Genomic DNA, 144179 nt, shown 5'->3' on the forward strand with positions numbered 1-144179 from the left:
CTAACTTAGAATCTATTAGTGTGAAGGAACGTAGTGTTTTTTCCCAAGTTATATACTTTGTATTACTTACTAAGTTTTATTTCGTACCAGGTTTATTGTATTTATCAGCTATTACAATCCACTTAGTAATAAATATTCTTATAGTGAAGTATTTTTTATGTTATTGGTGTCTGTTTAATTCTGAGGTCATAGTGAAAAAGTCTACGTATCTAAAAGTTTAAGGCTGTAGTCGGGAGCCTAGTTGACATTTTTTTTTACATTTTACTGAAACTTCCGACTGATTGAAATTGTATTTATATGTCAAAGTATGCTTAAATGGCATAATATTATTTGTTTTGAAACAAAAAAATATGTAGAATTTTATAATGTACATTTTTTTTTTAAATAAGGGTCTCTTTCATGAAATATACACTCCATAATTATAAAACCATCGGCCAATTTTTTTGCAATAGACACTAATCAATACTAAGGTTGATAGAAAAAAAAACAAAAAAAACAGATGTGTATGAAAGCGTGTATGTTATGTCACTGAAGTCAGATGTTTTTCCTTGATTTATAGCAAATTTCTTCGCAATTACATTGTTTTAAAAATAAGCTTGTTATTAATTGTTTTATCTGTTTTATGGTTATGTAATTTTTTTTATAATGAACCAGACATAATGCCTCTTATCCAACTCCTCTATATCACGGATCACGGCTAATTTGAAACAATATGTTAGTCAGGCAAAACAGAACAATAACGTGTAAGAATTTAACCTTTGATTTGCTTTTATTGTGAACAGATTAAAGACTCGAACGAATTGTTTTCATGCGAAGTAAACGTTTGAACAATGAATGATATGTTATATTTTTGAATTGGTTTATTATAACGAGAATGTATTGTGGGTTTCCTTTTCATAGATTTAACAATTCAGGGTCTTCAAAGTCTACTTGACGTATAATACGTTTAATCATATATCTACTTGTATAATGACTTAATTATTTGTCCGGTAAGACTAGTGTGGTAACCATTTTGTTGTTAGTAATTATATTGACAAATATTTTTTATATAACCAACAATTAGTGACACCATGGTATGTGTTGAGCAATTATAAATATTTAAATTACTTCATTTGTTTGTTTTGCTAGCCATATTAACCTTGTTTTTATATTTTCCGTTCTTTGTGTGAGTTGTAATAGGATGTGGGATAACTTTATCTTGTAACTTAAATTCAAATACGAGTTATTTATGATTATATTGAACTTAATTTTTTTATAGATAGTACTGGTGATTATCCTTTCATTGGAAGACAGACAATCATTATATAATAAGATAGTGTGAATTAAATTGCTGATAAGAAAATAACTCAATAAGATTCATATAATTAACTTATTTTAAGAGATTCTAATATATATTTTATTCATTTATATTATTTAAATTTTAAAGTACATATTTAATAATATATACATTGTATAAAATGACAAGGAGTACCTAAACCTTAACGAATTCTGAATATAGGCAAGTCGAAAGTAAGCGAGACCGATTTAGTTTACAATCTATCAATTTCCTAATCTTTTGTTTTCAATTTTGATTGTCAATTAATTGCATGAGAAAGTTATTAAAACCTTCTTGTTGCGTAACGTATCATTTGAATAGGAGTAATTATGCTCGTGTCTAGACGTAATGCTATTGTCTGGAATTTTCAGTTCGAGATGGATGAGTTATTATGTTGAATATTTCCTACAAAACGGCAGGAAGTTCGCTATTTGTTACATATCAGCTAATTCTTAGTTTTCTTCTAGATACATTACGTACATGTGTTACGATGAGGTGATTGTAATCCCATATCCTGCATCGAAATATTCAAAGTATGATATTTACTTATGTAAAATGTAACGATGTAATATTCACCTTAAATATATCATATCTGTTGTTTCTTTTATCTGCATTTGATTTTTATAAGTAGTATTGTGATTTACAGGCTTTAAAGCCTTTTGAGGTTGGTATGTGAAAATATGTCTATGATCTTTTTTAAATTTCTACCCGATAGTGTATGACTGTCATTCCACCCGTGGGAAGGTGGAAATAAAGCTATAGGTGGCTAATGCACTATCTGACTAACAGCATTTTCATACTTTCTTGATGACGCCCAAATTAAATTCAAAGCAAACACAGACGCAGGCAAACTATTCTTATCTTTTTTCTGTGCGCATGAGGAAGAAGGAAGCGTGTCGCTCCGTCCGGATGTGCGGAAGGTCTACAACGAAAGGATGAAGGGCCACCGTGGGTTTGGTCACGTGGTCACGTCAAGACTAAGCAGAGTTTTTAGGATCTGTTTATTAGTAACGCGGATCCATAGTATTAAGGAACCGCAGTCAAATAAGGCATGTGGTGTCTGACCGCTGTTGTCAAGACGTGAATTTTGAGCGAAAGAAGTACAAGCAGTGTTGCTTTCCTCTTTGCCATATGTAGCATCAGGTTGTAAGGATTTACAGAAATTTGTCTTGATCGCTTTGGTTAGAGACCAAAAAGCTCTACTACCGAAGGGTTGAGCAGAGAGTTTCACGTCATAATGGTAAATACGATGGAAACAAGCTTTCTTTAAAGCTCTTTTGTAGGATTTTGTAGCTTGGTTAAGAGCCCTGTAAATTTTGTAATTTTGTAAATAATATCCGGAGCATCTACCAATGAAAGATACGCCTAATGCTTTTTTTTTTGTTTTTCGGCCTCATCACATTCGACTGTAAGACATGGGCGAGCTTTGCGACTAATGGGTATGTCGGTGAAGTGAATAAAATATTAAATAGTCTGACGTATCAAATCTGTCAAAGCATCCGAGCATCGTGATGATTTCATGTAGAGAAGTAAACCTGGCTTCAAGGATAAGATGCAAAGAAATGTTGCACATGGTTGCAACGCCTGCTGACTGCTGACTGCTGCTGACTTGTAACGCCATATTCGCTTTTCGCTGTGAAGTTTGTGATCGGGTGGAGGATATGTCGACAAATTTCACAAGACAATGGACAGAGGTTTCCATTGGGGTACAATTTCGATGATGTATTTGTATAGATCTGTTGTCCATGACCAAGAACCCGATGTAATAAAGTAACGTTTTTACTTTGCTCAAATTCCAAGGCGTTTGTTCGGACCCATTCTCGGACAACATGCCGCAACCGACAAGTCGGTCGGTCGGTCGGTCGGTCTGATGGATGGTAACTATGCCGGCGGCTGATATAGCTACTCTATTATCAATTAATTTTTTTTTTATGTACTCATATTTGTATTTTTGTAATATTTAATATATGGATGAATTAATACTATTTCCGGGGATTTGGATCAGATTTTATAAATAGTACGTTTTATCATGCACATGTTTTATTGATTTCTACTTTTTAGAAGAAAACTAGAAAATAGAAATCAATGGAAAGATTTTTCAATAAGTGGTTAGACTATAATTAGGACTGTGCCACATCGCTTTAAAGTTTAAATGTATGTATATCTGTAGTTACAAATCGCAAGAAAGACGTTTTGAGTATAGTTACAAATATAAATGTTAGAATTCGATAAATTTTGAAAAACTATAAGGGAATCGTTTTTACTCTACAGGCATATATGTATGTAGTATTTATAACTTATTATACAGTGATATTTTTTCTTGCCGACCAAAAAAAAATATTTTAAAATCTTGACACAAAAAAGTTAAGAATAAATAAAAAAAAAAATACATTTGTTACCGAAAGTCAGATCCTAAGCATGTACTAAATACATTGGTGTAGTTTATATTGTCTTGTTTTTTGCTCTTGTTTTTTGTTTTTTGCTCTGCGTATTATGAAATTTCAATCCGCAATTAACACAGTTAAGTTGGCTTGTAATTTTGTCATTGTCTTATTGATATAATTCGGCATTTAAAATAGTAGTCAAAAGAGTAGTTGCGCAGGTCCTTTCATAACGGTTGCAAAATAGTTGCCAGTAATGCAGAGCACGAGACAGCACGTGCATTTAAATGGGGTCAAGTAAATTTTGCCTAAAATGTATAAAAATGAAGGTTCTTTTCGAGTTATTTATAAGGAATCTAGAGCATTTTTTAAATGTTAATGTAAATAAAGTGTCAAAAATGACGGTAGTTTTAAATAGTGTTGGTTATATTAAAAAAAAAGATCAGTTAATATGGACGTAATATGGAAACGGATGTGTTTTATATGAATTTATAGTTTTAACATAATTAGTTCTGCAAATGAAATCACTATCTATCTATAATGGCTATCTCTGATGTATGAATTAGATAAAAATTAAGACAGTTGAATATTTAATAATATATATTAAATAAATTTCAAGTATATTATTAGTTTTGCATTAAGATATATCTCCGATACATTATAATATTTTACATAACAAAGCTGGATTGAATTAGCTCTAGATGCAAGGTTTTATTCAAATAATCAAATCTCTTCCCATAATACAGTGTTATTAGTATCATTAAGTTTGTTAGAAAATGGTGTGTTAATTTAATAAGTGGCATAACCTTAGCGGTAAGGTCGACGAATTGAACCTATTCGGCTAGCCTCGTTCCACAAGTACGTCAAATACAGTTGTGATTGTAGTGACAGCATGTCCGTGAAGTCACGATCGCTCGATAAATCTTTATTTATGGATTAATCGATTAATATTAATCGAGAATTTATGATTTTATTTATTTTTTATATAAGATAAGGAAGTGTTGTAAATATCATTACATAAATTTCTTTCTTACATATCTTTTCCGGTTTCATTTTGCCGCAAAGATTTTAAGGTTTTACACTTAGTGTCCTTGATCTTGATAAATGCTCCTTATGGAATTTGAAGACCTTTAAGAAAAAATAGTCCAACTCAACAAAGTAATGATCAAGCTTAGTTTAAAAAAATCTCTTTAAAGGATTTATCAAGCATATTTCTACAAAATATTATCCCATTAGAAAATAATATTTTCCTTTTAAATCCTTCATTTTGATAACCCGCACAATAAACTATAAACAAAACTTAATGAAAAAGTAACATTAACAATACTTTTTTATATATTTATTCAAATAGTTTATGAGAAGTTTTTTTTTCATTTGTAGAAATCAGTAGTCAAGTGTAGGTTAGGAGAAAATTTATAACTAAACACATAATCCCCCTTTTCCAATTCACCACAGTTGGGCCATAAATATGATGAAGCAGAAATTCTATCAATGGAAATAAAAATACCTTCGTGTATTAATCACGAAGTCTAAAATACAAAGTAATAATTACATTAACTCTATTAATAAAGATAATGATGTTTTTCGATTATATTTTTTAACATTAGCCTTGCATGTATTGATATCGATTTAACGAGCGATAGAGCGGTACAAATCGATATTGTTCAAAGAGTGATCGTGCCAGATGTGACATTGACAGCTTTGTCTTACTTGCCCCGGATTCATGCGAATTTAGGTTCACGTTCCAAGTACATACAAAATTTGCTCATTAAAAGCTTTTTATAGTCATGCTTCAAGGCCGAGTGTAAGATTAAGTGATTGAAAAGACAATCTAATTTTAATCTCGGTACCAGAGTACCTATTTTAATTGTAAAGGTCATCAGGTATACCTACATTTATATTCTTCTAAAAATGAGATTATGTATAACAAGACACGAAATATTTTAACTTATCTCCTCCCACATGTGGGTTATGTAGATGTATAGAAAATTAAAACATAAAAACTCTCTTTTCCTCTAGAGTAGGTATCTACCAAAGAAAAGGATTATAAAGAGAAATTTCATGAAACAACTAAATTTATCCCTTCTTTACTATCACATTTATAATTTTCAAACATAATAAACAAACATTGAATTATATTTTTCTTCTTGAATTTCAATCTTTAAATCTGCTTGAAATTTTATACGCACAAATACACGTCTTGAATCCGAATACATCATTTTAATATATGCCAATTAGCCTCTGTCACATGAAGTAATCAGGTGTTATGTAATTAGCGTATAATATAAGACAAATCCTTTCTCTAGATATATCACTTTTATTTATACTTGTTCTTCATACTCCAATTACTTTGGTTGCGAAATACGACTACAGTAGGTGTGCGTACGCATAGGCAACACTGGCCTCTATAGTTAGAAACTGTCAAGAAATTCACTTTTAATAGGACGTAGGGAATCGACGAGGTGCAACCGCTTATATACGTAACAAAAGAATTCATTATACGTCGTTAAAAGGCATTGAACTTGGTGATATATGTGTCGAAATACTAAAAGGTTGCGAAGTATATTTTTTATTAGAAAAATTAGCTATTGAATGGCAAAGTGTTGGAAAATTTCGCAATTATCCTTCTTTTCAATGAGAGTTACGAAACGTTCTGTTACTGATGTTGAATAATTTATTTATCATGTATTACCTATTGTCAAGTGACACTTGTAATGCATTTTTCAGAGAGCCTATAATTGACATGACCTCCCAGTTCGGGTCATGTTAACAATGTCAGTGTTTATGTCATAAAATGGGATTATGTTAACTAAGTTTAGGTCATAACAAAATGTTACAAAGGTAACTCTATAAAGAGTTTAGGCCTTAAGATTTCTTATATAAATAAATAAGTAATTAATGAACATATCTTTTCTTCAATACTTTAGATTTTTAATCATGTTAAATTATTGGTGGAGTTGAGGATGTGAATTCCTACAAAGAGTACGATTTTTTTAGAACAGCATTTTAATGACTTTTGAAAAATGTATACAAATTGTTGTTTTTCAAATTACTATATAATAATTATGTTATCTGTGACCTTAGGTAATTGTTTTGACAATATCAATGTCAGACTTACAAAAAGTGTAAACGAGTGTATGTTGTTCAGTTTAACCGATACATCATTTGTTTTGTATGCAAAGTTACCATATATTTAAAATCCTAAAACATTAAAATTAAATTATCAGCCATATTGCAATCAAAATTCTATGTGGGGATGCTATTGTTTGTTTTTTAGAAGTTACCGATTTAAGAGATAAACTTTATTAGGTTTATAAAAGCGAAGGACAAATTTTCTTCTGCCATCGTTAAATGATTTAAGTTGATAAGTATGTATATAGTGTAGTAATCCTAATTTTTAAAATTATTCTGTATATATTGGTATATCCAGATCAATAAAAATGTTTGTAATGTAAATTTGAATGTTTTATTGCAACATTTTTATAATAACGATTGAAACGAATCCAGTATATTGGATCGACTTTGACATTATAAAATCTTATTGTTCGCCAGTGTTACGTAAAATAAACATTTTTTATTGATCCGTTTATAATGATAGTAATTAATAAGAAATTAGTTTATAACCAAGGTGTAGTTGCAAAACACATAACTAGTCAAATATTCAAGTGGTTTGCTAAATTGTAAGTCGGTTTAACTGGTTACATACAATACATTCCGTTTTTTTTAATATGAAAACGTTAAACGCTCTAACGCATGTTGCATCCGCTGCGTGTAGTCTGAGAGATGCCAGACATTTTTTAAAAATTTATTTAAAAAACAATCTTGAACAAAAAATAAGAGTTATTAACGAGTATTTAAAGATTAATGAATAAATATAATAATTTCATTAAAATATTATTTATAAAAGCGTGTAACAGGATTAGAAAAAATGTCATTGAAATACTCATGTCACAGAGTATTTTTTTATTACCATTTACGAATTCATTGTTTAAATATTTTCAAAAAATAGTATGAAAATTTATCGACACGAGCAGGATTCGAACCTGCAACTTTTGGATCTTTTTTCTATTTAGGTATTATTTGTGTGTGTTAAATATTAATATGTAAATAGTTAGTGTATGTCTTTATTACGTAGGTGATATTTTGTAATTAAACAAATGTTTAAATAAGTAAGCTATATAGCTTTTAGTCTTAATTTTAAAAGTTCGAAACGCATTGCATTATTTTATAAGAATATCAGACGAGAATGTGATCTTATGACAAAGTCGTAATAAGCATATTTACATATAGATATTTTAAAAGTGTAGTGAAATTGAATCTGTGTATAACATTTTTGTTCCCTTAGCTCTTGGTACAAAAAGGGTTGGTTAGTTTAAGTATTACACTATATAATTATAATTAACTTTTAATCGTTTTTGTGATAAATGTTTGTATAATTTATTTAAATTAGTTTCTTAGATTTTTATAATTAGATTTTTTTTTTTAAATTTTCTAGGCAATTTAAGTAAGTTATTTATACTTTTAATTGGTTACGTAGACAATAGTGAAACTTTCTATATTGTTTGTATTTCATAAAATGATTAATAAAATTTATTACTATATTGAGCAGTTTTTAAAAATACTGACGAACTGTTAAAGAGCTTTAAAATACCGCCAACTTCTATTAAAATATATTGCTGTAATAAAAATAAGTTAATCATGAAGTCATACAAAAACTTTTTGGTCACTAAATGTTACCACATCGCGTGTGTATCATTATATTATATTTTTTATAACAGCAACATTAAAGACACTTGAAATATGAATATAACTATGTTATATTACTTCCTTATTAAAGAATGTCCTTTTCAGGTTACGTTTCAAACGTCTCATATTTTTGCTAGTGAGTGGAAGACCTTGGCCGAAAATCAACGTCCGTCGTAATATTTGCTTTATATTAAGCATGATCGTATTATACTGCTAAGATAACATATTTAATTCAAAAGTAAATAATGAGATTTACATGAAATCTCGGTATGACGACATCCATTCACATATGTAATATATTCTTAAAATGTTTATAGCTCAGCATTTAATACAAGACTATAAAGTATATAAATTGACCATTTAATCTTTTAATTAATGTTTAATCATATCAGTATGGCTGTAACAGCATCCGTTACTAGGAGATGACTCATCATGGAATCTCTGAACAGTATTCTTACACCAAGTTTGCATCGTCTTTTCTGACAGGTTGATTGGAAATAAACTAACCACGTAGTCAAGACAGTGATTGGTTTAATGTACGAATTCCGCAACATCAGGGTTGACATTGTGAACGTCAATGCTATACGACTAATATTTACACCCCTATAAAAATCTCTAAATTGTATCAAATAAAATAAAGTCATACTTATTATTCTAAATTCAAATCAAAGAATTGAATATAATACCATTCAGTAAGTAGGAAAGCCCGTATCTTAAATAAAACCTTTTGTATAACATTTACTCTATATAACAAATATGACATTTTTGTCCTGATCCAAATTTATCAATTGACAAACCCTCGTAGTTAGTCAACAATATGAACCAATTTCCAAATGCCAAGGCGTGCAAGGCATTCCATTGCGTGTACTGAAATAATACTTATCTATCGACCAGCGTATGATGACCTTAGGTGTGGTTTTTGGATACAGTGGTGTGAAAATGTATTTCCTTATTTTATATTGTTACACGGTTATTCTTCCGGTATAATCTATTAGACTCTATGAAATATATTCGTCACAGTAAAAATAATTACACGCGTAGGTTGCTATATTGTGGTAATTAGTCAAACTTTACTGTGATACGTTTCACATTTGGTTTTTTTAACGTAATTTTTTCATGTTTGTTTTTTAATAAACTAAGAACTTCAAAATATTTCTAGAATGTTTTGGATGTATATTTCAAACTGTTTTATATGGAGATAGAAAAAAGATTATACGTCAATAATAATTTTAAATAAAGTAAGGGAAAATGGTTAGGTGTTGTGGTAGTCATATAAATACATATATGACAATAAATTTCTTATGTGGTAATACTTCTATGAGTTATACTTATATTGGAAAATATTGTATTAACATACAAATAGCCGTCGGTCAGTATCTAGATTAGTTCCCACAGTTGTTCTTAAAGGTTATAAAGCCTTGAGGCGCTGTTATTGAATGAGTTAGCGATAAATAATTGTTATGGAAGTGATAGTTATGCAGCATACTGACCACGTGCGACTCGGCACGTGTATCCTGTGGGTAGTTTTATATTAATTGCATTAGAAAACGTATGTAACGTATGTTCATTAATTCCATTTAAGGTTTTTAATAATTCAATGACGTGTTCTACGCTTTCGTTTCCATGATTAATAAGTGTCATCTTTTATAGAAATTACGAATTGTATAAACTTTTGCGATGTTAGAAATGAAAGAAACATGACTTGTAATAATTCAAATGGAGCGGTAAGTAAATAAGATAATATTTTATTTAATATAATATATATTAATAGCTGTTTGTGGATTGATTAGTTAATATATTAAGTGCAATATTATTAGAAATCCAAAGCAACATTATTACTTACATATTTATAATGAATAAACATATAATAATAATTTTAAATATATATTTGTATAATGGCATGAATTCCTACACATTTCTTTTGAATATTAATTCACTCTTGATTTAATAGATTTTTCAATTGATTACTCCTCCCAGCAACTTGAAAACAATATTCCGGAGATTGTTGGTCGAAATTTAATAGCGATTTTTTTTGTTCAATATTTTTCATTTAATTTTCAATTCTATTATGGTATTGTTTTTGAGATGAATGTATTACACATAATGGAAGGATTATAAGCATTATTCTATCAAGGTGAAAATAATACACTATGTAATATGACGTACGTAACGTAATGTTTATTATTAGGTATAAATATATGCAAATATTTTTTGTCGGCTAAAATGTTATGCGAAGCGGCGGAAGGTGTTAAGGATTTTAACATATAAATATTTCCGTTATTCCCAGGTGTTAATATCCTTGGATGGAAACTTCTATGCTTGAATAAAATTTATTGATTAACCGGTTAGCACTATAATAATCGCTAATTACCTATAAATAATATAAATTAGAAGTGAATATTTAATTTTTTTTATGTTTTAATGCAATAATATATATTTTTCACATGTCGTGTTTTGATACATAGAATGTTGTGACTGTAACGTAAATAATAAAAGCATAAAATAGAGAAATAAAACTTATACCTTTTCAGATTTACTACGCGAATCGTGATCACGGGCAGTCGAGGTGTGATCACGGTTGCTGAAAAATAACCGAAACGTCGGGATTATGTAGTTTAATAAAATAAAAATTCGTGTAGTAAATCCGAAAAGGTATCAGTTTTATTTATATAATGGACCATTTAGGGAGGAATAGCTATTGGACAAAACTGTCTCCAAACGATTTGACCATAACTTATATTCAAATAAATTAACTAAAATTCTCTTGATTCAACAGTATACGTTATATTTTTCTGTTATACCAAAAATTGCGCAGTGACGCTTTAAGGAATAAGTCAAAATTATGATAAAGATCTTTGATTGTTATTACGTCGAACATTGGTTGCAGAATTTTTGGATTACATTGTTCCTTTACGACACTGCCATGAATTCTATAAAGTTGAGTTTCATAATGTTTTATTGTTAGGACTTTCGATTTATTTGATTTCACTTGTAATCATATTCGTTTCACGGTTTTATAATAACTTTATTATAATATTTGTGTAACATTTGCGGTCAACGTAATAATGATTTAAGGGAACATTTTTGATATCAACAAACATAAATCTCACTAATAGTACGTTCATTATTATTTAAAATGTATTTTGGTATTTTTATATAAATAGTGCTCATGTTTCTGTCCATAAATCCATAAATTTTTGTAGCGGTATAATCAACTTAAAATACGCAAACGAAACCGCGAGATATGTCTAGGTTGCATAAAAATCTTTGTGATCATGGATGATTAACAAAACCAATTAGAATATCGTGCAAGATATATAATGAAAGATGAAAAGGCAAATTAAAATCCAGCTAGACCCTTTGTAATAGAACTATCGTTTTATTTGTAGTATTCAACACAGTACAATATTAATTATATGTTGTACAAAGCACTGATGCCCGCTCGCTATTCTCTGCGCTATTTCATAATGGTACATTAACATAATTGATGAATATAATAACAAAAACCTGTTGAGTGTTGATTGATTGCGATTATAGGTTATGTCTTTCAATATTTCGCGCGCCAGGGTCATGGTTCGGAGAAGGTATTTTTTGAGTGCGATGAACCGCTTTGAATGCAGAGAATATTTAAGTTATGCCCATTTCTAATCGTGTTTTGTATCTGTGGCATTTGGCGAATAGATTTTTATTTATGCATTTTTTTTTTCAAGAGAATTATTTCTTGTTTATTGCTATAAAGTTTCTGATTAATTTAATGTAAGGTGGAAGAAGACGGTTACTAATATTAGTCTAATATTATGACAAAGTTTTTTTAAAGAGTTGCACAGGTTCACATCTCCAAAAAATATTATTTCCTTAAAATTATAATAGGCTTTTAGGGTTTACACTTTTGGACGTATTCATAGTGTGGTGTTAGCACATGTCAATAAAAGTATGTATTTTTTTTCTGTTATGTATTGAATGTATAATTTTAAATATTTTTTGTAAGAAATCTTTTTAATTCCTTTGTTATTAACTTGATAGGTTTTGAACATTTTTCTCATACAAAACAACTTTAAGGCTTTAAATTTGTAATATATTTGTCACTCAAAGACAAATTTCACGGTCTTAAATTTGTTAAGACTGTTATCTTAAGTTAAAAGTTTTCCCTTTATTTTTTTGCTCGCTATAGTCCGCTAATATGAGCCAATGTATGTACATATATCCGTCATTAACAAAAAATCATTAAGCTGATTGAATACGTTTAATAAAATGCATGTGAGAGATTTTATTACATGTCTTTTTCTATCTGTCTTAAAAATCAAATAAATTTGTAAGCTAAAGAATACGATTCTTTATTAATTCGGTATTCGAATAAAATGCAATAAAAAAAAATGTATATTACTATTTTATATTTTATTAAAAACCTTTTTTGTTCCTATTAAAAAAAAAAATATATTTGTCTGTGTAAGCCCTACGGTTTGTTGTGTTACCGTATGTTTTAGAGGTCAATGATGTGTCAAAAGTCACTAACCGAGAGTCAGAACCAGTTATAACATGCAATTTTATGTATTGCTCTGTTACATTTGACTATTTTAAATATTTTGTATGGACTTTTAAATCAAGTTATAAAGAATACAAAACCAAGGATGGTACCAAGGATTCTTTGTGATATTCTCGATTTAAAATGAAATTACAGCTTGAAGTGTCCACTACTACTTGTTTCTATTTGGCCCTCGATATGCATATCAATTAAAAATATTATAAAACACTTTTATAGGTTTTTATAATCATTATTTATTACAATATTTAAATGAAATTTAATACCAAAGAATTTTAGGAAGACTTTTTAGTATTCTTTCTTTTAATTATAGCAATCTCAAAAATAAAATAATTACCTTGTAAGTGTCTTGTCAGTAAAAAATATAATTCGGTTCCATTACATGACATTGGCGAAATCTATAAGGAAACGCCACTATCTAAGAGAAAGAGAGAGAGAGATATAGAATTGGTTCCATTAGGATATACATTAATGTATTAGTAATCAACATGTTTTTAAAATTGCTGTTTAAATTCCGATTTTTAAATGTTATATGACACGCAATTATAAAAATTAAATATTAAAAAATCCATTTAGAACAGGTTGTGATTAATTGTTTTTTTTTTTTTCCCTGAATAGTTACTAGTTGGCGCGTATTTTTTTTAAACTATGGCTGCATTCGCACTAGAATCGTGGATTATGTTGTTAATGTCAACTTTTTAATTTGTTGGGTGGATTATACATCACAAGTTACTAATTCGTTTAATGTATTTTTTACTAATAACTAATAGGTATAATATATCTTAACTTTTTATTATACATGGTGTTCTACAAAACGGAATTTATATTTTATGATGATTTTGTTATTTATATGACTAATAAATAACATATTTAGAATAATAGCCTATGTTACTTTTTACCCATCAGTCAGTGAAGGCACATTTAAAATCGGTCCATTCAGACCAAAAAAAAAAATATTATGTAATATGTAGGTACCAATTAAATCACAAATCCAAATGAAGATTTTGTGAAAAGTGATTATTTAAACATCGCAACAAGACAGTACAATTTTATTAATTTTATTTAATTATCCTATTACATTTAAAAATATTTTTCCAAAAAAAAAAAATCCTTTTTAATGAATTTTGCCGATAAAAATGGAAGTAAAAATACTCAGCCAATTTAGCTCATCACGCCTGTTACTAATATATGATATTTTTCCTTTATATCTATATTAATTTGAAATCATTATTGTACAGAACTTGAAGACGTTTTAGCCCACAAAATGTTTTCACTGAAGCTTAAAATATGAAACCTATTAAAAAAAATAATTATGTGTGTTATTATTATTGAACCACTTACTTCAACTTGATACTAATTAAATTTGAATGTTATTTTGTTTTGTAAAGAAACACTAAGGATAAAACTATATTCAAAATAAGTACTTATTTACATTAATGACGTCATTTTGGTAATTTTTATAACTTTTAAGCGATGTAAATATCAAACTGAGAATATTAAAATTGATTTTTACCATCCATAAAAATAGCGCTAAATGCTTTCCTAAAGCAATTATTTTTATGGCCCCGCTATTATTGCCCTTATTTTATCGATAATTAAGATTTAAACGACTTCCTGAAAAAAAAATACTAATTTCTGGTGTATATAAGGAATAAAGATTTGCATTAATAATTCTGTATACACATGAATTCAAACGAGGTTGTGACAATTGTGTTGTCACTACATATTACACTGTGTACTAGTAACTATATTTTTATAAAAAAATATCACGTGACACTTTTAACTAAATATATACATTTTTTTATATTTATTGAAGCAATGAGAAACTTATAAACTTTTCGGCGTCAATTATAGTAGGTATTATACATTAAAAAGTTGATAATCTGTTTCTTCACTAATTCTTCCCTTATTAGTTTTGAGACACCAAAAAAGGAAAAATATATTTAATCTGGAAGAAAAGTGTATTCAAACCTATCTAAATAAGTATTGTCTTAAATTTTTTAACTTAGAGAACATTTTTACGTAAAAATCATTTATGAAAACGCATTTGGAACCAAAAATTTTATAAAAAAATATTACATATACATACAAAAGTTTTTACACTAAACTTTCGATTAGAAATACGTGTGTTATAAAAATTATATACTACAATGATAGATAAGCTTTTGTTCTAACGTGCAATACACGAGCACTGGTACTATGCCCATTCTAAAATCATTTCATACCCATGCACCATGATAAATGACTTAGTAACTGTCGTTCACAATTCGATCAAGGTTAAAAATATTTAACAACGTTGTTTCAAATCTGACTTTCGTTCTAATTGTTTTCGTAATAAGAAAACTATTTGCAACAAATGTACTTGAAAACAATTTGGAGTAATGCGTTACGGAAATGAATCGAATCGAGAAATCGATTACATTTATTTATCTAATCAATATAATAATTCGGCTATTTCACATATTATATTAATATAAATTTTAGATTTAACTTAATCTTTATATTTGCAGAGACTGCTTTTAAGTTTCTACACAAATTGCTTGTTCTCTATAACTTAATGTGATAAACAAAACATGATAAATAAAGTTGTTTCATGAAATTCGATGTCTGAAAAATTCTCAACTTCAAGTCGTGAACACAAACGACATAACTATGCGTTGTAAAGCGAAATTAGCTCCGGTTACCCAACGTTTCGCATGCTATGATAAGCTATTCACGCGGTTCATATTAAATGTCATATACTAACATAAATTAACATTTCGTTTGTTGGGTTGTGAAGTATATAATAAAGACACTAATAACATCTAAGCTATTTAATTCGTAATTATGTACCGCTTGTACTATTTTCTATAATTACTTAGCTTTATGTTATGGGAAAATTTTATTTGTAAATTAAAATGTTATATCTGATCGACGATTTGGTGGATATATATTCTATTAGCTATATATATTTCTTCTTAAATATTATTTGAATAATACTGATGTATTTTAAATCGTAAATTGTTTTAACTTGTACAGAAAACGTATCTGAATTCAATAATATACTTACGTATCACTTTATATTTAAATAGTTTTTAACTTACGTTTAATCCTATATTTTAAGTCATTATACGAATACTTCTTAAAGTGACGAATTGCTGTTCTTACCTCAAATTACCCATTGATTACTCTTACAGTACGGCTCTTGATATTTATTGTTTAAGAAACATTTTCGCGTAATATAAACATTTTATTTCCTTTTTACTGAAAGTATTTTATAAATTTTAATGAATGTAAATAAAAATATAGATTCAAAAACAATGAATAGATGAGATAGTTTTTTTTTTTAATAAAAACGTAACGTAGCAGACACAGATAGACAGACACGCACACACACAAACAAAAATCGATGTCAAAACTTATAAAAACCCTCTTTTTGCATGTCAGTTAAAAAAGTTTGAAATCAAACTACTAAGCAATCGAAAAAATACTCTCTGAATACCAGAAATAAGAAATAACATGAGATAAATTTAAGCAAAACTTTGCAAGAAGGATATAAAATTGCAAATGGTGTACAATCAAGATCTAAGTATTGTCGGTTTACCTTAAAAGAACCGAACAAATTATAGAACGGTGTAATGGCAGTGTTTCTATTTTCCAAGGCTCCCTTACAAGGTGTTGCGGTTTGGGAACTATTCTACGGAGTCGGCTGGTCTCATTTGTTTTGTTAGGGTAATTTGCTCAGCAATTGCTAGCGTAATTGTTTGTTAGTTATCTCAGACAGTGATCCATTTGGGCATCTATTTCACTTAATTGAATATACTTTTAAAGATCTTTGCGTAATTGAATTGTCGGCTGTTGCTTAATATTCTAGTGAAGATTATTTTACACGTAGTTACTAAATATACGATTGTTTATACTTCTGTTTTGTGTATGAAAATATAATTAAAGTATTTTTCTGAATTACTTTATTTGTTTTCATTTAGATTTGTCTGTTTTTCCATAACCATGAATACATTTATTACTTACTAGAAATATTTCGTTATATAAAACTTTAAACGATTTTATATAGGATATAAAAATATTGTATTATGGTATAGTGCGATGGAAATAGCCAGATATCGTTTATTGAAAATTAAGCTCTATGTTAGATAGATATGATATAAAATATATTATGCATGTAAGAAATATATATCAGAGTGTTTATAATAAGGCGATAGTTGAAACTTGAAAGGGTTCTTTGGTTGACTCAAAGGCCGTTCGCAAGGTCGCATCGCGTCCGTTAAGTAAGCTGCAGTCTCAGTCTTTAATATTACATTAATACAACAAAAAGTAATTTTTCATTTCCCTGTATGAATTAATTTGATTCTTGTAAAAAAAAACTTTTAAATGTATATGTATAATTAAAAGTATGTTTTCTCTTAAATTAATGGAACGTTAATTTAAAAATGAAATCGTAATTATATAAAAGTAAGAAGCAAAAGCTATTTAAATATATTTGGGACATGTAAATTACTCTCAATGACTCGTCTATAGATTAGATTTAGAGATTCCCCGAGTGTGATCCGGTGTTGTTGCCTCTTCGATATAATCTCGTGTCACGAGCGTGCGATTCGTGTTTTGTCGTAAATTCTGTTAAGTGCACGTGTTTCCGCGTTCCATGCCATGGGGCGCCGAGGATCGCTATCCCTTGTTTCAACTTTCCAGCATGCACTTTAGACATCACGTGATCGTCACATTGCATAAATAGTTAAAAAATACTCGCTCAGCCGATATATATTTAAACGAACAAGTAAGGAGATAAGTTGGCTATTGTAAATTACTGTTTGAAAGACATCGCTTGATCGTATCGTTAAGTGTAAGAGAGTTTCAAGTCTGTTCCCGAGTTCTAATAAAACAGAACTAGACTGTGCTGATGCTATCTGTTTTTACCTTTCCAGTGACAATAGGGTCATTATTTAATAAGAATTATATAAAAAATGTTACGACAGATTTCTGAAACGTTAAACCTAAAAGGCAAATGTCGCCGGTTGGTGTAATCATAATTCAGTATATTTTATTTGCAGTGCTTTTAATAATATTTTACCACTAAAGTTTTTGTATGTTGTTATGTCTTCATCCTAAAGGATGAAATTTGAAACGAAGAGAAAAGTTTTTAATCCCATTAAAATAGGATGTTAAACTGGCAACTTACAAATAGAATTATTTTTTTGTTCTTTATGTGAAAGGATATTTCAATATAAGTAAAGCCGTGTCAGACAAAGTAGTTCAGGTTGCTTAATTTCGGTCATTCGCAAAGTATAAAGGCAATGTGATACAATTTAATTCATGCTTTACATGCACCTAAGGACTTTACTTCTCAAGGTGACCACCGTGACTGACCTTTTGATATCTTTCCCACAGTCAGTTCTCTTTAATTCTTATTGTTAGAAATATAATGACAATTCACAATTTAGAGCTGTCAGATTCTGACCAAGTTATTATGTTTGGCTCTAATAAATTATTAACTATTAAATGTTTTGAATGAAACTACGTTGTTTTATTGTTAATAAAAAATTTATATCATAATCTACATTTGTTAAATTCTATTGTTTTAATAAATCGACAGTTCCACTATAATGAATGTTTTTTAAAACAGATGTCTTCTTATGACGTCATTAAAATTAAAATGGCGAATCATAATATTTGAATTTTTTTTTTTGAAACTTGAAAGGTTAACTAATAGAGATCATTCGACTGAAATTTGTAGACTCGACTTGAAAATCACACAATGGTTTATATATACATATATTTTAAAATTTTTAATTCTAGTTTTAAGCTTAAAAAGTCTAAATTTATAATGAGAGATCTAAAGAGCTAATATAAATAATAAATCAAGCTAGTCCGTAAAATAATAGACAGAAAAAATTCAGTATTAACAAGTTTATTTACTAATTTAAATAATTCTTGTAGTCGTAGTTTTTAAAATAGGAATTTAATTTAATTTAAAGGAATGTGCACTACAGACCATCGCGTGTATTTTATTGCTTGGTTTCTATTGAATTTATTGCATTCGTAGAACTTGATTGGGATCCTGTAAAAAAAAAAAAAAATGGTTAGGATTCCTGCATTTCTCACCGTGTGGATGAATCTTATGTTTTGAGCATTTTCTTAGACAGCTTATACTAATTCGACTCGTTAATAAATATCTTAACAAATAGAACAATAATATATTAGTATAAAATAATGATAAGTGTTGGCCCTTTAAAGATTTTTGTGTTTATTGTTTTTGTAGGATATTCGCTTGCTTATTGGTTAAGTGCCATTTGAAATAAGTACATCGTAAAATGTAATTTTAACACGACTTGTAACCTTGGAATTCCTTTCAGGCTCGTCTTGCATTTAGAAATTACAGTTGAAACAAAGAGCCTTTCAAACGCTCAATATGTGTAACGTAAGAAAAGTGATTTATAAACGGTTACAAAAAAAAAATATTGCATGATATTTTCGTTTTAATAGATTATTTATTGATAATTGTTCCTGATAACATATTTTTTAATAATCATCTTCCAATGACTTTCAATTTTCAAGCATACGGTTTAACTTTAAAGTTTATTTTCAATTGGCAGTCCTTTCCCATGTTGCTGCTGCGGTAATGAGTGTATGAAAATAAAAAATGGGACCAATTTACATTGATCTATTATAATACAATATTATGCTTCACGTCTAAAGATAATGGAGGGTCTGTGATAATGGTACACGGTCTAGGCGAGATGAGGCCGAGTGATAACAAATTGCTTAATTACTATTTCAACAATAGCTCTCGCTATTACAGACGTGGTTTGACCCTGTGTTGTATTGCGATTGCGTTTAACATGCGTGTTGTAGGTAAAACAATAACATAAATAATTGTATGCTTATTTACAATATAAATGAGTTTGAAATCCTTCATTATATAATATAAGTAACTGTTTTGGCGCGTGTTCGTAATGAATTTGGTAAACCGTTATAATTGTTATAAATTACATAATAGATGTAAAGGCTGCATGATGTAATATAATTACAAGATGTTGAAACTATGAAAGAATTTAAAGTGGTCTATAAAATTATTGGCGAGAATAATTACATATATTTTTAAGCATAATGGCTCTTGTAACAGGTTGTGTATCCTATATCAATTTTAGAGCCAATGTTATTATCTTCACAATAGACAGATATTCCTTTATACGTCCAATAAATCGGTCGTTTTTAAATTTATTGGATAGCCGATTTTTGGTCTGCATGTTGTTGTCTCTTCATATCTTTATACTATCGAGTTTATGTACGAAATCTACTACCTTAATATTAATTAAAACATTGGAATTTCAAGTTTGGCTTTAAGGCATAGTCATTGATTATTTTAAAGAACGCAGAATCAATGATGAAATAAAATGGCCCTAATTAAATGGCCCTATTTATTTAAAAAAAATGTTAATTAAGTAATGAAGTTGTTTCCATCTAGTATAAGTGATAAATGTCGCAATAAGGTAATGTTAAAAACAATAATAAAATTCAAAAGTCGGTGTAATTAAGTGCTTTATGATGTTACGTCAAAAAAAAAACATTCTGTAATAATTGTTTAAGTTATAATTACTTACAATTATTAGCAAAGTTGTGTGTTTCATCATTTGTGAAATATTTAAAAAAGAATTCTATCCTAGATAAGAAACATTAAGGTAGTCAGAGAATTATTACATGTTTAAGTTATTTCAGCAATACTTTTAAGAAATATTCATTGTTGCAATTTCTTCGCTAGCAAGATTTATTTTTAAAAATAAAATCATTCTTATATGGACCCGGTACCCGCACGTCGAATCCATGGAATGCTGAGAAGTTTCGTATTACATCTTCATATTAAAATATAAAAATTTGGAGAGAAATTTCAAAAAAAGAATTTGGCTCCATCAGACGCGTGGACTGTGTTGTAGTCATTAAAAATATGTCAGATGTTTTTGAGTTACATTAGATTTTTTTTTTAAATTTTTAAAACCTTCGTCTCAATAAGTATCACATTCATATTAATATCTATAAAATTAATAATAATTATTTTACTTTTTTATCCCTATATTTATGTGTACACATATCTTTAACTTACTTTAATCTAGAGAACATTCTAATGCACTTTATCTTTTCACGATGCTAGTATTACCTTTCTAAATGTTTTATATCTATTAAGGAAACAAAACACGACCAAACTATTATTTATACAACATCCATCTGAGTATTGGATTTTTTTTAATGATAGGTACTAGTCTTTGATTTAAATTCAAAATTTTCTTGAAAACAACTTAAGGATTACTCGACCACGGTCATAGGTGGTACATAACAAAGAAATACACTTGAGCTCTGTTATTTTACCAAAAAAACAAATCCTATAAATGACACTCATTTCTTTAATAGTCCATACAAGTTGTTATGCAAATATTGAATAACGTGTACTATCAAGTGGGTCGATTATTGAATATAAGGTGTCGATAATGCGGGCAGTCGGTTACCATCGAAATGAAAGTGTTACGAGAACCAATTCGGACATTATATAATATTGCATCGATGCATTGATACTGTATATACATAGAATTTATATGTGTATCCCATACTAAGGAATCAACCGCTCGAGATAAAGATTGTATTAAGAATTTAACGATATGTTATTTATACTTGATTTACTTTAAAAGCTTTAATATTAGACTATGTTTAATTTATTGTATCCCTTAATCATGTTTGTAATATTCGCATGATAATAGCTCGATTATTCAGCGTTGGTCTATTTAGTTTATAAAAATTTTGTGTTAATACATACACTCACACACACATACACATACATTTAATTTCGTGTTTTATAGATTATCGTCCGATTTTAATGTCCAGATTAATAGTTTTGAGTTTAAAATTAGTTTCAAGTAAACATTTCAACATGAGGAAATAATAAAATATTTGATAGTACTTCTATAATTTATACACAAGGAGGAAATGATAAAAACTAAAAGATATATTTACCTAATTATTTCATATGTACTGGATTTGGATACAGAACTAGATGAAGCACTTTAGGTACTTTGGACGAAGGTGTATTAAGAAAAAGATTTTTTGATTTGTTATAAAAAAAAATCAATAAACTAAATAGATTTACAATTAGGTACACTTACTTGTATCGGCATGAAATGATGTTAAAAATAAAAACATATACTAAAAGTTTTATTTATTTATATAAAATAGTACCCAGATTGGAACGTCACAATGGCAATTTTAAATAGGCTTATATATAAATATTCTGCATTTACTTTTTTAAAACTGTTACATAACAGATAAATAAAATGTACCACAGATAATAAAACTCCTTTAATTTTAATATTAAATCAGCATTGAGGTTTATTACTTTAAATCTCTGGTGTTATATCATTTCAATGTACGCAAAATTTTATGAGTTGAAATGTTTTCGATTTATTAAAATTGTCTCTTATACAGTACAAGGTCGATCTGTTGGCCACAATATTTTAAGTTAACACCATTTTTAATATTTTTGCTGTAATTTTATATGAAACTCGAATGTCGCATTAAATATGAAAAGCAAAATTATTACTTTGGTTGCGTGCTATGAAGTCGGGTTATAATTTTTTTTTTCTAAATTTATATACTGTTATCCGTTACGTTAAGGATAATACTTGAATACTTATATCAACGATAAGATTTATCTTAAAAATTATAACAAGTCTTAAATACATTAAGAGAAAAGAATAGTATTGCGATGAACGGTTCATTTAATAATAGAAGAGGTGTAAATTTTTTATAGCATTTCATTGTTTTTTGTAAATTAATTTAAAATTAATAAAAAGTAACATTCACAATAAATATAAAAGTAATGACCTTTGAATGCGATATTTTTAAATTACATGCAGTAGTCAAAATATACTTTTACTTTTCTGTTGAGCTATAGAATTTAATTACGAATATTCATTTAAGATATTTTATAATAATAATTATTATTTTATTTATTAAAAAATGTCATGTAATTTTTTATATTTTTGTGATTCAGAATTTTTTAACAGTACATGGTCGGGATATATAATAAAATGCATGTAGAGAAATCTATTCTACATTACAGAATGAAACAGTATTTCAAACTTATCGTGATCCGAAAACAATACTTATACAGCTTTATTGAATTAGTAACAGTATTTAAAACGAGAACAATTTATAAAAAAAACGGCTTCACCATTCCCCATACATCCTATATCCCTGACATTTCCTTACCCCCACTAATTCGTTCAGTTCAACAGTGATGTTGGTCTTGCCGTCAGTCAGTAGCGCGCTGATCAGTGCTGCGGTCGGTATGAGGAGGTGAAGTGACTGTGAGTGAACGTGCTGTGTTAACATGAAGTCCTACATACTGATCGCGATCTTTTTGACAGGTGAGTTTTTTTTTGGTACAGGCTGGAATTGATGTTTTTTTTTAATTAAATGTCAATGAAGGTTTATTATATATTTTTTTTAATGTATAATTTGGTAAAAGAAATGCATACGGATGTTAAGTTTCGTCCAATTATTACACAGGGAAGTAAGTATTGATTTTTTTAAATCGATAATTCGATTTAATTTCAGATAGGAAATGATTGACGTGACAGTATTTTAAATAAAAATTACTACAAACAATTTTAAACGAAAATAAAATATTACATAATATATTTGAGATTAAATTAAAAGAGAAAATATATGTAATTGTATTTTTATATTTATAAAAAAATCCGTGCAGATTACAATCTAAATAACCGAACATAAACAAAATATTTTGTTATCAGACAGGCTGCTTTCCTTTGATCCGTTGCATCATTTGATAGTTTTAATTTAAATATACAAATAAATCTTTGAATTATTAATAAGAATAATATTACATAATTGATGTTAATATTGAATTAAATAAAATAATGCAAATGTATTATAAGTATTTATTATAAGCTCGATCTGTGTGAATGCGATCAGTCACTTTCGTTTTTATAAAATTGACAATGGAATAGTATGGGAAAAGAAATGAGATTGTCATTATTTTTATATCATAATAATATTTGATATATTTAATATTTTTTTATTAATAAATTTTTTATATTAAATTAAAAATATATTAATTATATTATAGAATCGTTAAAAATATTTTTAGTTTTAAATAAAATTGTTTTAAAAATATTTGCAACAAAATATAAGAATATGTAACCAATTATCGGATTGTTTTGAAATAGCTGAATTTCGAGCCCGTTCCGCTACCGCAATTATAAATTTTCATAGAGTACTAATATTTCACTGAATGATTTATTATCTATGAATATTCGATGTAAATTTTTTTTGAGTCTGTTTTATTCTATATACATATATAAAATTATATGGTATATATTAATTAAAGATTGTATATAACACAAACATAGGTATTTCAATGTTACGAGAATGTAACGAAGCGCGGATATGGAACAAAACTTTTTCTTTTATTTCTTAATCTTACAGTGATAAAATTAACTTTAACAAGTTTTTAATTTATATAAATATATATACACAAAAAAAAAAAATATTTTCATTATTTAATAAAATTGCTCACAATACTCTCTAAAGATTCATAAAAGTGTATGATTTGTGAAATTATTACAAAATAATGTTAGCAGATCAAAAATTATTATGAAGAATGTTTAACATTAGGTTTAAATTATGAAAATATTCCTTAGTAACCTTTGCGTTCCCACACATCGTGACTAACGTATTTTGTGAGGTCGTTTCGGTTCAACATTTTTATGATATCATTTATTTATTTAGTCTTTGGCTTTATTTTGTTGAAAGCATTTTTGAATTATTTGATAAAAGTTAATTTTGATAATACAATTGGTCGCAATTAAATTTTTGGTGTCTGCGTTCTTTCTATTATTATGGAAACAATAAGGGCTAGGAATTCAAAACTTTTCTTTGGTTTAAAGTCTTAAATGTAAATGGTAAATTTGAAGAAATCCTTTTATATAATTAAGAAAGTTTTAATCGACTTAGGATTAAAATTATTAAATATTCCTCAATAAAATTCGTTTTAATTCAACAAAATTAATTATTAAACAAAGCTAAACACTTTAAGAACTTCACGGAGTTGGAGAAGTTATTTATTAGGTTGAGACGATATATTTATCGGTCGGAGCTAATAAAATACTAATTAATTTTTTTATATATTTCGGGATTTTATTTTATAAATAAATAAATAAATTGAACTGCATTTTTTTTAATAAATTAATAATAATAATGATAACTATAGACGATTTAGTATATTCAAGAATTAAATTACGATTTAATAAAGCACATAGTTTCTTATGGAGCTTGAAATAATGTTTATACATATTTACAGTAAGAATTAGAACGACTTACTATAAATGAATATAAAAGGTATCTCCACACTATTCAAATGTAACCGAATTTCACGTTAGCATATCCCTTTCATAGTTTTGCATAAGACTCGACTATTCGTATGAAGTAACCGAGTCTTTTGTGGTTTTTTGTTGAAAAATATCCGTATCAATTGGTTTCTCTGAAGGCGATACAGTTGTATTTGGAACATGTTTTGATGTATTTGCCCTGTCTATTGTCCGTTGTATTGAAAACTTTTATTGAATAGTTTTGAAAGTTCATGCACTCATGGTATTGCGATTGTAGTTTTCGGAACGTATTTTGTACAGTGAACCTTATCGTTTTGTAACTGTTATTGTGCATGCTTTTATACTTCGTGTATTAATTTTATTAGGCAATCATCAGAATTTAGTTCTCGAGAAATATAAATTAATATTCTTAAGGCCAACGTTATTTCATTGTTAAATTTACAACATGACTACTCGGCCTTTATAAAATGCGTTTTATTTCGACTCGACCGTTGCTGGTAAACCTATCAGCTTTGACAGCGTCACCATTGTGGTTTAGAAAATGCACACATATAATCAATTGCACGGAGGAACTCAATTTTTAGATTTTAAAACATAATTTAACTGTTAATTTACCTTCAATTCTAAATTTATTTTTGTCATGGTCTTTTTTTGCTGTACTCATTACAGTTTAGCGTTACATTAGTATACATGTGTTTCTTTCTAAATCTTTTCATCCCGAAACTTTATTCACCATTAAATCTCCAGTTTCTTAATCTTAACCCGTGATAACAGAAATGGATCTCAATTACGTAGTGAATTAATTGCTTGCATATACGTTAGTTGCATTTGGCCAATTGTCAATAAGATGTCGTACAACTTTAATACTTGGAAGGTATTATAAAAAATTATAATATAGAAACTTTAGAAAACTCAAATATTTCATAATAAATCCTGTAAAAATTATTGATTGATTGCTACCTTTCATTATTCTTCACATGTTGGTTCTGTTAAAGAGGCGAAAAGCTCTGAAGTTACTCACAGCAGAGGTCAAACAGCTATAGCAACTGTAGCTCTATATTGAAGTAAATCCATTGTGATTCAAAATCTATATTTTCCATGAATATTGTCGGTTCTTGACCGTGTTTAGAGTAAACATTGTTAGTTTAAATGATGGTTAAGAAGTACAATAGCTGATAATCGCGGCCAAGGCTCTGTGGTTTCACAAACACATTAGCTATTCCTCTCGCATCCGACTTAGGTTCTGTGTAGGAAAAATATCTAGGTTTTCGTTACGAAACTAATTAAGGAATGCGCTAAATTTAATAATGTGTTCTGAAAAAAAATATTTTTATGCATTATATGATACGGATGTTTAGTTAAGTTTTAATAAAGTAGCGAATTAAATGGAGTAATGAAATTAAATATCTTCGGCTACAATTTTTTTTAAATAATAATTATATAAAAAAATGACATCATACTTATAGAAATATCGAACTAAAATTTTAATTTGTGATTAGGACATAGGCAATAAATATATCAAAATGTACGGTTTTTTATTAAATGGGTGTCTTCTTGTTAGGTAACACTTATATCGAATGATTTATAAAACGGTTTGAGCTGTTTTGTGGAGTTGAGTAGATATTGCGAATCTCAAATGTGCTGGGGTCAGCGTTGCCATGTTGTATAGAATGAACCTTATATAACGGGTCAATGTTTACACAATTGTCAGCATCTGCATATTAGTTAATTTATATGAAGGTCAAATCCAACAGGTGGGCGAATTATTTCTGAATCGATAGAGAATTTATGAACTGTGGCGTCTTTTTTATAGTTGTGAAAGCATTACAAAAACGTACGCAAAGAATAGGATTTTGAAGTAACGTATGATTGTATTGACAAATCACGGCCGCTTTGATTGCATTGTAATTTGATTTAAGAAAAACATGTACAGATATCGTGCGTCGAAGTAAATTTCACTATTTTGTAATACTTAGTAAAACTATTGTCAATTGTCATTGATCTAAATTCAAAATAATACCAATAATACATTGATAGTTTTGTATAAATATATGCAATAATAGAATTGAATTAAGTTTTTAATATATCATTAATCTGATATCTAACTGTGTTGAAATAGATTTTGTTTACAAACAGAGGTATCACCGCCCTGATTGTTCGTACTTTGTTACAAAATTACTTATATAACTAACGGAATAACGTATTGTTTTATACACGGACACTTTCACGGTCATGAATGGAAAACTCGACTTTCTTTGAATTTTTTCACTCATTATTCAGTGATGTAATATAATTAATTAACTCGACAAATAATAACAATGCCTACTAACGTGCGAATGGAAATGACTCGTTTTCGTTTTATTGTGTTGCGTTTTGAATTTGAGACGCGGTTTTATTTCTCAGGTGACATTTCAATTAAAAGATATGTATCTGGTTAAGTAGAAACTTTCAAAAATACAGCACAGGGAAGTAACTCTGATGATAAAGATAATAAGTTAAAAAGGAAAGCATATAAAAAAACATGTTTATGAAAAATAAATTTCCCTCATAAAGAAATCATTATTTTTATAGCTCGGTAACGTAAAATATAGCTAACACTTCCAGTTTGTGCAAGTGAAAACGCGCAAGCGCATCTACACACACACGGGCAGATGTAAACGCCGTGTAATTAGTGTGAATGTGTGCGCGTCTCTTATTCGTGCATAGCGAGACAGGTTGATTCGTGCTCCGCTGTTCCATTGTTTTCGGCAACGAATGTATTATATTATTAATAATTAATAATTCTAAGTTGCGTTACATATTCTAGAATAAAAATAATAATGTTATTTTTTGTAATTAATAAGTACCTTCAACTTATTTTTTATATATGATTTGAAAAAAAAAAAACAATGATATCAGGTTGAATTATGTAAATTAAACCTTACTTAAAACTATTTAAGCATTTTTCATATGCATTATTTAAGTTTTTTCATATGCATATTTGAAATAATTTCCGTAGTTTATTAAGTATAACGATTAGCATGATTACCAAATACCATGTAATACCGTCTAACGAAAATTAACTTTCTTTTAGAATTCAAATCAGTTGACGGAATGTTAGGAGAGCGGAAGCATAAGTCACCAATTCCGTTCGTTAACACGAATTGTATTGAATGTTAGATAAAAATATATGACTATAGTGAATGGTTTATGAGATTTTTTAACAGATCATAGTTAAAATTAATTCAAAATGTAGGATTGATCTACACTTCAATGTCACATAATTTTACGTTCTAATTTGTTTTATATGTTTGTCCTCGGAAGGTGATATATTATCATATTTATTATATAGAACCTTCTTAATCAGGTATATTACGTAGATGTTTTCTCAGAAAGAACGGATTTATATATTGCAATGAAACGTATAAAAACGACACTTACATAAAACATTTACTATAACATGAATCTTCGGTAACATTATTAATAGTAAGTGTTATAGGAATTTAAAATATAAGAGCTTCAACCTCTTAAACGTAAACAGAAACTAAAGGTCAATTAAAACTGGTCAAAGTTATAGAATCAGATGACAGCGTGTTACATAATTCCGCGAAAGCACATTTCTCCGATGTATACGAAATGTTGGCGAAACGCGATTTCTCGGTGACTTTGCATATATATGATAAAGTTACGTTTTCTGACCAATTCTAAAATTCGGACATGTTACGAATACTCTGATTAAAAGAAATTTAGTTCTACATCGGCAGAAGTTTTAGGAAAAACTTCGGTCAAAAGCTTAAAAGACTGTATAAAGTATAGTAACCTATGACTCCTTGAAAATTTCTATGTTGATTCTCTTAAAAAGAGAAGGTTTGCTGCTACGTGAGATCGCGAAACAAAAGGCTAGCTGTGATACCTAATTGATAGCTCACTTTCAACCCACTTTATGCAGCAACATACGTGAATATTTTCGGCATATCAGTTGTTGTGCAATAAAATACACGTAACCGAGATTAAGTTATCACGACTTAGTTTTTCTTAAAATAATCTTAAAAAATAACTCAATAATAATAATAATAATAATAAACTAATATCTAACTTTAATATTTTGATATCGAAAATATATTGTTATTTATTACTTTATATGAACGCTTACTAACTCTTAGTCTGTGTTTTAAACCAGACCTTTAATATTTATGTAACGTCATTCGATTTCAGTTTATTTAGATTTATAGTAAGATCTTAATATAATAATTGGATTAAACTATGTTAAATTTTCTTCCTAATATAAATCAAATTTAAACTGTTAGTGGATTCATATCACGCGTGATAAAAATTTGGTTTATATTCGGACGTGCGGTGCTCCAGCGGCGGTTATTTTATTATAACGTTATATGAACAAAAAACATAAAAATATTACTACTGTATAATGATTCATTGTTAATAAAAATTTTCTCATTTCAGGTAAACAATACATCAGGAAGGTGGTCTCGGTGAACAGACGGATGTTAGAACATATTTCTCACATATTGTGGTTTTATTATATATTTTGAAACTTTTAAGTTTGCTAAGAATTTCCCAGCAAAGGTTAATAGTTAAAGCTAAGATTACTTCTTGGACGTTATTAAAGTTGTGCAATTCGCGTCATCTCCGCGATGGGAAATGTGCCAATCTGTACTAATGTGATAAACTCAGCAGTTTTGTTTGTTTGTACTCGCTAATGTTTGCAGTCTCGAGTTAGATTTCAAAATAATTTTCTGTATGTTTCTCGACAGCCACTTACAGGGAAGGCTTGAAACTACTAGTATATTAAATCTTATTCACTCCCAAAAAAAAATAAATAAATAATCCATCGTTATAGATTAATTTTTAATCCGGCGTTAGAGGAGAATTATTATTGGACTAGAATTGCTTGAGATATATCGTGTATACGCTAATGTACAGCCACGTTAAGGCTTACATGCTATAAAATGACACGTATCTATTTAGTTCACAATTCAAACATTTACTTGCAGTATATTGTATGTGTTATCATACTTTTAATAAATATATATTACGCAATACATAAACATTTACATAGTTTTGATCGTTAGTCATATACCTTTAAGGAATTGAACGCCTTTATATCTCTTAATTAAAACATAAGGAGGTATTTTACTTATTTTAGATTTTCAAACAAAACTTTAAGCAGATAACAATTTTCTTTTGTCACTATCTTTTAAGGCTATAAGAAACTTATATATTATATTTTATGACATAATAAAATAAAGTCATAATCAATTATACTCACGTTATAAAAACTTAAGTATTTTTTTTATAAATAAATAATATATATTATTCCCAGTTCGTTAAATTTGCGTATTCTATTCACCCCGCCTTTAAGCGAATTTCAAATGGATGGCATTCCTTCACACCTAACACTTTTGTTAGTATGGTAATTAACTGGACGATGTTATATTAGAGCATGTGAATGTCAAACTTTAATTTCCAAGAATTCGGTTCATATCTTGTTTGATTATAATAGTGTTGATCGGGGGCCAAGGTTTCGTGCATTGGATGTGACATCACAGTTTACACAACAACCGGTTAACCAGTCTTTAAGTGTAGTCTTGGCAAGGGAATTTTATTGATACACATATATACATATATATACGTACATTCAAACTCAAATGTATATATAAATATTAAAATGTCCGCATTCATGTCGTTACTGTGGTCCAAAAAAAGTATTGTATCACGCTTACAAGATAGTACATAGAACTTTTATTAAATATTATAAATAGATTAATTTAATTTTGTCGATGGCTGTACATATAATTTAAATTCAAGAAATGTACGAAAACCAACCGGTTTATTTTATGGTTGTCAATGATCTTGCAAAATCACACACGTGACAATTAATTATCTATGCCATAGCGGTGCCAACGAATTCAAATTATATCGGTAAGTTTGACCAAATCATACATATCTATACAAAATATAGAAGTTTATATAAAAAAATAATAAAAAAAAAACATAAAAAATATATGCATTACAGTCACTTTGAGTTATCGTAATTGGCACTTCAAGTGATATAATCTTGTAAGTCACAATGCGGTCAAAGAAACATCACTGGATATATCGAGGTAGTTTAAAATGGTCTCTATTCACTCGTGATAAGAACTTTTGATCGGTAAAAACCTTGTACGTAAAAACTATTAGTAGCTACTTAGCAGTTGCTAAACACACAGAAGCCTACTGAGATCATATCTTATAATAAATGCTATAATATCTTGTAAATTGCTATAACTTTGAAGTGTTTTATTTGTATTTATAATGTAAACATCCAAATATTGAATAAAATCCTCTTAAAATGGGACTGTAATAAGCCAGCAATTCAAATTAAAACGAATGACTTATTTGTTTCATTATTGGCAAAAAAAAATCTAAAAATATATTTTTTTTCAATTATTAGAAGAGGTAGATTAAAGAAAAGGATTATGCTTCAGTATTGTTAAAATTTTAATTTTCTTTAAAACAATTTAAAATATTCTACAGGTAAATATTTCACTTGAATGAATAACATTTTCTATTTTCTAGGAATATAAATAGCCTATAAATAGTAATATTAAAGGTATTCTATTTAGTTAAGTTTCTGTTTGGCCTAATTAGATTTCTATTAATTTCTATGTTCGGTATTAATCTAAGATGGTAATGTCAAACTTAAGGTATCTAAGTCACAGAATCCACTCGTCTGCCGCAAAGTATGTTGATATTTACCATTAAAGTCTCGTTAATTCCTTGAATTATTTTAAAGGATGCTCAAATTGAAATTTAAAAGTATTTTATTCTGATTTAATTTTAATTGATGAAGCGTGTGCAATAAAATTGATTTAAAATTTTATACTGCTTTTTTTACAGATCGTAATTTTTTTTTTAATTAATATAATAACAATTTGGTTTGCTGAAATGTCCTTTAAAAACTCTAGCATCTATTTAATACTGAAATTGACCCAGACTTCGTTTCACGTTTGATTGTTTGAAGTTTACTTTAGCACTTTGATCTGCTCATATCTATATCTGAGACGTAATAGGGATTGGTACTTCTATTACTAAAATAACCTAAATATAAAATTTCATTAAAGATGCTTGGTTACTGTCTATGATATTTGGTATCAAATATGTACAAATTAATAAAAAAAAACTTTACACATAGAATTGTAATATTATTATTTATTTTATATAATATTCGATACACAAATTTGAGAATATTAATTTAAGATAAATGCGCAAATGATGCTTCATTATCGACAGGATTGGTACGAGCGTCTCATATTATGTTAAACGTATGCAAACTTTGAAAGTGAAAGGAGTTATTTATAGTGTATAGAATGAAATAATCATATGATTACAGTTATTTCGCTCAAAGTTAATATTTAATACTCATAATATTTAATATGCATAGAACAAATAATTTACAATAAAGGGCAACATCCTTAGTATACGTTAATGTATTTAAATTTATTCAAAGATGCATGTTTCGTAATCGTCGCCTTAAAGATGGTTAGGTATTTATATTGAGACACATGTCACTCTGTTCCAACTTCGAACAGACACTGCAATGTTATTAAAAAAAATTTGTTCAATGGTATTTTCCTGAACCTCGTTTCATAATTGCATATATACCTATATATATTTTTATATCATTTTATTATAAAATACTTTATATGTAACTATTTTAGAATTAATACTTTCATAAATAAGAATTGCATAACATTAAAAGCTAAGCTATATGTTCTATTTATTTCAGATATTATGTGTCTTTGAATTATTTAAAATCAAATCGAGAATTTCTTAGAAGTCAACCGATAAGAAAAATGTCTTTGATTACTGTATAATTGTAACTTCCTTAGTGGAAAGCGTAAAAGACTGTGAGATTACGCGTGCTATTGTCGCTTGTTATTCGTATTTTTTTTTCCAACATTTGTATGTTTAATTCACTAGTTATTATTTCTGGACATTTTCTTTACCTGTGAATCTTTCATTTATATAATAACGTACCAATTCCAAAACTACCATTGAGTGATAAAAAGTAAAATATTATCTATATCTCAGCTATCTCCCAGCCAAGTGTCAAGATTTTTGTAGCTCATGCAGGGTATAAAACTAACGCATTTTAATGGCAGGTTGTTCGTTGTACAAAGCGCTGTTTGTAAGTTGTTATTACGTTGTAGCCGTAAAGCATCTTCTAAAAGTGAGTGAGTAAGTCCATAAGATGTACGTTTTACAACAATTACTTAATCATCAGTGATGATTATAATGTATTCCAGTGATATGTTTATTTTATTTGACAGCATTTAAAAAAGGATAATAGATTTATTCAACCTCTATTTACGGAAGTGATCGAAGCGCGTGCGATTCGCGTATATTTCTCAGCACGCTATTATAAGTGAATGTACTGAATTAACGACACATTCTCATTCTAACAATGGTCATTGTAGACGATTTTGATATTTAATAGGATGATTATAAATCTCATTATTACATAAAACTTTTAATCGACATAACACTACAAGGCATACGATGTTTCTATCATGACTACGATTTTAATTCTTATTGCTTTGTAATAGATATTAGGATAATATGATTTTAAAGAAAGATAAGATATATAACGTCGTAAGTTTTAAAGTAACAGTTTTATTAAAATTGTGAAAAATACTATACATCTATGCAATAAGGTTTAGTTTGCGATGGCAGCGGTATAGATGATATCGTCAATAGAAAATAGTTTCTATAATTAATTGGTGATTGTATATCATCTGAACGGAAAGGCGACATTCATTGCAATTATTTATTTGGAAGTATAAATAGGATAACATTAAAAGCATGCTAATATTAATTTGCATAAAAAAAAATATAGCCAAATTGATTATATTTTGGCTATATTTTTTTTTTATTTGGAGTCTCAACAAAGGATTTCTCAAGAAGGTCTCATTACTTTTTTTTTTATTTAATAAATTTTTTAAAACTAAAATAAAAACAACGCTTAAATTAAAATCGTAAGTATGGTATTTCCTTATTATATTTACGATCTTTCAATAAAGCCCGTGAAGTTAGTATATTAAAAATGACTTAGTCACGATTCCGTTAAGGTTAATATGCATAATTTTGAAAAATACGACTTTTTAGAAAACATTCGAAATATAAACAAAATAATTGGGATTCTATAAAAATCTATGACGCAATTTGTTTTTGTGTTGACATATAAATAAAATTTAAATGAAATTTACAAACAATTTAATACCAATGCGCTACATAAATGATCAAGAACTGCTGTTGGGATCCCAAATTTCAATTTAAAATCCGTCAGAGACACTAAAACGAGGCTTAGGGCATGCTTCAGATTTATCAGAAGTAATTTACCATTTCGATCAGAAAAAATATTTTACGATACTCACGCCCATAAAATAAATCATGAACGCTAATAATATAAATGCCTATACAATGTTGAGGTAATTTTAGCAAAGCTTTAAGGGATCAGGTTGTCGAACTTAGGCTCTGGCTCTACCTGAGTTCAGACAATATTTTTTTATCATCATGACATCACTACACAAGTAACTTATGAAATTTCTAAATGAGTTACGACGAGAAAATTTATTATAATTTTGTAATATAAAACAACGTAACTTAAAATTGAAACTGCTTTCAAATGTGATTCAGTAACAAAAATGCAAGCACCAGGAAGATATTAATATAATTATATAATGATTAAACGAAAACTATATTTTATACATATAAAATTGTTTAAGAACATTTTTTTTATATAAAATATTTGCGTATTCAATAGGTAGGAACAAAATTTTCATTTTGATTTTGTATAGCCAGCCTGATTCCAGTGATTAATATTCAAACCCGAATTAATTACGGTGTCATGATTAGATTTTTTATAAAAAACACGCCAAATTAATAATAATTTAAATTAAAAATCAATATTTAATTAACGAATTCTTTGATCCTACCCGATTTGGCTATAAATTATCAGCTGAGGTCACATTTCATAAAGGATTTGTAAATGATCAAAAGCCTTAAGCAAAAAAACTAGACATGCCGAATGTTTTCGCAATTCATCCGAATGATTCAAAGTGAACAACCTCAATTAAAGTCCAGATTTACGAACCTTTTAATAAACCGCTATGTTTATTTTTGAGGCTTTATCATCGAAATCGTATCAGAAAGTGTTTTGGGCATCGCCATTACTTTCCGTTTCATTAGTGTTTGAATAATATTAACACGTTTATAGATCTTTACAAATTTTTACGATAAGATTGAATATTATCTTTCATTGGTACAGTTAGTTATATTAATACAATAACATTAGTTCGAATGCTTGATTTTTAAATTTCAACTTTCTGTTTAAATGAAACTAGTACTATTCGGATTTACTACGCGGACTTTATTATTTAAAAACTACATAATCCCAACGTTTCAGTTACTTTGCAGCAACCGTGATCACGGGCAGACGAGGTTTAACTTTCTGTTTCTATTTTAATGTCTTGTCGACGATTTCTTTACCGTTACATACATACGTTAATAGTTTTTTATTAATAAATAATATCACATTATATTATAAACGTCGCTTATTTATTAGGAAAGGGCAACGCTCGTGTATAGTGTGGCGATGTAAGCTTGGGCGTTTATATTAGTTAATAAAATTAAGGTTTACGATTTAATAGATATAAATTATTTATATACTAGCCTTGATCAGTAATTACAATTATTTTTATCTGTTACCTTTCAAAATATTAACATACGTATATTATAAAATAATTATCAGAACGAACTCATAAAGTCAATTTAGTGAGCAGTAAAATATTATCGCTTATTAAATGGATCGTAAGTTTACAAAAATAAAAGATATCTTAACACTACTAACTTTCACTTGTTATTAGGGTGTACTATATTCTTATAGGATATATTAAATACAATTTAGATTTAAATGAGCAGATTTTTATTATAAATAAAATTTATTGTAACCTGATACACAAAAAGAAAATAGTAAGAAGCCTGGATCATGAAAAACGGAGTTTATGTCTCAGCGAATGAAGGCATTTAAGAATCATTTTTATAAAACTGATTCACTCTCATTAGATTTCCATTACTCTAACGTCAGGATACGAATAAGGTTGAAACAATTTCCTTTAGTTCCAATTAAGATTTTCCTAGTGACCTTCACGGCTGTGCAAAAGAATTCAAATATAATATGCTATTAAATCAATTATATAAATTAAAACTCATAATAATTTGTTGGAGTTCCGAATTGATTTTACTCATTATTTTTTTATAACACGTTATTGGTCTGACAGGACAAGGAAATTGTAATTTAATGGTTCGTGGAGTATGGTTCGTAAGAAAAATATCATTTCATTGCGTTTATTTCATCCGTTATGTAATCAAATTGACAATTCATTGTAAAGATTTTTCATTCTTCTTACCATCTGTTTAGTCGGCCATTTTTATAAATGTTGTGATGTCAGCGAAAACAGATTATATAAATTTAATGAGGAGAAAAGGTTTTACTTTTATTAACAGTTAGGGTCCGAGTTTTAAAACGAATGAGAATTTATAATGAGATGTTTGGAATTTTCCATTCTATGTTAGTAAATTTACGTCATTTACGATAATGATTCCAGATTGTTTTTGTTATATGTTAAATTAAAATTAAGTTCAATTCGTATGTAAGTAGAGTTGTATATTCTAAGGCGATTTATATAATAAAAAAAAAATTACCGCAGCCGCATCATTGGAATGTGAAGTGTAGCTGTATGATAACCATTGAAAGCGAAAGTGAAGGTGCAGAAAAAGAAAAAAAAGCCTTGGTTTCAATTATACAAACATTATTTATATATTGTATCCTACCAGCAATTTTTATATGCATATATATTTTTAGACACTGTTGAAGTGTTAATAGATATAAGATAAGGAAGCATAATGTTGGGAGTTAAATCGTATCAAAAAAACATATTTTATTAATTACCGTGACTTTTATAGATTATAACACTATAGTATAACGCGTGCATAATCGGCATAGTGCTTAAACTTATTGAATAATACATTGAAATCTAATTTAGATATATATTGTAGATTTTTTTCACAAATATGTCTTTAAATTGTTTAGAAAATTAACTTCGATTCACAAAATATTTATTGATTTAGGTCGATTATATTTTTATGTCATCTTTCACACAAAACAGTTACTGTGTTGTAGATAACAGAGAGGCATTACAGAAAATTGCTCTCGATTTACGTAACCCGGAAATGAATGAATGGTGCTTACTATTAGTATATTGGTTTCTAATAGTATAATATTTTGAATGTTTTTTATTTAATGTCCTAAAGTCAGTGCTGTTGGATTGCTTTTAAATAATTACTTGTTACTCAATAGGAATAAAACATAGCACTTCAGATATAAATTGGAGTAATTAAAGCGCGCGAATTAACACCTGTTTAAATGTAGCGTAATAATCGATTACGAAATCGATGTCAAACATCGATGTTGCGCAATGTCTGGGTCACTTACATCTCAATCGGTAATCTGTAGCGAATCGAGTTAATCGTTGTATCGGCCATTGTATTTTTGTTACTTGAAAAAATTTCAACTATAATCGCGAGGTCTGATTAGGTAATTAGTAATTAATGTTTTTTTTTATTCTTTGGCATCATTCGCACAATTCAATATTCTGAAGAACAGTTACGCAACTGTCAACCATCCAATTGGATTTTTTATTCCCTTATTGTAATATATTTTTTTCCTTCGTCAATTTTTTTTTATATTTTTTTTTTCTTATATGCAATAAATTAATATTTTGTTTTATTTATAATGAAACATTTTATTGAGTTATTTATATCAGATGAATATTTATATTGTATTTATAATTCTACATGGCAAATATGAATTTATTATTTTTTTTAATTTATTCAAAGTTAAACGTTATGACAATATATTTTATTAATGCTCTTGACCCATTAAACTCACATAAAAGCGAAACTTGTTTCTGCCAGTGTGATAAAGAAACAATTTACTTTTACTGCAATTATTACAATACTAACCTTTGCCTACGACTTTGGTCGATTTAAATACTAAAGTAGCCTGTAGCACATGTATTGATTCAAGTGTTATCTTATCAGTATGCTTAATAGGTGTGCATCAATATACAACACACGGAACTGTTACAGTTTTTCGTTTATAAATCGTACGCACCTATAGTATTAACGTAAGCTATTAAGTGAGAACTGGGAAAGGCTTTTCGTAAAGTGTAATAAGAAGGACTAGTGATGAGTATACAGAACACGGAATATAAGAAGAAAATTCTTATTTTATATATAATCTATTATATAATTATCTTTACTATATATGGTGTGCAGTAATTACAGCTAAACTTTAGTAAAATTTACTTCAAGTTTGTTTACGATAATGGTACAAAAAATTTCTTAATTATGAAAAACATACATATATCGAATAAATAAATGACGTGAGTTCTAGACGTGAAACTAAATATAAATAAATTATATATGAAATAAAATCTTAAGGGATTTTGTGTATTTTTGGATAAAGACGTAATTCTATGATACGTCTAATATAGGAAAAAAAAATAATAATGAAACAGATTTTGAGTTTTAGATTTTATATAGAAATACCTGATTCATGAAACGCAACTATTATTGTATAAAATAATCTAAAACTAAGCTTTTGTTTGATGCAAGATATAAGATCGTTTCCTTGTATTGTATAAATAAAAGCGAAATAGCTTCATGAGCTGCAGTTATCCGTGACATTATTGTAACAGATTTATTATAACACAGTAATTAGATTGTTCTAGAACAGTTGAAGGGAAACTTGTTTTTATGTGCCCTGTGTTTATATTTGAAAATATTAATATTAATAAATTCACATATAATGCGTTAGTTTTGACTGGCCATCATGAATATAATCGATTATTATGTTTTATTTTTTGATTTGATGACTTGATGGTGATTTTTATCACGTTTGCCCGTGGTCACGGCTACTGAAAGGGAACGGAAACGTAGAGATCGTGTAGTTATGAAATTAGAATAAAAGTAGTATCCGAAAACTTAGTTTCATTGAATTGTGTACAAGCGAAAATCTTAGATATCATTTTCATTAAAGAAATACAATAATTCTAAAAAATATTAAAACTCATATATTATTCTTCATAATTACCGGGCAGTGGAAAAGATTTGATAAGGTTAAGAGGAGAAAACTATCATGACCGCACGATTCTATTGTCCAATGTCGATAGATATTCTTATAAAAAATATTAAACAAGAAATAGTGATTTTATCAAATCAACGTGGAGGCATAGCGTAGGTTGAGCCACAAAAAGAGGGTACATATAATATTACTTAATTATAGACCACACTTTTTGTGATATAATATTTTTTAATGTTATAAATTATATATATAAATACCTGTGTAAATTAAGACGCTATTAAGCGTGCGAACGAGATATCGCAATGACTGGTATCACACTTGCTCTGTTTCAAACATGTATTTGTCACATACTTTAGAATAAATCAATGGGGACATTAATGATCTGCTTTACGATAAAATTATTGAATAAGTTGAATTTTTTTTAATTAAAGACGCTAAGCTGTCGTAAGTCTAATGAAAATTTAAAAATAATTTTATTTATTAAATTTTTTATTTAATTATTTTTTATGTATTTGTATCAGCATACTCGTATTGTTTATTTTTATAAAAATATTAAGGTACGCCTACTTTTTTTTATTTTGTTTCAATGTAATTATTTTGGTTACATTTAATTTGATAACAAAATAAAGGCTTAAAAAAAAAATGTTTTAGTACAGTGTAACTGGTAATAAAAAAAAATACATTTATTATAAAATTTAACGAAAAATAGCCATTTTTTGAATAGTAAGTAGCAAGCAAAAATCTTGTATTCCTCCATCAAAATAATAAACCCAACAAAAGATCAGCTTAAGATAAGAACTTACACACATTTGTACCAGTTCGTATATCAGAAATGATTTTGTATTGCGTAATATAATATCCTTAAGGCATATTACTACATTTTCGGTCCTATGCCTTAGGCAATGATATCGGATAAGCCTGGTTATGTAATTTGAAACTGGAGCGATTGCAGAATAACACTTGTCGCCAACTTAGTTGCCAGTAATACCACACTTGTGGCCTACATACAATTTCATTAATTAAACTTAATATTATCACAGTCTGATTGCTACATGTTTTGATGCGAATTGATGTTTAACAGATTTGACAGTTCTATAATAGCGCTCGTGATTGGCTTGAAATTGTTTGCTTCTGTTTTAATGGATGTGGAATGAGTTGAAAATTATATAGATATTTCGTATAAATCATATGTAGAATGAAAAAATATATTTTATAATTAATTTATTATTTCTTTTAACATATATTTACTAATTTTCAATTCAACATTTTGAGTGTTCCATACGATGATTTTTTTTTTAATTTTTAAAATGTTTTGAACATTAAATGTTTTAGTGTGCGGTGAACAAGATTATTTTAAAGGGTTTCCTTGTAAGATATTTTTATTATACCATACAGTAATATACAACTCCAAAAAGATTAATCTCAGTAAGTTATATGCAGCTGTCAACAAATAATAAATATTTTTATGGTAGATAAGCTACTTTTGTTCTGGTTTTGATCGTTCATCGACTCAGTAGTTTGAAAACAAAATGACATTGACTCCATAGAGACGAGTTAAAGGTTAAATAACAAGCATTTTTGTGTGTTTGTTCATAACTATATATGTTTAGATAATGATTCATTCTGCATGGAATTTACTGATAATGATTAGACGGACGAAAGCGTTATAAACGTTATTACTTCCATGAATGTTTAAGCAAGTGACTTAAGAGATATGATTTCTTTTTTACCATCATTAGCCTTATTTCTATGAAATATATTGTTATTACGTTACATTCATGAAGTGTAAAAACTTTAGATGTTATTATTTCTTTAAGATAGATCATAAAAAAATTATTTCCTTGCATTATGTTACGTGATATTTTTAATTCGGTAAATTATGTTATTAATATATATGCATAATGAAAATGCATTTCACGCTTTATTGTGTCATCGCACACATGACGTGAATGTCGTAAAATTTAAATCTTGTTTTTTTTCTTATGAATTGAATATAACACAAATATTATAGTGTGATCATTGGAATGCAACATCCATCTAGTTTGTATCAAATGAACATAAACAGACAAAAACTATCCACGTTTTTTACCCGTTTATTAATTTCGGTGATACTAATCAAACGTTTTACAACATAATTCTGATTTTTTAATAATTATCAATTGTTCAATAACAGTTTTAATTGAAAATATATATGAAATAATAAAAAAAAAAACAATTGTCTCGTAAATAGAACACACGCCAACGTCCGCCGTCTTTTGATCTCAGGTACTCGTCGAGGCGATCCGCTTTCCGCGTATGTCGGAATGTATTTTCACTTAAGTAACTCTACACCACTTTTCCGCGGTTTAGTAATTAATATGTTTTTCCGCTGTTTAATATTTATTCTAATTACTTTACAATAATTGCATCTTAATACTGTGTTATATTTTAATTGCATTTTAATATAATTTTTTATATTTCGTTAAAATATAATAGTCATGAATGGAATGGAATTCTTATGTCTAATAAATTTAAATATTTACATAATAGCAAGACGAATGTTGAAATCGAATAAGTTATATGGCTCAAGTAATAATAATCAATTTAGCCTCCGTAGTTACGAAATATAATCTAACTACTAATTTATATGACTCGTGCTCTCTTACTTGCAAAACGACGTTTTTATCAATTAATATGTAATAAAGCGCCTGTCATTATAAATTAAATCCTTTTGCATTTAAATAAGCTCGTATTTCCCCTGTCGTTGTCGGGACAAATTAAAGATGCTGTCACTATTGAGAGCTTAATTTATTTATTCTGCAAAATGAGGTGTCACGTTACGACTTGTAATAAATTATAGTTGACTATAATAATAGTGGCGGCATCAATTACGAATGACAACTGCTATGAAATGTCTACGAACATATATACTTAATTTTTTATTATGTTCAATTAATAATTCATATGATTTTACTGATGCCATCTAATCGTAATGTTTATTAAAGGAAATCCAACGCTTAGATTGTCTATAAAAGGTTCTATTGAGTGAAAAATAAATACTTAATACGACATATGGTAAAGGATTTAGATGCACGAGTACTTCTGAGAAGTATTCACGGATTTTTGATAACATTGTTGGTAGCCTGTTCAGTCCATGCCTTCCCTATTACGGTAGGAAACCTATAAAATATAAAGATAAGTCACAAATGGTCACTAACAAGCCACATAAACTTCCTACGTTAGGAATGTTAGACTCATTTAAATGTGTTGAACTTCATAATGTTATATTGTTGCGTCTTGTCGTTTTAAAATCCTTAGAATGGAAGCTTCTAGGATAAATAACTTATTGTGTGTAAAAGCAACCAGAATTCAATTCGCTGATTTTAATACTTACAAGTACATTATATATGTAGTTCGGTTTTATGTTTATTTATATTTAAATTTAAAACGATCTCACTTCTTATATTCAAATTCCGATGACTCGATAGTTATTTTTCTTATATTTTATGTAATAAACAATGTTGTTTGTCTCTTAACTATTACAACATCAACAAATACTCGCTTCGTGATACCATTATATAGATTTTATTCAACAGACTAAAAGCTTTATGCTGAAATCTTTTTCAAAAACGAATTGCATCTGTTCATTTGTTTATGAATCGTTACTTATTTATAAATTACATTTAATTCTGAACAGTATGTGTAGCAATTAAATGTATTTACTCTTTGAATAAATGCCTTAATTATCTAGTAAAGTTTTTTTTCCAGATTACCAATAAATGCATTATTGTATTGAACCCTTGCTAAATATTCATGGCAATCAAAATTACAACGTCATTTGGCAAAAACAGAATTCATTGTGGATATTGAATAATTTTCTTTTTTTCCCTAACAAAACTATGTTTTTGGATTTTCGGATTACGATAACAACATAATAATAGACATCTCGGGCTAAATGTAGAATATTAAAAAAAACAAAGTAAAGCTCATAGATTTTTTAAGCTATGGCTTCATTCACTTTGATTTTGTGGAATATTTTGTCAATGTCAACTTTATTTATTTATTGTATGGAATTATTATATAATTTTGAATACAGTCTGGAGAAAACTCTAGGTTATTAAACCATTATAATTTAGATAGTTACATTATGCCAGTTTCAATAAAAAAAAAAAAATATTTACATATACTATCTGTTTCTTTATATTTTATCCGTGTAGTTTGTTGTGAAGCTACGTCACGTTGGACATGGCCGTATGTCGTAAGGGTGCGCGTGTCGAATATGAAAATGCGACCTAGTTTTCCAAATGTCAACACGAACATTTAAGTCGATGTTAATGACGCTATTTTTGTTGCAGGTAAACGATATCTTCGTAAATCACGACGAACCTCGTAGTCAATTTTGAAACCAATCGGTATGTAAATTTAATCTAACGACTACAATAGGTTTGATCGACCAGAAAAGGATGTTATTATTCAGGCATTATGCGGATAATTGCTTTTATTTTCTTAACTGAATCCTAATGAGATTTGATAATTGTTTGTTTCTTTAAATTTTAATCCGCAAGATAATGTTAGTATGGTTATGATAAGAAATAATATTTGGAGACGATTTACAAGGAATAACTTTGGAAGTTGAATATTTGTTAATCATCTTTGATATGGATAAATGTAAGTTTTTTTTTATATTCTAATTTAAATTTAAAATGATTTTCTGTTTAAAAAACATAATACAATAGCAGTCGGTCATTTGATCATAATATCTTAAGTGCTTTATTAGCAAATTCTAAGAGTAATTATGGTCTACCTTTCTACAGATCGAAGCTTAAAATCCTCGTAGAACTTCTTGAGTAAAAACCTTATTTAAGTCGAATTAGTTGCTTTGCATTTTATATGAAGGTTTGTTTCTTTTAAGTTAATTATGCCGTGTCTATTTTAGTAATGTAGAATTTCTCGGTCCTTAGTTACTCATATCTTATTAAATTTACGTAATTTTTGTTTTTTCCTTTTTTTAGCTTTTAATTTGCCTTCTCTTTCCACATTTTTATTGGACTACTAAGATGTTTGGTACCTTAAACATTTCACATGATTTTTGAAGTTATATAGACTGATTAGATATGTAATAGAAATTAAAGAAATTGAATTATAATCATTGAATCCCTGTTAAGTTAATGCAATGAACATACGCTTTTTAATTATTAAGTTTTAATAGTAAAAGAAAAAATAAATTAGTCTGACGAAGTGCAATGAACTGAATGAAAATATTTTAGTTAAAAAAATAATATAGCAATAAAAGAAAATTTAGTCTAGATTCCTCATTTCTTTAAATTTAAGCTGGATTTGAATTTGTCTTCAACTGGAGGCATGTTAATGATGTAATGAACAATAGTTTACTTAGATACTTATTCAAATTGACTGAAATTAAAAATGTAAAAAAGTAATAATAATTATTTAAAAAAATAAGCCTTCCATAAAAAAAAAAAGTTATCATTTTCCTAAAGCCCCATTATACAAGACTTTTTATTTTTTTCAATTAAAAGAATAAATTATTTATCACAACGAGACACATCAATATCATTTTCCTGTATCTTTCGTCCGGATAGTACCTGTTATTAAGAACCCGGATTAAACTCACATAAAAAAGGATCTATATAAAATTCAATACATTTTTGTCCCACACGGAAGTTTTGTACCCACATTAAAAGACCTTCAATGAAGGTCGCAGACCAGTTTCGTAAAAACCTTTCACCTGAATTGGTTATTAGATATGTTTGGAAAAATAATATCGTTAAGCATAATTTTATTATAAACCTGTTATCAATATTATTTTAAACGAATTTGTTAAAATGGAGTCAGTCATTTTATTCGTTCCTGTATATAATACCTAGAAAAGGCATAAAAGGTAGCAAACCTATTAGTATTTATCAACTTCTGTCTCATTATAAAAATATGTGGGTATGAATTACATACATTATCTTTTAAACTTTTATATTTGTAGTAAAGATTTAAATAAAATTACGATCATAAAAATATGAGACCGTTTTTTGTGAGAACACAAATTATAATAATTGAGTCCCATTATTCGTTCATGTGTCCCGTATAAAAAAGCAGTCTTGCGGTCAGTTTGTCGATTACAAGCGATCTTATTATAAGTGGACCAGTTTTTAACTTCCGCGTGTCATTCCTATAAGGAATGGATGAAGGCCAGCCATTCACCTGGTATGCAACTAGACATCGGAAAATACCATGTCAATATTATTTTATACCTGGCCAAATTGTCTTTCATTTGCATTTTACTTCATTTAATATAGTTCGGAATAATTTATTAATATATTATATCAGTACCAATTTTTGCTTACTTATACTTATCATGGACATTATTGTGGTCTTTGGTATGCACGTCAATTTTAAATGACTGATTTCAGTTTCATTCTATTGCAAAAAATCATTTAAAACGTAATCGGAGAACACAATGAAAATATATTAACCGAAAAAAAAAATACAACGTAATACACAGGCGTATTATTACAACGTGTCAATCTCTTCCGAACAACCAAGGTAGAAATATTGACGTGAAATACGGCGGTGGTTGTGATATACAAACTAATAACTACATACATATACTTGCTTACTTATATAAATTTATATCGCAGACTGGGATATGACATACAACCATTGTCTTTGCAACTCAATTTAAAAAAAAATCTTTTATGAATCAAGCTATCAATATTCAAATAAATGATAAATAATTATAATATTAAGATGGCGATTATAATCAACTTCCCTTTGCATATGCATACATACATTGTTATTTAAAATCAATACTTATATTACTAACATGCATATAGTATTCCCAAGGTTATGTCATATTAAGTGATCTTTGTCGATGATGACATTTAAGGCCGATTAACTATTTATTAAAGGTGTTTATATTATGATATTTATAAATATAACTTTAATGTATAATTACAAAAATAATACTTGACTATTGAACTTCATTAGTAAATCATATAGTACTTTATTAGTACAACATGTTTTTATATTATGGTAGGAGCTTGGACAGTGGAGGTGAGCGTTTAACGCGCGTTAGATAGGGGCTTCTTAAACCTACACCAAGTCCCAAGTCGCAAGTCCCAGGCTCTGATAAAGCACCTCTCTCTGCAACGCTATGGACCCGGCACAAGCACGGTGAATCCATGGAATGCTGAGAGGTTTCGTCTCTTCTGGTGCTCGAATATTTAAAACATTATAACTATACATATTGATTAGAGAAAATCTTTAACGTATCCTATGTATGTCTGGATCGACGCAATACGTCCTGTTGTTGCTTTCAACTTACTTTATATTCCTAATTTAAATCGAAATTTACTTCCTGCTGTCAATGAACTTGAGATTCTGTGTAGCATCTCGTTTTTCTATATAGAAATCAGATAGTCGGTAATTTAATGAGAGGTCACAGGTCACTTTAGCAGGACTGGTTCGAAATGAATGCTGATTTCTTCAACGAAACTTATTTGAATAATTGTGTAGAAAATGAAAGTGAAATTTTAATTATAGATATTTTACTGTTTGCGTGGATGTAATAATTATGAATATAAATTTTTATGATAGGTAACGGCGCTTCAATAAATAAAGACATTTGGGCTTTTTAGTCTCAAATATTTTTTATCTTATGTACACACATGCTTTGCAGATTTTAAATGTGCTTGCGGGCATTTCATTCTTGAAATTGACCTTAAGAACATTTCCATATATCCTTGTCATTATTTTTGTTTAAATTAATTAATTTTTCTTATTTATTAGAACAAACAAACGTAAATTGCTTTTATAATATAAGCAAGTAATAATTGTTATGATATCTGAGTACTAAACAGGAAATGGAACAATCGTTATTCAGGCTCATAGGCTAACGCTCTCTAGGGATGGGTGACTATAATCCGGAAATATCAACATATTGCCGTTTGGCATCTGAATGGTCGGCATATGTTTTAGAAAATCAAAATTCAATTTATACACAATGCAACTTTATTCGCTTAAATGTGATAACATAAAATACATTTAGCCAAATCCTGAAACCATAATATTGCACTAAGCTAACACATAGAAACAACAAATAGCATTCAACTTAAATGTCATAAAAATATATTTAATCAGCACTCACTTACTTGTCTTTCATTCGAGTATTATTCGTTTAAGTCAGTTATTATTAGTTTTCATGTACAACATTTGGTTAGTATATCAGAATTAAGCCATTAAGTTTTTTTGCCCAGAGAGAATCGTGTGAGAAGGTCTTACCTGCGTTAATAAGTGGACGAATGTCCAGTAAATAAGTGTGCTTCTATGATATTCCCAGGTATCTTGGACAATAAGTTACTGTGACTGGCGAGTTACTTATTTGTATAAGGGTCTTTCGAAAAACAATTTTTAAAACACAAAACTACAGCGACTTATCAAACGGAACACTTTTTATTGAAATATATCCTTACTCGATGATTAAAATCTACAGTAACATGGATTATCTTCTTATTCGTCTGCTAAGGCATATGAAAGAATAGTCACGTATATACAAATAGTAATAATATTACTACGCTTCTAAATGCCTAAAATGGTTAATCTGGTTACCATCATTAAGGAGGTTGTCAGTTTGTGGGTGTATAGTGTGGGAGCCTATGATGGTCAAACTGGATGTCTAAAATCTAAGACCACGAACTTAAATAAAACCTTGTTAATAATTTATACTATTTGAACGGTCTGATTAAAGTAACAAAAGCAAACAAAACTATGTATATCCAAAAAAATTATTTAATCAACCAAAGTGAGTGACTAGACAATACTTATTGCTTATCGGAGAGATGAATAGATAAAGAACTTGTTTGATTAGAATAACTCATCTTCATAATCGTTTTCGATAGAAGGTAAATTTATTTTTGTATTTAACATCTTGTTTGATTTTAAAAATATGATATATTTCATACAATTTTTTTTTTAACAATTATTATGAATTAAGTTAAGTTTAAAAACACGAGCCATACTATTGTACATAAAAAAATTCCTGCAGTCAATTTAAATTGTAATAAAACCTTTATTCGGATTTAATATGCGTTTATAATTATTTTCAACAACATACTCAACGTGATCACGGGCAGACGAGATGTTCGAGATTAAAATAATTTAAATTATTTTAAATAATTATACCTAAATAAAACAGGTAAGCTTCCAAAGGCCATACGTCATATCAATCGACTGTCGTTTATTTGTTAGCGTTTCCACTTTGACGTATTGTCATTACCCTTGTCGATTTAAAGTTGCTTAATAGCACTTTTAAATTGGTCTCGGTCTAGATATTTGAAAGTTGCGTTAAGGCCGGTCACAATAATACGCGTCATGTAATTGCGATTTTAAATTAACAAAAATATTTTTTTGCTAGTACAAGAGAAACGGCGCTTTAGAAAATGAAATCAGGCGAATCTAAAACGGAATAATTACGTTGCTTAAGATTTTCTGGCGGCGCGTTAAATTAAAAAATCATTTTTTTTTATTTATCACGAGAGATTGGTAGCACCTGCTGTTATACAACGTCGCGCTAACGAGCTATTGTCTCAGACGGAAATTATTGTTTAGTTCCGCTTCCATCTTAGCGTCTTTAAAACTTGGCAGTGAATTTCTGACTATTGTGTGGAAATATACAACATCTGACTCGAGCCATTCAATCACTGTTTGCCTTCCAAGGTTTGGACAGGGCCGCAGCTTCCTCCAATATGCTTCACTCTGACAGCACAATAGCCCGAAAGCCATTGTTAGAAACGACCAACAATCGCCCCTATCTCAATGACATCAGTTTCTGACGACCAATCCGACGAGCAAAACTGTCGCTTGGACTAACTTTAATTGATGTGTGAAGTGATCTTGTATAGATTTATTGTATGAAAAATGTTTAGTATTATTTGATATTCATTACTTAACATGAATTAACTTTATTTTTAATTACTTATAATATATTAACAGTAAAAACTAACCACAGACTGCATAGAAATTGAGAGTAGACTAAGTGGGCTTACTAAGTCTAAACGTCGTTTTATAAAAAAAATTGTTGATATTAAAAAAATCTCTTGGTATTTATAACGAACTGTAAATCGGTCTACCTTAAGTTTGTTTATTCTGAATTGAATAATTCATTTCGTGTTCAAAGCACTCTTATTTCTTTTTGTGCATGTAACCGTTAAGACTCGTATATTTTGAGTATTTGCAATGCATCTTTGTCGCTTCCCGTTAGGTATCGAAGTAATACGAATATTATATTATGATGCACATACCACCCAGTGTTAAAGATACTGCTTTTTTATAACTACATATATTCGAAACATCCTGTAAAAAAAAAATCTTTTTCGGATTAACAAATCGATATTACTTTTTAACTAAACGTTTCCATGAGGTTGTAGAAACCGTGATTACAGTCAAATATTATGAAGTCAAACCTGTAACAAAATAATCATTAAAATTAATCGAAACGTCTTTCAAAATGTTGATTAATAAAATCGCTAAAACCTAATTACATAGTTTTATTAGATATCGTTACTAATATACATATATCCACAGAACAAAACCTTATTTGTGATTAAATGTTTGCCAGTAATCATTATACGAGATGATATAGATAAAAAATATATTCTTTTAATTTGTTGTCATTGAATTTTTTAAAATTCGAATTCCAATTGAATCGAATAAATCATTTTCCTCTGGTGACTAGATCTTTTATAATTATATTATTTGAAAATAAGAAATATAAATTGATAATGCGTATATCTACTATGTTTATATCTGTAAGGTAATTCTGATATATTATTTTCAACAGCGCTAATGTACAAAAAGCAGCAAATTATCATTACATCAAGATATCTATTAACTCTGTTGCTGTAATCTTTACTTTCACTCAAATCGGTGCAGCGGCGGTGCAGTCAAAAGACTCATTTTTTACGAATGAGTAGATGGTTGATAACATTACTTAGTAACTTGACCAACGTTTTTTTTTTAAATGAGACACTGGTTGAAGAAGTTATGTTGGCAATCAAACAGCTGAAGCGCTTTAAATTCGTAATTCCAGCTAAAAGAGTGTATTCATTTTTATGTACATTTTTATATCCGAATAAATGATTACAAATTTCCGACAACTTATATAAGCCTGGTCAAGTTCAAGACGCCCTGCGTTCGTGTAGTCTAATTTATAACTTGTACGAACGTGATGTAACAATAAAAACATTATCGAGTTAATGAACGTAAATTCCCTTACGCGGTGTGACTGCTTGAGAGTTGCGTGATAGACTTTAAGCGACCTTTAGTGATTGATTAACATGTAACTGGGTAAGATGTGTTGGAATTATTGAAGAAAGATAGGAATATCTTTAATTTTAGGCTAACCAGACATCATTTTTATTGTTGTTAACCTTCGATTACATAACACGAACACATGTAACATTTCTCTTCGAACCGGCCTTGTGTTTGCCGCAAAAGGCAAACGAGCGTTTGGTTGCTGCAAGCTGGTTGACAGTTTATAAGATATTCAATCAAACACACAATTTTTATCAAAAATAATGTAAACAAATTAAATTGGATATTTAAACGACTTGTTAAAGCGCTAAATGGTTAAGAGATAAATGCATTTTAAAATATACAATGGCAATTATAAATTTAAACAGTTTACATACAGGAAGTAGTTTGGAATTGAGTAAAATAAACCTTCGTACGATTAACAATCTAAGATACTGAGATAGGAGTAACGTCTGATGCAAGCGACCGAAAAACATTTATCAAAGTGCAACGCTCTCAAATATAAAATTGATCGTTTGTAATAAATGTGAATTCGGAATGCATTCATAAATAACTATGTCCATATATAAATATGTTATTTCAAATTTGTGTCAGCCTCATGTGAACCGACATATTTTTTCTTAGTTCATAAATTTCATGAAATTTTCTCCACATATTATTTAAAATCATATTATAATTCGTTCATTAAATAAATAACTTTGAAATTGGCAAAACATTCCATAAAACTAGCGTGAATCAAGTCATATCATAGAAAAATATTTAAACAATATTTTGCAGTGTTCATTAATTATTATTTAAGGAATAATTAATGAATACTTGCTTTCATCTAAAGAAAAACACCATGAAACATTTACATAACATGCAAAAAGAGATTAATTAATAATAATACCATGTCTGTAATCGAATGCCATCACGATGTAATATTAAGTAACTTGTCTCGGAGTCAATCCGTCAGTAAAATCACACGGGTCACTGCCCTAGAGGCTGGAGCGGTCCCAAAACGAACCGCTCCATCGACTATAAATTGTTATTACTAGTAATTCTTTAATACCTAATTTATGAAACGTCACATTAACTATTTACTTCATAGTATATTTATGATCAATTTGACGGTTGCGTAAAATTATTTATGATTTCATTAAATAAATAATTATGTAAACATAAAACAAAAATACAAGACTATGTAGTTAATTTAACATTTCAAATTTTAAAACATGAAAAAAAATCTAGACAGTCCGGATTTGTTATGACATAGCATACTGTTTTTAAACGTTGTTTGGGTAACTTCCGTACAAGTGTACCGTAGGGTGCGATAGTTCTAATGTATTCCGATTACTACATTATCCAGTTCAATCGTGTGTAAAGTTTGGTAAGATTACATTAAGTTTGTGAAACTTTTTGAATAAAAACGTTCGTTCAGGAATGTATAACATATCGTTCTATATTATTACTTTAAAATTAACAAAGATAAATACGACATTAAATAAACAAAGCAATGTTGTAATCAAAAATCCAAGTTATTTATTAAAAGTAAGTAGTGAAATTGTTGTTATAATTTATTATTGTTGTTGTAGTAAAGTGAACGTAAAGTGTCGCAACTAAGAGCGGATTTTATAGATTGTAAAAAGTTATATCTCGCAAAGAAATAATATCTTATTGTTAAAGTAGGTAGGTATTTGCATTAACGTGGGTAGTATCGTTAACTTCTCACGTATATCACTGTCTCAAGGTTAGATTTTGAGGTTAGAAGTTTAAAATGAATTTGCCAATCCATGAATCAGTAAAAATGGTGTTACAATACATAATTTAATAAATTAAGAATTATTTTGGTTCAGATATGATACATGAATTGAGTCTTTTACTTGGTTATATGTTAATTAGGTAAATGCGTTCGCATTGTTTAAAATTATTTCTTCATAGATTTTATAAATTATAAATATGGATCAAGGTTTCACAAATTTAGAAGGTCTTATAATGAGTGTTATAAAAATTTACAAAAAAAAAAGAAACGCGAATGATTGGTGCTTTTTGCCATATGTGTAATTTTTGCCAAAGAAACGAGGAATGTATTGGGCAAGACATGGCTTCATGCTCGTATAGGCTGCTATGAAAACGTTGCTCTTATAAGGATTTTTGCCGAGTGATATCCATAAAAAACACGTTGCTAGTTGGTCGTCAAACACTTGTCAGTACTTCAACCTACTTTTGATAAAATGTAACTTGCAAGAAAAATGTATGTAATGGTTGGATTCATTTAATAATTATTGATCACTTATATATTTTCTATTTATATTAGAAAACAGATTATTTTTATTAGCTAGTAATGAGAATTCATGTATTTTGTAAGTATTTTCACAGTCGTGAATATTTGCATATAATTAAGACCGTGACGCAAATTGGTAGACATTCGGCCGACGATACGAATTACATGGTAACTGTGTGTCTAGGAAACAGTTTAAAGTGGTACGCTTATTTACGTAAGATCTGTTTATTAAACGTTATAAGGGTATAATCTGTAAGGTTTCATTGTTGTGTAAGTATTGCGTCACCTAACATATATTTAGTTATTATTTATGGTTAATTTTTTTTTTATAAATTAAGACTTTATAATTTAAATAAATGGGTTTTGAGAGACTTATAAGGAATTTATGTAAAATTTTAAGAGAATTTTAATCGTAATAAAAATGTATAATTTACCAAACATAATATTAATCATAAATTAAATTATAAATAAATTTATGTATGTATTGATTATAAATATTGATATCAAATCGGAAAATATCTCATTATGTGTTCATAAAGTTACTATAACTTTCTTACATCACATATTAATCGGTCACAGTAACTGTCTTAGTGCTCTACAATTAAATTGCCGACACAGTTATTTAGACTGTAAGAGAAATATGGTAGGGTTTCCATAAATACTCTATATGGAGCTTCTAAATTATTTATTAAAATTAATTATTAATATTTTTATGTAAAAATTTAAGGTAAAATTGTCTTTCGAATCGTTTTGTCAAATTCCGTCCCAAGAAGTAATTCCGGTAAGGTTGCCAGGTTTAATATTTCTTTACCACGCCTGCCATGACGTTCTAGGTTGAGGTCCAACCCTTTACATTAACTTTTGAGACTCTCAAGGGAATTGATATTTCAAGAATAGATCCAATACACACATATTGATTAGCTATCAAAACCCTAAGCGCTAACAACCAAACGCAATCCGAAATATATATATATATATATATATATATATATATATATACTAATGGCAATAACATTGAGTGTAACAAACTCTCTATCCTATTCATATATAGAATAGTCAAATGGGTTTAGTTTTCAATGATAAAATCCTTGTAAAACACGAAGGGCAGTGTTACTAGCGTTACGTAATTAGAGCACGCAACTTCAGCGTTTTGTTATTGCACTCACGCGTAGAGAAAGCAGACCGACGGAAGGACGACAGAATTGGAGTACGTGATTAGATGGATTTGTAAATCTATTCAATTATGTAATAAATGTATTCACTTTTAACTTACTATTCTTAACAACGTACGATACAATTATATCAATGCTCTTATTTTTGTGTCACAGATTATACAGCTAATACTTAATTAGGTGTGATTTCTTAATATAGTTATAAAATAACTTAATGCATCTTAAAATGATTGAAGAGGCTTGTATGCAACTTCTTATTAGGTTGTTTTTATTTTTTCTGTTGTTTGAGACGTCCACGTCTAAATCAGAATTTATTTTATGAAATAATTTATTTATTAACTTTAACGAATAAGTTCATCGAGTAGGATTTATAACAAAGATATTTTTCATGGTTTTATTTTTGGAGTATTTCCGTTTTTTACACCCAATCTTATAAAGCGACCAATTATTGTGGTAATAATCTATTAGCTATTAATAATTCATTAATCTCCACATTTGTCTAATATATAACAATATCTGGTAATTCTTTTCAATATTTCCGAATTCCTGTGCTGGTTCCATTGTCCGTGCAATGGTCTCGCCCTACTTAATATCGGTTTCAGTTCACGTCTTCATCGCCTCTATTGTAGTGAAAGTATGGGATTGTGTGGAATACAAAACGGTATTACGTCCTTTCGACATCTAGGATTACGTGTTACGTCATATGTAACATTGATTTGAAAATTTACGTCATTTGTATCATTGTTTCGAATTTGACGTCATATTCGAATAAGTTTTTTCCTTTAACGTAATGTTTACAAGTGACCATAATAACTTTATTGGATGAATAAATAATAGTTAAAGCCTTGGAAATCAAATACACTTCCGGTATATATTCAAAATTGTTAACTAGAATGACGTTGACGTGAGCTTATTGATATGAAAGGTCGGTGTCATTTAATAAAACGAGTTATATTAAATTTCCACATCTAAAGGTAATGTGAAACGAGAACCATCCGATGGCATTGACCGTCAGCGAAAGTTGACTAGTTTGTAATATAGGAAAAAATTATGAAACAACATTTTCTTTTATGATCGTTCGATAGTGACTGTCATCCTGGTTTAATACTTAAATATTGAGAACCAAATTTTGTCATACGAAAGGTGAACTAATTATTACAAAGGCTGAATGCACACTATATTATAAAATTGAATTTAATTACGAAATAATTTTAAATTATTGAAAGAGTAACGAGGCGTTACTGAGATTGGATTATATATTTTTAAAGCGGACATCTCAAAAAATAACAAAAGATTTGTTTGTTTTAACTATAAGGTTCAAGAACACGAAGGTGTTAAAAGTCTATTCATATACATGTAGGAGTTTTAATCCAGTTTGAAACACTTTCCTTGTCGACATAATCCTGAAGTGACTTTTTAAAATCATTTATCAAGTCATAATCTGGAATGACAGATATAATATGAATGAAGGTGATAAAAGAGATCGGTGATTTGTGACCTTAGATATTAGATCTAAAATATCGATTACAGCAAATTTATCTTTATTATATTGTGAAATAATTGCAAACGGTGTTGTCGGCGATCAGATTTTAGTGATCATATTGAATTTTAGTATCGTAGGATTATGAATAGCAATCTAAGTGTAATGTTTTAGCTTCAATTCTTTTCTTTACATATGCTATCTTGTGGAATTAATCGGCGTCATGTCTCTTGCCTTCTTCGGACGGGATAAAATCTTTGAAGTTGTTACGACTCAACATGTGTTTCTCAATTGCAATCTAAATCTATAGCGATATTTTCACGCTGATTTATACATGTATGTATCATCGATCTTAGCGTTAGTTGCTCGATATCTCGTATTACAAATGAATAAGACTGATTTTGGTATAACAAAAGTAGGCGTATCAACTTGTGTGTGACAAAAGATAAGATATTTACGAGCATGTGTTAATGTTCAGATGTTTGATAAATGAAACAATACCTTAGATTGAAAGTACTTGTATCTTAAATTATAAAGGAATATGACGTTTTAATGAGGTTACTTACACGATGAGACCGTTACAAATTCGTCTTAACATAAATTCTATAGTTTGTTTTTTATAACAACGTAATGAGCCCACAATAATCTGCGCTTATGCAACGGAACAATACGTAACTAGTTTAATATAATATAGTTACCGAAGTGTCATAAATCAGTTCAATTATATACGTGTTCTTTTGAAATAACATTTAACAATTTACCGGTTTTATTGACTTCAGCATTTTAATACTAAAGCTTTGTTATGTTTAATCGTCCTTGTTATATTCAATATTCAAAGGTTTAAGAATGTAAAAAAAATCACGTAATACTTAAATATTATCTTGTACTTCAAAGCATGCAAGTAAGCAACACGAGCGAGACAATTTCTTGCGCCAGAGTCGTGCTGCAAGTATAAGTAAGGGTCTTATCAGGTGATCACATAACAGTTAAGCTGCTATAACCTATAAAGGCTTGATAATATCAACCTTATTTCTTATCTAACCTACTTTCGATACAGGAAAATATTATATAATTAAAAATTACGTACCTTTGGTAAAATATACTAATTATAATTGATATCCCTAGATACAAATTATCCTTTCAAATTAAATAAGAGCTCATGAATTTATTATGTTACTTCCACATTTTTGTTTTTAACTCTTTGCTCATAGTTATAGTTTAAAACGGGAAATGCAGAATGTAACAATTCCTTGAAGCAATTCGGAATAGTTAGTTAAGAATTTCGTATTAATTACTGAAAAATTTTACATTGTATGGACTTAATTACCTATACTATTGTATTATATAACACACATCAGCGAAATTACCTTGCAGTTGGGCGGAACGGTTTATCAAGGCGCGTGATTACAATTTTATTTAATCATGTAATAAATAGACATAATTTCTTATATGTTACATCAGTACAATGAAAGCGTATATCATCACTGTTACGCCACGTTACGGATGCAGTGGAAGTAGAAATAGGTTCATTTGACTTTAGTTTTACTGTGAGAAATATTTTCTACGATTTCTTCATGATGAGCAATTGTATATGTTTTGATGCCTCAATATTTATTATGAACTATGTACCCCCTCGTGCAAGTTGTATATAATTGCACATTTTATATTAACATATAATTTTAGTGTGAAATAAACAGTAAATAATAACTTCTGAGTTAAGCTGCGCACGCGCAGACTCAGATCGTGAGACGGTCATTTGTGAATATAGCAATAAATCTTAACGTACGTTAAGAAATTTTGTTATACATGAAAATTGTTCCACGTTATTAATAGATAATACTGATGAATTGATTCAATCAGTGAACCGCGAACTAACATAACAGCGATAAATAACATAAATATATATTTATTACTTCTCTCGACTACTGGGAAGTTTATTGTAATTTTAAAAATTATAATCATTAATGCCAAAATGTTGCATTTAAAATATTCTTTTTATTTTCTTAAATAACTATATTTTACTCAATTGATAATTATTATTCTAAGAAACGTTCGCTAAACTTTTTATTGATGTAATTTTTTTTGTTTCAGGTAATTCAATATAAAGTGTAGATTTGAAGAAAATCTTGCAATGGAACAATATATGCAACGTATAAAGGAGTATTTATTTATTTATAGCTTATTTATTATATATACAGAGATCAAGCAGTCGCAGATCGTAATAATACTAAACCAAATGACTACTTATCAAAAACTTTAATTAAGTACTGTGTGTCGTAATCCGATTTGTAGCACCCATTTACTGTGGCAGTTCGGTCTCAAGGTCCTAAATGATTTATCGAAGTGTCTTATTATGTATATATAATGATTCGACAGTGCTTATAAAGTAATTTACTATTGTCATTAGCGTTATTGTATTTCAACACTTCTATGTATTATGCTGCTGTTATGCAATTATTATGTATTGAAAATAATTTTTAAGTCTTAATAAATATTGGTTCTATTAGGTTTTTTTACAAGATTTATACAATTATAGTACACGTAACTTTCGAAGTCCGGTTAAAATTTTCGAATGCATGTTTTCGATATGGCTGTACAGTGTAAGCCATTTTGCGGGTGACAAGTTATGAAATGTAATTAGATAAGTGTCAATACACACTATAGTATATTACAGTATATAATACGTATCTCTCTTATTCTCTTTCTATCTCTCTGTCCTTTTGTTACTGGCGTTTCTTTTTGGATATCGCCAAATTCAAGTGTGAATATTATACTGAGCTATGTAGAGGTATTTGTATAGAATATGTCTTTGTATTATTATTTGACGAAATTATTGTTGTATTATCCAGTTTTTAATATGTAGGTATTAACAAAAAAGTTTGTTTGCTATTCTTTTTAAGAAAATAAAGGATCTAAAGCATCTTTTTATTTCAAAAATTGAAGCAATATTAATATTAATTTTGTTTTTATAAATTAAACATACTTTATGTTAACGTTCTTACATTTTCTTTTAAAGCTAAGAAATAAGTAGTTTTGCAACAGGTCAAAGTATTGTTATAAATTACAAACTTTTGCGAGATTGATTGACGTGACCTTTAGAATTATTTAGCCAAGAGGTCAAAGGTACTACTTCCTATAAAAGTATGAACGTGTCGGTATTTTTTTTTATTCTGTATGTGTTATTAAAATCACGATTATTTCTTTATATAAAATAATTCATGATAGAACATAAACCGTGAGCTTGTGTGAGTTGATAATTATAACAAACACTTAAAAAAAATGGATAGTTAATATAACAGAATAATCGATCAAGAAGCAAAAGAGTTTTCAATACAATATAAATGATGTAATGTAATATACAAGAAACAAGCTAATAGCCTAAACGGATTAAAGGTCAGATTACAGACTGTGCACAAGATGAAGAACACTGCCATGACGGGCTGGGTCAGGTCAGGTGACGTCACACTGACCTAACATCAATACGAAATGTATTGTAACGTAAAATATTTAATTAAACAGGAATTACCTCGCTTTCGGTAGTTTTATATTATATTTACATATATATATATTTATGTATATATATATATATGTGTCTATATTTCGATTTTCTCATGATTGTTACTTCTAATTCTGCTCATGACGAGGTATTGCTCATTTCATATTTTTTATAAAAATTTAAATGCAGGTGTTAACCTTAAAAAGGATTTAATGTTAAAAACACAATTATACGAATCTTACAAATTTTTTTAAACACTTTAATTGAAAAGTCACTATTTATTAACGATTGTAATTTATTTATTTTCATGGACAATTTATGTTTTTTATTTCTTAATAATGGTTACAAACAAACAAACATCTAAAGCGTATTTATCAAATAAATTATTCTAGTTTATTCACACATGTGTTTAATGTCATAGTAATAGTCAGAATTAACTACATGTTTCAGACTTTATTGCTACTCAAACTAATCTCCGCTAACGATAAACTAAGTTCCTCATGACATATATGACATAATCTTATGTTAAAACTAATCAAGAGCCCCGTACAAATGCTGTAATGACTGTGAAAAAACTTATTGCCTTATTGAAGGTTGGATGTCTGTATCTAAATAGATAGGATTTGTGACGAGGTAACAATGTCTACTCGATGACATAATACAACAGTCAGAAAATATGACACAAAAAACATAGACTTCAACCAGTTTTTAACAAAGATGAACTAACGTATGGCTGTTTACGTTACTATCTTATTTATATTTACAAACAAAAAATAACAATACGGACGTTCTAGTAGAGTCAAGTATTCAATGACATATTAGATTTAAAGAAATAGGTAATTTATATTATGTTGTAAATTAACCTTTCCTTAAATTTATTTATTAAAAAAATAAACATGTTTAAATTTAAGTATGCTAACGTAATACTATTTTCATTGTATCTATCGGCCCTGTTTTTATATAAGTCGAAAGTGTTACATTTCTCTCGTATATCCAAACAGGTCACGTTTTAAGTTCGTGACAGTTAACCACTGTATTCTAATTAGAGTGATTGAATACGGATTATCTCGCTATCTGTGCTTTAAATTCTTTCCCTCTCATTCTAAGCATTCGAATTTAATGGATTGATGGCTCACGATACAGTTAAATAACTTATAACTGGTTAGGTGCAATTGTACGGTGAATATCTGGCAATTTACTAATTCAAACTGGATTTCGCAAATCCATTTTCATTTAACAATGCTGTTTTATCAGTAATTAGTAAATTTCGTAAACTAGCCTACTTTACAGTGGATAGCGGATAAGATACTTTGGTTTGTTATTGTGTGGCACCACTTAAGCTATAAACCCTTTCTATATCCGGATTAGAAACTTTTTCTCGGCTTTGTGAAGATATATTTCATGTTTACTATACTTGTAAATCATTTGCAAAGTTTTTTTACTAGTTTAAGAGTTATAAGTTACCTTTTCAAAATTTTTCACGTATATAAATAAATATATGCCTAAATTGTTTAATAAGATTATTTACCTACAAATCAATGAAATACTTGGAAACTGGTGGTATTTAGTATTACAACACAAGCGCATGTTAAGGCACGTTGGATACGGACATGAGCTTTGCAAAGCTTACTGAATAATTTCGAGAATTTTCACATTGCATTCAATTTACCTTTTAAATGACCTACTGTCTATAAATTGCAATTGTTAAAATATATAGCAACTTGCAACACTTGGTCACAATTCAAGGGTTTCAGGTCCAGCGTTGCGCCCACTTGTCTCATGATATTGCGAAACTGTATAACTGACAGCAATTTGTGGCTGTACTTAGAGTTGCCAGTTTGCACATGTAACAATGACCATAGCAATACAGTAATGCTTTGGAGTTATTTTGCCTCAGTGGCCATTCAAATTCAAATTTTTCCCACAGTTAGACTGTTGCTTTAGCATAAAGATGAAAGATAGGGTACTTAATAGTATCACGACTTGTGTTTATTTGCTCTATTATCATGGCTTTCTGCCACGCCCAGAAATGTGGACAATTAATGATTGCACAACTATTAACAAAGCTAGTGCGTTTGAAGATACAAGGAAAATATAAATGAATTATTAATATGATGTTGAACTTGAGGGAAGGTCAAATTTCAAATATTTCTTTTTTGTAATAAACTATAATGAGAAAAATATCGATGATTTCATGGTCAAAACACATCATGGAAAGTTGCGAAAGAATGACTAACCGATTAAGCCGGATTAAATTCAACAAGACGGGTCGCGTGTACATCTCTTAAGCAATATGTGAAAAAATACCGAAGGTCATCAAAGTTTTGCAAATTATTGCGTGATTTTCCTGTTTTATTAAATAATTAATATCGTCAACGAGTCGATTCTTTTGGGTGCAAATTAGAAGATTAAACAAAAGGTCTATTTAATTTTTTAAAAACAAGTAAAGAATGTTTTAACTGCGGAAATTAAGGGTTATATTTAACATTCAATTTGAAACGTATGATTGACACATTATATGGTGAAAGGATTTTTATTTTATAACTCAAGGATTTTGATAAAATCGCCTTCTCATACTTTATAAATTATGTTACGCTATTGTTTCAACTTCGAAGTTTCGTTATATACAAGATCGTGAGGTTCACTCCCTTATGTCAGTACGAAGTGGAAGTATTTAGTGTTATTGTTCAATGTAATCATTTTAAAAATGTGTCTCTACCAATGGATGCGGTGCTGTGTATGTAAAACGCAAAGGATTTAATAATTTCAATAGATGTTTCCACATTAGGCTATGTCCAATTCCTGATCATTACCGTGTGTACATTATCCAACCTAATTTTTATAATTTTCAAAAAACAATAATAATAGCCAATATAATTTGCGAATTTATCAACAAAGCTTTTGTTACGTAGTCTGAAATAAGTGGAGCAACTTATAGTATAAAGAGCTTGAACTCAAAGGAACTCAGTAAATATAATAATTTCTTGCTGAAGGTTTAACAATTCTCAACTTCCTCCCACTTCAAAGTACCTACTATTATGAGATAACTAAATGCCAAGGCTTACAGGTTTCAAGTGATCTATATCAAACTTTAACTTTACTGTGCAATTTCGTCTGAAATTATATTTAACCTTAGGGCTCATATAAACTAATAAGTAATCTACATATACTTGTACGTAGAAAACATTTATTAAGATTTTTAAACAATTTTTAAAACTTTTTTTGGATTCATTAATATTATTTTTAATGTGAACAATTTTATCTATCGTTGTTTCCAGTGAATGCCACGTTTTGTACCAATGCTCCTAAAATATGACACTATAGACTATTTTGAAGTATACACATTTATACACGTTCAATATAAAAATAATCGTTTAAACTTTAAAGCCAATCAAGAGAAATTAAAATTAAAAACAAAACGTGTTACAAAAGAAGCGGATAAGTTTTAATTGGTTTGCAATCCATTACAGTTACCGCCCACACTATTGTTATTGTTAGTTTGTGATTATATCAAGGATGCATGTAATGTGGGAGCTAACTACGAACAGGCAGCTATTATTGCAGATGGAGCAACTATTTGAATATTGAGAGACCCTTTGGAATGCATCTAAACTAGATAACTTTTAAATTACACATATGTTCGACCTTTAGGAAAAATTTCAGTTTTTAATCAAAAATACAAATATATATGTATATATAAACGTACATGAATTTCGGATTTTGCAAAACAATTAATAAAAATCGAGAATTCCATAAATAAAATAAAAATTTAAGAACAACAAACCTGTAAACAACCGATACGTATAAATATGTATGTACATATAAGTAGCAGTAGTGTTGGCATAAACAGCGCTTTGTAAGACTTAGTAATGACCAATTAACGTAAAAATTTTATGCTTCTTCTGCATTCATTCCTGATAAAATTTATGGTTGTGGGTGTAAATGACTAGAATCTCGTCGGTAATGCAAATTATTTAGTAAATACATACTTATATTCTTCACCTACGCATATGCTTTAAATAGAAACATGCTTTTACACTTACATTGAGATGCAAGACGACAATGAGGTTTTTTTTTTGAGAATGGCATAAGCAAATCAGCTCCGAGTGGTAATCAGACTACTTCTGTGGAATAAAATACATGAATATTATTTGGGAAATTATCATATATTATTAGCAATACATACAAAGCTTTGTTGCTTGGAAACGTAAGAAAAGCCTTTAATCCCATGAAGGAGTTTCGAAACTGTTTGCAACGATTTCAAATCACTGGTCATTTGCCGTAACAAGCTATCATTATGGTTTTTCAAATTGTATGATACATATGGCATTGGTGGCCACGCATTGTTTTAAGAACTTACATCATAAATGTTGTATATGCATTTATATATTATTGTAGTTAACCATATAAGAAAATAAGTATTCAATTTATATCATAGAGAATATTTTAGTTTTTATAACAACTAAAAAAAAACACATAAATGTTTTAAAAAAACCGTTATGACATAAAGATTTTTGTTTTTTATATGCATGACATATTGGAAGGTTGAATATCGGTATTAGAGGCCCTTAAATAAATTACCGTATTATGTTTCATTTTTTTTATAAAAAGCGTATATATATTGACACGGTGAATTGTTTTATGTTATTTTGTTTCATGGGAAAATTTGTCTTTGTTCAACTAATACTATTAACTATTGTTAAGGGGTATGTCTTTGTTATTGTGATATTTCGTAATTTTTAATTGCGACATTTGCTAAAATTTAATCGCTGGATGTTTTGTTTATAATGATTATTTTCTAAAGCAATTAATTAAAAAACTACATATAAATGACATGTTTCAAAATATTTGTATATATTTCATAGTATATATAAATATTTAAGATACATATATACGGTCAATCTGCGTACAAATATCCGAGAGAAGTTTCGAAAGAGATTTATATATTCATATCATATATGAGAAGATGAATCGTCTATTAATTTGTAACATAACGTGTAAAGGATTAAGTTAGCAAAATATGAAATCACATAGAAAAGCTCTTTCATTAGATATTAATCTGTTTTAAATGTGAGAAAAACACATTAAACTAAATTTACGCGTGAGTCGACTGCTGTTCCAAATCCCACATAGCGCGTGGTCGTAACAAACGATAAGTTGTCCAAAATGACATATTATTCATTGTGAGATTAAAGAAATTACACAAGTAATTAACATGGGTTGTAATTATTAGCTTAGTCGTTATACATAGTCTAGAACGGATATAAAAAATTGATTGGAAGCTATTTGAATAAAAGCACAAAGAAAAATAATTCCTACGTACGCAGTCATTAAAAACACAATGGATTCAAAAAGACATCCTTTTTTAACGGCGTTAAAAGAGATTAAAACTATCGTTGAAACGGGGTCGGTTTTATTTTAGAGTACTTGATTAAATACAAGGTCTTTCATGCAATTGTTCCGAATAGTTAAATATTATTAAGCGCGTACATTAAGTGCACGATCATGATTTCGAGTTTACTTGTTTATGCAATAAATTTGTTGAAGCCTTTTAGATTTTTATTGCCTTACACTTTTAATATAATTTTCTACTTTACTCATTCTTTGATTATAGCAGAATGTCTTGGAGCGGAGCGCTCGCGGCAGCGCTCTCCTATCAGGAGCGTTCCCGTGGCGGCCAGCGTGAAGAGAGAAGTTGACTTCGACTGCCCCGAAGAATTTGGGTATTATTCGCATCCCACCGACTGCACGTTGTACTATGTTTGCGTTTTCGGCGGTGCTTTACTAGAATCTTGCACTGGTGGCCTCATGTACAGGTAGGTTCGGAAAAATAAGGAGTTAGTTTTATATTCTTTTTTATAAACAGTTTGTTTTTTAATTTTTATTGTTAAATTTCAGTCACGAGCTCCAAACATGTGATTGGCCGCGTAACGTAGGCTGCGACGCCACCGGTGCCGTCATAGCTGACGATTACGAACGGCTAAACGAAAGACAGCCTCCACCTCCTACATCTCGAAGAAATCCACCTCCACCTCCTCCGTCCAGAGCACAGCCCAATCCAGTTATTACTTCAAGAGGGCAACCAAAATTCAACCGACAAGAATATGAAAAAGTATTAAATCGGTTCTATTGATATTTAAATTAGAAGTCAAACATTAAATAGTTTTAATTATGTTGTTCCACTACGGCAGTTCTAATGTTATTGTCTTTAAAAATTTACAGCAACAACAGTTATATGCAGAAGTAGATGACTTACCTCCTGTGGAAGAAATTGAGAATGATAGGCAGCAAAGGGTATACAGAGGACAACCATCAACTATTGGACAAGTTCAAAAAGATAGGGACGGTTACCATGGATCGCAGGGTGTTAGTGCTGGGAGAACACTTAACTCTAATATTATTCCTTCCTCAATTGCGCAAAATAGTAAAATTGGATCGTTTTCTTTTGGGACGCAACTAGAAGACAGAAGAACAGCCACTGCCACCCAAACTCCTCAGTCTTATAGGTAAGGCTCACGAAATATTATGACATAAAAAGTTAAAAATTTGACACAATTATATCAATAAAAAATCAAAATTTATCAAATAATTAAAGATCTATATGATAATTTCAGAGAAGATATATATGACGTTTTGACTGACTCTTCTGACTTAACTAAAGACTTTACGACTGGTGAAAGGACTATTAAAGATATAAGTGATAACACTTTATCGAGGAAAAGAAGAGATGTTGAATCCCATTTAAATGCATCTTCTGTACCTGATAAAATTTCTAGTAGGAACGATAATGACCAAGAAATGGAATATATAGAGTTTGACCCAGAATCTGATGAAGATGAATACCAAGATGATGAATTGGATGATAGTGAAAGAGGGAAGAGACAAATTAGGTTTTATATAAAAGAGGGACATAAGGTTCCTCTTAAGTTTACCAGTTCTAAACCTGTGAAATTTGTAAACTTGCGGCATAATAATCAAAATCCCAACATTCATAATCCACGCTACCATACAAATCATAATAGTGGATTTAATGATAATACTTATACTTCATTTGTTGTGACTAATAATAACAACCATTATCCAGTAAGTGGCCACGTCAATTATCAAACTGTTGATCATTATCAAAATCAAAGGCCATTTAAAGCAAGTTTACCTGATTTATCAAAACCTAAATATTTACCCAATAATGCAGGAACTCAAATTATTACAAAAAGTCCTCCTATTTCTTCTTTAAATAACAATCAAAATCCATTTGCTTCTTTAGCTGGTGGGTTTTATAACAATGCGTTGAAAAATGATCATAATACAATATCGCAAGGACAAATATCCTCAGTGAAACCAAATTTATCTTCACCACATGATTTAACGCATTTCCCCAGTACAATTGTTACTGGAAGACCTTTATCATCTTCTACTCAGAGTTTAAATTATAATGTAAAAAATGATGAAGAAAATAAAAAACTAAATAATGGTTACAAGAACAATAATAACAAATTTACAAAAGACGAAGACTATAATGAAGATGAAGACTATTCTGATGAAGAAGCAGAATCTTCAGAAGAAGATGAGGAAGATCACAAACCAAATTTCTCACCACCTATTACTGTCCCTTATAGTTTTAATCATCCCAGAAATAAATATGCTAACATTGATAATCCATTTGCCCGACCGAATTTTAATTTTGATGAATTTTTGGCTAAATTAAGAGATGATCAATATTCGGTTATCGGACTATCAACTCAAAAACCAAAAGCTTTACAAAATAATGATGTACAAACAGATTCACCTATAAATACAATTCCATCTATTAATAGTCACAAAATATCATCTTTTAAAGGTATAAGTACTCCAAAGCCATTTACAATGTCTGACGTACCGCAAAATTCAACATATGCTATAAATGAAAACATAAAAAATTTCGCTCCCCAACATGGCTCTGATTACATTTTGAGGTCACAAATAACTACACACAATAATAACCCATACTTTCAACACAATCCAAAAAATGTTAATAGACTTCCACAAAAGGATGCTGGTATACCTTTAGAGACTTTAAAACCGAAATTAAAGCTACCTAACTTCCAGGATAATAGACCACTTTCTATAAATTACAATTTCAATACTCCAGCAGAAGGTAGTAATCAACCGTCAAATACAATAAGGCCAATTGTCACTCCGACATCTTATTATAGCACTCCAAACAACAACAATAAATTACCACTACAATCTCATCATATAAATAATGCAAAACCGTTTTTGGTATCAACATCGCCACCTTTCAATAGATATGTGTTAAGCATTTCGCAGTCTACTTCGAGACCTGCTACATTTGTAAATCAGCAAGTTTCTCCTGTACAAAATTACTGGAAAAAACCATCTATTGCTTTCACACCTACAACACCATCTTCGATTAGTCCAAATACAGTCACAGAAATTGCGAAATGGACAAAATTGTATTCACAAGCAATACAATCATCTACAATAATACCATTGAGTGGTAAAAATATAGTTGCTGATGTAAGTACTAAAGCTCCGCCAAAGCGTAAACCTATACCGAAACCTTCGCCGGAAATGAATGATTACTATTATGATGACGAAGATGAACAGTATTATTATGAACCAATCGTTAAGCCTAAATATATGCCAAGCTCCGAAGTTATGCCTCAAAGACCGCCTATGGCACAAAACTATGAAGAATACGACGATTCCAATGAACAACTTGAAATTCATACAGATTCAAAGATTCAAGAACATCAAAAAATACCTAGTAGTCAAAATAATTTTAAAGTAGAAAGTGCAACAAAAAACCACAATGATGTATCCGTTGTCACCAAGTCACCATATAAACAATCAAACAAAATTATTAACGGCAAAATTCCCGTACCAGTAATGGTTGATTATGACGATTCAACAAATTCCATGTCTCATAATAGTCGCAATCGAACGTATTACTTAAGGAAGCCAAATAAGCCTGAGAATAATCCAAATACATTAAAACCTCCTAAGTATTTGAATCAGACAACCTTGCGGCCTTATACTGTCAGACATAGATTGGCAATGCCAACGACTGAAAAAAATCAGGTTAATCAAGATGTAGAAAATAAACAAATGAGAGGAAGAATACGACATCACAATATAGTTGCGGAAATGAAATTGACTACTCCTCATGACAGCTTTAAACAAGAGACTCGAATTACTAAGACTGGTCATGACGATAAAACGAACAGGTAAACAGTATTTCTCATTCCTTGACAGTTTTAGTAATACCTTAAATCTTGTCATTCCCAATTAATGTAGAGACTTTTATTCTTTCTATCTTAACATGTTTCTACCAAAAAAACAGCCACCCAAAATACTCAATAGTGACAATAATCCTTAAAAGTTTTAAATTTTTGTGAAATGATGAGGAAACAATATTAAAATTCATATTTAAGAAAAGATAAATGAAGAAAATGAAAAAAATTATAGTGCAAAAAGACATTACATGAGACTTTCGTTCACTTTCTTTTTTTTTGTCATATATTGTGTATTTGAATTTTAGTTCATCAATGACGAAGATTTTGAAGATTTTGAACTGTACAAATATTATTTAGAACACTTACGACAACAGAGACTTCATATTTTGTACTTCGACTTTAACCATGACTTTTCAGCCATAAATACATAATTTAATTTCAAATTGACGCTATGTTTTGTTACTGTGAAATGGTATAAGATACTTCTTTGTCTCTTATAATAATCTAATGTGAACTTATTTCATGAAATTACAGCCTGGAACCCACAGAGAGCGTTACACCTTCCTCGTATTCTCCAAGTCCGCGACCAAAAATGCTTTATAACGGTTCTCAGACTTACAGTCCCGATCAGTATGATCCTTACTACGCTGTATATGATGAAGACGGTGAACTGTACAAGGATACAGGTGAGGAAAACGTCATACACTGTCATCGCAGTAGTGGACAAATATTTAAAATGATAATTCTCTATTTAAAACCGTTTATTTAAATGTATCTACTGTACTGTCATAGTTAATCATTTAAGTGTATTCTGTATTAAAGAATTATATATAATAAAAAACTACATTTGTTTTGACTTTAATATTCATTAAAACAATTAATCAACCAGTAATTTTTTTTCAATAACTCGATAACATTCTTACAGTTTAATGATGTGACTAAACTTTTTGCCATGACGCTTTATAAACTTTTGAAATCCCAGAAATGTGTAACAGAAATGTTTGTAAAATGGAACATTCATAATTGTCTAATTCATTAACGTGGGATTGACATCGGTGTTGGCAGACTATGTGCAGCAATATAACTCAGCTTCACTCCGACCAGCAGTTCAGCAAACGTACAGAGGCACTCCGCCCTCACGTCGGCCAGTAGAGACCTATTCAGCAAGACCTGTCGCAGATGATTACGACGATGCTCTTATTCAAGGACCTGTATGTAATTTAAGTAAATTACCTATAATGGTTGATATATTTCATGTTTTATAATCATTAATATTTCAGATTATAAATCAAAACCAATACCAGACATCTGTTCGTCAACCGGCAAGGTAATATTTTAAAAACATTTGATTTATATTAACATCTACCATATAAACAGTATAAGCATACTATATTAAACCAGGGGTGAAGGTAACGAATTGGGTTATGATCCTATACCAAGCAGCGTGAGGACGACTATTTATGAAGCCACTTTCCCAAGCACGAATCCAACAACAACTAGCACCAGCACTACTACCACTACCACTACCACTACCACAACCACAAGACGACCAACAACCGCACCTTACACGGAAGCAATGACCCCGTCTCGTTATTCCCCAAGGTACTACAAAAGAGTAAATCACTCATCCTCAGTGACTAAATTTTAAATCATTTTCATCACTCATTATTCATCTCGTAACTAACGTCTTAATAAAAATTGAAGCCTAATTTCAATGCAACCTTTAGACTGATCGTCTTGTCATTACTAATTAGGTTTGGATTGCTAATAAGCTTTTTCGGTTTAAAGGTTGTTTCGTAGATAGTAGAAGGAAATATCTTATATTACATGTATTCTACATCATTGGCTACATAATTTGGCTTTCTTATTCCGTTTCAATATTTTATTTACAAGTATATAATATGATTTATATATTTACTTTTGTAGTATCTTATAAATTCAATTATCTATACCACAGTTAGTAGAAAAGAAATCTAAAATTAACGAAACGAAACGAACGTAGGATTACAAATTTGATGGGGATCTATCTATATGGGGATATTTGATGGGGATCTATGAGCTAGGTAGAGCTTGTAAATATTTTATAAAGTGAGTTTAGTTTTATTTCTCTGCTTTGTATTTGACAGATCATCCACTGATGAGAATCGTAGTCGCCTCCCTGCTTCCTCTACCGTCCCAAATGCCATTGATGGATTTGTTACATCTATTCCTTCTACATTATCAACCTCCATAAACTTATCCTCTCACGCTAAACCTTTTGAAAAGACGGATAATGCACATAGGTTACTTGAACCGTCGACTGAAATAACGACTCGTAGACCAACTACTCGTGTGACTGAAAACAATAAAAATTTCGTTAGTTTAGTTCATGAAAGTCCAGACGTAGGTAATAAAAAGATGATTTCTTTAACTACAGGTTTTTCTATACGTAGGAATGTTAATAATACGAAAAATCCTTACACTTTAACGATAATTTCAAAGCCATTTGAAAATAACTCATCGGTTGCCACCAAAAATACTCGGGTTAAAAACAATAAAAAACATTCCATACAGAGACTTTATTATGATATCAATGAGAAAGACGTTACCCAAACCGAAATAAATAAAGGACTCCGAAATGGTGAACAAACCAGCGAGGAAGTTGATATCGTAAATATAGCATCTCATCAGAAAGAAAATGACTTCGAAGGCCCAGCTGATAACTATATGTCCTCATCTGTACGAACCCCTACATATAGGCCCAGAATTCGATTTAGTAATAGTGCCACACCAACAACGACAACAAAAGAAGAAGTTTTTAAGCGACCGGTATCGGAATCAACAACAAGTTCAATAAGCCCTAAAACTTTCACCGATAGTAGGTTAGACCGAGCAAATGAGAATAGTGAAAATAAACATTATGTTGACAGTAATAAATCTCAAGGCTTCAAACAAGTGGATTATATCATTCAAGATGAAGACTTAAAATACAAATATCCAATAGTTTCACCGTATAAAACATTAGATAATTTAAGAAATACTGGTAGAGACTATCTGTCTAGAGATGATAAAATAGATATTCCTTCATCAACTATGTCAACTGGTACTTCAAGTTTAAGATCAGTAACAACAACATCATCAGACAGAGTTACAAGAAAAAAACCTTCCTACTATCTTTACAATATCAAGGATGATGAAAATGAGCAAACTACGGAAATATATAAAAGTGGTGTGAAACAAAAAAATCGAATCTTATTTAAAGATGCGCATAGTAGCACACCAAAAATTGTAGAATTTATTTCACCTTCTACAACATTGGAGACAAATGAAGAGGTGGTAAATATAGGATTTAAAAATAAAAAACAAAATGCTAGCGTTCAAAAGCCATCTCGGAATAGTTTTAAACACGTCAGCATTTTGACAGAACCTAGTGTTCTTAGAAACATTTCCCCTTCTGTTGATAATCCCACTACAGTTATCAATCATGTTCCAGAATTGAAATATGATTCAGTTCAAACTGCAAATCCTACAATTTCTCTTTCATCAGAAATTCCAATGATGGATGCAGCGACAGAAGATGCTTTCAGAGATATAATACCAAATATTGACTATGAATTAACAACGAAATCTCATTCATTAAAATCCAAATTTAGTAGCTTAATGAATAAAGGATCCAGAGACGAAGAACCGAGATCTCATAAGTTTAAGAAAATAATTGAAACTGAGATAAAACCAGTTGACAGTAATATTGATCATTATTCTGAAAGAAGTAATTCTAACCTAGAAACTAACATAGATAGCAAAGATTTAACGACAGAAACTCAAATAAGACTTACAAATGACTTTGTTAATGACATTGCCTCTACGACAAGCACAACTAAATCAACTACAACTTTTAAAATTGACGTTGAGAACAAGCAGACCTCTAAGAGCTTATCCTATCCAACTCGAGCCTCTCGTATCAACCCTGCCATAAAGTTAGCCGCGGCAAGTGTTGGAGGTGGGCGCAGGAGTTACCAATCGCCATCCAATTGTTCATCAGACAACAGTCTGCAAGTGAATCCAAAATGCAACGAAATCAAATATCCGAGGTACTCGCCGGCCAGTAGATATCGTAGCCTAATATTTTTTTTCATCTTCCTTTTTTGACGGTGAAGGCTTACTTCTTATTTTCTGCATTGCGTTTTAACTGGCATGTGCATCAACGTCTTCCTAAACTTTGATAATGGCACCCAAGGCTAAACTCTGTCGCTTAGCATATCTTCAACATCATCATAAGCTCATTGGGGGACTTCCAGTCGGTTGAGTTTTTTTTAGAATTGTTAACTCCTGACGCGACCATATCCGTTTCCTGCACAACTGTCTCTGACTATTTTTTATTTATCGAATGAAAATTAGTAGACTAAGTTAGAATAAAAGTTCCTCAATGTTACATTTATTTAAAGCACATTTCAATCTTATACATTCTCATCACGAACATCCTCAAAAAAAAAAGTTTGCATGTCATGTAAGTGTTGCTTTTATTAACTTATACTAATTGTTATTCAGTTTAAAAAAAATAATCTGAATAATAATAAATCAATAAAAGTTAAGCGTTATGCTTCCATCTAAAAACACGCGCACTAATCTGTCTACCTAATAGAACTTTTTACTACTTTCATAAATTTCACAGACCCACAAGCACAAGAGGTCGAGGTTCGGCACATTTTTCAACTTCTGGTGGATCTGAGGCTCCACAGCAGACTCCTAACAGAGGAACTCCTCCAACGTTAGAAAAGATTTTTTTCTATTTTAATACCCACTTCCAATAATTTCTTTCATTAATTATTGTTAATTTATTTATTCCAAATATGAGATTAATTGTATTTTTTATAGTAAATTCTGACTGTTATTATTTTTAATAGTCGCAGTCGTCCTACGTTAAAACCCTCAACAGCCATAGTTACAAAGACTGTGGATATCAATATTTACGCTCATCCACCATCGCGCCCCGCCCCTGTTTACCCACAACCGACACCTGACAAGACAGCTGCCAAATGTAGAAAAGATGTATGTCTTCTACCAGATTGTTTCTGCGGCGGAAAAGACATTCCTGGTATGTGCTCTATTACTTTAGGTTTATTTTAACTTAAAGGTTGCAGAAATTATCCAAAACATTTTTGTAATTTATATAAATCTTAGGAAATTTGCCAGTCCACGAAGTACCCCAGATTGTACTTTTAACATTCGACGATGCTGTAAATGATTTAAATAAAATTTACTATGAAGAATTCTTCGAACGGGGACGATTAAATCCAAATGGTTGTCCAATAACAAGTACTTTTTATGTGTCTCATGAGTGGACCGATTACAGCCAAGTGCAAAATTTATATGCAGATGGCCACGAATTTGCCTCACATACCATATCGTAAGTTAATTAACAGTGAAAGAACAGCTAGCTGGTTTTATGTTCTTCGGATATCTTTGGATGGAATTCTATATGGGCAGATTGTATTATATACTTAGAAATATTATAACCCGTGCTTTATATTAAATAGCGGTTTCATGGCCATCTATATAATTATAAAAATGGTTTCTTTTTTATATAATATGTAGGTTATTCATATAGGTATATCTGTATGTATGTATTATTTTTTTAATTTGAATTTTCTTTCTTCCTTCCTACCTTTTATTGCCTTTTCTCTTCTTTCTCCTTTTCCTGGCACATAACACACCCAAAATCACACGCACAATCAAAACCCAAATCCTACATCATATAGGCGAATTGCCGGTGGATAAGGTGCCTCAAATTGTTTTGCTGACTTTCGATGATTCCGTAAATGATTTGAACAAGGGCTTGTACTCGGATCTATTTGAAAAAGGACGGGTTAACCCAAATGGTTGCCCTATAACAGCTACCTTTTATGTATCTCACGAATGGACGGATTACAGTCAAGTTCAAAACTTATACTCGGCTGGACATGAAATGGCATCTCACACAGTATCGTAAGTTTATGAAAAAGTCACTCAGCAGAAATTGTAACGTTACACATATCATTATTTTGTTACATCTATAACAAATTAAACATTCTACAGACCAGCTATTTTTCTATAAAGCATATTTTATTAGTTAAGTTGCCTTTCTAACACTCGCTTCTTTTTGTAGCATCTATAGTTTTGGGCTAATTTATTATATAATAATTAAAAATGCCTTAAATTTTATTTTAATTAGTAGACATTTCCATTTTAACATTTTCTTAAATTTTAGTCATAGTTTTGGAGAGCAATTCTCTCAGAAAAAATGGAACAGAGAAGTCGGAGGTCAAAGAGAGATTTTGGCAGCGTACGGTGGTGTTAAACTCGATGATGTTAGAGGAATGCGTGCACCTTTCTTATCTGTAGGAGGAAATAAAATGTTCAAAATGTTGTACGACTCCAACTTTACATACGATTCATCATTGCCAGTATATGAAAACAGACCACCGAGTTGGCCTTATACCTTGGACTATAAACTTTTCCACGATTGCATGATACCACCTTGCCCCACCAAATCTTATCCAGGTATAATTTTTAACAATTCATATAGCTCTCAAATTAATATTTAATATCAATATGTTAATTTTACCTTTTTGTTTCCAGGAGTTTGGGAAGTTCCTATGGTCATGTGGCAAGATTTGAATGGTGGCCGTTGTTCTATGGGCGATGCTTGTGCCAATCCGCCGGATGCAGAAGGTGTTTACAAAATGATTTTGAAAAATTTCGACAGACATTATACCAGTAACAGGTGAGACATTAGTTAAGTAATACTGAAAATGGTTTATAACTGTGAATATTGATTTTTAAATCTCTAACATCCACAGGGCTCCTTTTGGTCTCTTCTATCATGCAGCTTGGTTCACTCAACCTCACCACAAAGAAGGTTTCATCATGTTCCTAGACTTCATTAATAAAATGAATGATGTTTGGATTATCACAAACTGGCAAGCGTTGCAGTGGGTGCGAGACCCCACCCCAATATCCAGATTAAACAATTTCCAACCGTTCCAGTGCAATTATGCGGTAATATAAACTAATATTTTTTTATATATAATGAAATTAAAAATTATGTATAAAAATACTATTTTTTGACAGGATCGGCCGAAAAAATGCAACAATCCTAAGGTTTGCAACTTGTGGCATAAATCCGGAGTAAGGTATATGAGGACATGTCAACCCTGTCCTCCAATTTATCCTTGGACTGGAAAAACTGGCATCTCATCATCGCGCATTGACAACGAAATTGAAGAATAGATATACATAGTTATAATTAATTAACAAATTATAGATAATGAATACTTTTGTTCTTATGTTCTCATTCTTGATTCGACAGTTGAAAAAAGATGCTTGAAATTTTATTAGCTCATTATTTTCGATGGTCTGAAGGAAAGACCTAACTACTTACTTTAATGTAAAAGATGTTGTAAGATTGAAGTTTTTTAAAATTAATTCTATTTTTATTGGAAACTGTGATAGTATTTGTTTTCAATTGAACAAGATGAATGCATCTAAATAAACGCATTATCTTTAATGCTTAATTACGTGCAACATTGATGTATCAGCACTAAGCTTTTTTATTATATTAAGTATAATACTCTGATATTACAAGTTAACTGATTTTTTAGTATAAAGTGGGAATTTCAATTTTGCAGTATATTAGCTACTTTAAACAAAAACAGATTTCATTTTTATATTTTTAAATAAGAGCCATATTAAAAATTAGACAATATTCCTCGAATCTTGCCAGAGATGTGGTTGACACTGCCTTTTTTACAATTGTAAATATAGATATTTAAGCTTGTTTAAATTAAGTTTTAGAATAAGTCAGAGATGTAAGCGCATTTTGAAATTAAAAAGCATTTTTTTGTTTTGTAATTATTGAATTTTGAGTTCGAAGACGTAGCGTCTCGTAAACGTCTGTCTACATCGCGTCTGTGATGAAGCACATGTTTATAGGACCGCTGATGTTGTGAATTAACAATGAATTAGAATGAATTAAAATAAAATCAGGTGATATTTATTAAATGATGAAGACGTTAAAATTTATAATTTTCTATACAATAAAAAGCGCTTGCAATCTTACTTACTTCAACTTGTATCTCATAAGTCCTATTATTGTAAATATAGATTAAATATTTAAAATTTTTAGTTATACTATTATAAGAAAAATGTATTTAGATTGGTTTTTTACTAGATAATCTGCTATTGAATGTATCGCAGACTTGATCAAGCACTCGGTTGGATGAACAATGTTTCATTATAATCGTATGTAGTACAATTAAATGAAGCAAAGGTTGCATTAACGAGTGCAAATAAATTAATAAAATTATTCAATTTTACGTATAGAGTTTATTTATCATCCCTTTTATAAATATCACATTATTTTTGTTAACATATTAAGTCGGCGTGATAAAAAATAAGTCACAAATCCTCATCAATGTCACATGTTGATAGCACACCTGTGCTACTAAATAAAGTATTATTTATGTGAGATCACATAATTACCCAAGAGAAAATTTCAATTTACAACTTTAACAAAATCTCAAAATGAAATATATATACAAATGTTAGAGACGTTTTTTGTTAACAATTTTTTTTTAATAATTATTTTAGACACCTTTCAATCCTAAGTAAATAACCGAGTTATATAGTGGTCTCTACATTATGAAATTAAATTAGTGTAACTAATCAAATAGTTAGGTCGAATACAAAAACTTTATAAAATATTAAATTTCAATCAAAACACCTGTCTTATGACATTTAGCTTACGAAGGTCGATGTAAGTCATATATAAAAAGCAGAAACGAAGGATAAAAGTTTATACCTCAGGAAGTCGCTTTAGAACTTTGTATTCAAATAATTTTTGCAATGAAATTCCATTTATTTCTTTATTTCATGTTAATGTTCAGTACCTATAAAATAGCAAACTGTGTACAAGTGTCACAAAATGGTCTAAAAATGCTAACAAAAAATATTGAAAAAGACCTTTTAATGTCTAATCATAAGTTGAGAACTGTGTATTCTCACAGAGATACAAAAATTGAATTAAAAAAATCTCAAATAGTAAAACAAGTTGATAATCCGAAAAAGAGTCACAATATGTTTAAAAGAGTTGTTGATCCTATTTTTCACGGAAATCCCAAGACGAGGGAAGAAATGTGGCACGAAAACTTTTTAAAAGATAAATTTATGGTTGATCAATCCTCTTCTCTTATAAAGCTAGTTTATAATATAACTTTAAGTTATCTTGATGATTGTACTCCTATAATACTGTACGACAATCAAATAAAAACAGTGGATAGTTACCTATTTCAAAATCTTTTTAAGAATTTTCCAGTAACATTTATACATGGTTACATTGACGAAGGTAATAATTTAAACGAACCAAAACTTTTAAATCCTAAAAAGAATTGCCTCCATTTCATTTTGTTTCTAAACGAGGTAAAGAAAAGTGTGAAGGTTTTGGGTAAGCAATCACAAAGTAAAGTTGTGGTAATTGCAAGGTCCTCACAGTGGGCCATACAAGAGTTTTTGGCATTACCGATATCAAGATCTTATGTAAATTTGTTAATTATTGGTCAGAGCTTCAAGGATGAAAATAATGCTGTGAGAAATTTGAAACGAATTTAATTGTTTTTAATTTAATACATATAATTTTACAAGTATACAATATTTTAGGAAGCTCCTTATATAATGTACACTCATATTTTATACGTAGATGGTTTGGGTGCTAGCAGACCGGAAGTATTATGTTCTTGGGGCCATGGAAAATTCTCTAGAAATGTTGATCTTTTTCCGGAAAAGATGACGTCTGGTTATGCCGGTCACAGATTTGTAGTCGCTGCGGCAAATCAGCCACCATTTGTTTTTAAAAGGTGAAAATTATATATTGATGTTTAATTTCATGCCATCTGCGATAAATAAATAACCTATTACAGGATTATTTCCGACGCTGATGGAGGAAATCCACGAATTCATTGGGACGGTCTGGAAATTAGAATTTTGAATCTTCTAGCGAAAAGAAATAATTTTACTATAGAAATTATTGAGCCACGAGATTTGCAATTGGGGTAAATTAAATATGTTTATATTTCTATGTATCATGAATTACGATTCCAAAACAATTATCTGTTCTAGATCTGGAGAAGCTGTATCTCAGGAAATAATTCTGGGTAGAGCTGATATAGGGGTAGCTGGATTGTTCATAACCAGTGACAGGATCCGTGATATGGATATGAGTTTTTCTCATTCGCATGATTGTGCAGCCTTTATTACTCTGACATCAACAGCCTTACCAAGGTACAAATACATTTTATAATATCTCTACTCAGGTACAGACCTAAACATCTGCATATTGAAATGTAAGAATGTTTTTTGTGTTTGTGTATTCTATTTATCTTTTAAAGATATGTTTTTTGTGTATTCTATTTATCTTTTAAAGATATCGCGCCATTCTCGGACCGTTTCACTGGCATGTATGGGTTGCCTTGACATTTACATATTTAATCGCCATTTTCCCGTTAGCCTTTTCTGATAAGCATACCCTATTACATTTAATAAACAATAAGGGGGAAGTAGAGAACATGTTTTGGTATGTTTTTGGGACCTTCACGAACTGCTTCACATTTGTCGGAAAAAATTCTTGGAGTAAAACAACAAAGATAACCACGAGATTGCTTATAGGTACGTTTATTGTCAATTGACGCATTGTATTTAGAAATGCATTTTAGCAAGCAAAGAGTTTTAAGTATTGGAAACCTAAGTGTAAAACTATAAATAAAGTGGTCACAAAATGTATTTAAATTTATCAATCGTATTTCTTATTTTGTAAGTTTTTACTATTTTTCTTAAGCGTGAACTTATTTTTAAGGATGGTATTGGGTATTTACGATTATAATAACAAGTTGTTACACGGGATCAATTATAGCATTCGTCACCCTACCCGTATTTCCTGATACCGTTGACACCATAGGACAACTATTAGGAGGCTTCTATCGAATAGGAACATTGGGTATGTAATTATAAAAATATAAATGTTTATTTATTAATGTAATGGTATGGTATGGGACGTTACTCGGCAGGAGTATACTAGCAAGTATCATAAGAAGATGTTAAGGACGGCATGTCTTGATCGTATTAAATTATAGTCTTACTCAACTCTTTGCTCAACTTTTTGGTAGTAGAGGTATCTGGTCCTTAACAAAAACGGTTGAGACAAGCTTCTGTAAGTCTCACAGGCTTACCTGGCTAAACTTGACAAGAACTTAACACATAAAGCAAAGGAGATATCAACAGAGGCCACTTCTTTTTTCATTCAAAATTCAAGTCTTGACAACACTAGCGGACAGCGCCTGTCTTATCTGACTACTATTTCTTTATGATAGAGGTCCGCATTAACAAAAGCTTGGCTTGGATAGTATTCCAGCAATAGCGCTAAAAGCATGTGCACTCGATTTGACTCCTATTTTGACACTTTTACACGGCCTCTTTGTAATGAAACGTTTAGTGCCCAGATCTTGGTATGTCTCCCACGAATCGACTTATGCCGAAGAAAGAAATACGTTCAGACCCTACTAATCATTGTTTTACTTAAATTGCCTCCATAATATTATGGATTATAATCATTAAATTGAAATATGATTATTAATTTGAAAATATATTTACTTCACACCAATTGGTAGGTATACCTAGATGACTATGATCTTCTCTGTGACCATGATATAGAGTGTTATTTGCACAGTTGGGTTATTCTCCGAATTGGGTGATAAGAATCTTGTAAAATTTTAAGTTAAACTACTAAAATGCAAGTGTGAGTCTAACTTTTTAGAATGTGTCCTTGGAATACTAATTTCATATACGTACGTATGAGGTATTGATGTACTCCCGAACTTTAACTTTGGGCAGTTCATTGAGTCCAAAGTTAATGCAGTTGCAATTATACCCGGTTTTGTTGCAAAAGTGAGTAAGTACTTCAGCAGGGTTAGCGTCTTTGTTTCTCTACAGTACAGGTCCGGTTGGGCGTGGAATACTACTGAAACGTTTGGGCAGACGCTGCCGAATATCATCCCACTCCTTTGAAGTCCTTGAAATGACGAGCAAAAGATTTATTTGAGACCACAGCTTGGTTAAACCTTGAAGGTTTAGTCCCCGTTTTATGAAAAAAAAAAGTATTTTTGGTCTCACTTACTCTTTAATAAAAAAAATCATATGCTATCGCTCTCAAAAGTATAGAAACAAATATATTTAATAGTTTAACTAAAAATAAATATGAAACAAAGAATCATTTATTTAGTTTTTTAACACCTTTTGAAAAAACTACAGAATAATGTCAAAATGGTACTTATTCGTAATAAAAGAAAAATATATTTTTTTAATATTTGAAAAATGTTAGCTTAAAAGTATTTGGACCTTTTTGAAAAAAAAAAACTAATTTAACACATAATTATTATTTACAACAATAAATATATTAGTATTTAGTAGTATATCCCTTGGCCTCTGTGATAGCCTTGCATCGCTCTAGTATTGAGTTGATTAATTTTTGTAATTGACTTATTGGAATTTAATCCCACAATTTTTTTTGAGTTTGAAACAAAGCGTTTTTATTTCAACAATTTTGGGTTTTTACTCTATATTTTAATTCTTTCTAGACATTTTCTACAAGTTTTTAGTCGAGACTTGGACTTGGCCACTCAAAAAAATTAAATTTTTCACTTTTTTTTCATTTTTTTTTTATTTTTTTTTCATTAAGCCACTAATATGATTTGATCTGTGTCTAGAATCATTGTCTTGGTGAATATACCACTTAGCTGACATGTGATGTTTAGCATATGGTAACACCTGAGACTTTAATATATTTGCATACAGGAAACGATCCATTTTTCCTTCTATTCGAACTAATGGTCCAACTCTAGATGGTGAAAAACACCCCCAAACCATCATATTACCACCTCCATGTTGGACTGTCGGCATTTGATACCCATAAATTGTATTTTTTGTTTACTGGACGCCGAATATACTTGATATCATCAGATGACATTAAATTAAATTTACTTTCGTCACTCCATAAATTTTTAGACAACTCTAACTTTGACCTCGATATATGCTGTTTCGCGAACTCAAGACGAGACTTCCTGTTTGGTTTTTCAATATTATAGGTTTTTTAGCCGGTCTTCGGCCATGTAACCCTTAGGACCTTTAAAAGTCGTTTTACAGCAGAAACATGAATATCTACATTATATTTTTCTTTTAATTCATTTTCTATCATTACAGCGGACATCCCTATATCATTTGCTGATACCTTTTTTATAATATGATCGATGTTAGAACAAGTTTTTTTTGGACGGCCTGTTTGAGGCTTATTTTCGACGGGTTTTCGTTTATTATAGACTTTATTATATAAACTTACTAACTGTCGAGACACTTTAAACAAACCAGCAACTTCTGTTTGTTTCACTCCTTGTATTAATACATTTATAACGGCTTTTTTGAAGTCACAATATACGAAAAATGAAAACTTAGGAACATGTAATCTGCGTGAGTTTGTCAATTCAAATGCATGTCAAAATACTTTTGAGTGATACTTTATAATAATATCATATAAATTGCACAAGGAAATTTTAATTTACTTTGTAGATCGCGGTGGTTGGGAGCGGTGGTTCATGAACTCGTCTGATCCTTTAACTAATAAATTACTGAAGAAAGTCGAATTAGTTCCAGACGTAAGATCTGGTATACGAAATACAACAAAGGCTTTCTTCTGGTCGTATGCTTTTCTTGGTTCCAAAGCTGAACTTGAGTATATTGTTCAAGCAAATTACTCAAAAGCGGAGTAAGATTTATGAATCGTCTTTTTTATTGATAGAGGAACATTTATATCGATATATTTATTGATTTTATCAGGTCAAAACGAGCTGTTCTCCATATTTCCAATGAATGCTTTGTACCGTTCGGTGTAAGTATAGCTTTTCCCAAAGGCGCCGTGTATGGAACAAAATTGAGTAGTGATTTAAGATCAATGCTACAAACCGGGATAATAGATAAATTAGCGGATGAGGTTAGATGGGAAATGCAACGTTCCGATAAAGGAAAATTACTATCGGTAATCGTTATAAAAAAATATAATTTTAAACATGATAATCAGCACAGACATTACATTAAGGAAAATGTTTCAGGTGAAAAAAAATACCATAAATATTATAAATGCAGAAGAAAAAGGTTTAACCTTAGAAGATACTCAGGGTATGTTTCTTTTGCTTGGAGCTGGATTTCTATGTGGAGCTGTAGCACTTCTTTCGGAGCTGATGGGTGGTTTTTCACGGAGATGTAGGATCTTACGAAGGAGGTTAAGATCCAATCAAAGATCGAAAAAGAATCTTATTAATACCCCGAAATTATTATCAAGGGAATTAAAGCTTGTCAACGAGGGTAGGAACAGACGTCGGTTCGATACTCGATCTTCAAGTATAGAATCTAATGATACACTTAACGGGGAGATAATAAATGTGTCAAAAGAAAATATAACAGTGCACAGGAATTACGACGACAGGATTTTCGGGTCCAGAAGATCAAGTTCTATGGATATAGATAGAGAAGTTCAAGAGTTATTTGGAGAAAGCGAGCATGGAAAAGTAATTTTGAGAGATGCAAATGTAGAGATCAGGGATGAAAAAGAAAATACAGCGTCTAAAGTAATAATCAGCAACCCATTTACAAACAAATAAAAGAAGGTCAAAATTAAGAGTAAATAAAAACTACACAGTTAATTAAATGTATTTTATGTTACTTGTAGTCTTATAAAGAGGAATAATGAAATAATTAACAAAAATTGACATCCAACTCTTTATTATCCTTCGAACAGTCATCAAAATAATTTATAACAATTTTCTAACACTGTCCATTAATATTAATATTTCAATCAGCCATTGAGATGTTATATCATTACTCATTTACACAGAGCAAAGACGCCCAACGAAAAAAAAGGCGCCGGTAGACCTAAATTAATGCAATATTTGGCCCGGCCTCGTCTTAAAAATAATTATACAATATGACTTATATTCCCTCGAGGCACCTCAGAAAAAAGTGGATATCCTCATTATTATCAGTAAAAATATAGTTAAAATACAACAGATTTTGCATTACTTTTTTGTAAATTCAAACAAAAAACATACCTAATACCTACCTAAGCGATTTGTTACATTATGTATTGCACAACTGATGTTACAGAGAAATAAGTGTGAAATCGACTTGAGTATTCAATAAGGATATGTATTTATATACCTATAAACTATCTGGGTTGTTCACGACACACTGTGAAGCAATAGCAAAAAGGGGAGGTGGTGTGTTTGTAGGTGTTGTTATTAAATTATAGTATTAAATATCTACTTCGAAATCTATTCCTATTTCGGATGCCCTATGCTTATGACTACGATATTAAATGCAATAATGTAATTTATTCTCTTTGCTATTGCGGCACAGTTTATTTAGGTAAAACATATACAAAGTAGATACGTCTACAAAACAAACCAAGCGAAAAACTTTTTACAATAACACACAACATAGTTGTGCGTGAAATGAATATTATATTTAAATAATTATTATTAATTATAAAGTGAAATCATTCCCGATAGCAAAGCTCACAACCTCGGAAATATGCTCCCAATACCAGCTTACTGATGACATACTTTATACAATAAGGATGATAGATTACATAGTTGCAATCATCGACACATCATAAATGAACAATTCACATAAACAGTAAGAAGAATATGTCCTATGACTATTACACGAAATATAATATCTAAAACCATATTCAATGGACTTTCAGGAATATTTGAACTGTGCAAATGTGATAGGTATACAGGTAACAAAGTGTGTTTATCGTTCATAAATAATTTATATGGAATAAGGTGGCTGTTATTGATTTCCCAAATTATATTCAATAATTGAAACCTAACACGTAAGTTTTATGATTCAGGGAAATTCAGAAAGTTACATACTAAACAGTCTGTGAAATCATTAACGCCTCCTTCACTAATCAATTAATTACGTCAAAGGTTTGGAAAAATATTAATATAGCATCGCCCGAATGTGACAGTTGAGCAATTTTCAACAAACAAAGCACGAGTTCACAGAAAGGAACAATTAGGAACGAACGACCGAAAACGATCACAAATGGAAAACACGCATTTTATAATTTTCAAATATACAAGAGTTGTAACAGTGCTGTTTTAACAATAACTACACATATATATATGTAGACGGTGAACTAACATTCATCATGTTTCAGTATTAAAATATTAATTCGTATAACATCTAGTAGTGTATAATATTTTACAATGCGAAAATACATTTTTTTTTTATTCGTTCAGACTTTTGAACTTTTATCTGGTTACTTTCCCTGTACACAATTTAACAAATATACATCCAATATTTTGTTACTGTGATTTGAAGGATTACATAATGTTTGTTACACTAACCGTTAACATTATACAGTAACAATCAAGACAATATTTCTTTCCGTGTAACAATGAATACAGTAAGTACAACGACGTTCTAGCTCTTAGTTCCTGCAAATAAATTCCAAGCATACGATGTCGTAAACATTTTTAACAATTAATTAAATATATTATATTGTAAATACTTATAAATATTTGGATGTGAAAAATCGATGCCTATAAGATACAAATTTGGTATATTATGGTACAATAGGCACTGTGAGTAAGGCAACTACAGTGGAAAGATATGAGGGGAGGATCGCATAGAACCTGAATGCTGATGACAACTTTAACTATTGAGCGTTTACAACTCATTGAATAAACACTCAATACTAAAAACACATTATTCACAGTCGTCAGGAGACGAGTGAAGGATTCAGCACGAATCTTTTGAGAAAATATTATTTTTTGACACCAATAACCTTGAATAAGGTAGATAATATACTCTCAGTATAACATCCTCTAAAAATAGGGCGGCTTGTGATTTATAGTGGTTTAGCAAAATATTAATATATGATTTAGTGAAAAATATATATATACTTGTGATTAAAGCTAATTTATATAACGTACTTTGCGGAAGTGACTATGTAAATAGGCTTTATGCAAAACTTCAGATCACATTAACAAAATAATATATTTTCCTAACAACAAGCTTTATTTTTTTTTTTTACTAGTAACCAATTAGCCACTAAAATAACACTAACATGGGTACTTTAAAAGTACAGTTCTACAATTTATGATATTCAAAATTGACTTTGTTTTTGGTCTGAATATGAGAAACGCCCGCACGTTGTTGTTTTCAAATATATAATTTTATTATTTATTTATCAATTATTAAGTTATACCACTGTGACTTTAAGGAAATCTATATCCGTATATAAATTGTGTTTATTTAATTACAAGACTGCTCAGAGTGCGAGTGTTATCATAAGAATTTTAAAGCTTCGTGTGGTACCTTTATATAGTCGTGTCTAGCTAACATTACCTACTTACAATACATAACATTCGTTCCTAACGGGACGTGTATACATATTATGTAAATATTATGATTCTCATGTATAAATATGTTAATAGATAAAGTACATTTCCAATACATAACTTATTATCTTCTGTGATGACGCTACGCTTACTTAATTTACATAGATTCAAAGTTCGGATGTCACACTAATGATATTTTTAAAATGGCACAAAAAAACTTTAAAACACTAACACAAAGTCAACGGTTCCTTCATAGTCTTAACGCACTCGCACACAACTTTTCTTCACGCACTTTGCGAGTCCCTCCGGCTTAGCAGTTCACGCACCGAACTTTTAACAGTAAACTTGTGTGCTCTATTACTAATTGACTATAAGCTAAACAGAGAATGGCACGGATTGCACAAATAATGTAGCTATTTACAAGGGTCATAAGAACTCTATCATTAAACATTTAAACCTTTAAATTGATCAGGGTTGCATAAAGTCCTCGATATTGTACTTAAATTTAACATATATCCTTAATCTTTAGTGTTTGCACGTGCAATATTACATTTATAATTACGTATTGTAGAAGGATTGTGAACATGAACATTTAATCAACATCAATATTTAATATTTACGAAGGTGCCACATCATGTAGCTTACAGTCCTAATTAACCGATTGCCGAGAACTGTAAACAGTGTTTCTCATGTACCGTGCCTTTTTCGAGAGCACCTTTATACTTCTCAAAATATTTTTTAAAGTTTTTGAGTAATCCAATCCGGTGAGGAAAAGAGCATGTGTAGACCAGGACGGTATTGTACCGAAAGCTCGATGGAGGTTGCAGCCACACGGGGCCTGAGGTGCGGGGCCCTTAGATCGTCGGGCCCGGCGGGCCTTGCAGGCCAATTTAGCAGTGCGGGTGGAGGGGCCTTGGGTATGAACCGAAGGCCTCGTAGCCTAGCTATGTGGCCCAGCCTTCGATCCGCGGCCGTTTTGAGTGAGGCTGTTCGTAGTCTAGCGGGACGGTGTTGGCATGCCTCATGTCTTGCCCGGCTGGCGAACCCATGTTACTTGAAGTCACCGATCCTGCAAGAAATATATTTTCAGTGCTCCATCTACGTTACCTGTTACATCATTCCGTAGAAGTATCAAGACTTCCGATATAATATTCTAAACAATCACCAAAAAGTGTTTTTCACTTTGAGTTGTCAATTGATAGAGATTATGGAGGAGCAATCGAAATTCCTATGTATTTTGAGGTCTTTTAAGTCGCACGTACTTTACATGTGGCAAAAATTGTAATAAATAGTGACAAAATTGTAATACGGACTTCAAAGAAATTTAATTCCTTAACTTACAACCTTCATCATTGCCCAGTAATTTGATCAAAACAGTAATTATGTTTTTCAAGTGAAATGAAGGCCACTATTATTAAGTTACGATTATTAAATATATATTAAATGTATTTAAAATACATATACATATACATATGTATATTCATGAAATTCTACAATTAAGTCTAATGGGACAATTTGTCATACCTTCATTGTGTTTTATTTCACTGATATCGTCTCATATAGTAACCAGCTTGAACAAAAGCGAAAATTACTGGTCGATATACCGATATAATTTCTTGCTTAGTAAAAATAAAATCATTTGAAACAACAATGGAAACAGATTAAAAATTGTACTACAAAGGCCATCGGCCCATTTAGTCTATAAAAGCTGTCTTTATAATTAATATCATAAATAATTCTAGTGATAGTGACAAAACAATCGCCATACCATACATACCATCGATGCCGGCGAGGTGGGCTGGCGGTGCTGGTGGACGATGCAGATGTTCACGCGGTGGGGAAACTGGCTCTGCTTTGATCTTCACGTTGCTAGGAGATGCGGCCGGAGGCGGTGTACCGCCTAGCACCGGCAGACTGCTGAATACCACGTGGATATTAGTTATAATAATAATATAAAATCCATAATAATATGAATATTAGTATTCATAATACTATCAGATAATTGAAGTATACGCACTATCTAGAAATTTTTATAGTAAATTATGGTAGTGATTGTTATAAATGCCTTGTGTTAGGTATACGAGTATGTGTTTTAAAATATAATACATACAGACTAAACTTGCATTTAAGGGATTAGAAAGACATACAATACATAAATATATGAAACATTTTTATTATATATACAAAGATACGAATATACATAGTTTGAATTAACATTGACACGTCGAAATTAAATATTGCGGATTCGAAAGTGCTTTTATAACGTAACTGACACATGATAGTGTTTTGAACAAGATTTTAATAAAGCGATTTAAATAAACTCAAATGAAATAATTAGCAATGCAAAATAATTACGAAAAAATATTTTAAAACATTTATTTTCGTTAATTAATATTACCAATTATATTATTTTAAAGTAATAAATAACCGCGGAAAAGAGAAAGTTGTTCTGAATACCGCTAAAATATTCTATAATGATAACATATTTCATGTTGCCAGAAAGCTCCGATAGCCGTGATCGTCTAGTGGTTAGGACCCTACGTTGTGGCCGTAGTAACCCAGGTTCGAATCCTGGTCACGGCAGCGAAAGCTTTCTCGGCGGAGTACATTTTACCGTTTACTTTTCTATAATTTAATATACTCTTAATATTTATTTAGATTTGCAATGAGTTTTTAAATCAAAAAATCTTGAAGTATATTTTTATTTGAATTTTATGGTGATTTAAGTCAAATATGTTTATTTTTATAATTTTATAAAAAGAAATGCTAAATAGTTTATTGAGATAAATTGAGGTTGTTTGATGACTGTCCGTTTTTGTTAATTTTAGAAAAAGAAGATATTTCAGCTCTTTCTTATTCTTGTTTTTGTTTGTTTGTTCAATGATTTATATATAATAAACAGAATGATCACAGACATGTACCTGTTGTGTTGTAGTGTCTGCAGTTGGTGCGCTCCCCATGACAGTCCTATGCCGATGTCTGAGCTCATGCTGAAATCCTGTGGTCCGCCGAAGTTTCCGAGTCCTGAATAGCTTAGTGGTGTCTAGAAGTTACAGAAAGATCTTTTTGAATTGGTCTACAAAAACAAAAGTTTTCTGCTTTATTTTCAGTATTCAAGTAACTGAAATATTGTTGCTGCTTCTTAGGAATAAGTTTTCTTGCTAAATGAGATTTTATCTTAGATTTTAATATCCTTTAACTTTTTGGGACGATTGTAATAATTTATTACGTGAAGATATGATAAATAAATTATAGTGATCCGGAATTTATTTGTGTTCCGCAAAATGCTGCTTTGTCAGTGTCTAGATATTGCGGGGGGCTGGATATAAACCGGATTCCCAGCCCCCGGTCTATCAGGCGAGGTCGGAGCGTCGCTGGGTTCTTTTAGTGGGTATACCGGGAACCTATTTCCCGGGTAGTGCCACATACCCCTCTCCGTCTCCCAACGGAAAGGGGATGCGTAAGGCATTTTTTCCCAGTGCGCCAAAAAAAATAAAAAGATATTACATTGAATGTGTTCGGACGTGTTTCTCACACATACAACATTAAAGTAAAAATTCTTCAATAGCTTATTTATTGTTTTTTATTAATATTTATTGCATTACAGCAGAACCAACCTCTCCGGTATAAGATATATCATCTTGCGGTGGTGGCATGGAACTGGGTATGACGACGCGTAAGTTGTTGTGACGGGGCGAATGATGCGGCGGCGGAGCATGGTGGGGCTTGTGCGGGTGTCGGTGGGGGGAGGGAGCTGGTCCGGGGGAGGGGGAGGGAGTGCATCCTCCACCCAACGGTGAGCCAGATCCCGGGTAACCATTTGACATCTCTAGCATTGCGCCGCTCGGGTAAACTGAAATTTAATACATATCGTACAATATATATTTTTTTTATAATATAAATATACCACTTTTATGTTTTTTCCATAGTAACTGGGTGTCAAAGAAGTTTAAGTAATATGTTATTGGAAAGTGTGTACCTGAATCAGTTTCTGAAGACGATGGCCGTGGACTGATAGAGGTATGCATTTGAGGACTAGCTTGCAAAAGGGACTGATCATAGCTTCCGACGGGTACGCTGACAGGAAGGTTGTAGTTCGTTCCAGGAACACCAACTCCGACTCGGCTTCCATTGAGTTGGTTGCGTTGCATCATCATTTGAAATTCCTCATCAATCTTTGAATACTTTGCTTCAGTCCTTGGGGTCAAGTTATATTCTGGTTCGGCTTCAGGGCTGTCTGGTGACATCACTCCGTTCTTATGCTCTTTCTTCGTTAGTGCCTGTAAGTGTCAGCGGAACCAGCTCAGGTGGCTTGACGAGCCCAAATTATAAGTCCTCTACGGTATAAATTGCATGCAATTTGAAATCAAGTTAAAGATTAGAATCACCCTCTTTACACACTGTTAGTTCATCAAAAATACATTGTAAAATATGTTCAACATATCAAAAAATTTTGCCAGTATGTAGAGGAGGGTAAAAGTGCTATTGCAAAACTACTAAGCGATACTACTAAGTTATACGTGAAATTTTTTAGCGTACATTTGTGTGTTGTGTCGAATGCAATGGTAAATACAACACTGACTATACCCTCATATCGCATCTTTATGTAAAGGTAGGCGCGCTTAATTTAAATAAACACAAAAAAAATATTTATAAAACTCATGCGGTACAAGGAAAAGTAACATAAATATTTGGGGTGGCTGGTCATAAACTGTTAGTATAAAACTCAGTGTCTGGTGTTTTGTACTTCATCATTTTTTTTTCTAACAGGAAATTAACAGGCATGCTGACGGGTAGGCTTGTGTTTGTCTATTCTAACGACTGTAATTAAAGTGATAACTTGTACAACATCAATTGGATCTTCCAGGAGCTTAGCTAAACCTGGAACTATTAGTGTTCGTTTCGATTACGTTTTAGTAACAAATGTTTGTATTAGATTTATTTGTGAGTAAAAGCACGCTGTTAATGGGATAAGTCAATTTTGCATGGACATTGCATTGCGATCACGAGCACACAGATGACGCCGTACTTAATGTACCTCGATGATGTTGCGATTCGTCAGTGACTCGTGCGGCTCATTATATTCCGTGTATTTCAATAAAACCTGCAAGTTGATATTTGGATTCATTTATAAATTAATATTTGTTTAATTATATGTATTTCGGTTGTGTTTTGAATAATACAGTCCATCATTGTGGGTTACTTATTCTTTGTTTATAGTATTAATAGCATGTATTTAATATCTTATAAAAGAAAGTTGATATATTTATAATCAGTCACCTTGTCCATGTCGGTGCTGGCATATTGGTAGAGTTTGTTGTTGGAGCTGAAGATGATGAGAGCAATTTCACAATCACAGAGGACGCTCAATTCGTAAGCCTTCTTCATTACTCCGAATTTGCGTTTGTTGAAAGTCACCTGTACAGAGGATAGTCTTTTAAAATCCTTCATATCAATTACCTAACTCATTATATTATAAAAATGTCTTCTGTAAACCGAAACAATAACCGGGAAATAAGTTTATTTTGCAGAAAACGATTAATAATGAGTTACATTGATAAACAAAGAAATCATTGTATCATGTGGAACGCAGAAAGTTATCGCGTTTAACTTATCGGGTCATGGGCATCGACAGAATTAATGGACTCCGTAATTGTAAGTGACCATTCCAATTTTTGCTCATTAATATTAAAAAGCTAAAATACAGACACGATTAACGGTTTCGCTTCCAATTTTTTTATTTATTATATCATGCTCCAAATAGAAATACAATTTTTCTTTTATTTCAAATAAAATCATTTCGTGGAGATTTTCAAGTTTGTTTATGCTTTTTGGGGACATATTTATAAACATTGGATGAAACAAATGAAGGAAATGAATTGTGTTACTTTAAGTCAAATAATATTAAAACAATTGTTAAATTTTTTGGTATAGCATTTATTATTTAGGTTTGCATATAATCAATTTCCTCCGTATGTTCTGAATTATGTTTCCTGTTATTTTGTTTATCTTAAAAAAATAAATTATTATTTGCAAAACGTTTCAACAATTATTAATTAGTGATTTATACGAATGTCATGAACATTTTAATTACGATGCTTTGTAAACTTGAAATTTTCAACTATTATCTCAATATCGCCCGACATGCACCTATTTACCAACCATTTTATAATAGCACACGATTAACATAATTTTCTAGAAGATTATCAAGGAACAGATGAAGCATAGCTTAGGAGTACTGGATAAGAGTACTGTGTAGTCGTATAATTAATAAATTAGCAGAGGGAGCGGTCATTGTCCTCTGCGATAATGTTTGCAAGCGTTCTGCGCTGATACGATCCATCTGTCCTCACGGACTACTGAGGTCATTTCACCCTTTCAACCTTGTATATAATAAACTCAAATACAACACAGTAACACCTAGTTGTCTAATTAATTATTCTTTGTTATTGCAAGTGTGACTTCAATATTACTAAACTATTTACTGCAGTTCACGAATAGATGCTTCAATTTCAAACAATAATGTCACGATAGCTCAAATTTGGCTTAGGTCGATATTAAGACATTATATTTTATTATAGATATACAATTTACTATCGCATATGTCTGTTACTGATACCAACCTGTCGATTCCGTTCATCCGTGATACGTGATATTTGTATTTTCTTCCGGCCCATGGTGGCAGCAATCTTGGAGGGGGTTATAGGAGCGGGGGGAGACAAATGTGCCGGTGGCTGGCTACTACGGACGTCAACAGCTGCTATCTGTTGGAAAAAGAAAATTGAACCTTATTACTGTTGCCATTCGAATGTTTTTAAAACGCGAACATCTTTTTGGATGTGTTCCATGAGCCATAATTTTAGAAAAAAATATATGTTATGAGCCTAATTGAATCACTGCATTAAAAAAAATATTTTATGTATTTAAAATGAATCATAGTATATAATAGTGAAATAAATGTCTAGAGATTGAAGTCTTTTAGTGGAGACATGGTTTCATTTCTATTATACGTTGGGTGTTAGCTGGCAAATTTGCATAATGACCCAATCAGCCCCTATGACCTCAATTTTTCAACAACCGCAAAGTAGGCTCTGATGAGAGTCATGTCAAATAGTACATTATAATAGTCTCTAAAGTACATACATGTCATTTAGACATATTTTAAGAGATTTTTTTTTGTCAAAATAATCTTGTCTGGCGCACAAAATTTTATTTAAATGGGTCTTAGTATAAAATCACGTATGAATTTTCGTCACATTTTAAAAATACTTTATAATGGTTTTATTTTGAATTTCCGAATTTATTTTTGCGTAGTTAAAGTTAGTAAAATATCTAATTATCGCGTAGTCGTTATGGAAGAAAAGGTAGTACAGTAAGATGTAAATAAAGAAGATGCTTTGTAATAACAATTAAACAGTAAATCATATGTTCAGAAATAATTATGTATTCATGATTCCTATACATTTTCCTTATTTCTAGAGCCTGTTGCGTTGCGAGTGCTTCCCTGTCTCAATGTGTGTAAATTCTTGAATATGTCATTGTTCTGTGCGATGTGCTTTGATGGTGTGCGTGGCCATGGCAAAGGTTCGCAGTCTTCTCTCTGTTGCATGTGTGCGTGTAATGCACACAGGTGTTTTGTATGTGCTGATATGTATGAAGGCGGCGAGGGTCGGGTCAGCGTGTTTGTAGGTGACTAGTTAAATAGGTTTTGAGTTTTATTAAAACCCATAAAATCCTAAATATGAATTTAAAGGATTTTTTTACTGTTTAATGAGCGGTAAGTACACATTAACATGGGTATTTGTTAATACTTGTGTATAGTATTACATGATTACGGAATTGCTTTTGAACTCGAGATGGGTAAAAATGAATCAATATACGACAATAATAAACATAATATTTAAATTTACTACATGTATTTTAATAACATATATAAAATAGATTGGATTTGTTCAGTTGACAGCAAATTAAACACCCATACGATTTTCCTCATGCCCCATTAAATTACATACAAAGGGCAATTAATGCGTAAAGCAGAAAATTAAAGAGAAACTACAATATCTACGTCAAATTAATGATAATATTTATAATTTTATAAGAAATCTAATAACGATGGCTGTGAAAATTTTCTGGAATACTGGAATATTTGATACTGCTGTGTAATTAATATTGAACACGTAGGTTTTATATAGAAAATGTTTTAAGAGGTAATTATAAAATTTTCGCTTAACAATGTACGAACTTGAACAAGTATGAATATTCAGTTTAACATTTAAATCATTTATATCAATGTTAACTTTATATATTTGTTTAAGAAGATAATGAAAATAATCAAGTGAAATAAACATGATAAATATTATAATGTTATAATCACTAAGCGTTAATATAATATATTGTTTAGGAAAGGTTTTGCTTAATACACGAAAAAACTAAGAAACATACGAATATACAGTCACAATTGTCGTGATATAAAAACTACTGATTAACTGTTTTTGTAGTTAATTAACAAGAAAAAGGAAACATTAAAAGTCAAGGTATTGCATTCAGATATTATTTCTCAATATAATTATAATGTTGCATTAAATAACTGGCAACATGAATCTTCAGAAATAGAACCACATGCTATAAAAGTAAAAATATTTCCATTTAAACGGAATTTTAATTTTCAATGTATTGATTATTTTTCAGATATAAAGCCCTGCGGAGGCTAGCGTGGGTGTCCTTACGCCCACGGGACAAGTGTGACGTACGTTATATATATATATATATATATATACATTAAAAAGTAATCTATACGCAGCAATCGAAAGGAAATATTTTAGGAAAATATCCTTCAATATTAAAGCTAGCTATGCGAGTGGTATACATACATTAAAATTAACTATATATCATATCTGATCACAGGTACATATACATATATATACTGACATGGTGATTTTGTTTTGTTTTTCAAATTTATACATACTTCTATATGTTTAAATAAACAGATCGCTTGTTAAGAAAAATAACACGGAATTTATGACACAACCATAGAGTGCATCTACCCTCGCATAATCTAATAGTGTAACGCAATTACACGATAAGTAGGACCCAAGGTCTGAGATATCGATAAGTTATCCAACACTAGTTGTGTGTGAAGAAAATTGCATTTTACGCTTCGCTACATAGAACGTCAAGTTGTTGGCCACTTTTCAAAAAGGCAAAGAGAGACTTGTAGTTTTTAATTTATCGATTTTTTCATATTTGCTTCTCTTTATGGAAGATATTCTGCTCTTGTTATAAGTTATCATCACTCTTTGTATTTTATTCTTGTAAAACTCTTCAAAGAACAATTATTTTATAACGCTACTTACGCAATAACACGCCTGCTGATAAAATATACACAATATGATAATTTTATAAATACCATATCCGTATCTTATTTGATAAAGATTGTTTCCAGCTACAGTTTGCAAACACTATGTACAGCGTGATTTCTTTGCTCTCATGAACACCTGTTTCATCTCCCCGCCCTCACCGCCCTAGCCGCATGACCTTGTCGGGGCGAGGGGGGATTCGCCCACGCTGGAAAATTATTCTCGGTTCTGAGCTATATTCCCAGGTAATAGAGTTTATATTACTCATTTATCCTCCTGAATCCCTGTGCACAAAACAAATCGAAACTCGATTACTCGTGCACGGGTGAGATGATATCGCATTTGCCAGCAACTGTCATTAGCGTAATATATTGGTCATGTGCGTTTCAGTTTCAGATTTGTTATCTTTGTGTTTAGATCTGATTATAGCTGCGAACTATATGCACTGGTAGTAATTAACAAATATAATATTTTCCTATCGATAGGTATATGCGAGCTTTATAAAGAGTTTGTTTAAAATTGCAATAAAAATAATCCATTCCTTTTTTGAATTGTAAATCGAGATCTCTACTTCAGTATATTACGTTAAATTTAATATTATCTCGGATACTCATTTTCCGAGTACTGACATATAATGTGTGGGTTGTGCATTGTGCAATGGCCTACAGAGCACAGTAAGTCCGTCTCTCTCCCACTCGATGCACATATAAAGTTGAGCAAAAAAACCTAAGATGCGTCATGCAAAATTAGTTTCTAAGCAGTTAACACACAGACTATTTTTGTGTCATTAAATTTTCAGTATGACTGTTAAAAATTTTTTTTATTATTTATTTAAGGATTATTAATAATAACTTAGAGCATTGACATTAATTATATAGTGTTAAGTTTTGTATGACTAGTCGACAACGTGCTTCGAATAAAAAATGGTTAAGATCAACAAAATAAAATAAACATTTATTAATGTTGTTTTAAATTAAACTTATTTTGCAAGTGATAAATAAATTAAATGTTAAAAAAACTACTCAAAATACACGAATCGTGTTTGGTACATTATAGTTATATTAGTGGATATGTGATAATTTTTGGGAAAATAATATTAAATATTTATATTCTAGTCTTCTTCATAGAAATAAAGTGAGTTATTCTATTTTGTTACGTAATTTTGCAAAAAAATGTTAGGAAGCCCGGGTCCATACTCTGTGGTGATTAAATTTTACTCTTTCTACTTCATAACTTAGGCATTATGTTGTAGAATGTTGCGGTTCCCTCACATGATTTAATGTGTTTGTTAAATAACTTTCATTTTAGACTTATATTATGTTTGTTTAGAATATTTTATATATACATATATTGATTGTCATATAAGTAGCGCGTATACAGTTGCCGGGCAACGCGTCACTGAGCCAAGATGGCGCGGGTGACGTCAGCGAGAAGGGGAGGGGGGCAAGGTCCCGCGGCCAAGCGTGTCACTTCCCAATGAAAAAGAGGCCTGAGACCGAAAAGACCTGTCCTTGAAGCGATCTTGCGGAAGGTAAAAGTACAAATCTGATACAAAAACAAAATGTGACAGGCAATTTGATTTGGTACGGATCGCAGAATAAGGCTTATGATCGCGTGACAGGTATGCTGTTGTTTGGGTTTTGAGAACCGTTTGACCTATGTCAAGTTCAGCGAAAGCGAAATGCTCTTGATACGAGAACAACTAAGGATCGGTCTCATTATCGCTACATTTCTTATCATATATGTAATATTATAGTTTTATATACTTACATGACTCTTTGATTTCAAAGAGAGAAAATTATAAGCACTGCCTCAGTGGTAAACATGGTTAACCAGACGATATCTCCGATATGGCTAATGAATGGCAGTATAAAATAATAATGTATGCTCACAACGCATTAACATAAATTGTAGATTTAAAATTCTATATAAATAAATATAATATAAAAAGCATTTTAATGCCCTCGTTTGTCGAGTAAGTTTTGCGCATCCATCGTTCTGCTGGCCACGTTAATATGTTAGTAATTAAAGTTTATAATCATTTGTTTTAAGCACAAATGTACCGAGCGAACGAACGTCGCTCGTTAGCCGTGACAGCGATGAGTCGATGACAATTGTGCCTGACGTCACCCACTCACACACACACTCTGATAAGGAAACCACAGATATATGAGCTTGTGTGGGTGTGTGAAAGACTATATTCGTAGTTTGTTATTCAGATCGCAATGTTTTTAATTGACTACGTCGCATATTTGTTATAATATCGAATCTTAATGCAGTCTTTTGTATGGGAACATATATAAAATTACCGGATACTGTAATCGGTAATTTTCCACGCTTTAATATTGTTGAATAAAATTTTGATTTCTAGAAGCCGACAGACCGGAATTTTGACGGCTTAGGCAGTTTTGTTTATCTGTTATTTTTAAACAAATTAACCTTTTAAATTAGATCAATATAAAACCGAAATATGTAGTTATGACTTTTTTCTACCAGACATCGATCGGTACACGGACGCTGAAATATATTAACTTTATTTGATAAATGACCAGAAAAATATTGCACAGCATAAAACATCTCCCAGGATATTTATTACAAAAGTATTTTTGTTTATGCCTTCAAAAGCTCAAACTCTTATATTAATAAAGTTATCAGCTAGCAAAACATTTTTATTTAAATAGAATACATACATTTTTTTTACTAAAATTAAAAAAAAATCTATGTTCAATTTCCCGTGAATCAAGTAAGCTACACAAGAAATATCAAGACCGTATGTACAAAGTTGAATAGCATTAATTATTAATATAATTTATGGTGTGGAAAGTCTGTGGATGATGTATATAAAAAGTTAGGCAACTGTCCAAATTAGAGAGCCTATGAAATATATCAACAATACGCTGCTTATTTTAAAATAAATAAAAGAAGTTTATTGCCTGCGGTAGAGTCAATAAGTTCAGACTTAAGAATCTATGGCAGTATAGATAAACCCTCTTCATAATGTATTAAACAAAAAAAAAAAACTCGAATAATACAATCATGACAGGTATTTAGTGTTCCTTAAAATGCTAATTTCGTACGTTTTTCAATGGAATACGGAATATTAAATCAGACGACGATACTTTTCTTACATATTAATCGAAGTAGGTACAGTTCACAGAACTTAACATACATTTCATATCGATATATCGTAAGAGTTTTCGCTTGTTCAATAAATACTATAATGTATTTTGTGTAAATAAAAATAATGTATCATGAAAACTTATAACTAATTAACTTAATTATGTTACTTTTATCTCATTTCGTTACTCGAATGAGGTGAAACCATTCAAATAGGATTTCTTTGTGTACAAAATATAATTATTGACAATTATTATTCCCCATACTTTATACCACATAAGGTCCTATCCTTTATGTACTTCTGTCAAAGCAGGATGTGTTTGTCAAATACATTTATAAATATGCGGTTATTAAAACCAATGCTGGGCCGTTTTATACTTTATTGCATTGTATTAAGATGCTGTGATGTAAAATACAGTAATTTATTCAGGCACTGATAACTCAGGTCAGACCTTTGTTGAGATTACAATGTCACCGAATTGTCAAAGTGATTCTGTTATGATGCTAATATAGAGACGGCGAAGGAGATGTTATCAGTTCGTGTAAGTTTGTGCTCGCCTTGACTACAATGATTTATTTTAATGCATTGTTAGTTTTATTGTTTACGTCGTAAATTAGGATAGAAATTACAGTGCTACAATATATCATAGTTTAGTTATAATAACAGAAATACTAACTCTTTCGATATAATTTCCCAATTCCTAACAATAATTGTGTGCTTCTGTATAGCGGGCCGCTGAATTTTTTTAATATTTACTTAATTTATTAAATTAAGTTGTTCAATATTGATTGTTATAACGAATACTAATACTGTTTAGGTAATTAAAATAAAAGGTTTTTACCATAATGAGATTACAAATTTAAAAATAAAATTACCTCCTTAGTTGAAATGTTTTTTCAAGTTCTAAAAGGTATAGAATAGATTGAATTGCTATTTCAAAAATTTACGTTTGCCAATAAGAATATAAAGCTCGATGAAAAATTTTGAATGAATATGTGATTCAAGAAACAGATTTTATGAAGATGAAATAAAAATAAACAGAGTAAGCATTTTATTTTGTTACCTTTTAAAATAGACATTAGCGTAAAATAAACCGCTTGATAATCAAAGATCAGAAAGATTTATTTCACAAAATGCATAACAAAATTTAAAAACTATAATACAACATCCAATCCCATATAACATTTGTTGACTGGGCACACCACCCGTCTGACCCGAAACGCGAAACTGTGTCAAGCAGTTTATTCAATCTGACGCCGAGAGTCTCCGAGGTTTTCAAAGAAAAGAGGAACGTAAAATTATGAACACAGAGTACATTTTTCGTTCTCGTTACTCATGGGGAACATTTCTACGTCTTGGTCCATTCCTGTCCTTGAATGTCAGCTAACGATGTTCGCCCAGAAACACAGTGGATGAACTTGTCTCAGAGTCTCATAAGATGAACGCGCTTATATAAAAGAAAATATGAAGTGTATGTGGATTGTATGGTTGTATGCTGTATGTGAATGTATTGCATAAAGTAAAATAAAAATTATATGCTACCACAATAAATAATTTGTCAGCTAAAAGCATCATCTATATCTGCACCGAGCTTCACAGTTGATAGATGGATACTTTAACCCTAATAAGTGGCAATTTCGTGGATTAATCTTAACGCTTGAACGACGAAACTCGTCGCAAATCCTGAGTACGTGGCTTCTGATGCAGGGCGAGGATTACTATGCTCTCCGAACCGTAGTATAGATAACACAAGTAACGCTCAAAAGCGCCGTCATAGTGTATGTAACATTTAATTTAGGATTTTATATTAAATAATAAAGTAAATTAATTTTATTGCATATGACATCATGGAATTATTTTTCTTTGTTTCCTAACTTATGTCTAAAAGTAAAATGAAATGGCAGAAATGTTTTTCATAAATAATTTGATTGGTTCCAAATTACTATTTTTGGACCTTGTGCACTTACCAAAAAATATTAATAAAGGTTTTTATAAAAATGTAAACAGATTTTTTGACTTTTTGCTTTTATATTTTAACATTTAAAAATGATGAAAATAGACCAATATTTTTCGAGGGTTTTATATGACGTAATTTACTTTCCCTCATACGCACATAACCTTATAATTATTGCGTTCCATTTACCTTTTAATAGTAATATATTTACGAATAATTAATTTTAAAAGTTGCATAACAAGATGCCTTCTAATAAAATAAAAGCGAACGCACTGCAGGCCGACATACTGGCAACATTGAACGCGAAAAAAAGCAAATGGCCGACATCAAGGTCGTAAGAAGCTGTCCTAGTCTTGGAGGGCATTTACACTCTTTATAATCGCTTCAGGGGTTTTGCAAAACAGGCCGGTTTTTCAAATTTATGTTTCATTTGTGAATGGCCATTGCAGTAGAGTTGTCGGATTTAGTTTCAAATATAGACGAGTATTTGTAATATTATATCGAGGACACTAAAAAAATATTTGCATAACATAATTTATATACCCATTTTGATAAAAAAGCAAAACTTGACTTGCAAGTTTGAAACTAGTTAGGCCTAGGTTTTCTAGAGAATTATGTCGTTGGTGTTAGTATTTTAATAACCATGATAAAAAGGAAAGTTATATAAAGAAATACCTGTGCCAGGAGAGTTGGATAAGTAATATAACTGTTGTGAGGGTTTTTTTATGATGATATAAATATTATTCAGCCAGGTTTTAGACCAGGTAAATATTTGCAAAAATAAGAATAACGATAAAATCGAGTAGGCACTATCAAGTATCGATAATACGAGTTGCCTTGCAAAACCAGAATCTTATTGTGGACCCGTTTAAGAAAAAAGCTAAAAACCTTCGTACAGTAGGTACGCGAAGATCGCATGGGAACTTCGGAGCGCATCTTCACTACAACATTTTTTGTTCCACAATTTTGGACTCTGCATCGATGCATTACAGAATATTTTAGATGTTTGTATTAATACAAAAAGTTGGCAACACCGTAAATGGTCAGTTGCACCTGTCTCTAGATACGCCTAGATCGTCTAGGCAGTATGATGGAGTAACAGACTTGTTTTAAAATATATATTATTTTCACATAACTTGCTATACTCTTAAAGTTTATAACTTGAAGATACAATTGTTCGTATATCTTAACGAATAAATGCGTAACAGAAAAATTATTTGAATCAGGAATATAAACAAAATTATTGCTATATCTTTAATTACAAAAAGGAATCGATGATAATATTACATATAATATAAGCGATGTTCGTGTTTTTATTAAAATATTTAATGTTTTAATCATTTTAATTTATTTAATTAATTTTCAGAATAATACTTAGATGCGTATGGTTGTTGATATGTTTACATTTAGTTTGAATAATGAATACTAATTTTATTTATCATTTATTAATATTCACATAAAAATAGACATTATCTGGACTGGTCACATCATTATTTTATCTCGACACTATATCATACAGAGATATAGAAATTGTTAGTTTTATCCTAATTTTATTGTGAGAGCAACACAATGTGGAAAATTATATTATAATAGTAAAATTAACCACATCTATCCATACCTATAGAATATCGCAATGAGTAAACAGATTCCAGATCATCTATAAAGATAGCTTGTAACTCTCCAGACAAGTAAAAATATTACACTTAATAGCTGCTTTTACTGTGTCACTTAATTGCCTTAGACCGGTCCGGTATCAACGACTTTAAAATTACTAACCATGGCGAGGCATCTGCATGCTTATACTAGGATTGGAGCCTGGAGGAATTTTTAAAAAAACTCTTAACATACACTCCCTACAAGCATTTACTGCTAAAATTCTGTCAAATTTGAAAGCGAGAAGTTGACAGCTGTCAAATTAGAAACTCGTTTACCTCAATGTTAAAATTTAGCTGTCAAAATAGATGAAATATTGCCACTAATTCAATGGTATTTATTAAAAATAACAATGTTGTAGACTCTGTCTTAAAAGTAAGTATTTTTAAGGTAATTCAATATGTAACCACTATTTATATACACGAAGTTTAACAGAAACGACCACTTTTACAAAATCCACGGTCATATCTAGGTTACAGTGAAGTATTTCCTAGGTGTAGTGAGATCATAATAATCGATCAGCTACAACCTTCGAACTAACAACTCTAACATTTTAATGAGATCTGTGCACACACACAAACACACGCAAACACACGCTTGCAGAAAACACACACACACACACAAGAACATCGTCTCTAACTTTAATGTTCATTTGTTATGTAAATGATAAAAACATTAATGAGTTAATTATTTTAAACAACCTGTAATTTGATTTTTTGAATTTTAATTAATTTTTGTTTTCGCTCTAACATAGATAAAAATATACGTTACAGGTTAAATTTCATGTAAAGTTTGATATTTGTTAATTCGTCTAACCTTGAGTGAATTAAGATAGTACAGCCATTGAAAAAAATTGCCAAACATAAGGGCATTGTTCCCTGAGTGGGATCAATTTGACGTCATTATTTGAGTCATACACATATTTCTATTTAAATATTTAACATAGTAGGTCCCAGATTATAAATTACTTTCAGTAGCCTAACCGGTATAAAATAATTATACCAGCATACCTGAAACAAAGGAAAATCAATTTATTTCTTACGGAAATCAGATGACTACGATGCTAGAATAAAAAGTACTTTTTAAAGGAAATAACAGACGCGGAAGAGAGTGCACAGAATATAATTACCGTGTTGAGTTATGAAGTATCTATGGCAAAATTTATAAAAATTCGGAGGTTAAAATGACATGTTTACATTATTAATCCCCTTACAATTATAAAGTATCAACAAAATAAACTTTGAGGTATATAAAAATATGGAAAATCTAAAGGTCTTTTTTATTTTTATAACAAGTTAACTAGCAAATTTAATACATATGTTTACAAATATTAAACGACTATGCCGAATATTAATTGATTAATAATTACAATTTTTACAAGAAAATGTTTAACAAATTTGTTATTGTCATCGCTTCAAATCGTTAGAACGATAAGCTCAAAAAAAGTATCCGTCAACAAAAACAAACAATCCAATATGGCGTCAAAACGTCATAATACTATCGGTCTCGGTCGCCTTATCACTGGCGCGTAGACGATCCATTTTTAGAAATATTAATTCAGTAATAACCGTTGTACAGTAAACTATTTTTAGTACGGCCTAGGCTAAAAATACTCGCCAGCGACCATTGACGCTTACTTGATAATACTAATGTAATGTAAGTCGTTGACTTGCAGTTTGTTAGGCGCGTTGTCGATTGACATTCATAGAGTATCACATTGGGGTTATCAATTGGCTGTTTACAAACATGTCTTGCTTTGTTTTCTTATAACATTTATTAAATATTATAATTTATAATGTTTTGACGACAGTTTTTCTAGAATTGGCTGACTTTTTATATAGTAATGTATGTATTAGGTTACACCTGTATGAAGTGAGCAGTAAGTTGTCCATTATATTAACAAAACAATGCCGCTTGTCTTTAGATTTCAAAGTAGAATCAAGTGTTTCAATTATTCTAATATTTCGTATTCATTAGTAAATTATTATTACATAATCATTCGACGACATTACGAGACGTGCTCGGCCGAGCCACAAGGCCGGCTGGTCGACATTGACCGTGGTATTACGACATTCAATAATATATAAAAAAAAAATACAACTTTTAAAGTTTCCGCGATTTGAACATTTGTTTAGAATACATTTAAAACTATTAACTACAATGGATTAGATAAAAATAATAATGGACACATAAATCACCATAATTCGATTGAACGGTATAATTACTACAATAATTATACTACTGCGATAGTATACATTTGTAGCCGCGTGAGACATGATCTCGTATGATTTTATGATCTCTTCGACTGTACAAGTGTCGTTATAAATGAATCATTTATATACATTAATGTGAAAACATAGATAGCGAACTAGAAGCGTTGGGTAAACCAAACAAGCGAATACAGAATATTGTTCATCTCAGCTGACAGCTTTTTTTCTCATTATTCCATGAAAAGTTATATGTTTAGTACCTACATTTTTTTTTATTAAACTATGGCTTCATTCGCACTGGAGAGTATTACTGTAAAACATATTGACAATACATGAGATAGAACTTAAAAGTAGATAAATAATGTCAATATCAATTTTATAAATTTGTGTGCGTAATTGGATTTTGGATAAATATTTTGATAACATGCCTTTTTAATACATATGAGTACGTTTATTGTAAGAAAAAACATGTACATTGAATTATACAATCCTTTGAATTTGATTAAAAAATTTAAATATATTAAATATTTTAATTTAAAAAAGGCCATTAAATTAAATCAGAAAGCAGGTATATGTATATATTTTTTAATTTGTTACATATGAAAATATATGGATATATTTAATCGTTACATGTAAATTTATTAAATGTGAAAAATTGTACCAAAAAATGGTTTTTATGAAGAAAAAAATAGTTATGAATACGAACAATATATTATACAATTCATTGAAGTAACGATATGAACCGGACAAAGGACGAAAATAAACTTATTATTTCTCACAAGAATAAAAACTCTTTAAAACAAATCCTCCTTACAGATTAAAATAATTTGTCAAGATAAGTCACATCGGATATTATCATCGAGCTGCGTTATATTTTTCAGTCTTGTTAAGTAGGCGTATGTCGCAACACGTATCAGAATTACTTTCACTGCATGTCACTTTTTAACCTACATTTAGATTTATTTAATTAGTATCTTATTAAGTTAAACAAACATCGTTGTTTATAAGAAATTCATCGAATGCACTTGTAAATTGATATGTGTATGCAGTCTTACAATGTGTGTGCCAAATGCTCTAATGGAATTAGAAAGGCCATTAGTTTGTGCTACGTAGGAGAGTAGGGGGTGGTGTCAGAGGCAACCTTGCCACCTAGCTTGCGTGCATGGTCAGGTGCAGATGTTACATAATGTGCTTTATAGAGAACTCATTGTGGATTCTCATATAGGATACAGTAATATTAAATTTTTCGTATACAAAGCATAATCTATTAAAATACGTATATATTTATTTTCATTCACACTTTTTCTGCTCCAAAATACTCTATGGCCACAAACTTACTACAATTCCGGTGTTAAATTACTTCCTGTTTTAGTAAAAGTCCTTGAAGTTATCGGAAAAATTTTAAGTATGTTCACAATTAATATATTAATCCAGTGACAATAAATTGCATACCATTTTATATGCAAATTATAATATGAGCAATGTAGGTACAAATTTACATATATGAAAATAGCAAGAAGGAATGCTTGTAAATAATAATTAATAAATAGTGCTCGTATGTGTTTTTTTTTTCATGATTACTGTCACTTTAACGGTTGTGTCGTTGGTGATAAATGTTTCATTCTCATTAATATCGTTTCACTTTCCCTTTCACCTCATTCCTCTTATTATGATTCATTTAATTTAGTTCAGAATCAACCAATTCAAACGTAAGACATTATCATATATTTTTTATATTACATAACACCTTTGACTTTATCGACCTATTATAAATAAATGTGTTAAAATTAGACGTCCCAGTTCTAAAATTGTGATCAATTGTAGTTATGAGATGCTGAGTTCCAATTAACCAAAATGATTAAGATTATTAAAGTTAATCTGCGGAGCGCTGGCGCCGTCGCGTTAACTCAACTTTTTATACTGAGCATAAAGAAATTCTCTGCGTTGGAATTCCATGTATCTCATTACTTTTGAGGAATCTTTTATTATTTTGTTACCAGATTCCTATATTAATTCTTATTTACCTAATGTTTATATGCTCGTATTAAAATAACTCTTTATTATATATTTATTCATAATTATTCACTTCTAACTAACTTATCAAAGTTGTAATCGGGGTAAGGACTTTTTTTTTAATTCGTTAAAACGCATAATATTCTAGAAATAATATAAGACGCGTGTATTTAACTTATCTCGTAATATTTATTTCCAAGTGTGACATTTCAAGTGATAAAATAAATTTTATGCAATGTTGAGATTGTTGGAGTGCATGTAAACATATGCATGAGTAAAAATATATATATATTTTTCTGTTACATCAAAGCCTCGTAATATTCGCAAGCTTTTTTAATATAACGACATAAAATGAATACAAAAAATAGAGCAGTTAAATATCAGCGAATTTATTTATAGCATTCAATGTAAAATAATTTTAATTATTTAACCTTGATTGATTCTAAAAATAGACGTTCTATGCTGTTTCTGCAAGAGATATATAAGTTATATTTAAAATTTCAATGTTAAATAAAAAAAATTTTAGATGAAATAGTCATTAATGGAAGCAGTCTATTTCGACTGGAATTCAGAAAAATTATAGGTCAAAGAGCAAATAATAGGACCCGCTTAACAATTATACCTACTATACCATACTTTATAGTACCGGCTACATAATTTCAATATTATTTTGAATTAATGTTGAATAAATAAGGCATTAATCGGTAAATACGAGGTGACGTCACAGTCAAGGTTGAGAGGCTTGTGGGCAGACAATGGCCGCGTCGATTCCAACAAGTTCTACTCTAATAGGAAGTCTACGGTTATCTGGTGCTTGCCTTATCATACGGTATTGAGTTCTAAGATCAGGTGTCTGAATGACTACAACATATGTATCTTATTTACACTATTTGAGAATATATTATAATTTATTAATATTTTCTCGTTCGTATCGCGATTTTTTAACATTCTTCCGAGGCATAGATGTTAAATATATTGGTATTTTTTTTTTTTTTTGTAAAGATCATATAGTCTTGCTTTGGATTCCGCAACACGATAGCGTAGGTTAAAGGATATATTTTATGTATTTTTTATATATATTTAAGAAATATAAATGTCGTTATAATAAAAAATAGAGCTAACTTTATTATGCGTCGGAATAAATATCCGTATTAAGGCTAACAATAATTTTCTTTGGTAATGTGCTTATGATTATTTTTTATCGCAAACACGTTCATAATAATCGTTTTATTATGGATTAATATACAAAAATCTTGACATAGAAATAAAAACGTTACTACAGTTTTATTATATATTTTTTTATCATAGCTCTAGAGACGCGCGTAGATTGCGAATATAATATCAGTTAGATAAAAACTTATCTAATACAGATCTCACTTATTCAACTCCTATTTCGATTTTAAGTCTTGATTCCGAGCTATCATTTTTTTAGTGCGAAACCAAAAAAATAATCTTTGTATTTGAATTTTTGTGAAAATGAAAAATTTATATATTTTTTAACATTGAATGTTATAAAAAAATATATATAGAGAATAAAAAAAAAAAAATTAAGTAAATTATTCATAATGTTGTTGTAATTACAAATGCGAAATATTCAATAGGAAAATATAATAGAAAAGGTTAAAATATATAATAATATTTATATATTTTTTTTTGCTAAAGATGACATCATGCTTAAGCTGCGAGGTTGATATCCGATAATCTAGTGATATGTCATGATATGCAGATGATTGTCAGGAAGTCATTAATGATAACTGTAGAATATTATCACAATAACTAGAAAGGTAAAAAATTACGTATGTGACATCAATTAAGTAATATTTATAAAATAATAATAAAAAAAATATTGAATATTGAAATAAATACGAAGTAAGTTTGTGTGTAGTTTCTTTTAGAAGTCCATAAAAACTAGAAGTTAATAAAAAGTCGACACTACAAAAGCGATTCCTTATTTTATAATAAGCGAACTTTCGGACTAGCTTATTCTATGAAAGCTTGAAAGTGTTGTGATAAATTTATTTATACTGTAAAACAATATATGCTCTATGCCATTGCAATAAGAACTGGATTTCTATAAAATATCGAACATATGTGAATATTGTAGACCGCTATAAACATACCCCATCGTGGGACTGGGCGCGTGGTTTCAGAATTTCAAAATATTCACTTATAAATAACAGTTATAGCAGTTTCTCATATTTGATTGCTTTGTTTTCAAATTAATTATGTAATTAATAGCTTTTGAACACTTCGACTCTGTTATAATTTACGTGATGGTTTCGACGAACAAAATCCAGTACGTTTCACATTAATAAATACTGAAATTTAAATATTGGTTCTACTATTATGACACAATAAAATAATTTTAAAAATTAAAAAAAAATTAATTACCGTATATCTGAAAGAGATGAAGTATTTATTGTATTTGATAAAGTGAAAGTGCACATAATTCACAGGACCCTTTTGGTATGTCGAATAATAATGGGAAGTCACGGCATAGTACAATAAATGACATTTCACTCGCACGAATCACTTGACATTGAAAACACACCACCGAAACGTTCAGGGGTTTTTTGGGGCGTCCATCGATCCTCGTGGAAATGGGGGCGCTGGAGGTCCGACCTTGAATACATCCGAACCAGCACGACAACTACCGAACCGCTGCCATTCAGTTTCCCATCCCAGTAGAAATGTTTCAGAAATTATTTTTTTATGAATCACATTGAAAAGATTCAATGCACATATTAACAACAAATTTGTAACTACTTTTGCATTGTTTTATTTTCCGAAAATATTTGAATGTCCATTTTAAAATACCGTTTCGAAAACGAATAGCTTGGCTAAAAATACGATGACATTTCATTGTGCATTTCATTTTTGGTCTCAAAAAAATCCTTTTTTTAATTGGTGGTTAATAAATAATATTCCTTTTTTTCTTTGGTTTGAAGTAAAGGTTAAATGTTTTGGTTTCATTTTGAATGTTGTGTGTTACGAAATGGGTCCAGGGTCATCTTACAATTGTGGCCTTGTCATTGATATGTAGGTGCTCTTATCTGGTGCAAATATTTGCTAATAGTTTCAACCTTCGAAAAATTTCTCAGACTCTCTAATAGTTTATATTGAAAACAATTTATTGGATACTTACTTCTTGGTACTGCAAAAACTCCTGCATTTTTAAATAAAAAAACTCACTTAAGGGCGACATTATTTCAAACAATTGTATTTTCAAGTTACATATGCTTCAAACATATTTTAAGATGCTGAATGACGTCTTGCAACAGTGATACGTTCGATATTTATTATTTAATAATACCATTAGTGATGCGATAAACCAATATCACTAATGAGCAATGAGTACAAACGTTCGAGGAGTCTGCCAATAGATTATCAGGTAGTACTGATAACACCAGATAAACAGGACTTATTGTTTTGGAAATCAAATTGTTACATTTAGTTTATTTATTTATTTCTTCTGGGTTACCAATATATATATTTCTGTAGTATCTCATGTAAATTATAGTTTATTTAATTTTAATTGCATTAACTATTTTTTTTTATGTTTTGTATCACCATAAAGTTATCACGGATTTATGATGTTAATTTTATACTATATTTTTTTTTTAATAAAACGAAGAATTTTTAGGAAATAATAAAGGTTTCTTTGGAAATACTACCCAAACTGCATTTTCTATAACAATAAAAGAGTAAGCGGCATTATAAAGTGTAAATTAGGTATTTTAAATACAGACAAAATTCAATTATAACACTATTATTTATACAATGTGCAAGCATCTTAAGTATGTCGAAGTGCGGTCGAGACGATGTGAAGAAACAGAAGGTTATCAGCATTGATAAGAACCCATCCATCATCACTATCTATCACAACGATTCAAGTCTCCGTACGGAATATTTCAAATTCACACACAGCATCAATAACGTCACGAGTTTCCGCATTTTATCCAATGTATACATATTTTTTAAATTTACATTTAATATAAATTCTTGTTTTAATATTGCCGGTATTCCAAATTCCATATTTAAAAAATAATAATATACAATCACACTTATCCATAAAGTAATATGGCGTGTTATGAAAATGTGTCCACCATTATGTATTATGTCAAATTTACGTTATGTGTTTTGATAATTTCTCTCAATTGCGATTACAAAAGTTGTGATTTCTGTATCATGTGATACAATATTGAATAATCATAAAATCAGGTAATCATAAAGAAGACTAAAAAATACCCCATAGCTTCCAGCTTATCTAATCAAATAGTATCCACTTTGATTTTAATCTTTAATTACATATTTAAATAATTATAACGAAAAAACCATAACAATTCACCAAGAAGTAAAAATGAATAATGTATATATAAATCTTTTATACATTGACTCACATAAAATAAATTTACTATAAATAATGATAAATATATCATAAAAAAGACGTCTTATATTTTTTATACTTTAAATTATATTAATTAGAATTAAAAAGATAAAAAATAACGGCTCTTCCACTACCCAGTCGGTGTGCATTTGAATATTCTGCTAGTAATAAAAAGAATTTAATTAATTTTTAACCGGAAGATATAATCAGACTATTAAACATATTCCGCAAAATGTTTAAGCATTCCACGTGAACGCGTTGAGATTGTTCGAGCCTCCCGCGTTACGCAATAACTCGTGACTCCTATTACGACTGACTCGGATACATTGAGCTACAACTGAAATCAATCTATCAAACAAATTGAAACCTTCCCCCCCACCCATAGAGACGCTAATCGGGCGTCTCTATCATTTAACGCTTCCTTATCTGTAATGAATACTAACACTCTTTTTCCTGCAATTTTTGTGTATAGACAAATTATCAGACCATAGTATTGACATACTATACTATTATTATTAATTGTTATGCAGGATAAATTATATAATAATACGACAATACAGAAGAATAACATTAAATGCCTAGGTATATTGCATATTTCGTAATAATTATGTTTGTTATAATAATTATTTACAGTATAAAGTTATAAAAACTTGGAAGCAAAAAAGGGAAAAACAGTTAAACACGCACGCCTTGAGACCGATCGCCGAGTGTACAGTCGAGCAAAAAAGTGTGTGTAAGCCGTACCCACACAGGAGCAAAACATCGCAGATGTGATCAGACGCATCGGAAACAAGAAACCAAAGACTTCACCCAGCATGTATTGCGTGTAATATGAAATTCATTATTTCCCTTTTTTTCTTCTGATGAAATTCGCAAACAATGAACGACCGACGTTTCTCTACATTATAATATAACGCAAAACCCACAAAATGTTCGTGTTTGTGGTATAGAATAGTGTTTTCTAATGAAAATTTAAATCATATTAAGAATATGCCATTAGATCTTCATTATCTTTAACCCTTGTACGGACTTGAAAACTCGTTTAATAGCTTGTTATAGTCTTCTCTAATATACAAACTATAAAACTGTTTATGCATATGTCCATTACTGTTATTTAAACTAACATTTTCTTAATTTAATTTTATTGCATAAATTTTAATATTTATCTACTTTTTATATTTAAATATTCATAAAAATAAAATCACACAATCTTAAAAGAGTCACAGAAAGTTAAGAAATTAAAAAAAAAACTAGAAGAATTTTTAAAATAGTTATAATGAATGCGTTATGCTATTTAAATTTTATTTTAAGAGGTTTGAAAATAAATTTATAATTTTAGATAAGTTCGAGTATAAAAAAGTAATCAAAATGTAAAGTTGCCATATGTTAATTTTTTTAAATAAATTATTTAAAAAATAACCATTTACATGCTGGACAATACCGGATTCAACATATAGGACTAATTGAAGCGAATACATCCCAGCCATAAACGCTACCAAGTAACATCAATTGAAGGCTTGTCACTTAATTATAAGCAGACATCGCCGGATAGATATATAGAAATTGATTCCCGAATTACCGTAATTAAAAACGAATAAAGGAATCCAGCATCAGTCGTAGGGCAGGTCATGGCCGCATGCGTAAGCGCAAACGGATGTTCATACGATAATATTATCTAAATTTCAAAGTCTGGATGCATTAAGAACGTCCCGAATACTATTTGTTTTAACAATCTCGTTAACAAATGAGCCCTCAAAGAATATTTTATTATGGATTTAATATGACAATTGTTTTTACACGTTCAGTGTTTCCTACGTTGAAGTACCAGGCTAGCATGGGATCGCAGAAGTATCACGTTACGCGGTGGCTGTTGACACCAGCGCCTGATTAATATTTATGATACGACTGAGCATCTCGCATGGCCGGTTCGTTCGATGCGAATTCACTCCATCTCACTCACTCCGATATATCCGCCAATGAGTGAGACTAAGCAATTACAACTCATATGGTAACCGCTTTTTCAAAATTGTGTATGTGTGTATTTTAAAATTTTTAGCAATATTGTTTCTAAATGAATTTCTAAGATTAATATTATGAGTTTTGCTAACGGATTATAAACTGTTATAAAAAGTTAATAATATTACATCTTAATACGGTGTGAAGGCTGAATATTAAATATTTCGTCAAGTTTAATATAATATTAATAATGGACTTTGTTTATCGACTTACAGTGGATACAACGATGGTCACAATGCTTCAAACCTGACTGTAATGAGGTGACCCAACAGGACCGACTTTAGTTTTACACAGACCGCTTTATTCAACTTACAGTGGAACAGAAAGACAAAATTTTTCATTATTATCAACCTCATTTTAAAAAAATAAAGCATTTTCCCGGAAAATAGTTTCAGTTTCCTTTTTTATTTACAATGATATTTGTCTGCAGCGATCGCCACTGACAGCTCAGTTAATTTGCATTAGTCATTGAAATTAATTAGTCATTTGAGTGGCAAATAGTATTTCTTCTTTTTAATTGAAAATAATAAAAACAATTTATTTAATAATCTTTTTCTAACCAAGAATCATATTTTCGAACGTTGCATCTCATTAGTTGTCATATATTATGATTATCATTGCGTACGTAAGAGAGCGGCTCTATCGTTGTTTGCCTGAATATTTTCCGTGGACTTGAGCGGCTCCAGTGCCGGCCGGCATACGCACCGCTTCAAGGTCACGTTATCAAGCTGTCGCCAGACAAACCAGCCACAGCCGTCAGATACGAATACTGCAATAATTACATACATCCAACTCCTTCGACTCCCTGTCATTTATATACAATTACGCATCACTAGCACGACCTCCTTGCAGGAACTCGGCAATCTGGACCTCCGCAATCTTTATTACCTAGCGGGGACAAGTAGACGGCTCGCGCTCGTGACCGATACAGTAATATATCAAATCGAATTAGCGGCGTGTTTACATTTTCTAAATAGTGCACGTTCACGTGGCGCGGTTTCAAGATAAGCGTCCAACGACACGATGTCCACTCACCGTGAGCTGTTAACATCCTCCGCCTTGGCTTTCTGGTATCTCCTTCACACTGACACTCGAGCGAGAACTAAAGCACTCACAAAAGGCGCACTGAGTTCGGCGACACACGCGAGGACTGCACGGCGCGACACCCACGACTAGAATGCGGGCGATAGGAACGAGGGGTGAGGGGCAAGAGACAGCCAGCGACACACGGCTCGTACGAAGGCGAGGCAGCTAGGACTGCGGCCGGGCAACAGAGCTCTCCCCCCCATTGGTCGGACGGCGGGTGACGTCACAGCAACCGGCCAATGGCCGCCAGACTCTAGCTTCTGGAAACTACCACCAGAGGCGCTGCTACTGAAGAACTTGCCCGCCCTACAGAGCTTTCTTCAGCTTGGGCGTATGCTTCGCGGGCGGCTAGCACTGATAAAACTCTGTCCTACCTCATTAAATATGCTATGCTACAATCTTAATCAATATATAACACACAACAGAATTCATAACTTATGGACAACCAGACAATATGTTAGCTTGTAATTTCATTTTGAATGTCGGTTGAGTTGTGTGGTGTTTAGTTTTACGTAGTTCATTGGGCTGATGCCAGATGAGGTGAATATACGTATGTTTAAAACAAACAGTAATAAATGACTGATGCGGATATATTGAAGGTGTCAGGCGAATCAAAACTAATATATAAAGTTATACTACATCACAACATACAGATATTCAAATTTGGTATTTGTCATAATTTATTCCTGTGAAAAAGTTGGTAGAATAAAACTATTTTTCAATATACCCTAAATACTCATTCAGAAAATAAGGTCCTCGTCATTAGGACGTTGTAAACAAAACCCTTAGACGCGCCCGAGGGAGCGACAGCTGTCCCCAAGCCTCAGTATTATACCATTAAACACCCACGCCGATTAAACTGATAACATTAAAATGAATCCTATCATTGAACATTAAGGTTTAAATCACTTTATACACTTTCTACGTATTAGAAATCACAAACTCCTTCAACATACTATGGAATACGTGATCTAAAAAGAACTACCGTATAAATGTAAAACGTCCTCGTGTTTTTTGGGTAAGATTATGTTATTAGTGAAAATAAATCACGATTAAGGAAGTGTATGTACATCAAGGACATCTCCGCTGAAGTAAATTTCCGCTGCTTACTCAAATTATATTAAATATTATTAATATCATATGAAAAATATATAAGATACTTACTTATCCATTACTTTTTACGCAAAACTACATTTGTCCTACTTGGCTTAAAGATATTTTTCGGAAATAAAACATTTTGTAACATATGATATATATAGATATATCATAGTAATAAAAAGTATTTTTGTGATATATAAAAATAATACTTTTTATTACTATGAAATATAGTTGAAGAGAAATATGTTTACGTATATAGTTTTATTAGAATTATTTGGATAGGTAGTTTAAATTTTTTTTATTTAGATAATCGAAGGTCCGATTCGTATTTTAAATAACAAATGCTTGAATTATTAAAAAAAAGGATATATACGTATTGAGTAAATTATACATAAAGTAATAATTTTTTATGGCTTTGAACTTCAAGTCAGCAATAAATATTTAATCTTTGAATTTAGATCTACTAACGAACCCAACAAAAATATATTAATAGTTTTATTTTGTTACTCTTCTATTGAGTTATATTTAATTTAAATTAATAAAGAGTTTTCAGCTTTTTAAATACTGAAATCAAATTTGAGATAAGATTTTAGTTTTCCCTTTGAATTTTTTGTTTATATATTTCACTGTATCTTGAAATGAGATATATATAAAAAAGAAATAGTGAAATAATTTCCATTAAAAAAATTACGTAACCCACAAATTGGGGTGGGTAAAACCGCCAATATTTTCCATATTTGGACTGTTACTTTCAACCTACCAGTGGGATATTATTTTATCCTTCCGTTTTTCATAACAATTGTTATTTGTTAAATAAATTTTATTTTTAAAATTGTCACTCAAAAGAAATACCTATAAATTCTGCATATACCAATGAAATCAAAATTGTATATTCTTTTTAAGGGTATGCAATAATTAATAATTAAGAACTATCACGAACATTAATTTTATTTGAAAAGGAAATTAACATAAAAAGTACTTATTCATAAAAGGAAAATAAATTTCCATCCCTTATCAAATTGTTTTCAACAGAGCGATTAATATAGTACTATTGAATATTGATTACTTGAATACGTTTTAGTCTACAAATAGCACATATATAGTCTATAAAAATTATAACTTTGAGGTCCAAACTCTAAAGTTATGTATTGTAAATATACCTTATTAAATATCAATATATAAATACTTGAATAAGAATTTAATATTATAGCAACAGTTTGTTAAAGTAACATCCCGTGCTAACAGTTGAGTCCGAGATCTGAACGCAGGAATCCGTAGGTAGTCTATTTTTGGAGTCCCCTCGGCGCGTGCGCAGCTTCACCGGAGTTTAATGCACTGAAATTGTTTGGATGTGGCCGGCTGCATGAAACACTTAGAAGAATGCCGATGAAGTGAAATTGCTTGGAGACATCAGGAAAAACCAAATCAGTATTAAAGAATGTCGCTTTAACTTAAATAAAGCCCATGAAATGTTTAGCACAATACTATTTAACAGATTTTGTATGAGTTCATGATACTTCCTTATTAAAACATGCAATAAATAGACTTAAATCTAAAGTTAAATATGTTTTTGATTTACTTTTCTTTAATTAATTAATTTACTTTGAATGTGCCATTCAATAATAGTTATAAAATGTCCCTAAAAATTATTTACATTGAACCAGTAATTTAAGACACATAAACTAAACTAACTAAATCAAACGAATTTTACAAATTCCATGTTTTCTTAAACACGATATATTCAATGTGTTCAGCATTATGCCAACCTATGGCTGTCACATCGCAGTCTCCCACAAGGTAAAAACCTCAAGCCTAAAAGTACTAATTACCTAATAACATCAAAGTAAAACCAGTCTAATGCCGAAGGGCTACAGCATTCATTTGCTTGCATGTTTTTCTGTGTATATTCTAAACGTTTAATTGTTTTTTGCCCTAGACCCACGTGGTGCACCACATGTCAAGGAACATCGCATCCCATCACAATCCGGGAGATAACAAGGATTAGATAAGCTGGGACGGCTCAGATACATACATATAGTGTATATTAAGTATATATTCAGAATGAATATAGATTAATAGAAATAATTATATAAAATGATTTAATCATCAGTATATTTATTTTTTTTTTCTTACCAGTATTCTTCTACTTTTCCAGACTAACACTTCATCTGTAATTGATACCTAAGGCCATACCATAGTATGGAAAAATTTTGAATACATACTATGGTATGTATTCAAAATTTTTCCACAACCGGATAAATTATTACGTTTTAAAACACAAAAAAAAATCTTATTTGTACCTCTAATAATTCGATAAGTATAAATTTTATATCATTATTGATTGCTATATAATACAGTGTTAGTATTTATTGAAAGGTAGTTCAGTCTACTTAACGATATGAGTCAGATTCGATTATTGCCAGAAACACTGAATAATGAGAAAATGAACGCTATATGAAATGATATTCATACATATAGTTTGTATTCATAATATAGCATCCGAACGGTAATCTTAATATTATTATTCTCTTCATACACCTGTTTGAAATTATAATACACAGCTGATTTAATTTTGAAACGTATGCATTCTGTGTCTCAAAATACGGGAGCAGGATCAATACGATTCTTTTTTTTATTAATACATAAAGGCAGAACGAAATGATGCAAAGACAATCGCAATAAAGTTGATTTCAAAAAATAAAAAAAATAAAACCATAAATGCCAATGAATCAGAAATTCTCATGAAGACGAGTCGGAGAGCCCATATGTGTCGCACATTTCTGACCCCTCCCCCAGCCACGTAACCTCACCCCTTAGGGATCCCTGAAAAAATTGGACCATAACAAAAAACAGACCCTTACTCTTATACAAATAAAGTTCAATTTTTCAATAATTCCTTTGGAACGGTTATCTGTGTTTTAGGGTCATATTTTTTTATTTAAATATAAGTTCAATGACCTTGTCTCATGTTCACTTTATGGCAAAATTTATTTTCTAAAAGTCTGAATTGTATCAGACTAGATATTATATAATGAAAACGTTCATCGCTATGATCTTTTAACGTAACAATACATATAATGTAACAAATAATATGTTATGATTTTTTTATTAAAATATAAAAGTAAATATCGAAATTATATTGAACCTTTTGGTAATTATATTATAATGACGTGTAAGTATTAGTTTACATCAATACTTTTTGTACATATTGTGTTTTAGCCATTGAAGACCAGCGGGAAGAATTTTTGTAAATGTATAAGGATATTCAAGTAATTCTATGCTTAAGAAACTACGTAGCAGATATACAGAACACCTTTAAAAATACTTCCGATATAAATCATCATCTATCAAACGATATTCAATAAAAATGTATAAATTTTATTGGAAAAATAAAAATAAAGTCAATAGATAATCTCTAGCCAGTAGAAAGACACCATCGGGATTGTTGCTTTCTCGATTGCCAAAAACCTATACATGATTTCAAGATAAGAATTTTAGCTTTGATGAATTCATTACTCACTACATCAATCAGAAGACATTTATTTTTTATAATTCAGTTAAGTCTCAATATCTACTCGGACCACAGCAATTATATTATGATTCTTTGAAATCAATTTTCGCTTAGGTCTTAAGAGCTTTCCTACTCATTTTCAATTACTTTGTTGAGCCTCTTTCGAGAGACTGGTTTTGAATTTCTGTACGAGAAAATATAATTAATAAATTACGCGAGTGGTCTGTAACAACTACATTAGAAGATTAGAAAACTGTTTATCTCACAAATATAGGTCTTAAAAATATCAACAGTGTTTTAACAATTACGAAATTGTTTAGTATTTTCGCTTACTCGCACTATTGTAATTAGTATTAGTACTACTAATCTTAGTAATGTGCAAATATACACAACGAGATCTATTCATCAGTAAGTTTTATTAAAATAGAAATATATTAAACTGTGATGCATTTTCACGGATGTAATAAATTTATTAGTAATACGATTTATCTGTTATAAACAAATTGTTGTACAAAATTATATTAACCTTGCCCCATTATAAATTCAAAAACAAATTTATAATGAAACTAATAAAGAAGTTCTTTCATTGTGATATAAAAATAAACAACTGAAACAAATATATAAATATATACCTATCTATTGCATGAAGCAAAGGAACCGTGATTCTTTTAAAATTATTATAATCAGACGATTTTCTTAAAATTATGCACAGAATCTATTTCCCTTTATTGCATTGGTTATAAAGAGAGTGACTATTTTCAATATTAAATATACTTTGCTAAGGGAAATATTGCTTTGGTAAACTAAAACGTAGGCATTTAAATAATCATAAAGTTAAAGTCACCTCTAAAGTTTAAGGATATGCATTTAAGACTGTTTAAATGAATTTTAAATACCGCATTATTGCTGAAGGTGTCATAAATATATGAATAGTATTCGTATGAAATTCAGTGGTCTTTAACAGTGACATACTAATCACAAATGTGCGGTGTTTATAAGGGCTGTTAGTGAAACAGGGTGTTAAGTTGCGTGTTATCCGGGCATGATAGTTCAGAGGGGTCGCGCATTCTGTATCAGCCGGTCGAAGGTCGCACATAATGAACTGATGAGGTAAATGTCGTCCATTTATAGATCAACCACATAAATTATTAAGCACCCAGCTTCATCCGCATGAAATTCAATTTGTGCCGCCCTCGGAAGTTATCCTTTTTTTATCTTTTCCCTTTTTCATGGTATATTAAAAAATCACCAACAGAGCAGGCGGTTCACTTGACGGTAACTTGCTGTCCATGATTTCAAGAAAATATTGTAAGAGGATTGAGTACAAACAAATGAATTGGATTAGAAATGGAATAAATTAAATGATGACGAAATTGAGTTGAGAATTATTACCGGAAATCTCACTCCTGCCCTCATTAACAGCTGTACTAACAGGGTTGCACTACCCTGGTGGAAGCAGACTACTTAAGCGCATCAGTTATAGGCTTTATCTACTCAAAAATTTAGAAATTATTAGTCACGACTCGAATATTTTAAACACACATCACAAACAAACAGGTTCTTTTACATTTAAAACGAAAAAAATCTTATCATTTAAAACATGACATTTATATGATAATATATATATATATATATATATATATATGATACACTTAAGTCAAAGTAATCTATACTTATTATTTACATATTCAAATCACATAAAAAAATATTTTCGTATAAAACCGTAATAATAAACGTATCAATCGTAGATATCATAAAATAAAAAAAATTTACTCAAATTTTTTAACTTAAGTATTTATCCATTTAAGATTTCTTAAAAATAAACATTGTAATTGGTATTGTCTTTAAAATTTAACAAACTTTCAGTTTTACGCTACCTACCTACGCTTTTATACAAAGCTTTTAAGTAAATTTTCAAAGTCAAAGGAAATTTAAAGAGAACGTGATTTAAAGTACATTTTTGTTTCATCCAAGATATAAGTGGTTTATCATTTTATTTTTTGCTCTAAGCTGTATTATAGGATAGAAAAATATGAGTAACTATACATGATATAAGTATTACATTAACAGTGAGTACGTAAAATTGAGGACGTAAATGACACGACCTCAATCAATCAAAGACACGCTCAGATCGTTTTAATAAACGTTTGCGCTAATTGAGAGCTTCGTGCACTGAACAATGTATATAAATTTTATAAACATCCATTAGTAATGTTTATCGGAGCACTGTAAACGTCCTGTGGCCGTAAAAAGTGCGAAACTTAAGATTTAATAATGCATAGCCGCAGCTGCAATGAATTATGTACAGCCGGGACGAAATCTGGCACCGAGGTTTACATTTGAAACGACGGTTAAAATAACAATTTGTATATTAAATAAAGTTTTTTATAATCATAAAACTTTTGTTATTCGTTTGAGTTCGTTGGATTAAAATTGCGATGACGTGTTGTATGATGATTCGATAATTTTATTAAAATAACTTCATCTAACGGCATTGTTAGTTGTTTGGGAGAAGGGAGATTTCTTTTCAACTTTTACTTATTTTCTTTTATATGGTTTCACTGAATTTGTTTAATGTATTGTCATTTTCAAAATTTTAATTACCGGTTAATAGATGTAGTTTAGAATATAAAAATTAAAAACATATTATTGAGGAGTGTTATGTCAATGATGTTTATATAGACCTTATATTTTTATTTCAGCCGGTACCTTCAACGAAAAATTAATAAAAACGAACTAGATAAATTAGTTAAACAGCATGAACTTCACTTTATAGTCACCGTTACAAAAATTACCTTCCGGGAGAAACGAATTTTATAATCGACTGTAATCAAATAGATTTATGATATCATAAAATAATGTAGCAAACAATACATGCAAAAACTTAAACCTTAATAAATAATTAAAAATTTATGTATTAACGTAGTTTATTAAAGGAGGTCGCAGTACACATGACTAATATTACTGAGAAATAATGAAAACAAGACTTAAAGCGTTCGAGCTATGAGAATGGAAATATTGTGCATTAGTCATTTTATTGTTTATAAGTAGGTAAGTACTGATGCATTGGCTGAAATTGACTTGCACACGTGCTCCTCATGATTTTTAATGTTTAATTTTAGGTAAGCATTATTGTGGACATACCAATTAACTTTTTGTAAACATTCAGCAAAATCGGCAGGACTTACGCAACAATATCATATCTGTAATATAGATAGAGTGATTAATTAGACAGGTTAAATTAAAGTCTTCGATGTATAACGAATTGTCGCATCCACGTTATGTCGACACAAATCGACGCCCGTGCCGCAGCCGCCTCTAGCAGGCCATATGGCCCACATCCTGCACGTTCAGGTTTCACCGACACACCTACGTCGTGACTTACAACATCATGTACATAAAATATATATGTATACATATCAGACAGTGTTCTACAAGTCATTATCTAAAACACATTTGATAGACATTTATCCTGTCAATCAAAGGGTGATCAAGAAAAATATAATCTTAGATAAATACAAATTACTCAAGTGCATCCATATTATTGGAATAATTTCAACACAATTAACAATTTAACTGTACTTGAACAATAAAACACGTTACATTTGCTTATATGAAGTATTCATAACGAGCAGTTAATGAGGTTGGAGGGAGAACTATACTAATAGGGATTTATGATCGCTTAATAGATTCAGATTTCGGGATAATCAAATTATAACAGACCATAAATGCTTGCGTTACGTTGTCACTAAATATGTTGTAAATTATACTATTATAACACAATATAGTTAATATGTAACCAAATTGACATAATGATGTTGGAAACATAATTATGTGGAAAATTTATCCATTTCCCGCACATTTGTTTTCATTGTTAAATCTAATAGCAAGATTTAACAGTTTACTCTTTTTAACTTAGAAATTTCATGCCTATACAATTACTATATGTATTTAATATAACCAACGAGATCTTTCAAGAGAAATTTAACAGTCCAAATGTCTAATATTCAAATTTTGCTTGAATTTGTATATGCATAGTGTTAAATATTTTCTCAGAATGTATACAAACTAATCATAGCATTGATTCGAAACAAATGCAGAATGATTAACACCACGACGTTTTAAACCTCGTCAATTAATAAATAGTATTGATTTATGCGTTACCCTAACACTGTTGTGTTCTTTTGAATGATATTTAAATCTAGGATACCACTTAAATCTAGAATATTTTTCTTATAAACAAACCCCTGTCTAAAGGTTCTAGCATTTTATTTCGTGTTCAGCTTTATTTATTATTCTAAATTTATCACCTCATAAACACGAGGAAGTTTTAAAATGAGTTTAAAAAAAATGTTGGCTAACATTCCATTTTAGTAACATTCACAAATGATTTATCTAGTGTTAGGGTTCTGTATCTGAATTGAAAAAAGCAAAATATTTAAATTCTTAAAGATTCGCTCCTTGTCCGTCTATCTAGGCTGCATATGAAAATTCTCGTGAAATAATCTTAAATAATTATCAAACAAAATAATCTGTTACTGTTCAAAGCAAAATTTAAATTTTATTGTTGACGATTATGATTACGTCTTGATAATTGGTTTATATTTAAATTTTAAGACAAGATAAGAAAATCAAACCCAAAAAGGGATTCCTTGGAAAAATCGAACCACATAAATTTACGTAACATCATTTTATTTACAGTTTTATTCACATCTCGTCTGCCCGTGATCATGGTTGCTGAAAAGTAACCGAAACGTCGAGAGTATGTAGTTTTAACAAGAAATAAAGAACGCGTAGTATATCCGAAAAATATTAGTTTAATTTAAATCTATTTAAAGTTGTTAAATTAATTTACCATTTTACGGTATATGGGGACATTAGTTTTCCTAATACAAAATTAAATTTCTCCTCCACTACAGTTTATCTTTTTATTAGACGAACGTTTGTATCAGTGCATTCATTAGCTGCCAAATAATTTATGGACAGAATTAAAAGGGCACTACATAAACTGTTTTTTGACTGTTCACTTGTTAAACTGTTTTTTTGTCATAGTACTTTAAGAATTATTTTTCATTACAGACTTTTTAAAAAAATACACGCCACACGCAAATAGCTACAAAACATAAATAAAACTCTATCATAAAAATAAAAATGTACAACAAGAACGGTTTATCCTTGAACTTATATAAATTTATTTAAAGGGGCACAAAATCAATAGAATAATTATAGTTCCGCTTACAAACACAGAACTTCTGATCCTTGACCGATTCTCTAAATATCCTATATCGAAAACATCGATGACCAAAATATACGAGTAAAATTAACCTTATCCTGTTTTCACTTTTGTCGTACGAAAATGGAACATTTGTATAGGGAATGTTAGAAATTTGATCTCTATCTTATTGAATTCGTATTCTTAAATTTGTGAATTGTTAGATTTAGGATGGACTATTGAGCTGTTTGTTCAATTTAATTCAGTTTTAAGGAATAATAATATTTAATAATAATATTTTTTTATTACGTAAATTTTTATAAGCACGTAACAAAAACATCAGATTAAAAGTGAAAACTTCAATGTGAATTTTTCGAACATCGTCTAAACGTCAAAACGTCAACATTTGAAAAATAGTTTGAACAGACCACTGAATTATAAAACGCTACCGGATTGTTAGACATGCTTTTAGAGAAATGAACAGTTGGTCTGTTCGAACACTTCTGAGCTTAATACGTCTTAGCTACCGTGGAACGGAGGCTGAGTAATTGGTACTATATCGGTACTGATTTTGAATCAAAGATGTGAGGGATTATATCGGCTGTAATAGATTACGGATGATATTTTCTGTTGAATTTAATCATTATTTTATTTGCAATATTGATTTGTATGTACATTCAACGCGAGCTACAAATATATAGCAAAATATATTCTCTACATATATACATGTTTATAACTACAATAAATCTAAAGTAAATTATATTTTTATATGATATTAACTATTAAAGTAATTTATCTACTATTATTTTAGGACAATTAGCATTTAAGCTAAATTTCCTCATAGATATAGAAATGCATAATCTTAGTGTATGCAATCACAGTAATACGTTTCAATTGAACTAGAAGGTAGAATACCGATTCTTTGTTATAAAGCTCTTGGCTAATGGCACTACAATGAATGAGTGTCCTCAAACCATTACATTCCAACAATAAGTGTGATTTAAAATTTTTCATATAAAATTGTATTAGGAATAGTTCAAAGTATAGTAGATTGGTGTCTGATTAAATAATAATCGATTTTTTGCTTTTGTTATACGGTTGATCGTATTTTAATTTGTACCTACAGCAATTATTTTAAGTGTCCATATAAATATAAATGTATGTATATATATACAATGAAAAGGTGAAAAAATGGTTTTGTAAATTTTAGCACACATTTTTATAGACTTACATCGATTTGAATAGCGACCACTCAGTTCTTAAATAGGTTCAACAATGCGAATAAACTAAAAAAAAAGTTGGATAGAATTTCTTTCAAATGGAAATCTAAAGAGGTTCAGTATTTTGCCGAAGGTCAATATTATGCACGAAATTTTATTGTGCCTTTGATTCAATACATTAACACTTCATGTGCACAATTTCTTCGGATAGTTTCCGCCCACGTGGACGTAGGCGTATCACATGTACATTTCACGAATACACGTGATCGGTAATGGTCATATTGATTAGTTAAATGAAAAATTTTCATGTAGAAGTACGTATGAGTATTGTTACTATTATTGGTGTATGAAGCATAAGGTTCTTCATTGTCATACCAGCGTTATTACTTAACATTTTTATATTATGCTAATTTCAAAATAGTATTCAGAATATTAACAAATCCATATTATGTTTTTTTATGTGGTTCAAACATATAATCACTCTTTGTCACAAAATGTTTGTTCTCATTTTTTACTTATCGATTCGGTAAGAGATGATGTATTGTACTGAAATATCTTTTTCCTAGATTCGTTGCACCAGGAGTTATTTAAGGCCCATATCAGCCGGTGTTACATTGGATGTCGCTCAATTTTCATTAATAAACTACCAGGCTAAGCGGTTTTCTGTGTTGCACTGTCCAGAAATAATTTGCTTGGTTTTGCAATTCTGTAATTCTCAACAAAGTGCTTGTATGGCTTTTAACATACCCTAATTGCTTTTTGTAGTTAAATGAATTATGTTAATGTTTGATTTTTATGTAAAATATATTTTTTGATTCGGCACAAAATAGATTACGATACAAAATCATGAAGGTAGTCTCAAAAAGATTAAAGACTTTTTCTGCATATTAAAACCCTTATCTGATTCTATATCTTTGACGATTATAATGTACATACCTATACATAAAGATAATTTTAGGATTAACACATTATTTAATAAAAATATTTTCCTATGATAAGTCCCCTATTATGTCATATTAAGTTAAAAACTCAAAAAAATACCAACACTTGATATAAATTTACAAAAATTAATATCCTGAAGAATCGACCTTGCCTGTCATTAATCTAACCCGATTTCACAAAACACTAAAATAAAAGGCCAATAGGTCTAAGGGTCATTCTCTAAGTGGCTGTGACATTTCAGCTTGCATAATTGGGAACGGGACTGACGCCCCCCTGTGGGGGATATGGGGGACAAGCGTCGACGTGTCAAGCTGAAGATTGAATAATATATGTACTGTAGGATGGCTCCACCACTTATTCAACTTTGAATAATGTATGCTATGGAGTTTGTTTGAACTGCAACGCCCGGCTTTAAAGTTGTATGTGTTGCAGTAATTATATTTTATTTAATCTTTTACCGTCCTTGTGTACTATATAACTATACAAATTGAAACTGTTTCGACTTATATTTAAAACAATGAATTGTTTATGGTAATTAAAAATAGGTTTACTTTAAGGCGTTTTTATAGTGTAACATTAACAGCGAGGTCCATTATAAAATCATATATCACGAAGGGCGCATAATATAGCTGGCGTAGAAAATTAAAAAGCAATAACTCCGGCGCACGCGCAGGTGTCAGGATGCTGAAATGAAACGGAAGAAGGGTACGTTGGGAAGAACTTAAATAATATGAACTGAAGCATTCAAATGACGATTTGGGACACATTTGTTTATCACTACTTATTCCTAAAAAATATGTCTCGTTGCTAACACATATTTTAAAACCAGTTCCATTCATCGAACATCAACTCTGTAACAATACTGTTAAGGTTCTAGTTAAATTAATTTCTATATGCGATGATTTTGTTTATACGTTTTTGAGTCTATTTAAAATAGATTCAAATCGAATTTCAGCATATAATATACGTTATAAATTGAATAAAATGTTAAAAAATTATACTTTGATTTTAATTGAACATATAATTACTCCTGTAATTATATGTTCTAACAATTCTCTATTGGATGGAACGGAACGAGGTTATCGGATAATTATGAAGTTCTCTTTGGATCGATAGTAATGACGGTAATAGCGAAAGCGCTTTAACGTTTGTAATTATTTGTTATTAACTTTGATTTGAAGTTGCCATTGTCTGGAACTGATTCTATAAAATAAATACATAGAAATCATTGGTCTTGTCTGTAATTAAACTTTTTATATTATAAGACCATGGTTCAATTTTATACTATTGTTTGTCCTCCATTTTAGAATATTTAGGATTGACATATTTTTCAATCTCTTTTTCCACGGCCATGGAAAGACAAAATTACATCCAAGTTAGATACTTTCGGGCCACAGTTACAAACGTTTACATAAAATGAAACTAGTATTATTCGGATTTACTACGCGGATTTTATTATTTAAAAACTACATAATCCCCACGTTTCGGTTACTTTGCAGCAACCGTCAACATCTCGTATGCCCGTGATCACGGTTGCTGCAAAGTAACCGAAACGTGGGGATTATGTAGTTTTTAAATAATAAAATCCGCGTAGTAAATCCGAATAATACTAGTTTCATTTAAATATTCAAACAATTTATTTAATGATAATGATGATGAAGTATCATATAGTTATGTATTTAAACGCTTCCTAAACCTGCACGCCCCCTCCGAAGCGCCATTATGGGGTGAAGCTCACGAATAATGCACTCAACGTGAAAATTAATTTCACGTGCCTTTATTGCCGTTACAAAATCGGAGCTAACGAAAGAAATGTCACGGCTTATTTTACACGACAATATATTTATTTAATGATGTCACTATCGAGTAACGCTTCATGTTTATAATATTTGAGGCTTCTTTATGCAAATATCTTCAATATATTGTTACAAAAAATATGTTTTTGATAATATTTAGCTTACACTTTATTAATTAATACTATTTGATCAACATTATATACATTTATAGTTAGAAAATTATTGTATGAGGCAAAACCATGTATATAGGAAGATTATCTCTATCTCATTAAATAGATCTCATGTCATCGTTAAAGTTTATTATGAAAACATCAATATTATTTCAAATCTGTAGCTGAAATTCGTAGCGGATGTAAGGGCGGCCGTGTACGGCTCCGGTCGTTGACCTCACGTATTTTTTGAGCCCACCGGCTGGGAGCGTTTCCTGTCACAATTTGTCTTTTTTTCCTCGTAACACCGTCATAAGGATCTTCGAAGTTTTTTTTTTTTATAATTCTTTTTCAAACTTGTCATCCGTTTTGGTTTTAAGTTGCGACTCTGTTATTTATTTAGTTTTTTTTTATACGATACTACCTGTTACATCTTTCCATACCAATTAAAAATATTTAAAAGTGCCATAACAATACAATAAAAAAAAACATTACATATCATTTTTATTTTAATAAAAAATATTGACAATTACATTACATGATATTGTGATATTTTCTTTGTACTATCGAATATTTCATAAAATATTTGTAGATGGCCAAATTAAACCTTATAACTTACAATAAATATAATTTTGGTTGTGTTGATTCCACTGAAGTACATGTTATTAAATTAGATCTGTATTATACAGCTTCAATCAATACCTCTTTAGTAGGAACAAAAGGTTCAATTATTTATTGTTTCTGTTTGCAAATCAACATGCAGAGATCAGAGTTTTATCAATGGTTTATTTTGTAATCAATAAAAAATTATTTTCAGATATCCGTGAATCCAGTATCATCAACGACCGATTAGCCATTCAGATCTGTTGCAATTGCTAATTCAAATTGACACATCAGGCCAGACGAAAATATCTACCGTCTGGATACAGTGGGGTTGGGAGGTGCCCCCTACCATTGTGTCGAACAATAAACAATTCAATCAATTCTGTGCTTTAATCCATTATCAATAAGAGTTGTTTGTCAAGATATCTCCAACAAATGCAATACATCGGCATAATAGGTTTTGACACTCCCACTCTTTATAAGCAGAGTGAAGTTTCATTTCCTATTCCATATTTTTTGTTTTAAACCTTTGTGTATAATAGATCACGTGGTAGTTTTTCGTGCAACCATCAGTAAGCCACGTAATTTCTAAGTTACGACTTAAACAATTGTTGCTATACCTACAATATACGGCAAGAAGTTATTCTAGACATATCCTTTATATACTGCATGCAGTGTCAGAATCAAAAAGAAAGTCATATCTAACATCACACAAGTGGTTCACCAAAAACTCTGTAACAGAACGCTATGCAGCAGCACGCCAGACTCAAGATAGCACCGCGCGTGATTATATTGGGATGGCGCATTTCGTGCACTTTTAGCTAAAATCTCAGCAATCGATGTATAAATAATCGTTAACCAATACGTCCGAAAACACGCAAACCAACGGCCGTAGTACGATATTTCAGGAAGGTATTCCCCCGTCCGTCAGACGCAACTACAGAACATCCTATTTATAAGCGTCTATGTATAAATTCACTAAAAGTTAACACCACAACACACGTAACGAATATAAACTCGGAAAAGCCTCTATTAATAATCGACCGACTGACTTTGCTACCAAAAATAATAGTCTAATTGTGAAAAGTTTATGCGGGATGGGTCGTGGACCGGGGCTATCTTGGGGCGGCTAAACTTAGTGGTGCGTACGAGCCAGATGGTAAAATTAGTGCTGAGTTTCAACGAGACGCCGTCTGCTGCTGCTCATGACGACACAGCGTCCATTCACGGCACACGCCAGCCACTATGACGAACGCGTTACCAACTGCCAAACTTATGACATACCATTTTTGAATTCAACAGCCATATTGCCAGGTAATTGCTATGAAGACTCGCTGTCAACGCAAGACTGCACCTGCCTTTTAATATTGCAAGCGCAACGTACAGGGTTAGATGTTCTGCTGGTCTAAATGCTATGGTGGCAATCTTCAATAGAAGCAGCATAGCTTTTAATTTACTTTTTTTTTATTATTTCTCACAAATGCTTAACTTTTATAGCTGCTAAGATATTGAAATATATTATATACTTTTTTAAAATAAGATATTATTTAAAACTTATGATGTTGTAAACAAGGGCATTTCACTAAGGACAGAGGTCTGTCACATATTAATTAATATATCTTTGGCAAAAAATTAGACGGATACATTTCAAGCTTTACTGAGTGCGGTTTCAACCCCGTAAAATGTGATGGAGCGGCAATTCAAAGGATTTTTAAGGGCCGCTTGTTTCATAATGAAAGGAAAATTACGTTAAATAGCCAGTGAATTTTAAAACAGTGATGCCTAAGAACACCTATAGGATAATTTTCTTAAGCAAATATTACATGAAAGCAGTACATGCGGTAAAAAAATTATTTTTATTAATAAGTTTAGTGTTTAAACTCTCCAAAAACGTCCGAGTTCATTAGAAATAAAGAATTAAATATTTGAATATGAAGCGAAAAATGCTTTAGCTTTTAAGCACTTCAACCCAGAAATAGACAAGAAAAATATTCTATAATAGGTTTATTAAAGTAATGTTTATAAAATATAACAAAATAATTGTTTGAATTTAACAATAACATAACGTTTAGGTTCTTCAAAAGCAGGTTTCTAACAAATTAATCCTGTTTCAATAGTCACTAACAGCCAATATACCGTCATAGAATCCACTACAAATATTAATGTATTTCGACTAACATAAAAAAAATAAGAAAGCTTCAGGTATTTAAAACGTGTAATATAATTCATAACTTTGCGCACGAGAAGCTATTTAATAAGTTTCATGACGTAACAATAAAAGTAACAAAACAACGACATATATCTGTCTCTCTGTTTGAGAAACATAAATAGTAAGAAATAATGTCTGTCTCCGATGAGTTTGGACAGACGCCAAAACTCGTGATCTGAACACGATTCGACTGTATCGTCAGTTTATTAATTTGTGTACTAAATCAGCAAGGGAAAATTTAAATTGTGATGTTTGACAAAGTTTATTGTTTCATAACCACTTAACGAAAATATTTAAAGCCATAGGTACTTCAACAATATCGAATTATATTTCTTTCTTAGAAATGTTACTTTTCTGAATTTTAAATATGATTTCTCTCAAATAAAAATAAGCTCTCACTTCTGAAACTAAGAGAGACTTAGTTGTTTCTTGAATATCATAAGTATCGGACGAATGCATTCAACCGAAATTTAAGTACTTCTGAGTTGGTGCAGTCACGACACGGTACGCCGTACGTTTCAATTATTGTTACAAAGATCCATGAAAAAATTGATCTTCTTTTAACAAAATTTCCTTATTTTACTAAAAAAAATTCTTTGACATCAAAACATTATATCGATTTAAACGATATTAATTGTAATTTTATAGATTTCGTACAGTATATCAACAGTAACTACGTCCAACTGACTGATGTCACAAAACGGCAAATTGCTGTAATATATTTTTTCACGATGTATATTAAAAGTGAAACACGCAATAGCTTCCTGTTTTCAGTAACATTTATCTATTATTTAAGGCAAGAGTGCCGTCAGACATCTTGTAAGTGTCGGCTTTGTTTGTCGGATTCCTTTTATCAATTTCACTGTATATTGTACCTCGAAGGTATTACATGACATGTTATTCTTATTTTATACACGTTTGTTATTCTTGTTATAAATTATTATTTATCGTGTTGTCATTTTATGTAATTTTTTTTAAATTTCGCTACATAGTAACTCATATGAAAAAAAATACTTAGTCATTTTACGCCCTATAGTATAATTATAAATAATAAGAAATTTATAATCATTCAAACAAAATCGGAATTTTTTCAAAGTATACAATAGGCAAAAGAGTAGAAAAAATTCTGTAGATATTTTTATTGTACATAACAATGTCTTTTTCAAAACAAATGCTATTTTATCACCATCACACACAAATATTTTTTAAATCCAAAGTTTTGGACTGAGACATTTGTTTAAATTTTCAAAAAAAAAAAATTCGTGTAGAGTAGAGAGTATCTTATAAAGGGCTTGAATAGGATATTAACAGTTAAGTAAGAAGAATTGTTTCTATATATTCCTACATATCTATGCACTCGTATGTAAACAGTTCCTTAATACGTAAAAAAACTCTTGAATAAGGTTTAGAAACCATTGATTAAATGCAAACGCTTTTCTAAAGGTGTTCGTCGCAAGGATTACTGTTTTGTCGAATGATTTCAACAGTATCAGACGATTTTGTACTGAAATTCTAAAGATTACAATGTTGATGTATTACTGGAACTTTCTATTCAATAATCTTATTTGGTTATTATATGTTTAGCTTTCTCTTTGTTTCTTTCTTTTATTTCTTAATTTTATGTTACGTTTGATTATTTTTATATATATTTTTTTCGGCATGACGTTAAGATATTTTAATATTTAATTTTCGTTTTCTTTGTTATGATAGGGATTGATATTGTAGAAGTATCTCCCAGTTAAGGTATTTTTTTCGTTTTGCTGATAATATTCGTCTGCTTTATAGAGTAATGGAATTCTCTATAATCCTATTATAAAATATATATATATATATATATATATATATATATATATGAATATATATAGGCTTATTAATTACAACCTATGTAATTTTTTTATGTATCGATCATAACAGATCGCGCTTATTTCTATATGTTGATTATATTACTTTCCCTAGTAACAAAGTTATACAAAGGTATTGTACAGTTATTAATCATCCGTGTATATTACCCGACAGAAAACATTTATGAAGTCCAGCCAATATGGGTCAGAAAAATTGTGTTCGGAAGCAATTATATTCCGTTGAGTAATATTGTTTATCAGCATATTGAATTGTTTATATATAACATTAACAAAAAGATCACGAATTTATTTTTATTGTGATTTGTTTAAATATCTAAAACGTTAAATGTCACGCTTTTCTCGTATTATAGCTCTGTCTAAATGGAGGATATAAAATTTTTTATAGTTGTTCCGAGACAAAAAAAAAAGTTGTTTATAAATGCAGCGTCTTATCTTTCGTCACAGTAAACGGCTCATTAAAGCACATCATAAAAATAGGAAATACGAGGCAGCGTTCACGGGTTGGGCGAGAATAAACAAACATACAGCTTTGTGGAGTTCTATAGCGTGAATAACTCTCTCTTGAGAAGGTTATATATTATTTTGATGAAATAAAGCAATACTTCCAATGATTTTGATTATTTAAGATATTATTGTAAAACATTTTAAATACAACATTTTTGTTGATATATCAAAACATATATACAAAACAGAATTCCTAATACGGCGTAGCTCGAAAATTCTTATGTGAGATTGAAGCGAATATCTCGGCTGTGTTTAGGGCGGGGGGCAAAGCGCTATACCGCCCAAAATAGATCGCACGTGCCGTCGCGGCTGCCCACGCGCACCCAAGATGGCCGCTGCCGCCGCATAAACTCGCCTGTGTGAGTGTGATTTATGCATACGTACTTGTACAACGGCACACAAATTTTTAGTTCACAAAAAACACAAATGAAAATGCAGTGTATCACAAGGCAGTAAAGGCGAAAATAGATCGTATGTATTATTATTAATTGGCTGGTTTGTGTTTATCGCGTTGCCGTGATGAAAATCCTATTGCGTCGAGTCTATAGGTACGTCTTGTGTAGCAATTTACGCTGTAGCTTGATTTAATAACATGCACATACCACCAGGATGTTTTGAAAGTACCGGTCGCAGTTTTATTTACATATTATATTTCCACAAAGGAAGAGTGAGTAGGTTTACTACATTTAATCCGAATATTAAACTCTTGTAACATAATTTTTTGTTTAATTAAATGATAAGTAACAAGAATTAACAAATTACTTGTGACATTTCAGCCCATCTTGTAGCTGCAGTGCAAGTAATCTCTTACTACTTATTCTATATCTAAAAATTTTAATTACAGGTCACAATAAAAAACATGTGTATAATATGTTACAAATACTTTAAATATTTAAAATATAAAGAATTAGGATATCGGAAAGGTATAAAAATAGCAATGGAGGCTATTAGTTAAGATAACAATGAGAAATATATTAATCCAGTATTTATTTGTATGACGTGACTATCATACATGTTGTAAGGAAGTTTTACCTCTACAGATTAGAGAGAAATGATATTCTATTAACGTTTTCTATAGACTATAATGAATGCAGAAGAAAATATTTCACTGTAAGCTTTGAGCTTTTGAGGTTACAAAGGAACGTGCCGATCGCTTACGACGACGACTGTTTAAAACGCACACATAAATCAGACAGCTCACATAAATCAGCATTTTTACAAACGATTTTTACGAAGTTTATTAAATCGTGAAAATTTTGAGTTAATTATGCTTATTCTAGTTAAATTATCAGTTTTTACAATCCTGCATAATGAGGAAATTCTCCAGACAAACTAATTTGTCTTACAAGTCCACCATATTATACGTTTCAAAATAATAAAAAAATAACAAAAGCTCTTTATATTCTTAAATGATTTTACTACAAAATAATCTTTGCTAGGAAACGATTTAGGCCTTATAATTTTAAAAGAGAAATACTGTTTAAATGTATGTTAAGCTATTGGTAACGGTACTCAGTACAGTAGTAAAAAATGTGGGATTTTTTACAAAGTTGAGTTCGTAAAAAGATGTACATATATATATATATATATATATATATATGTACATCTATATATATATATTATATTGGTATGTAGAAAAAATTTAGAGAAAGTACACCATCGTGTATGATAGTGTATGATACAGGGGGAGTTAGGTTAGTTAGGTTATTATTATTATTATTATTTAACAGCAAAGGATAGTATAATACAAGACTTATATGGTTCCAGTTATAGGGAGTGTTACAATTAACTAACAAGATGTTTTTTGAAGTCATAGATGTTAAAGACAGCATATTTTTTGGCAAATTGTAATAAGAAGTAAGAGTTTAAGTAGATTAAGTTAAAAGAAGAAAGAAATGGTAATGTATAAGGACTGGAGTGTTATGTTTGTGATTTGATGACTGGCATATAAAAAAAAACACATTTTCAATGGTATCTTAATGTTATCACAATAATGTTTATATATCCGTAGACCTGCTTTGGCACGTTCTTTAAAATACTTTTTCAATATTCTTTTTTTATATGAAAAAAGCCATGGCCTGAGCTAGATAGTTATTTAACCAAGCAAGTTTCAGTACTGTATGATATTTGTAAAGCTCAAAAATTATATAACAAGAGATTGCAAACCTTTTAACGTGTTTCATATGACGAGGCAAATCTTGATCACGTTCAAACGAAGCACAAGTATTAAGTTTTTACAATTCAACTCTATATAAGATAGATTTATGGTAACGCTTACTTTCAAAAAATAATTGAATTATAAGAACTTTGATATTCGGAAACGGAATCATTTTTCATCTAGTTTTAATATTATTGTCTGATTATTCATTAATAACAATTAAATTCAGAAATAGTAAAAGACAATTGCTATTTTTATAAATTTAAATTTATTCAGAAAATTTCTTTCAGTATAAACTTTTTTTTCTTCACTTTAGTGAAAAACTATTATTATAAACTTTTAAATTATTATAAACTTTTAAATTATTATAAAGAATAATTCATTATTTTGTCAAGAAATGAATCAGACCGCCGCTATGTCCGGTGTTTCTTTTAACACGTGATCCTGTCTCGTTGACAAAAAAATAAAAAAAAAAGAGATTTCCTCCACATTAGTCACTTGATTATGTTTAACCAGACAAATTGTTCCATGTCAACAGTGAATCACGTTTTATAAAAAAAAATAATATGAAACAATAATAATTACACATAGCCAATAATTTGTCCGAACGCTTTTTTTCAATCTTGCATAACAATATAGATTCAAAACAGTGTAATGAGATCTAAGATTTTCGCGAGTTTTATTCATTTAAATGAAACTAGTATTATTCGGATATACTACGCGGATTTTATTATTTAAAAAACACAATGTCAATTCACATCTCGTCTGCCCGTGATCACGGTTGCTGCAAAGTAACCGAAACGTCGGGATTATGTAGTTTTTTAAATAATAAAATCCGCGTAGTATATCCGAATAATACTAGTTTCATTAAAATTCAAAACAGTTTTTTTAGAAGTTTTTCTTTTCTTTGTATTTCATAGGCTTTGCCTGTAGAACCAATATCCAAGAAACATGCAAACACTCCAACAAACTCTAAAATGTAATAATACATTTTTGTGAACTTTTTTGTATCGGTAAACTCGAATTTTTGTGTTAAAGCGATTAAGAATACTTTTTATATCGTTGTTTAAGGAACTAACCATAGAGTAAATAGGAATCCTAGTTCAATATGCAGCTTAAGAGCTACGCATTGAGTTTCCGCACGCTCAGGATTTATAGGCGAGCTGTAGGGTGTCCCGATTATATGATTTTAAAAATATAATTATATATGCTTAAATTTTTCACTCAAACGGTTATATACCATCTATGATCTTATAATTAAGCTGAAGAATTCATTTGTTTCAGCGTTCTAATATTGTAACTTTCTCACCGCATTGGTAATAAATACAAAAAGTATATAAACAAAAACCTGCAGCTTTTAAAATAAAAAAGTTTATAGAGTGATTATTAAAATTCCAGTATTTATGACTAAAAAATTGAAATAAGTTTATTCCAAGCTATTGTTCTTAAAATTTTAAACATCGCTCGACCTATTTGTCCTGTATTCGGTTACAGCTGGTCACTGATCACGCGGCGCGCGCTCATCTAAATTTAGCCTCGCCTCCCGTCGAGATGCTGGAGATATAATCCTCCCTTAGTGCTATACCCACCTGCTGTATTTTGTCACTTTATGATTGGTTCAAGGGTTGCTTCTTAATAGTGATTGCATATTTATTTTAGTACCAAACAATGCTAAAAAATATTTTTTTGGTCCATTTAGTGTACGTAAAGTTGAATTATTCTTTAGGTTTTAAGTCTAAATCGATGCAAATAAAGCGAGGGTCAGTATTTCCAGTATTAAATCATTAACAAATAAAACCTTACTTCGTGTTCAAGTTTCGATTTTTTACGTACGCAATTGTAGTCTTAATCATTGGAACGAACATTAAAAACCATCACTATAAAATGTTTCTTATTCCAATAATAATAACGTTCATATTCCTATATATAGTTGGTAATTTATGTTGTTTTCCAAAGTGAAATGTGTTAGACGACACGTGCGCCGTGCGCAAAGTAAGCTGAGATCCTTTGGCAGCTGCTTTTCAATTTGACGCCGCTCTGACTCAACTTCAAGTATTTGAAAAATAAAACAACGCTTTACATAAATCGATTTGGCGGTTGTTTCGTCGGGGAGGTATTTAATTGAAATATATACGAAAAAGTAAAATATACTACAAAGGCATATAAATAAGATGAAGCTAGCAAAGAACCTAAAAAAAATACTTTGAGAAATGAACAGGAACAACAGTAGTAAATATGCTGGAAACGAAAAAAGTATTATGAGTTATATAGTCAAAACAATGGATTATAAAAGAATTTTTTAAATGAGAGTAACAAGAAGATAAAGATCAGGAAAATATAATCAAATTAGTAGAGGTTGTGTTTTTATATAAATTAAATTAAGAAATGTAGGCTTGCAGAACTGAAAGAATTAAAGAACATATTAATCTTTTTAGCCCTTAAAGTGTGCTAACAAGAATACGTTTTATAGACTTATCCCATGCAAAATTTTTGTATTATTATAATAAAGTATACCTAAAGCTACAATGTATGTACATCTGTATAAAGGTTGATGTTAAAATTTTTGCTATACTACATAGAATGACATAAATCTCAGCAGAAATAACTTTTTATATTGTTCATATGAGAAGATGCATAAAGACATTTCAATGTAGACAAATTCTTCTGGTTTAATTATATATTTTAACATTAAATCCGTTAAAAGAATTACGCAACAGTTAAAAAGATATTCTTCGAAAAAAAAAGAATTAAGAAATCCCTTTTCATGGGGTTCTGTTAAAGTCTTTTTGATTTTTACCTTCATTAGCTCCGATAGTCTAACTGCCAATGGAAAATGGGCACTATTTTGTTCAGTTTAACAGTCTGGTTTTTTTCTAACTCCATCATACCAGCTTTCACTCACTTAGTTAATAGTCTTTCAAAAATTCTCTTCATTAAATGTCACTTCCTTTATTTTGTTTCGTATTGCCGGTATATTCCGACGTGTTAAATGTTTATAACTGTCATTAATATGTCCTCAGGGAAGGGAAACGTCTTAATGATTGGATGTTTCGCAGATGTTTACCAAGGGTCTTCCGTCAAAACTTACGTAACATAATTTTCTAAGTAAGTAATATTTATATTAACAGCACGAAGACATACATTTCGGAAGTTATTTACTGGTGGAAATAAAGAATGAAACTTATAAAAGAAATACTCGAACCAATGATACTTTTACCAAAACTACGCTGTATACATTCACATTCGCAACAAGTTTTCCGTGACTTGATTAGAATAGCTTAGTTTTTAAACTTTGATGACCGGTAAACTTATTTAGAATTTAAATACTTTTGTATAAAACTATGATTTTCGGATTATCGGATTACAAAGCTATTAATTTTGTTATTTTAAATTTTACTAAACGTTTTGGTTGCTTCACATCATCCTTGATTGCTTCGGACGAGATGTTTAAGTCTGTCGAAAATTATAGTTTTATTAAAATATTTCATTTCATAATATAAAGACAATTATTAATATCCAAATGAAAATAATGTTTGACTGAGTATTCGCAATATTCCAAGTACTTTCCTTTTGGCTCAGTTATTATATAATGTACTACAAAACCTTCAGCAACGTTAACATGAGAGCAAGCTTGTCAAAGGTAGCTTTGACAAACCAATTCCACCACAATACATTTTCACTTTATTAGCCAACACACTACCAGTGTCCATAATGAAACAAATTTCTTGTTTGAATTCAAATGTATTATTAAATTACTATTAAATAAATCACTATAAAAATGCTTTATATAAATTAAATCTGAAAGTTTAAAGGAGGGTTTTTAACATTTTTATTCATAGCTGTCACTTGATCGTTAAATTAAATTTAAAAAGTATTGAGTTAAAAGAAGTTTCTCATGATTTAGTAATATTAATATCAAATATAAATAGAAAACAATAAATAAGATGATTGTATCATTTTTTTCATTTTTCAGCTATCCTAACTAGCTCTACCAAACTACAATTCAGTTAAATCTCTACATAAAGCTGAAAGCGCCGTGGGGTGAGTGAGTGAATTGGCGCAATGCCAGCCGGCGTCTCTGGCGCGCAGCCAAATCGAGAGCGTACAGTGGAAAAAATGGCCGTCGCGCATCTTTGATATGCGTCATGCGCGTGCGCATGTTGCACGGTTTTAGAGAAAACCTGTTACGACTGAAAGAAAATTACAACTATCAAGTAAGATTAAAATCATTTTAAATCAAATTGCCTAAAGATAAATTCACTATTTTAAGATTGAGCTGCTATGAAATATTTTCCTTACTAGATAATCTAATCTGAAGTCAGTGATATAACAACTTCAACTTATTAAATTCTGGATTTCACTTGTGTATGCATTACATTTTTGACGTTATATATTACTTCAAATAAGTTTATTTAAACAATTCTAAGCCTTGGATAATATATAAACTAAAGAAATAAACCAAGGAAATAAAGCCCATAAATTTATTAATAAAAAAAACCTATTTAATTATATGATTACTCAATTTGTAAGGATTTGGAAAGTATATTTTTTTCCTTTTTATATGGATATTTAATCTCCTATTGCTTGAACCAAATTCTCATGAAATGTCATGTCAAATCACTGTCATTCTAAGACCGCGAAAATGTTAAAAGTTTTAGTGAGAAAAAATGTTGATTTAATAAATGGCGTGGAAACTCTGGATAGTGAATGACGGTGTTACATAACCAATGTTTACGGCATGTGATTTCCATATACTTTGTAACACAATTTGATGTTAGCCAGCTATGTATTTATAACATCCAAGATAAACTTTTATAATTAATATAATATATCGCATTTGGTTTTCCCTCCTTTGTTAACACAAATTATTAAATTGATACAAAAAAAAAGTTGCCTATGGCAATCATATAATTTTGCGGCAAATTCGAAACTTTAAAATCACTTTACGTACAAGAAACGAACATATTTTAATATGAAGTTATATTTTTATTATATTCTTTTAAATAGAATGTCCCGCAACATATAATCTCAGCAATATATTTGAGTTTTAAATCTAAACCAGTACCATTATTTTGGACAAATCACACTTAGACTTGAAAGAATCTAAGGATATCTTAAATTCATGTGCATGATATATTTTTTGTTATGCATTTAAAACCATTTCGAGTGCACAATGACATTTTTTATTTACGTAATGTCTATTAGCATTGAACATGGTAGATTAAATATACACAAAACTACTGAAACATATAAAGCTGGTAAAACATCGAAATCGTTAAAAGTTTTCTCATATAACCTGAACGTATTATAGAGGTCTATTAAAGTTTTATAGAACTCAAGCTAACACGATGTTGTTGTGAAAAACCGCGTGAAGTGCCTGGACCGAAGCCAAGGCGCAACAGGCAGGCGTATTGGGACAATGCTTTCGAAGATAAATACGGTTACACTCAGACAATTTGTTTCCTTTTTAAAGTTAGCTAACAACGATTTTTTTATTGCATTTCTATTCGTAAGATTACAGAACTTTGAACGAGTTATGTTTTTAATATTTAAATTTAATAAATTTATAAACATTCCTCTCGTTAGCATTTGATATTACATATAATTCACTGAAATTTATCTTTAGAGGCTTTTTGAATCATCTTTTAATATAATCTCTCGTATTAACACTGTATTAACCAGACAGTATAAAACAATACTCATGATGCAGACCTGCTTTTCAAATGCCAAATAATGAAATAACAAAATTCATTACATCGAGATAAGTCTTCGATACTTACAAGTTGGCTCCTTGCCAACTGGAAGCTGTAGTGGTCAAAATGTACAATCGGGGATATATAACTTTTAAATTTTAGTTGAAAATAAAATGAATTCTATTTTTCACAGATATTTTTTTTGGAACACAATTTTATCTAGAGTTTTCGTGGAAAAGTATGTCTAACTAAATAAGTATTTTTATTTATATATTTATTTATGATATACCTGTACTATTTTCTAATTAACATAATAACTGGAATAGTCACTGGATTGGCTATAGTTTTGTATCTTATTGATATTCTGTTTTGTTCGCTAAGGAGGTGTTATTTATTTTATTCAAATTATTTCTACTGGCAAGCTAATGATATGAAAGTTCATGACTGTAATTAATATTATGTCACCAATCGCGTGATAGATGTCAAATTAGACAAAGCGTTCAATTTATTTCTGTCACATTTTTTCATTTCTTTACATCATCAGCTCCTTTGTTGTTATTGCGTTACTTTTATTATGTGAATGTTACAGCCTGCATTTATGAAATCTTTCATTAAGTCAAGATTTATTAGACTTGACTCTTTCTCTTGTGGCAGGGGAAAAAATGTGTGGATATGATCGTTATTCAAACTCACTATTAAATTTTTCTTGGAAGGAATAAATCACTATCATGTCTATAGTAGGTACTATGGTACTATGGTACCTAATATAGAAATGAGAGTATAATATATATATATATATAATTTATATGGAATTCTCTGTTAAAATTTATTTACCCGACTGTACCTTGTAAGAGACGATGACCTCGAAATCACGTCTAGCCAAATGTCGAGATGCCGGACAGCGGTGACGATAAAACACACATTTCTCAGAAACACAACCAACAATAAACAAATTCTATACTTTAAAAGTTACTATGGTAAAAGAAATCCACTTCCATAATATTTTCTTCCCGAGTCTAAAAATTTTAATTTGTTTATTTTAAATATGGTTATTTTTCATAAAATCTCACAAATTAATACCGCTGATTTACTTTTTCAACTGTTTTGCGTCAATAAAAATAGTTTCCTTGATTTTAATTTTATAAAATGCTTGTAATATTTATCACCGAACACGGAACATTTCTTCGGCAAGTTTTAATGATATGGAAAATAAAATAAAAGCATCTTGAGGTTTTTAAAAACAGTTTTAAATTATGTGTTATATATTGCGAAAGTTCAATTTTGCTATGCAATATATTTATAGTGAACAGTTGTTTACGACAGTTACCATTTATGTTTTATTTTGTGATAATTAATGTTTTAAGTTCCGGAATTTTATTTTCCTATGTCAATATATTAAAAAGTCGAAATTTAATAGAATTAAAAATATTTAACTATTATTTTTTTTATTATCGTAATGTTTTTTTTAGTCTTAGATGAGATTATATAAATTTTTTAACAAAATAAATTATTTTTTCAAGAGATGTATTGAGAATGGCATTAAAGATAATAATCAGACAGGGATGACTGTTTCAGCAATAATATTTAGATTTCCTCTGCCAAAAACCCGCTGTGGGCGTTCATGCGTAAAAAGTAGCCATGAGATAACGAAATAGTGAGACTATTACCAATCAAAACCTATGAGTTATACACTTCTATTAATAAAATAAAGATAATCAGTGAAATAATGAGTGTAGAAGTGCTACTATCTTTTGTAATTTTTGAAACAATTCGTTTGTTTATTAAAAAAATCTAAATATCCAGTTATAAGAACAAGAACAAGAAAATTTAACACAGTAACCCCACGTACGTATAATTTGTCCTGGTTTATATTAAATAATGGTTTCAATACTATTAATACAAATAATATAAGATATAGAGAAAAAGGAAATGGCTACATTATATTTGAGGTTAATATGACGCAAACATTATTATGACTGACACAAGTAATGTTATTAAAATGTCACACAATTATGCTATGAATAAAAACGCAAGTACACAATAAGGAATTTTTCTCAAATATATAAAAACTATACAACATATTGATCTTGATTATAAGAAATTTTTATATATGTTCAAAACTATGCTTAATATATTTTTTGTTATTTATTTGTATGAGATTATACTTTTTTTTATGACCACAGTGATAGAACCCAACAAATATCTGTTTAACATTATATTTGCAATTTAAAATAACAGAAGATTTACGTCAACATGATCATTTGCTACATGATATAAAATAAGTAATTATAAATGCTTTGAAATGTTACGATAAATTTAATTATATACCTAATTTTGAACCCATTTTTCATAATCGGAACAAGTACCTTCTATTACTGAATTGAAATAATGAATAAACCTAATTTTAAAGGAATGAACAGCATTTAAGAAATAATATAAATTTTTACTATTTCTTAGAAGATTACTGGTTATATAAATACTTTTTTTAAATATTTTTTTTTTATATATTGAGAAGCGTGTTCAATTAAAAAATATTATATTAAATTACTCATTGTTATCTGTGTGTCACTTTATTTAAGGGACGAGTTAATAGCTTACGTATTGAAACCTGTATTATCACACCAAATCTGTGGATTTACGTTCACGTGAATGCCCAAAGGCGTTTATCCTTTGTTCATTTGCCCGTTGAATCATCCATAAAATTTTAGTTCATTCATATCAGGCCTAAAAGACTTCCACCAGCACGTGTTAAATATTTACCAAATTATTCGGCGAAACATTTCAATGAGGCGACTGACAAACAACAGACGCGGTGCATATATCTCTAACCTTAATTTATTAAATTTTTTTAAGGTAATATCTTAAAACTATCGAAATTAATTTCAAAAAACTTTATACTGCAGTTTGTAATTGGATTGTAAAAGTTGAAGTTTTTGTCAAAGAAAATTTATATTTAAATATTGTTACTTTTAACTTTATTTTATACTGAAGCAACCTTCTCTGCGCCTGTGTGTATATTATATGTATATTATGTTGTTTATAAAAATTAAGAGGTGAACCAGCAACGTGTTACGTCATAAGCTTATGATGATGGGTGATGAATGTCCATCATCTGGGTCCATTAAAAATTTCCCGGTACCAAACGTAACCTTTAACCAACGTCACTGGTTGGCTACAGTGACTAACACTGGCAGTTCGCCAACGTCTCGACCCATATACCACAGCTATCTTCCTAGAGCACTTCTTGACAATTGAATTAGGTTGAAATATTTTTTCTTACTACTGGCAAAGGTAGAAATGAAGACTTTGCTTTGAAACATAGCGGTATTTTGTGGCAACAAATAATAATTTACTACGGTTATATTAAATTTCATACTTATAAAACTAATGGAAACTTTTGATTTCATCCAGATTATTTTCCATCGTTTTCATATTTATGTTACAGGAGATGATATTGACG

General features: G+C 30.0%; 3 protein-coding genes, 1 long non-coding RNA gene and 1 other non-coding gene across 18 annotated transcripts in view; 4 read left to right on the top strand and 1 right to left on the bottom strand.

The window, feature by feature from the left end:
* Positions 1 to 23260: 23260 nt before the first annotated feature.
* LOC116779016 (uncharacterized) lies at positions 23261 to 76837 on the top strand. Of its 5 annotated transcripts, XM_061529718.1 has the most exons (17): positions 23261 to 23388; positions 64883 to 65084; positions 65167 to 65380; positions 65491 to 65774; positions 65883 to 68495; positions 69039 to 69190; positions 69570 to 69715; positions 69785 to 69831; positions 69906 to 70106; positions 70631 to 72574; positions 73156 to 73251; positions 73388 to 73578; positions 74243 to 74468; positions 74731 to 75023; positions 75102 to 75246; positions 75323 to 75521; positions 75594 to 76837. In XM_061529718.1, exons 1-17 carry the CDS (start codon positions 23352 to 23354, stop codon positions 75750 to 75752), a joined length of 7149 nt encoding a protein of 2382 aa, XP_061385702.1. In that variant the 5' UTR covers positions 23261 to 23351; the 3' UTR covers positions 75753 to 76837. The 5 variants fall into 5 exon arrangements, with proteins under 5 accessions (XP_061385702.1, XP_032529038.2, XP_061385701.1 ...); XM_032673147.2 differs by lacking the exon at positions 65883 to 68495; XM_061529717.1 differs by lacking the exon at positions 65883 to 68495 and having other exon boundaries at positions 69612 to 69715.
* A 662-nt stretch (positions 76838 to 77499) lies between these two features.
* LOC116778704 (ionotropic receptor 21a) lies at positions 77500 to 84549 on the top strand. The gene is made up of 9 exons (XM_032672715.2): positions 77500 to 78104; positions 78177 to 78373; positions 78437 to 78568; positions 78636 to 78797; positions 78940 to 79181; positions 79369 to 79509; positions 82131 to 82326; positions 82398 to 82596; positions 82670 to 84549. The coding sequence occupies exons 1-9, from the start codon at positions 77598 to 77600 to the stop codon at positions 83216 to 83218; spliced, it is 2325 nt and encodes a 774-aa protein (XP_032528606.2). The 5' UTR covers positions 77500 to 77597; the 3' UTR covers positions 83219 to 84549.
* Positions 83323 to 113936, bottom strand: LOC116779254 (myocyte-specific enhancer factor 2). Of its 9 annotated transcripts, none has more exons than XM_061520743.1 (9): positions 113712 to 113936; positions 92593 to 92733; positions 91250 to 91387; positions 91008 to 91073; positions 89949 to 90237; positions 89587 to 89822; positions 88891 to 89012; positions 87738 to 87886; positions 83323 to 87038 (listed from the first exon to the last, which is right to left on the bottom strand). In XM_061520743.1, the coding sequence occupies exons 2-9, from the start codon at positions 92644 to 92646 to the stop codon at positions 86914 to 86916; spliced, it is 1179 nt and encodes a 392-aa protein (XP_061376727.1). In that variant the 5' UTR covers positions 92647 to 92733; positions 113712 to 113936; the 3' UTR covers positions 83323 to 86913. The 9 variants fall into 9 exon arrangements, with proteins under 9 accessions (XP_061376727.1, XP_032529397.1, XP_032529396.1 ...); XM_032673506.2 differs by having other exon boundaries at positions 87747 to 87886; positions 88885 to 89012; XM_032673505.2 differs by having other exon boundaries at positions 88885 to 89012.
* Trnah-gug (transfer RNA histidin (anticodon GUG)) lies at positions 88481 to 88552 on the top strand. Its single transcript has one exon. It is a non-coding gene; the product is annotated as a tRNA-His (tRNA).
* Positions 113937 to 133213: 19277 nt separating the features above from the next.
* The window catches only part of LOC116779159 (uncharacterized), an 11367-nt gene continuing 401 nt past the window's right edge, over positions 133214 to 144179 (top strand). Inside the window, exons 1-3 of one of the 2 annotated variants that reach the window (XR_004354174.2) lie at positions 133214 to 133339; positions 139000 to 139240; positions 144165 to 144179. The exon at positions 144165 to 144179 is cut by the window's right edge and continues 401 nt beyond it. This is a non-coding gene — a long non-coding RNA (uncharacterized LOC116779159). Of the gene's footprint in view, positions 133340 to 133366; positions 133536 to 138999; positions 139241 to 144164 lie in introns of those variants that run through there. The other variant, XR_009753974.1, reaches the window with a different exon arrangement.

This window comes from Danaus plexippus, chromosome 6, assembly GCF_018135715.1.
Source record: "Danaus plexippus chromosome 6, MEX_DaPlex, whole genome shotgun sequence".
Lineage (NCBI taxonomy): Eukaryota > Metazoa > Arthropoda > Insecta > Lepidoptera > Nymphalidae > Danaus > Danaus plexippus.

Coding starts and splice junctions, on each gene's coding strand:
- LOC116779016 (XM_061529718.1), top strand. CDS start 23,352: ATGAAGTCCTACATACTGATCGCGATCTTTTTGACAG. Junction 65,085..65,166: donor ACTGGTGGCCTCATGTACAG/GTAGGTTCGGAA, acceptor GTTAAATTTCAG/TCACGAGCTCCAAACATGTG. Junction 69,191..69,569: donor TGAACTGTACAAGGATACAG/GTGAGGAAAACG, acceptor CGGTGTTGGCAG/ACTATGTGCAGCAATATAAC.
- LOC116778704 (XM_032672715.2), top strand. CDS start 77,598: ATGTTTAAAAGAGTTGTTGATCCTATTTTTCACGGAAATCCCAAGACG. Junction 78,798..78,939: donor ACATCAACAGCCTTACCAAG/GTACAAATACAT, acceptor TATCTTTTAAAG/ATATCGCGCCATTCTCGGAC. Junction 79,510..82,130: donor CTATCGAATAGGAACATTGG/GTATGTAATTAT, acceptor TTTACTTTGTAG/ATCGCGGTGGTTGGGAGCGG.
- LOC116779254 (XM_032673499.2), bottom strand. CDS start 92,646: ATGGGCCGGAAGAAAATACAAATATCACGTATCACGGATGAACGGAAT. Junction 90,250..91,007: donor CGAATCGCAACATCATCGAG/GTACATTAAGTA, acceptor TGACACTTACAG/GCACTAACGAAGAAAGAGCA. Junction 87,887..88,884: donor CTACAACACAACAGGTACAT/GTCTGTGATCAT, acceptor CGTGGTATTCAG/CAGTCTGCCGGTGCTAGGCG.